At 44.0% G+C, this 144179-nt stretch overlaps 3 protein-coding genes and 2 pseudogenes across 3 annotated transcripts; all 5 read left to right on the top strand.

The window, feature by feature from the left end:
* Nucleotides 1-44457: 44457 nt before the first annotated feature.
* LOC136645873 (serotriflin-like) lies at nucleotides 44458-86169 on the top strand. The gene is made up of 9 exons (XM_066622314.1): nucleotides 44458-44472; nucleotides 46182-46206; nucleotides 46499-46560; nucleotides 49146-49256; nucleotides 72860-72950; nucleotides 76597-76742; nucleotides 76992-77086; nucleotides 85128-85216; nucleotides 86042-86169. The coding sequence occupies exons 1-9, from the start codon at nucleotides 44458-44460 to the stop codon at nucleotides 86167-86169; spliced, it is 762 nt and encodes a 253-aa protein (XP_066478411.1).
* An 11729-nt stretch (nucleotides 86170-97898) lies between these two features.
* On the top strand, nucleotides 97899-109614 carry LOC136645866 (serotriflin-like). The gene is made up of 6 exons (XM_066622299.1): nucleotides 97899-98051; nucleotides 100012-100102; nucleotides 103802-103947; nucleotides 106083-106177; nucleotides 108686-108774; nucleotides 109604-109614. The coding sequence occupies exons 1-6, from the start codon at nucleotides 97899-97901 to the stop codon at nucleotides 109612-109614; spliced, it is 585 nt and encodes a 194-aa protein (XP_066478396.1).
* Nucleotides 109615-122401: 12787 nt separating this feature from the next.
* RHAG (Rh associated glycoprotein) lies at nucleotides 122402-143631 on the top strand. The gene is made up of 10 exons (XM_066637080.1): nucleotides 122402-122594; nucleotides 125945-126128; nucleotides 129854-130001; nucleotides 134544-134691; nucleotides 136900-137066; nucleotides 138326-138463; nucleotides 139270-139391; nucleotides 140983-141056; nucleotides 142147-142220; nucleotides 143433-143631. Exons 1-10 carry the CDS (start codon nucleotides 122456-122458, stop codon nucleotides 143487-143489), a joined length of 1251 nt encoding a protein of 416 aa, XP_066493177.1. The 5' UTR covers nucleotides 122402-122455; the 3' UTR covers nucleotides 143490-143631.
* Nucleotides 129570-129689, top strand: LOC136638314 (5S ribosomal RNA; annotated as a pseudogene).
* LOC136637669 (5S ribosomal RNA) lies at nucleotides 137759-137877 on the top strand (annotated as a pseudogene).
* Nucleotides 143632-144179: the final 548 nt, after the last annotated feature.

Here is a 144179-nt window from a genome sequence, read left to right as displayed (position 1 = left end):
TTTATATTATATATAAAATCTTTCTTATCTACTTTTCCCTTTATAAAAATTAAACACATTATTTTACCACACTAATAACCATTTTTACTATCTCTAAACTTAACATCCCCAAGTATATTTTCAATTACATATATGTATTTAACATACAAATTTAACCTTTTTACTATCATATCATCATTCCAAAGCAATCTCAAACACTTTAATTCCAATTCTAATTCTTCTAAATTAACCTATAAAATACTAACATATCTCTTATCTCAAATATAAAAATATCTACCAAATCATTACTCTATTTTGAATATCAGTTCTTCTTATCTCAAATTCTGTCCACTCATCTTAATATCTTACATTTCTTCCATCTCTTTTTCCTAGTAAACTTCACATAAATCTTTCTCCACAATTGGTGCTTTAATAAATGTCCTCTTCTTGTTACTTCCATCAAATCCAAATTCTGGCAGATCCTCTCCTTCTCTTGATCCATTTCTATGCCTGTCAGTCCAATTGTTTCTTCTCCGCTCTGATCCGATGACATCTGAATACTTGTCTTTTGAGTTGTTCCATCAGTCTGCAACTCTATCAAAGTTCCTCTTCCAGGTTGTTGATCAATAATCTGCTCCTCCATTATGCTTTTTTATTTCGTGTCACTCAGTTTATTTATCTTTTGACTGAAGATTTCCACACTGATTTGAATTTGTAAAAATTGAATTCCTTGCTGACGACTCAATAGAATTAAAATTTGTAATTTTTCTTCTATGAGGTTTCCCCATTCTTCCTCTGACATTTTTCCTTTTGCAATTCTCTTTTAATCCACTAGATGTCATAAGCAGCTCTTTTTACTGTGGAATGTGAAATACAAGACCTTCAGACTAAACAAAGTCAATTCACTGCTCAGTATCCTTCTGCATATTTAAATAGTCCAAAATAGTCCAAGATAAAGTCTAGTAAAATTTGTATCCAATACCAATTTGCAAAATTTGTAAAGTTATGTCAATCAGATCATAGTCCATATAATATCAAAATTGCACAGTATCGTCTCAGGTTTAAAAAAAACACCAGTAAGTCGAGGAAATATCCCCCTTTTCTCCAATTTCCTTCTTTCGTAGATGGTATCACCGCAGGGGTTTTCACAGCTTAGTGGCGAATTTCGCCATTTCTCCTTATCTGCCTCAATGGCTGTGTCCCTGGAGGAAAGCCCCCTGGCCAGGCTCTGACCTTCTTGAGACACTTTATACCATCAGGATGACAAAACCTCTCCTGGCTTTGTCCTTGGATTTCCTTGAATCTGCAAAAATAAGGAGAAAAACAGACTAATTCCAAGAGCTCTGGAATCTGCTGCTCATGCACTGCTTGGCCGCGCCACTTCCTCGATCAGGTCCAGTTTTTTATCTACGAATTCAAGACCTGCGGTTTTGACTAACTGCGGGTTCCATACCCACAGCTGAACCCACTAGAGACCTCACAACGCAACCGGAACTAGGTTCCAGTCACGTTCAGAGCCCCTGTGCATCAGAACGTGAGGATTTCATTATCTACAGATTTCAGTATCCATGGGGGGTTCGGGAAGTCATCCCCCGTGGATACTGAGACTCCACCGTATATCATTGCTCTGTAACAGGGGTGGGCAAACATTTTGGCAGGAGGACCACATCATCTCTGTGACACTGTATCAGGGGCTAGGGGAAAAAAATAATTCAAATTTGAATAAATTTGCATAAATTTACATAAATGAATACATTACAGACATAACTTACCATAGATACTCACCTACAGGGCGAGAGAAGCTTTTGCCAATAAATCAGATGCAAGTCATCACCTCGCCTTATCTCCGAGGTAGCTCAGGGCGCAGAGCTTTTCAAGGAACTCCCAGAGAAGTTGCTTTTCAAGCAGCTCCAGCAACACAGAGATAATTAGAGGGGCGTTAATCTCCAAGGCAACCCCTGGAAAGATGCAACCAAAGTTAATCTTTTCACTGCTCCTGAGACTTCCATTGAATTCCATTGAATTGTAGCCAGCTTCCTTTTACAAAGCCTGCTGCAGCCTCAAACCATTTTGCAAATGCTTGCATTTTGCAGAGGTCTGCTTTTTTCAACACCAGGATGTCATCCTCATTTCCATTTGAAACAAAGTCCCAGGGTACAATTCAGTGCTCCATTTCTTAAAAATAACACCCATGGAAAGCAATGGGTCTGCTTCTGAATAAATAGGGTTGTAACTATGTGCAACTGCACTTAGTCATTCCTTGTTGCTTGTCTCTCTACTGTGAATTGAATTGCACACTACCACTTATGTGTTCTAAGTTGTATGTTATAGGGAGAGCCTCTGGCTTAACACACCAGACACCTTAAAGGTGGATTTGATTCATGGATCTCCTGCAGTGGTTCCCAACATTTTTCACTTGCATACCCCTTGGCAGTCTATTTCCATAAATTGTACCCCTCATATTAGCTAAATTTTTGTAATTAATATTAATATAAGCCCTCATCTGCTCCATATGAAAACCCAGACTTCATCACAGTGTTTTCTCTTTTTAACTGTTTGTAAAAGTGAAGACTATGCTTTTTTTGCACCTGAAGTGTCCCAAGGATCCTTGGTAATTGCTCGCTTTCCATACTATGTTTCAGCATTTTTACTGTGCTGGTTTTCAATCACTGATTCATACATGAATTGATAACCAAAAATTAGCTATCGGTGGGGCTTTCACAGCCAACTAGCTACCTCCCTTCCTGCTTTGCTGGCGCTGCAAGGCATTCTGGAGCACTACTTGCCTTTTTCTGCCATTATAGAATTTAAAAAGTTAGAATAAAAATGTATCTTATGATCTTTTACTATATTTTTCATAAACTATTGTACAGTCCTTAGGTAACAATTACTGGTAGGTTATTTTTCAGGATCTGGCCTCAGGTAAAATCCAACAAAACTATAGTGAGACACCCCCCTAACTTTAACCCCTGATTTATCTGAGGGTCATAGAAAATTCCATGATTTTGGTTTAAAAACCTGCCCTTGACTTATATGTGAGATTGACTTATAGGTAAGCATCTGCAGTATGTGAATAACTGGATGAATTTTACTGCGCTTATTTACAATATACATGAGAACTATAATACAGGCATGTAGAACCACATGAGAACTATGAACTGTTTGCCACACACCTCTTGCACAGTAAATATATACAGACCAAGCCAGAAACACATGGAGACATAAGTTGTTCAGAATCAATTGGGGGGGGGGGAGGTTTAAAATAATGACCAGGGAAAAGCTGAAAACACATGGGGACTACAAAAGGTCTTGCTCTAACTCGACCAGCAGCTTGTGTCTGCTGGTCACAACCAGCAGTCGCGGATAGAGAAGTGAAGGTCCAGAAAAAAACCAGAATAATTCAGAAAAAAAGTTTTTTCCTGTTTTTTTCCCCTGAAGCCTTTATTGTTTTTTTCCAAAAAATTGGAAAAAACTGAAAAAAGAAAAAAATTGATTATGGACTGTTTTATTTTAACATGATGAATAAAATATTTTAAGACAAGCTGTTCAAATATTTTCCAAATCATTTCTAAAAAATATGTATAGTATCAGATTATTCTAATTTCTGTGCACTGAGGAGAAGCAAGTTCTAGGTTACAAACTGAACTCTCCAATACAAAAACAAGATGCATTTCTTCCTGTAGGAGGTGCTGCTATTGTCACAAGAAAAGAAAAAGGTTTCAGTTTTGTTTTTGCATGTGGGTGGGTATGTTTGGTTCTGTTCTGTCCTCAAAGGCCTCAAAGCATTGGAAGAAAATTTGTTGTTGGCATCCTTCAGTCTCAGAAGACTATGGTATCACACTCTGAATAGTGTTCTGGAACAGAGTGTCCTCTCCAGTGCGCAAAGCCTGGGTAAAGTAGATATGGAGGATAGGCTGTTACCCATGCAGCATATCCCCCCTCTCCACGTCACTGAAATGGTCCAATGGAGAGGCAGAAGCCAATACGGTTGGTTCCAGCGACGTTGCAGGAGTTGCCAGAACGTGACTGTGTTCAGCCATGAACTGCCTCAGGGACTCCGGCTCCGGATTTTGCCTCGAGGTTGACTCCTGAAGCCTTTTCCATAACTGGATGTAGCCGCAAGGCAGCGGAGGTTTGGGATCAGAGTTTTCCTTTTCTCAGAGAGTCCCATCTACCCGGTGGCTGTTCAGTCACCTCTTACGACAAGTAGAGCCAAACTGAGGGCCTATTCTTATCCCCAGCCCTCAGGTGAATGGAAGAAAATGGAATGGAATTGGAAGAAATTGGAAGAGGGCCTATTCTTATCCCCAGCCCTCAGGTGAATGGAAGAAAATGGAATGGAATTGGAAGAAAATACAGAGCAACAAACAGGACCTGAAAGTATGTACTTAATTTTAAAAAGGAAGAGTTTACATTTATCTGATTCCAGAAAACTGAATCATTTAGCTACATGAGTTTATCTTTTAATCTTTGTGTAAATAATAATTTAATTACTACTAATCTGGTTCTTTACTTCCCCCACCCACAACCATAGATTAGTGTCTTCTTGCAAGCTAGCCATTTCCTACTCCCCTCAGGAAAATGATGAGACCAACATCTAGCATATGGAGACATCTTCACATTACAAGTTCTTCTGAGAAGAAAAATGTGATTTGCAAATATTGCCAGATGAAATACGCATTTCCAAATGCTACCAGGATGACAAAACACATTCTTGCATGTAACAAGTGTCTTGTAGATATAAAAAAATCCTTCATGGTTCTAAGTGAAGAGGACCACAATGATGAAAATGCATAGTTTTTCTAAACGTTCTCGTTCAAGAAGTCCTCTTTCTACTCCATCTGTAACAACAGCAGCATCTTCAAGCTACTGAAGACAGCTGCATCCAAAATTTTTTCAATAACTTCATTTGTAGACAAGATGACACCTGAAGATCAGGAAAAAATTGATCAAGCTTTTGCAAGAGCAATATATTCTTCTGGAACACCATTTTCAATAACTGAAAATACGTACTGGCAAGAGGATTTGAAATTACTAAGACCTTCATACCATTTGCCCAGCAGACATTCTTTGAGCAAGCCTCTTTTGGAGTCACATAATGGAATCTGTGCAAGGAAAAATTAATGAAGCACTGTGTCTTGCACTACTTACAGATGAATGGACAAATGTGAGAGGAGAAGGAATTATAAATTTTGTTATAACAACACCTCAACCGGTTTTTTACAAAAGCATTGAAACAGGAGAGAACAGACATACTGCAGAGTATAACAGCTGTAAAATATTTGACGTCCTACAGAAAATTGGGAATGGTAAAGTACTTGCTTTGCTGACTGACAATGCCAGCAGTATGAAAGCAGCATGGGAGATCATAGTGGATAAGTATCCACATATTTTGTTGGCATCCTTCAGTCTCGGAAGACTATGGTGTCACGCTCTGAATGGTGGTTCTGGAACAGAGTGTCCTCTCCAGTGCGCGAAGCCTGGGTAAAGTAGGTATGGAGGATAGGCTGTTACCCATGCAGCAAATCCCCCCTCTCCACGTCACTGAAATGGTCCAATGGAAAGGCAGAGGCCAATATGGTTGGTTCCAGCGGCGTTGCAAGAGTTGCCAGAACGTGACTGTGTTCAGCCATGAACTGCCTCAGGGACCCTGGATTTTGCCTCGAGGTTGACTCCTGAAGCCTTTTCATAACTGGATATAGCCACAAGGCAGCAGAGGTTTATTACTGCAATAGGATGTGCATCTCCTGGGCTCAACTTGCTTCTTAATGATATGATGAAACTGGACACCCTTCAAATGATCTATAGATGAGCAAAAGAAGTTATAAAACATGTAAAAGGTACTCATATTGTAGCTGCAATATGTTTTCAATATATAGCTGCTTCTAGTTTTCAAGAAGCAAGTAGAAAAAAATGCAAGGAATAAAATAGCTGAAGCTCTGTAGTCAAACTCGGCCTGCCTTCTGGAGCATTAATTAAGCTCTGAATTCATCAGATCAGGAACATTCTGGTGGCATCACATTCCCTTTTGCCTGACCTGACCACAAGCCAAGGCATATTTGCTTACTCGTGAGTAAGCACAACAGTGTGGCTTAGTTCCACTTTCCGTAGGGCTCAATACATTCGTAAGCTTGGAAAGAGGGGCTTTCTTCTCTGGTTTTGGAGGGGCTGCGTTCATCGGATTGGGACCATTCTGATGTCCTCAGGTTCCTCTCACAGTGAGTGAGGTTCACCCACTCACGAGTAAACACATGATATATGGCTTTCCATAGGGCTCCATGCATTTTTGTTTCTTGGCCATAACTTTGGATAAAATTGAGATATTTCACTCTGATTTTTTCATTGCATTCTGCAGTAAATTCTGTGTCAACAGGTATATAACATTATGGTATTATTCCTAAAAACCGTGATTTTAGCAATTTTGGTCACCAATGTACACCCCCACCCACCCTGTGCGCGTCACCCGGTGCGGCTGTACCCTCCTTATTCACCTAGTGACGCTACTGCTGGAAGGTATTACCCTCTTATGAACAATCAGTGATAGGTTACTCCAGTATCTCATCTGGCACTCCTTCCCCTAATTAATGATCCAACTCCTGGGAAACTCCCAGCTTTCCTGGGAAATGAATGCCACCATTTAGGTGCTGCCACAAAAAAAAACCCATACATTGAGCAGAGATGCATGAGCATTCCAGCATCCCCCTTGAAATAGGACTGAGCTTTTGCATGTATATGTGCCTTTGGGAGCAGTTGATTTGAACATCTGCAAAGGGGTTGGAAATAGTCACAAAAACTTGTGAATACAGGTCCATCCTCACTATCCAAGGATTCAGGACCCACATTTTTAATTAACGATGGGTTTTGAATCCACAGTGGAGGGCCAGACCTGAGCTCCCAGAAGGAGCAGGAGCTGTTCAGTCCTATCCAGCAGCTTTTCTGTCCAGGAGCCCATAGAGGCCTCTGTGGACTTCAGAACACCTCCAGAAGGTAACTGGAGAACATCACTGATTGCGTCTGGAGCAGCAGATTTGGTTATCCTCCAGTTTTGTATCCACAGGGGGTCTGAGAAAGTATCCCCTGCAGATGCCAAGTTATGACTGTATACTTTTTGATTTACCTTTTGTGAAAGATCGCTCACAAAGACTCAAATGCAAAGCACCGGAGGGCTGTCTTTCAGGAGGAAATGGTACAAAACATCAGTTTCCTACTGGGGATTCTGAAACTCATAGTCCCAATAGCAGTCTTCACCAGGAAAAGATGCCACCAGGCCCCTGGAAGTTTCTTTTGCCAATATCACCAAAGACATTTTGTTTTGGTGGAAGTGGAATGGGGAAGTGACAATAACAGTAGTGATGGATGCTTTACATTCAAGCTTTTGCAAGTAATTTATCTGATTACTCATAAAAGCTCAAGCCTTTGAGCAGACCTGCATTTGTCTTGCTTCTACCCACAAGCAGATAAGGTATTTGCTTTTTCCAACCCCCCTGAATATTCCACCCACAGGTGTTTTCTACACTAAGAGGCTGCGGCTGTCATCTTTGCTGGTCTCAGGGTGGCAATATCTGTTATATATATGGACTCATCCCTCCCACGTCACAGCCTCATCTCCTCTCTGTTTTGGCCCTCCACTGGCAGAGTTGTACTGCATTTTTCCAGTGCTGCACCAGGTACATATGTCTCTGGAACACCTCTTGGTAGAATGTCTTCTACTGGCAGGGCTATTGTTGTTCTGGTGTAGCTGTATACCAGCATATCTCAAGGATAGGATTGGGCCTTCTTATGGTATATGGCAGCATTTCTCACTGTGGGTCAGGATGCACATGGTGGGTCACTACTCGATTTCTGGTGGGTCCCACAGAGCCTCCAATGAAAACACAGGTGATGGAAGATCAGATAACTAGTTGCCTTAAACTCTGAGACTATTCAAAAATCAGATAGCTGCTAACTGCCCTGCAAAGAGCTGAGCTCTTGCAGTTTGAAAGGAGCTAAACTCCTGCAGTTTGCAAGCTTGTGTAAATATAGGGAGATATAGGGATATAGGGAGCCCCTCAGCCTTGAGGCTGTTCATTAGGAAAGCCTCATTATGAGAAATGGATCAAGTTTTTTTTTTTTTGCAAATGAATAAAAAATAAATATTACTTGTACATAAATAAATAAAAATATTATTTCTTTCTTGATCACCTTTTTTTAAAAATCTCATAAAGTTAGGTGGGTCTCAATAGAGTGTCATTTTAAAAAGTGGGTCCTGGTGCTTAAAAGTTTGAGAACTATCAATTATTCTTACCAGTTTCTAAAACTGGCCTTATAAATGCTTATTGCATTGGTTTTCAACCGCTGTGCCACAGCACACTGGTGTGCAGTGAGGCTGCCTCAGGTGTGCCGCGGGGGCAAGGAGTCAGGTGGCGGCAGCAGAAGCTGCACGCGCAGGAGAAGTGGCAGCTTGGAGCCTCACGCGGCAGCAGGGGGCGGCCGCCCAGGGGCTTGGATGCTCCTGCTGTTGCTGGTGCCTGCCCCGCACGCTGACTGGGCAGCCAGCCAGGCAGCTAGAGAAGCCTGGAAGAGCTCCTGGCGGGCGGTAACATGGAGGGAGTAAGGGCGAGCGGAAAGAGCAAGGAGGGAGTGAGAGCAAGCCTGAAGGTGGAAGCAGGCAGGAGCCAGAAGCAGCTGGCTGGAAAGGATCCTGGAGAGACCCTTTTCCTTGCCAGCAATGCCCCAAAGTGACCCTGCCTGCATTGCCTCCCCTGGCAAGGCTTTGGCTTTAAGAGTATGGGCCACAATCCGATTCACACTTACCTAGGAGTAAGCCCCATTGACTATAATGGGGCTTACTTCTGAGTAGACATACAGAGGTTTGGTCGCACTCTTTCTTGAATAAATGAGCAGGCAAGTGATGCTTTTCTTCCCCCCCACCCCACCTCCTCCCTTTCTGCACACACATCCCCCCATCATAATTGCAGTTAACCCCTCTGACTGCCCCTCTCCACCCCTCCCTCTTCCTCACCTTCCAAAGTCCAGAGTCAGTTGCCTCCCTTTCTCTCTCTCTCTCTCCCCCCACCCTGTGAATCCTGCACTTGTTTCAGCCACATCTCCTCACTGCCCCTCACCCCCCCCCATTTCTCCAGCATGCTGTCTCATCTCCCTTTGCCAGCACTTCCTGGCATATCAGAGCACATCAATTGATAACAGTTTGAACAGACCTGCTTCAAAACCTTGTTCTTCCTTTCCAGAAACCACATACACCTCCCTCTCCAAGCTTCTTGGGAATTTCTTTCATTGTCATGTAATGATCTAAGGCTGCAATCCTAACCACACTTTCCTGAGAGTAAACCCCATTGAACAAAATAGGACTTACTTCTGAGTAGACCTGGTTAGGCTTGTGCCCTTAGTTATATTAATTAAATTAATTGTAACATAATAATGTAATTAAAAACTATTAGTGTGCCTTGACAACTTTAGTGTCTTGTCAGTGTGCTGAAAAAAAGTTGAAAATGGCTGGTTTACTGTAACCATATCCTGGAACAAATGATTGCACTTATGTTGAACAAAGGATCAAAGCTGAATGCTTCGTGATAGGCACTTGCGAACATGGTTCATTATACCTTTCTATCATGTACCCACTTTATAGTCTAATTTTGACCCTGTATCACAAATTCTGGATGTCCAAAATAACAAAAAGTTTTAGTATCCATAAAAGAGCATATGCAGTTGTCATCAAAGTGCAAGCAAACATTGTGTTCCTAATGAAGTAATTCTCTGTGTACCCGCCAGAACATCTAATAAGATCTCCAATTATGGGATTGGAATGTTCAACTCAGACTCCTCTTGTTATTTCTTAATGTAAAATCGGCATTACCAAACATCAAGGTTAACGATGGGCAACATTTCATATATCAAACCAACCAGAAACCAGCTGTCAAGTTTTGCTGGATTTTGTTTTTTTATAAGGATATATGGTTATCCCTTATCTCCCCACTGTTAGAAGAGCTCACCAAATGCCCAGGTCAAGATTATAGTCATTCTCTTCTATCAGATGCAAATCCAGGATGGCTAAATTTCTAGCCGCTGCAGTTAGCATCAGGAGGAAGAGAGTGGATTGTGGTCTTCCAGGTTGCACATAGAGGAGTATTATATTCTGAATAAGTTTTTAATTCAATATGGACTAGAAGACTTTCAAAAGTACCTTCCTCAGTTACTGTACTCAGTTCAATCCATAATAACTAGACTAAACTTAGTCTTATCTAGACTTAGATCTATTAATTTTTAGTATATAATGTTGTCAAGAGCCTATGTTAGGATGCTGTGATGGGTCGTATGTATGTTCAGTTGTATACTATGAATGTATTGTTATTTTTATGCTGGTCGGTGACCGTAATAAAACTGAACTGAACAAGGTTAATGATGGGCAACCACAAAATTCCATGTATCAGGTGAAGCAAAACTACACAAACAGAATTGTGGTGCCTCCTGCGTATCCTGGAAGGATAGAACTTAGAACTGTGAGCAGGAGCACCATGAAACTGTGCCCTTGAAATTGTCTCTGATGATAAATAACTGAGGGCCCAGTCATAAGCTGCTCAACCACCCCACGGTACAGCAGTGCTGAAACGGCCACTGCTACATCCTGTAGAGCTGGAGAAGCAGCTGGAGGTCTCCTTCACTTAAGGTAGTGGTACTCAAATGGGTTCGTCGCAACCCACAAACTCATGTAAAAATTCCCTTTAAGGGGCAGGGGAAGAGGAGAAGCAGTGATGCGATCCCCAGGATCACATCGCTAACGGGTGTAAGGAGGATGCTTTTACTTCCTGAGGGTTGGTACAAACTGCAGGAATTATGGGGAGCCCCTCGCAGCCCTCTGCAGGACTCCCTGGGTGTTAGAATATTCAAAAAAAGCTAATGCAAACCACTTCCGCTTTGCGATAGCAACCAGGAAGTGGTTTGCGATCGCTTTTCCTCAGTATTCTAAGACTCAGGGAGCCTTGCGGAGGGCTCCGTGGGGCTCGCTGCAACTCCTGCAGCTTGTACCAACCCTCAGGAAGTAAAAGCACCCCCCCATACCCCTGGTAGCAATGCGATCCTGGGGATCACATTGCTGCCCTTGCCCCCTCCCCCACAAAGATTTACCTTGGGAGATTTAGTTCTGAGAAGTTTGAGAACCACTGGATTAAGGGAACAACAGTTTGCCTACCCTGTGTAGCGCCCCAGCAGCTCCTATGGGTCCAGGGCCCATGAGAGGGGTGTAAAGGGGGTAATATGTACTTCAAAAGCCTTCTGAGGCCTCTGGAGGGCCATTAAACAGTACTTCCAGTTTCATTGGAAAACAGATCCTTTCGGAAAACAAAAGGATTTTGGAGGGCCAGGGAATGTCATGCAAGGCTCCATAATGCCAGTAAGTCTCCTTTCCGGTGTGTGTGTGGGGGGGGGAGGTGGATTTGTAGTCCTGTGCCTCCAGGCAGCACAGAAGCCAGGTCTGCAATTGGAGGAGAGTAATAATATGCAGTGGCTTGCTTACAACTGGATGCATTACAGGAACTTATTTGTTGGAGGAGGCCTCCTTAAAAATGCAGCTTGTGTTGGTAGAGTAGTTATTGGGAGATTTTAAAGACCGTTCACAAAGCAAAAAATTTTTTTTTGTAATTTCACCCTCTCGGTGCCATTTAGATCTAACTCCTACAGTCTTTCAGAAGACAGAAAAAGGACCACAGGAAAGGTAACGTAGAAAAACCTTTATTAATGAAAGAAATTTTTGCTGCTCAAAGAGATATTTTATATTCCACACACAGAATGTCTGTAAAAAAATTTCTAATTATTAATATCTTAAAGAAAAAAACTAAATTTTCCCTAAATGGAACAATACATTTTTTACCTAGGTGAAATCTGCCTTGAATTTCTTTAAAGAGAGAAAAATAAATCAACTTTAGGCAATGAAGTTTACTTTGTTTATATTATTTAAGCAGGTGGCAACTGGAGTGAGTGGGCCTTTCCCTGGTGGTACCTCATTGATTGAACTTCTGTCCCAGCGCAGCAAGTTCACCTGGCACCTGCTTTTACTATCTTTTCAGTGCCAGGTAAATATAATCTTTTTCACTTAAGCATTTGATGACTTCATTGTATCTCCCCCCCCCCTTACATTTCCACTCCATTTTAAAAGGATCTGTTATTATTTTATAGAGTTTAGTAACTGGTTCAGTATAGCTTTTATAACCTGCTATATTTGTAATTGTTTTTAAACTGTTGCTGTGTCATTATTATCAATTTTTGGTTAAACATCTTGAGACATTTCAGTTTATTTAAAAAACTTATACAGGTGGGGCCCCACATCCATGGATCCAGTATCCACAGTTTAAATTATCCACAGATTCGGGGGAGGGGGGGCTCCCCATGCCCATTTTCATTCTTTAAAAGCTTACCAGGCTTGCTTTAAAAAGACTTGCTTTAAACAGGTTGCTATAAGCATTCCAGCTTACAGCACAATGAGAGCAGGCTGCCAGCAGCCTGAATGCCTGACAAAACTAGACCTAATGCTAAACAGGAAGCGGAAATTAACCTCCACACAGTTTACAGCACAAGTAGATATTTGATAATCCTGAAGGGTCAGAATGGCTGGGGTGGGGGAAGTAGAGGCATGAGACAGAGATGCAGCTTCAGTGTGTGGTGGCAAAGGATTCCCTCCTCATCTCTGTGTGGGGTGTATTGTAGATAGAGGTAGAGATTCCATATGGGTGTTTGTGCATGGAGTTATCCTGGGGCAGAATACCTGCAATAAGAGTGTGGAGAAGATGAGTTAACAAGAGAAGCGTTAACAAAATATTTTGCCATACAGGTTGTGAGGGACAAGAAGTTGTTTCTGCAAAGTGCTCTCTTTGTGAGCCAAGTGTGGCAGGGGCTTATGTATTGTGGTTGATGTGTTGTGATTGACTGCACTGTATTCTGTGCTCTGTCAAAGGAAATTGGGGGGGACAGAGGGTAGCAGGAGGTGCAATATTTCTAGTGCTTTTCCCATTTCCATTGTTCCCTATAGGTTTACTCCTACCTCCACCAATTGTGTCATTGGCTTAGCATTTTTCTAGCACCAGGGGCAAGTCCATCACAGGGCTGGCTTTAGGTCAGTTTGACCAAATTGGGCCCCTCTCCTAAAAACCCCCCGCACTAGGCCAGTAGATCGTGGCCTGAGTCTGAGAGATCACTTCCAGGCAGCGCCGCCCCAGGCCAGCGGAAAAGACACTGCCTGGACCAAGCGAATTTTGCAGAGCACACGTGTCCTGCCTGGCCTGTGATTTGATCAATTTGACTGATTTGGGTGGGGGGGGGTCTACTGTGTCTGGAGAGGCCCTACACTGGGGGGACTGTGTCTGGAGGGGCCCTACACTGGGGCAGTAAGCAAAGCAGCCACAGTTGGCACCTCACTCTAGCATAGAATTTTTCATGCAGAGTCGTGAGGAGAGCACAGCAAGAGGAGTCTTGCTGCTGGACGGCCCTCCTGTCTGCCCCTGGGTCCGATTGGCTTGAAATTGGCCCCCATGGAAGCAATTGGCAGTGACATCATCACCATCTTGACACCTGTTTCCAGGTGCCATGCTCTGCACGGAGCAACATCAGCCCTGGGCTCACTGTTGCCACTCATTCTAGTGAGTAGGAGGGCCCATGGGAGAGGGGGGCCCCACAGCTCTTAAGCCTGTACCAGCTCCATCACCTGAAGGTGGCGTTAGGATATGGCACATATTTTCCTCATCCCCACCCATATTCATCACACATTACGCCTCAGCCTCCCTGTTTTGGCTTTTCCGCCAGCAGAGTTGCACTAGTGTCTGCATTGTGTCCATCAGACTTCTGCACAATTGGGGCCAACATTGCACCAGCATACATGGAGATACCTTGGCACATCATGAAGGTAGGATCCGGTCACAAGTACTATTGCCAGGGTTCATGAGTGCCATGTGACTTAAGTGACTTATGACTAACCCTGTTTCAGCTTTCACAATAATGTTTACAAACCGCTTAAGCAAGTGATGAGTCTAATCACATTTATTTATGGCTTATTTCCCCAGAAATGGTTCTTCTGATCATCCTTCTGCTCTTGGCTGCTGAGCTGCAACAATCTCTACAATTGGTATGAGATCAAATGTCAATCATGGCTTGGTTAAGATCAATTATTTCAAACCCTAGATATAATTTCTAGATATAATTTTCCACTACGGTTGCTGGTTCCAGAGGCTGATGAATCATAACCTTTCCCTACGATTTTCTGCTCAGATGTAGAGTTCTTCCAGCAGGGGGGGATCTACAGCATTTCTCCCCTAACTTACAATACCTCTCCGCCTCTGTTGTGATGGCTGTTTGACTGGCTACAGGGTACAACCTAATGGACAAATCCTATCCTCAGCTGGCCTGTATGCTGCAGGCATACTGATGGAGGCTCTAGTGCATCCTGCGAGCTGGCCGGGGACTAGGCTGGTGGGAAGAGGTAAGTAAAGAAATTTAGGGCACAATCCTAACCCGCGCTGGAGCAGGCAAGCCAGGAGGCTTGCGCTGCATCCAACGCGGGATTGCAGCGAGCAGCGGCTCAGCCACGGGCAAGAGGAAGCTCTTTCCCTTACCCGTGGGTAAGGGCTGCGCGCCCCTATGGGTCTCCTTGGACCTGCGTCACCTCCGGAGGTGGTGCAAGTCCAAGGAGAGCGAAGCAGCTTGAAGCCGCTCCGCTCGTCCCGGGGACGGGGGTTGGGATCTGGCATAACCACTGGGTCCCAGCCCTGCCCCTGGCTCCCCACGCACCCACCCCCTGGCCGCCCTCCCCCCACCCCCCCACCCAGTAATGCCTCCTCCTGCCCCCTCCCCACACGCCCACTCCTACCTTTGCTGCTTATGTTGGCGCACCTGCGTCCGTCCACGTGTTGGTGCATCTGAATGAGCCAATGCAGCTCCCACCTAAGGAGGCGCAAACTTGGTTTATAGCACATTAGTGACCCTCCAGGGCCACCTATACCGGCATAACTGCCGGTTAGGATTGCGCCCTCACTTACTTATCTCTTCCAACCATTCCCTGGTCTCCAATGGACTTTCTCAAATCTATAATAATAATAAATAATAAACTTTATTTCTATCCTGCCCTTCTATGCCAAGTACTGTATTTTGTTTGCATACAACTATTTGGTCCTGGGAGTGCATCAGGACTGTGGTGGGGGCTCTGGATCTAGTGAATCCTGCCACTGCTGTGATCAGTCCCTGACCTGCCCTTGACTCTCCGCAAACCAGCCCAGTCCTCAGCCTAATCTGCCTCCACTGCCATGTTACCTGCTCTGGCAGCCACTCTGCTGCCGCTGCTAGTATAAGAATTCCCTACCTCAACACCCTTGGCAACAAGCTTCTTACTGTCAGAGTGGCTTTGCCAATGGGTTTGGTGAGGCAGTGGGGATCTAGCAGGCTTAACCCAGCATGGGTCAATTACTTGAGGTAAGTTCCCCTGGTTGGGGAGGCGGGTGTTGTATCTCTGGGCTGCTGCCCCAAGGTGGTCCTACTGTGTTAGGTTGGCCCAACCTCCACAGCCTTGCCAGTCAGGGTGTCCTGGGGCCCTCTGCCCTTTGCAGGGGCTGGATAGGCCTGCAGTTCCTTGCCAAGTTCTCCACCAGGCCCTTTCAGGGCCAGTTAAAGGTAGGGTTTGGGTTTCTTTGGGTGATGCAGCTCCTCCTTTCCTAAGACAGTTGTTAGCCCAGGAGCAACCTGCCATAGTGGTCCAGCTCCATTTGTGGAGCAGCCTGGCCCACTCCTTGTGGTTGTGTCAGAACTAGGAAACTATACTCTCACTAGGACACAGGTATCCTGGTGGCCCTGTCAACCACCCCACAGTGAGCTACTCTAATTTGCAACTCTACATACATGCACTGCACAGTCTCTCATGCACTGTTCATGCCCATTTGCTCTTCACTGTCAAAAGCAGTGCACAATCAGAAACATTGGGATAAGCATAAAACGAATGTAGGCAATGGACCATCAATGCAGTGGTTGATGGGCTGCTAATCCCAGCCAGTGAGAGATGTTGTAACAATACAGAAGAGAAACAAACAGGACAAGGAGAAGCATTTGTTTTGATCTGAGCAATTACAATATGCTCTGGAGCAGTGGTTCCCAAACTGTGGGTCGGAACCCACCAGTGGGTTGCAACCTAACTTTTGGTGCGTTGTGAAACTGACAAGGCAGATTAGACTATGTGCATCAGGGGTTAAAGGGCTATGTGCATCAAGCTGCTATGGGGGGGGGGAGCACTGTTGGCCAATCACCATCACCATTGCAGCCACACTCCTTGGCATTCATAAATCAGGCAGCAACCTTAAAATGCGCACACACACATACCCAGGTTGCAACTTTAGGGCTAAACTTTAGGGCCACATGTGCACATTTACTTGCAAGTAGGATAATGTGCCTTGGTGAGGCCAGGTGAGGGTGGATACAAGGTCACCAGTATGGTCCCAATCCAATATATGTGGAGCTCAACAAATGCTCTAGAAGGTGCCCATCCCTACCATATTAAAAAGAACAGAAAGAGTGGCTTGAGCAGCTGGTAATGTGAAAAACTGTTTTTAGGCTTGTAAAGACAGATGGATCCCAACAGAGTGCCATTTTTACAAGTGGGTCCTGGTGCTAAAAGGTTTGGGAATGACTGTTCTGGAGAATTACTTAAGGCCACAGATCCAGAATGGAAAGTTATCACCTGGGCTTATCCAAGATTGTGTCCAGGGTACCTGAAGATATTTTTGGATTATGGTGACCCTGGCTGAGGCTGTGCCCCTCCCCCCCCCCGGTTCCCTGGGATTTCTGGGTCAGTACATTGTTGCCTCAGGGGCTGAGGAGACTGAAACTTGATGATAAAAATGAAGGAACCAAAGCCTGCAGTTCAATGCTGTCCACATGAGGGCATTCTAGCCATAGCAAAGGACTAGCCATAGCAAAGATTCATTCACTGTAATCAGCAGAAATATAAACCACCATATAGAAGGACTGAAGATGAGGTAAACCTTTTGCCTCTCTTTGCGAATGGGGAAATTAAAGTTGCCTTGACTAACTCCAAAGCTGGGAATGTAGACCTCACTCTTCTGAGATTACTTAAGGGCTGGGAAAGCCCAAGGTGTGAAATAAATATAAGAAGGAAATATAACAGTGATGGTTTACACATAAACAAATAAGTAAGAGGAGAACCAGCATCCACTGGGAGAGAAATCCAGTTGCTACCAGGCTACCCCGGAAGGTAGTAGAAGTGCACATAGAAGTGAAAAGATAGTAAATCAGATATGCTGAATAATCTTTGATTTAGATATTTGCTCCAAAAACTAGAACAGATAACAACACAGCCAACCTGATGATTGCAAAAATGTTCACTTTCTAGAACATTTGTGTTGGCTTGATGCAGGATGGTTTGATGCAGGCTTTTGGTTCCAGAGCTGCATCTATGTCTTGGTGCCAAATTCCTTCTTCATCGCCATCATGGCTCTTACAGCTTCATGAATCCTCATGAACCTGTCCTGTTGGCTGTGATGTGTCTTGTTAGATGTTGATTATGATGCCATTACATGGCATCACGGCATTATTGGCAACATCATGGGAGTACCCATAAGGACATAAGAACAGTCCCGCTGAATCAGGCCATAGGCCCATCTAGTCCAGCTTCCTGTATCTCACAGCGGCCCACCAAATGCCCCAGGGAGCACACAAGACAACAAGAGACCTGCATCCTGGTGCCCTCCCTTGCATCTGGCATTCTGACATAGCCCATTTCTAAAATCAGGAGGTTGCATGTACACATCATGGCTTATAACCCATGATGGATTTTTCCTCCAGAAATTTATCCAATCCCCTTTTAAAAGCATCTAGACCAGATGCCATCACCACATCCTGTGGCAAGGAGTTCCACAAACCAACTATATGCTGAGTAAAGAAATATTTTCTTTTGTCTGTTCTAACTCTCCCAACACTCAATTTTAGTGGATGTCCCCGTCTTCTGGTGTTATGTGAGAGTGTAAAGAGCATCTCCCTATCCACTCTGTCCATCCCCTGCATAATTTTGTATGTCTCAATCATGTCCACCCTCAGGCGCCTCTTTTCTAGGCTGAAGAGGCCCAAACGTCATAGCCTTTCCTCATAAGGAAGGTGCCCCAGCCCAGTAATCATCTTAGTCGCTCTCTTTTGCACCTTTTCCATTTCCACTGTGTCCTTTTTGAGATGTGGTGACCAGAAATGGACACAATACTCCAGGTGTGGCCTTACCATCGATTTGTAAGGGCTGTTATTGATTTACCAAGTAATGCTTGTAGGACTGGGACGTTAGTGTGATTTAGGTTCAGAGTCTTAGGCTGCAGGCTTACAGAGAAGCTCCCCTACTTACTTACTTACTTATTTACTTACTTACTAATATTCAATTTATGAATAACATTTTCACCGGTTTACAGCTGATGCTGCTGAATAAGATGTCTCTCTGAAGCATTTACCTTCAGTGTGAAACTGAAAACACTGGCTGTGCCTGGAATGAACCATACAACATCCAAAATGAAAGGGACAATAATGACAGCTTCTTAAGTAAAAGAACAACACTGAGAGTGAAACTGACAACATCACAAGTGTAACTGACAGCTCCAGCAATAATATTGACCTACAGTCAATAATTTTAGTGTAGGCAAGTAAGACTGAGGACTGCTGAGGTCAAAGAAAGAGGAAAATGACACCAGAACAACTGCATGGGAAAAAGGTGATTGAAGGCCCAATCCTATACTTCCGATGTTGCAAAGGATCCTCTATTGGCGCTAACTGCCATAAAACAGTCAGTGCCATTTGTAAAAGGTGGTCTGGCAGAGTGTTACTCAATGTGATGCCAGGGGTGCTGTTGGAAAGACATGTGCCTTCCCACCTGCATCGTTGCTTCTCTGGTCACTTGCCAGAGCAGGCAACTCAACTGGAGAAGTAGGAGGGGATGGGGGAAGATGGAACGGGGTGGGGCTGCAAACTTGGATGAGGAGGGAGAGGGAGGGGTGAATTGGGTCCAGGAAGGGAGACGGTTTGGTAGCTGTGGTGGCTACTGAATCCTAGCCCACTTCCTAGATCTGCTCCTGTGGTGCTGGGTCATGCAGTCCTGTGCTAGCTAGCACAGGTCTAAATAGACCCATCCGCACAGTGGAGGCTTAACCCCAGGTAAGATCTCACAACTGATCCCCCACCCCCCACCACAGGATGCAGTGATCACCATTTTAGGGTTGCTGCATCAATGGATAGGATTGAGCTGTGAGTTTGACAGTCACTGAAAACATGTGACAACCCATGAGTGCTGTTGTGCCTCCCCACAGCCTTCTCTCAATACACTTGTCCTCCTGCCCCGCTTGGCTTAAGAAGAAGCAGTGGGGAATTACATCAGTTCAATGAGGCTTCTGATTATGTTTACAATGAGAACTCAGTTTCACACTTATTACATGGGTAATATACAAATTGTCTCTGTTACAAGGTTGGGCAACATTGGTGTAAAGGTGAGGCAATTCCAATGCTGAAGCCAAGTTTCAGCATTGGGTTTGATATCTAGGGATGAAGATAGCACCAACAATAAGGACTGAAACACTTTTGGTATCCTAATTATTACTATTTAATTTACTTATTAATTAATTAATTATAATCATTAAGAACGCTTAATAGGTTCCTGTGAGATGAAAAGAAGTGGAACTTTTTAAATTGAAGAACTTCGTAGTGTAACTTTTTAAAAAAATAACTTTAGGATCACCAGCCCGACGTGGTTGATCTCACTGAAGAGCAAAAGAAGGAAATTGTTGATGGACATAATTCCATGAGGAGAAACGTGATGCCGACTGCCAGCAATATGATGAAAATGGTAAGGTGCAATTCACTGAAGTTGCTCAATATTGAGGAAAGGCTTCCTTTAGGCTTTTCAGTCAAGTTGCTACCCAATAACCACAGTGCCAGCTGGCATTCAGGACAGATATCAGGCTGCTCTGTTTGAACCTTTCTCCCCTCTTCTCCACACCCTTCCCCCAGCACTATGGCACACCACGCCTCAAGCACCCACTGAGCTGCCATTCAATGCACCCTTTCTCCAGGAAAGCAATCTTGGTTCCTTTGCCTTGCTTCTCTTCCCTGGAACCAGCTTAGGCTACTGCCTAGCCCTCCTGAGTGTGCCCTTGAAGCCCTTCTCTGTCTTTCCCCTTACCTTTGCATCAGGAGATTACTGTGATTGGCACTTTAGCCCCATGATCTCTGCAATGCTTGCCTCAACAGATATGGATCGGTAATCTTGATCATTGGCACACAACCCCCACCTGTCTTCTGAGTTTCATGCACACAATACACTTAATAGTTCTATCTTGGGCGGAACAGTTGTGAGTGTGTGTGAGTCTAGGAATCTGTGGTCTATTTTCCACCAGTGAAGAGGGAGGCCTGCAGCACTGGTACAGAGATAGTGCCAAAAGGTGCATTGTGCAGTTAGGAAGCTTTGCGTGAGGCTTGTGTTCAAATGTCAAAGATAAGGTTATTGAAGGGAAATACATCTTTGAAGGAAAGGATGGATGTGGATCCTGTAGCCAGTGCATCCATAAAACCAACAGCAGCGGTCACTTCAGGCAACACATTGGTGAGGCCATTGTCCGTTGCCTCCACTGCCTCCTTCTCTTCCCCCTTCCTGGACTGGAAAAAGAAATGGGGGACAGAGTGGAAGAGGAAATGTGGAGGGGAGGAGAGTGCTGAGATAGAGCATTACAGAGTTGGAGAAGAGGCTGGCATATCATTGCATCAGGAGGGGCAGCACTTGGCATACCCTTTCAGAAGGTCTTGAACTGCCCCGGGGAGAGGTAAGGTCAGACAATCTTCCTTTCCACAAGGATGGATTTAGCAACAGGTGACGCAAGTAGCTGATTGGGGGGCTGAATGTGGGGAGACTAGGCATTTTAGTTATCTTAACATTTGGAATCTTCTATAAGGTTAAAGGAAAAAAGTTTTTATTTACATATCTATTGCATTAATATATACAAATTTACATATCCATGGGTGCATGCTTATTGTCTTGTATGACAGAGATACATCATACCTGCAGATTGTGCAGGAAAGTCATGAAAAAGGCTATAAATGCAATCAGGTATTCATGAAGCTAGAAACAGCAGCAATAATGTTCCTTGCCTGGGAAGTCAGAGCCCAATCCTGTGGTTTGCGGGGCTTACCGCCGGGCTCCCGCCGGAGTTGGCTTAGCTCCGGCTGGCACTGAGCCAGCACGCTGCGGGCACCCGCATTATGCAGCTCGGCGGTCTCTGTGACCGCTGGGCTGCGGACGGGAAATGGGGCGTGGTCGGGGGTGTGGGGGAGGCGTTCTGGGGAAGGGGGAGGCGTGGTCGAGGGCGTGAGGGGCGTTCCCAAAGGCGGGGTTGAGGCGGGCCCATAGAGCCAAGCTCTGCAGGATCCAGGGCGCTCAGGCAGGGCTGCTCACCCTACACGAGCGCCTTCACTTTAGCAGTGACCAAACAGTCGCCACTAAAGTGAGTAGTACCATTGCGGGACTGCTTCCCTTACTTGGGGGAAGGGGACGAACACCCCCTTGTCCCGAGGAGCCTCCCGCGGTAGCGTGGGAGGCGCAGGATCCGATGGGAGCCCTTTGAGGAGACACCGGGTCCCGCAGCTCCGGGCAGCTCAGGATTGGGCTGTCGCTTGATTAAGGGCTGGTCCAACTTTTCCCTCACCAAGTAGCAGGCTAGTGGCATTTTAGCTGGTCTATATGTGCTCCATAGTATCAGGCATGTCTGCCTTAGCCTAGCTAAAATGCTATTCTTTTTCTTTGTTTGCTCTGGTGAGACGTGGAATGAAAAAACTAGCGAGGGTGCTAAGCAATGGGCCGCAAAATGTACAGGAACACAAAGTTCCACAGACCTCCTATCTGTGAATGGTAAGTGAAGAGACTGCGGGCTGTTTCACATATAATGTGGGGGGGGAGTGGGTTTGCCGCTGAATAAAAAAAAATGGTTTGGGTGGGGAGAGTTTGACCAAAAAAATTTGAAGGAATTAAAAAGTCAACCCTCTGCCATTAATCTCCTCAGTGGGCAACCTCCAAAGGCTCTTATTTATTTGTTTTTCAAAAATCCTTTTGAGAGAATGTTTCATATACAGGTCCAGCCTCCTTATACATGGATTTTTTATATGCGGATTTGACTCAATTCGAACGGCCCCTGCAAATGAGAAGGAATGTGCTGATCCCTGGAGAAGGGGGAAAATGCACCCCTTTAAAATCGCAGTTTTAAAAAACTGCTTTTCTTACTGTTGTCGCGAGAGACAGTCATGCAACCCATTACAGGTATAACCTAATCATCCATAGATTTTTCTCTCTCAATGCAATGAGAAGTGCCCTTTAAATTAAAGGAAAACAGTTGTTTAACAATGAGAGATAGAGAGAGAGAGAGAGAGCAGCAGCAGGCTGACAATCCATCAATCATTCTCTCTTCGGGCAGCTTCAGCCCAAGACCCCTCCCTTCCCCCCCCCCAGCAAGTGAAAGAAAGAAAGATAAGGGAGGGGTGGGAGTGAAGCCTATCTAAGCACCTTGAGAGAGACTGATTGTTGAATTATGGTCTTAATGACTCTTAACATCACAAAGGTCAGCAAGGCTGTTTTAAAATCACCAGAGCGAAGAAACTTTGCTTCTTAAATTGATTTGCTATAGTGTGTTTTTTGCCATCCACATGAGTTCTTGGAACTGAACCCTCGTGAATAATGAGACTCAACCTGTATTTACCATGCGCTAGAGTCGCTTCAATTATACCTGCCAGAACAAAAGATTTCCTGGACTGAATGTCCACCTTTCAGTCCAAGATAGTCCTTGTGGCTATTTTTCTAGGCAAAACAAAAGGGTTGGATTGGATGGAGATGCTACAGCCTAACAAAAGAACTATACTTGGGCACTTGGTGCAGACTAGGATGCTAGTCAGAAAACAAGAGCTGTATCTCTTCAGCAGAGGCCTTTTGATGGGATTAAGGCAGTGGCTCCCAAACTGTCCACCATGGCACCCCAGGCCACTTCAGTGCACTCACAGGCTCACTGCAGGATGTCCCTAGTGGTTCTTCTTCTCGGCTCACCAGACCAAGATCTTGTGACATTTCACGTGATCCTGAGAGAATCGTGCAAGATCTTGTGCAATCTCACATGATTCTCACCCGATGGTGCTGCTGTGACAGGATGCCATGACCACAGATTAAAGTATTCCTCAATGGGTTGAGGCAAGAGGCATCCATACAGCTTTGGCTGTAAAGCAGTCAAGGGTCTATGAATGCTTACTCAGGATCCAGGCAAAGAGTAATCAAGGCTGTTTTGCATGAGTGCATGCAAGGCTTCTTTCTTCTCCTCCAATCACTTCCCATGGGCAAGACTGCTGGCCAAGGACTGGTCTTGCTTCACCACAATCTCAACATGGCAGTCCATGCCACAAGAGAAGGCCCAACATCTTCTACAGTTTTACACAAAGCGTTTTTGAGTATATGCACCCTTACACGCAACCATATTTCTTCTTGTTGCAGGAAATATTCTTGGCAAGACTATTTTCCAGTCTAACCATCCCTCCTCTTGGACAAATGTAATGAACACGTGGCGTAAAGCAGGATCAGTTTTCAAGTATGGAAAATTTGCTCCATTGAGAAATGTTGGCACCTATACTCAGGTATAAACTGAAACATTCTTTGCAACTGGATGTTGCTGTGTGCTCAGGTCTCAACAATATGGCATTGGAAGTTTTTCTCTTAAACACTCTTAAACAGATTTTTCTCTTAAACTGTTTTATTAACAAACCAAAGTAAAACATCTATCCTACTGTTACATCTCTTCTGTTGTAACAGAACTCAAAAAGTTCAAAACTAGTTGCAAAACTAGTGTACCTCCTCTTTTCCTTTTTGATATTTATACCACCAGCTGCCAAACCCTGGCTCACAGGCTGGATCCAGCGCCTGGCAGAAAGCCTTCCCTGTTGTGAGTGGAGCTTATTGTTCCACTCTGCCCCTTCTCATTTTGCTGGCCAGTCTTGTCACAGAGTCACACCGGGCAGCAGGCTTTATGCCTGGATTTCTGGACAGAAGCAGCCGCCCGGAATGACTTTGTGAGAAGATCGGGGACAAGATAAGATGGGGCAGGAAGAATGGTAACCTCCACTCACAATGGGGAAGGCTTTTTGTTTACACAGTGGTCTGTGGTTTCGAGATTGCTGGCTTACATTAACAGCCACTCCCCTATAAGTTTTAGGGCATTTCTGGGTCTGTCCTAAGTCCAGGTGCAAATCATTCCCTCTTGACAAGAAAATTTACTTCTTCGTTTCCACAGATGTAACATGATATTTTGGAAATCAAACATGCTATTTAATCAACACTTGCCTGCAGCTTTGTAGTGTATGTGGGCTTAGATCTAAAGAGCATCTTAGGCATGAACCAGCACTTCTGGGTGTGCATCAGCACTTCTTCCCGTCTTCTTTTTTTCTATGTTAGAAGAGAAGCACTTCCCAGTATTCCATGAATTTGGGAGTGCTTTCCCAGGTAGTGGTTTAGAGTCAGGAAAGGGAGAGGTAGTCTTGGAAGAGACTGCATACATGGAAGGTCCACCATTGTCACGATGATTGTGTTGTGATTCTTTCATCTCATAACACACTGACAAGGTGCTAAAATTGTCGAGGCACACCATCAGTTTGACAAGGTACACCCATTGACAACAGAGGCTTGCATCTCCCAGTGGCCTTACTAGCGAATGACCCTCCCCCAAACACTTGTGGCACACCTGCAGACCAACTGCGGCACACCAGTTGTCACTGCACAGTGATTGAAAATGGCTGAGTTAGTCCATGGAAAGCTGCCATTTAACCTTAAACCACTCCATGAACAATCTCTTTTTGTGTAACATTTTGGTTGATTCTCAAGAACAAGCTTCCTTTCTGCACCTTGATTCTGGAAAAGGACATGAAGGGAGACCATTCATGGGAATCCCTCAATTATAAATGCCGAATTTCCATCCAAAGACTCACATCTTTGAATGTAAATTCTGCAGTCAGTCATATCCCCAGTTCCCTACAGAGCTTTGCTTTCATATCTTTACAGATGATCTGGCATAGGTCCCGCATGATTGGGTGTGCTGTTGCCTACTGCCCAAAAAATACCTTGCCATTCTTCTATATCTGCCGTTACTTTCCTTCGTAAGTATCAGTTCTGAATAAAATGTTCAGAATGCCCACTGTTCAAGGACCTCATGTGCATTCTGTAGTTAGGGTTTTTCCATGTATTTCAATGGAGGAAGCAGTTCTTTATGCAGGCGGGAAAGTATTTGTCAGACTGTAATTAACGGACAGCTTTTTTGGTTATTGGGGAGTTCCATTTTCCCAACACATATGCATCTGCTGAGTTGTAGTTATGTATTGTAAAATCCCTTTTGAAGGAATCATTTTGTGACTCAGCAAGCTGTGATCTCTAGCATATATTCTACAGACTGTAATATTTGTACAAGTGACATCATGTGCAGACTCATGGAAGCTGCAGAACAGCAATACAGAACTGAGGCTGCAATCCTATACACGTTTTCCTGGGAGTAAGCCCCACTGAACATGATGGGACTCACTTCTGATTAGACAAGCATAGGATTGTCCTGTGAAGCATTTTTGTACATCTGCATTTTACTGAACGTGGTTCTTTCGAAATAAGATACTTTGGATATTAACATTTTTAGTTTTAAAATATCCTCGAAATCTTCAGCCCCAAATATCTGCCTGCAAGTTTTATGTTAATAATAGGAAAACATACAAGTTGCAGGCTGCAGTAAAGCAGATAGGTCTTCCACTGGAAGCAATGGTAAATGAAAAGGAATTACCAAAACAAAGTGTTATTTTGATCAGTGAATAAATGGTTTTTATAATGATCATGAGGATAATGAAACACACACACAAAAATCCTTGCAGATCCTTAGTAATGCTGAATTTCATGGAGTTTCTCTCTGAAGATAGTCTGTGATTTCCAGCTCTCACCAGATAACTTCCAACTCGAATTTGTGGATAAAGTGGCTGACTATTGTGGAATATAAGATCAGAACCATGGGTATAGATTTAAATTATTGTGCTTACTATCGCACATAGAAGCATTCCAGAAGATCAAGCAAAGATTTTTAGATATAGAAAATCAAAATCTTATGTTCTATGGCAAATAAGGTTTGCTCCCACTTGAATCTGATGGTGGTGGTGAAACCCGGAAAGATGACTGCATATTTCTCGTTCCTACCTAGTTCTGAGGAATGTTGTGTTTTTTCACTCACTAGATTTAATGTTTTACCATCGGAAGTTCTGTTTGGTAGATTTAGCGGGAGGTCTTATTCCACTAGATGCTGCTCCTGTAATCAGGGCTGCATTGAAACTCTCCAACATATGCTACTTCAGTGCCCTATATATGGTGATATCAGAGTCAAATACTTAAACCCAATTTTAATAGACAAGAAGGAATATCCTGATGATGTTAAAATACAGCATTTGTTGAATGATGTTTCAAGCAATGTAACGGAGAGGTTGGTGGTTTATTTATAGCAAATGGTGGCAAAAAGAATTAAGATAACACCTTACTGACAGTATATCTTTATGAGGTAAATACTCTGAACTTACTTGATCATCATGTAGCCTTTGTATTAATATTAATTACCTTAGATCTGCATCTGCTGCTGCTGTTGTAGTAGTAGTATCTGTATTATATGCCAATAAAGGTCTGTTTGAGTTTAGATAAAGAAAATTTAGAGCCTTCCAAAATAGATGAACATTTCAGTAGAAAGACAATGACATTTGTTGACCAGTAATTTTTTTTAATTTTTATAATTTTTTTAATTAATACACACAAACATACACCACAAACACCACAAACATTGGAGGTTGTAGGACACCATCTACCAGTTTGGTTAGTACATCATTCTACTTTTTCTAATCTACTATTCTTCTACTTATACCCTTCATTAACCTAAAAAAAAAAGAGATAATAAAATAAACAAAGAAACAAAAGATATACTTATCTCTACATACCCTATATTATACTTTATATACTTTCTATATCATCATTTCTACCATTCCTGGTTGCATCAACATTCTAAACTCTTTCCAATACCTAACATAAAAAATACGTTTTGTTAGTACAAATTGCTTTGATAAGTTCCGTCATAATATATAAAATCCTTCTTCTTATTTACCTTTCTCTTTCTAAAAATCTACCATTTCTACCATTCATTATAATTTTATCTAACATTCAAATTAAACAAGTATTACTTTACCACACAAATTTAACAATTTTTACTATCTCTAAACTTTCCTCAAATATATTTTCAACCATATTTTTACATACAAATTTAATCATTTTTGCTATCATATTATCATTCCAAAATAATATCAAATACTTTAATTCTAATTCTTCAAAATTAACCTATAAAATGCTAACATATCTCTTATCTCAGATCAAATATAAACATATCTACCAAATCATTACACTATCTTATCAGTTCTCCTTATCTCAAATCTAATTATAAACCCATCTGTCAGCTCATCTTAGTATCTTACATATCATCTCTAAACAACTTTCCATCTTTTTTTCCTAATAAACTTCACATGAAACTTCCTTAACAGTTCACGCTTAAATAAACATCCTCTTCTTGCTCCTCCCACTAAATCCAAATCCTGACGAATCATCTCCTTCTGTTGATCAATTTCTATGCCTGTCAGTCAAAATATTTCTTCTCCATTCTGTTCTGATGACATCTGAATGCTTATCTTCTGAGCTGCTTCATCAATCAATCAAAGTAACTCCATCAAGGTTACTTTTCAGATTGTTGATTGATAATCTTCTCCTCCTTTAGCTTTGTGCCTTTAGCTTCCATTTCACTCAGTTTATTTATCTTTTGGCTTAAGATTTCCACGCTGATTTGAGCTTGTAAAGTTTGAATTACTTGCTGACGACTCATTGGAATTAATGCTTCCATTTTTTATAAGGTCCTCCCATTCTCTCTCCGTCATCTTTCCCTTTGCAATTATCTTTTAATCCACTAGATGTCAAAGGCAGCTCTCTTTTACTGTGGAATGTGAAACTTTGATCTCCCAATTTCCTTCTTTCAGCAGATAGTATCACCACAGGGGTTTTTCACAGCTTAGTTGTAGAATCTCTTCCTTACTGCCTTGATGGCTGAGTCTTGATAGGAAAGCCCCCCCCTCCGGCTGGGCTCTGACCCTTCTCAGACACTTTGCACTGTCAGGATGACAAGCCTCTCCTGGCAATAGTCATCGGATTTCCTTGAATCCACAGTTTCAGGAGAAAAACAGGTTGTTTTCCAGGAGCCCTGGAAGCCCTGGAAAACCTGTGCCTGTTTGTCTGCTGCTTGGTCCTGTCCCCCTGTTGACCAGTAATTGATAGCAGTGGTAGCTGTACCAAGATATATTTTTGTGGGAACTGCAACTTAATCAAGCTGTCAAAGTCAATCTGAATGATGTTGTATCTTCCATTATTCTATAATTTCAGAGGTAACATAAAATCGCAACTGAGGACACCCTACCTAGAGGGTCCACCGTGTGAAGAGTGTCCTGATAACTGCGAGGATAAACTCTGCAGTAAGTTACAGAGAATATAAACCAACACCTATGGATTAATATTAAATTCCCCCTAAACCAGGGGTGCTCACACTTTTTTTGGCTTGAGAGCTACTTTGAAACCCAGCAAGGCCCGGAGATCTACCAGAGTTTTTTTACAATGTTCGTGCCATCATAACATATAACATTTATGTGTACAATGTATGTTGGTGTACCTTGCATAACCGCATGAGCCAATATTGCACAACACAACATAATTAACTATAAACATTTTTTGTAATTGAGTTTACTTTGATGACTTGCACAGAAGTGAATCAGCCAAGGATGCATAGTCTGGACAGTAGCTGCTGACAGCCAGCCTCGAGCACACTTCCCAATGTTCATCAGTCATGATGGAACGGTACTTGGACTTAATGATCTTCATGTAGGAAAAGGCTGACTCACATAAATAAGTGGAGCCCTTCCTGCCTCAGGTGCTCTTATATCCCTGAGGGCCCTATTGCCTTCAAGTGGCTGCAGCTGTGCAGCACACTCTGCTGGATGCCCAGGCCTTACCCTTAAAGGGGCCACTGCTGACATCACATCTACCTCCTCACCAGATCTTCCTCCAATACAAGTGTGTGTGTGTGTGGGGGGGGGGGGAGCAGATCTCTATACAGACCAGTGCAAAAACAGGGGAAAGGTGTGGGGGAGGGAAGATATAGACATCACAGCAAGACCAGTGCAAAACCCTTGCACACAGAACCAACAGATGGAAGTTGGGGGGGGGCAGATCTCCATACATACCAGTGCAAAAACAGGGGAAAGGTAAGTCAGCCCCACTAGAGTCAACGGGGCTCACTCCCAGGGATGTGTGGACAGGAGCTCACTCCCAGGGAGCGTCACTCCCAGGACAGGGCTCACTCCCAGGGATGTGTGGATGGGAGAGAAGCCTTCGATCAACTCATTTTGCCTCGCGATTGACAGGTGGATCGCGATCGACGTACTGAGCACCCCTGCCCTAAACAATTACACAGGCCTACAAAATTGAGGGTCAGAAAAGTTATTTTCCCAAACTTTATGGTGGTTTGATATGAATTTGGGGTGCCGATTCCAAAAATGGCATCCGTTTTGCCCTACCACGTCTAGTTTTGGAGATATAGTATAGCCTCATTAGTGAATGGTTCAAGCAGCTCCCTCATGAGGAAGCCATGGTGTAGGTGTAGCCATTCACTAAAGAGGCTATGCCTTGTCTCCAAAACTAGACATGTTAGGGCAAAATGGATGCCATTTTTGGAATTGGCATCCCAAATATACACAGGAATTGGTGTAACATTTAAGGAAGCAAAATGTGTGTTGGCCTGTGTTATAGACCAGCAGTCCAATCCTATCCCTTGCAACACTAAAGCATGTAGCTGCACCAGTGGAGCACGCACTGCATTGCTATGGTGGGGAGAAGGCAACCAGAAGGTCAGTGATTAGTAAGTAAAAATCTTTTTTACTTATGTCTCAGTAGAACTTCTGGCTGCCTATGAGTCTCCTTGGGCCCACTTGAGCTACGTAGCTGGTGTATATCTGAGGAGAGGAAGGGGGCAGGGCAGGCTGGAAGATGTAGGATAGTATCCAGCATGTGCATTTGCCACTATACAGCCCCCCAGACCAGTCCCTGCCCCCTGCCCTCCACCCTGAACTGCCCCTGAACTGCCCATGGTCCACCCCCACTGCCAACTTACAGCCCAGTCCTGAGCCGCCTGAGGCACCCAGGCTCAACAGCACCAAGGAGGGCTGCCGCTGGATCCTGCGCCACCTGCGCTACCACGGGAGGTGCCTCAGGAAAAGGGACATTTGTTCCCTTCCCCCGAGTAAGGTAAGCAGCCCTGCAATGGGGCTACTCACTTTAAGGAAAAGGCACTCGTGTAGGGCACGCAGCCCTCTACGAGCGCCCTGGATCCTGCAGAGCAGAGCTCCGTGGATCCTCCTTTCTCCCTCCTGCCAGCACGCCTCCCGCCCACCCTCTCTCCGCCGGCCTCCCCCCTCCCTGGAACGCCTCCTCCCCACCCTAGTCCCCGCCCCCACCTACCTTTCCTCAGCTCAGTGGTCCAAGAGACTGCCGAGCCGCGGGAGCTGGGCAACCGCGAGAGCTGGGCAACCGTGGGAGCCCGGCAGTGAGCCCTGCGAACGTGCCTTATGGCACTTTTGCGACTGTGCTTGGCCGCATGGAACTATGCCACCGAGCTCAGGATTGAGCTCTTACATGGGCCAGCAAAGCATCCAAGTCATCTGGGTCTGTTGCACATACTGGTTGCATAGCTTTCATGCTACTGCAATGGGGCCCACAGTAGCAGGCCACAATGTCTGCTCCTGTTGGCTGTTGATTATTAAATACCTGTATTATTATTATTATTATTATTATTATTATTATTATGATAAGACTGGGCCAACTGTAAGTCAGTACACAGTCTCTTTAAAAGCTGTTTCCCCTTAGATGAAAATCTGTGCTAAGGGGGTGCAGGGGGTAGCAGTTGCACTGGGCATCCAGCTTTAGGGGGGGCAACAAACTGAGCTTGACACTAGTGACCAAAATTGTGAAAATCTTGGTATGTATGAATAATACCATCATGTTATATATCATTGGAAAGGTAATTTAATGCTGAATGCGGTGCAGCAAACTGCACTGGGATATCTGTATTCTATCAAGCGTTATAGCCAATTAACCAGAAAATGAAAACATAACTGCCTTGTGGAACAAAAGGTGGATTTGCTTAACTCCAAACTGACTTATAAGACTGATTGTTCTGAGTGCCAATGAGATGCTATTATGATACAGCATGGAACCAATAACTTTTTATTTAATTAATTAATTAATTTTGATTTTTGTCATGTAGGGGGGGGCTACAAAATCTTTGACCACAGGTAGCAGATATATGCCTTAGCTATACCACTGACTAGGGGGAGGCAGCAGATCAAGTGGCTGGTAAGCTGCTGGGGGGGAGGAGGTGGGTTCCCTCCCAATTTTCACTTTTTAAAAAGCCTGGGTGTGATGTCACTTCCGGTTGTAACATCACTTCCGGGGCAACTTTTTGAACTTGGCACCGGGCTATAAGATCATTAGCTACGCCACTGCCCAACACATTTTTCTGTGACATATTTGTCTGCCTGTGAATGTGGTCCTGCTACCACAAATCCCTGGTTCTTCAGTCCCTGCTCCCCCAGGATGCTTTACTGATTTCCTTGTCCTTCTTCCTCTGTTTGCACCTTTAAGCAACCCCTTCTCCTTGTAGGGATCTCCTCTCTTTCCTTATAACCAGAAACTGCTGTGGTTGAGGGCCTAGCTGCATACAATGCATTGCATTTTCTTTTTGTTTCCTCTTGCCAGTTATAACCACAATAAGAGTTATCTATTGTTGCATCTTTAAATTCACCTCCCTCCAATTTTCATGCCATTCCACTGAGTTGCAGCATGGGCACTTGCTCTGCACATGCCATAGATTTCCCCCATTTGCCCATGTGTCAGAAGCACACCCATTAACTGTAAGTCCTATACAGAATTATTGTAACTATGAACAGTGTCCACAGTTAAGCAATTGACAGATGTGAAATGGGGTGCATTCCAAATTTGGGCTATCACAGAATGTTCAGATATCCATTCACAGGTGTTCCGGTGCAGGATTGCCTTACGGACAAGTCCCAATGGTTGATCTGGCTCTTTAGAACCCCACCCTTCTGGTCTCTTCTGTACAGGAAGTGTCCAGGTTAGGATATGAAGGAGCAAGTATCATTTGTTCCCATGTTTCAGATAAGTCCCAGCAGCTGCAATGGGTCAACTTGGACCTACACCAGTTATATTGCTGGGGAGGTCCGCCATTGATCATCACAAGGTAAGAATAGGAATGGGCACTTAAATGTATATGTGTGTGGGAGGACTGTTTGTCCAAACTGCCATCTACGCATATTGGCACTGTTCCAAGGTGTAGCAATAACATTTTAAATATATTTGTCTCACTGGAATTTGTTTTATTCCTCTCACTCACTCACTCACTCACTCACTCACTCACTCACTCACTCACTCACTCACTCACTCACTGTCACACACATACACACACCCCTCTAACTATTTTGGTTTGATTCCTTTCAGTCAACCAATGCAAATATGAGGATAATACCCTGAACTGCAAAACTGTAGTTAAACTTTTCGGCTGCAAAAATCAATGGCTGATGCAACATTGTGAAGCCACCTGTATGTGTGCACCAAAGAAATAACATACACCTGAGCACCGCAAGATTGATAATGAGAATACTGACCTTAACTGAAGATTCAACTTTAAAAGAAAACCCCCATTTTGTCCTCTTATTCTGGTCAAAATGTAGCATAGCAAGCTATTGTTTTAAAAAAGAGCATTTCCAAAAGTGATGTGCAAAATGAATGTTATCAGCTCCTGTGGTCAAATTGTTTGTTTGTCGTTATTTACTGTTCTTAAGAAAAAGATTTCTTTAAACTAAATATTTAAATAATGCCATGCATCCAGCATCACCCCCCAATTCTAATTTCATCAGATTTCAGTTCTGGGCAAAATGTTAATGAAGGTAGATTGTGTTCTATGAATTAGTCCAGTGTAATAAACAATAAAAAAAATAAAAAAGTAAACTAGACATTAATTTTATGTCTGCTTCAGATTGTACATGAACCTAATGATAGCTACTTGTAGGTATAATCTCTTGTGGTTCCAGGCATAGCATTCTGATTGTCTTTAACATAACTTGGAAGAAGTTGTATGTTCACTATTACACGTTCATTATTAAGTTTCATTTGCCTACCTCGGTTTTTTTTGCTTGTAAAAGTATTGTGCAAAATACAATTATGCAAAATATATACATTCTACATTGTTGCCAATTCATGAATGCTCTTCATCCCTACCCTTTGAGCAAGACGCAACAGCACTAAAGCGACCTTGTGTGGAAAAAAATCAAGGGTTTATTTAGGGAAGAGAAACATGATTTAATAGGTAAATTTTAAAAAGGGTAATCACTTCTGTACTTAAAAATGCTGTACTTATTCCATGTTTTGGATGTGCATATTTGATGCTGACTATTCATAGACACAGCCTAATCCTAAACCAGCTACTGCCAGCAGGATGGGTGCACACACTATTGCAAATGTGCCATAAGGCACACTGCAGTAGTATAATGGATCGTCTCACTGGCAATAGAGCTGGCGCTCGGCTGCTGCCCCTGTGCTTGCAAAAACAGGTAAGTGCTCCTCTCAGTGGGGGTGGGGGAGAGCAGAACAGGACAGGGAAGGTGTTACTGGGAAGGGGAGGGTGGGGAGGGGTGGGTCAGGCCCAGTAGGGGGTGGGAATGGCAGTTTCGGCTACTGCAGTATCCCATCCCCCTTTCTGGGGGCTTGGAAGCCCAACACATCTGGGCTTCCTGGTGCACTGATATTCCTGATATCACTAGTGCATATCTAAGTAATCCTATAGCACCTGCTGGGAATAAGGGAACAAATTCCCCGAGGAAAACTCTAGCAGCTGCAATTCCCACACTGGATGCAGCAGAGGCTGTGTCGGCACCATTGCTTTGCTGCATGGGACTTTTGTTAGGATTGGGCTGTAATACACATTGCCAGATGGGTTGAGACACCAAGTGTATCGAATTAGCCAGATAAATGTCATTTTGGTGGGCCCAGTGTCACTGCTTCTAATACGTGGAGGGATAGTGCATGCTCAAGCAATACTTTGCATATCATTTCTTTGTTGTTGTTTTTAATGATCTACATCCCTCCTTTCTCTCTGAATAAACTAAGCATCACATTACAGTTACTGTCCACATTCTTAGTCTGTTCAATGAATGCACATCTGTTCAGCTTTTTCATATATTCTTTATTCTACAATAAATCTGATTTCTTTTACAATGCTTTCTCTGCTCTGCTCGATAATGTGTGTGCATGTACGAGGGTCGCCCAGAAAGTAATGCACCACATTTTTTTTCTTCAACAATTTTTTATTGAACACAATGAAACTTACACACAAGAAAGAATGATGTTTCTTCTACACTCCCTATTTTTCCACATAATCTCCTTCCAGTTCTATGGCCTTCCTCCAGCGAGACACAAGGGCATGTATGCCCTGTCGGTACCACTCCTTGTTCTGGTCACGAAGCCATTTCTGCACTGTGTGAATCACCTCTTCGTCATCCTCAAAATGTCTTCCGCGAATGGCATCCTTTAATGGCCCAAACAAGTGGAAGTCTGAGGGAGCTAGGTCAAGGCTGTAGGGTGTAACACAGCCTACCTGTGTAGGCTAACACAGTCCAACCCTGTTTAGTGATGTTTTCCGAAGTCCTCAAACTTGTGTGAGGCCGAGCATATTATACAACTTTTTGTCCCGTGGGGTAGTAGCTGCTGAGTATGTATAATTCCACACATTGTCCCAAAAATTCCCTCACCATTGGCACAACTTTAACTACAAATAAATGCAGCCTGTGGTTAAAACAATGGATGTATGAAATTTCTTTCTTCAGTTTTTTTTTTTTTTTAATTAATGCCTGGACATCACCTTTCTTGCCACTCATAACTGATGCTCCATCGTAACATTGGCTCAACAGATTGTTAGGATTTAAACCATACCTTCGGAACATATCTAAAGTTGTGTTTGTAAAAGTCTCAGCATCCAAAGCAGTTGTTGTCTCTATGGATAGCATGGATTCGTAAATTTCACCATCTTTAACATATCTAGTAGCAATTGCTGTATTTTCGCTTCAATTTTTGTCTTTTGTTCCATCCTCCAAGACAGAAAAAAATGGGACATCTGCATTCTTTATGTCATTGGAAATTTCCTCTTGAATGAGATCAGTCATTACTTTAACTATTTCATTTTGAATATCTGGGGATTGGTAAGTGGCATTCTTTGGAATAATTTTATAAGATTCAGCTAGTTTTGGGTCCTTTTTGAGGGTATATTTGAAAAGGTTTTAAATAAACTTTCCTCCACATGTTCTTCAATGTTGTATAAAAATACTGTTAATTAATAATATTCCACTCATTGGAAGCTCATTAGCTACAAGAAACTGAATGATTTCAACAATGTTTGAAATGTAATACCTATGTTTTTCAAGAACATTGTCATTAATTAGAGTTGAAATAGATGTGTTTGAATCAGTTCTTTGGTTTCTTTCAGACCACATTAACATAGCCTGCACATGGGTCTCAGATGAAGCATGCTTGAAAAATCCTGATTTAATTTTATCCAATGTAGCCTTCCAATTGCTAAATCCCCTTTTTATGTAAGCTTGCTCTTTAGTAAATGGAACAAATTGGCGACACGGATAGCAAAATGCAGCATCTAGTTTTGAAGAATATTCCAACCACTTAAAATGTTGAAAGCACTCTGATCTGAATGATCTGCCATCTTTGTTCTTTGGATATTTACCAAGTTTAATTTGTTTAATAGGCTCTCCTACTCATGCTAAATCATCAGGAGTCTTCTCATTAATTGCCTTACTGGTGCTAGCAGAACCAAAGATTTCTTTATCTCCACCTGTTTCCAAAGTTTCTTGATTACATGAGTTTGAAGCTCGGTTTGTTCTGACAACAAAACGGTCCATGTCGGAACATTTCAACGCTAATTCTTTGCACTCAGGTTCTTTAGAGCAAATGGCTGTTTATTTGGTGGTATATATTCACAAATTCACACCTGTCAACAAACCATTGCAAAAAATCACACTTTTAATGAAAATATAACAGTTTGCAGGAGCAAAAAAGTCAAGGGTTCAGTGGTCACCCAACACATACACAGGAGGGCCACACCATATATCAGGCATGGAGTTTAGGGCCTAGATCTATATTATTCCAATTTACACTAAATTTGAAATCCAATACCCATAAAAAAAAACTCTGAGATCTCTAGGAAAGATTCAAAATCTTAGAGGTCAGACCCTTGCTTTCCTCTCTCCCCTCCCAAAGAGAAAGGCCCTCCCAAACAGCAAAAATGGTCCATCCAAAATCTCAGAGGCAAGAGCCATGCTTTTCTTCCCCCCCCCCAAAGAGAAAGGCCCTACCAGACCCAAACAGCAAAAATGGTTCATCCAAAATCTCAGATGCCAGAGCCATGCTTTCCCCCCAAAGAGAAAGTCCCTACCAGACCCAAACAACAAAAATGGGCAATCCAAAATCTCAGATGCCAGAGCCATGCTTTTCTCTCCCCCCCAAAGAGAAAGGTCCTACCAGACCCAAACAGCAGAAATGGCCCCTCCAAAATCTCCTGCCTGCTCATCCGCATCATCTGCCAAATGATGCCAGAGTCACTCAGCAGCAGCCTCCAGGGTCCTGCAAAGTGCCTGCACAAGCCACTCAGCTCCCAGGAAGGTTATCAAAGGCACTGAGCACATTCCCTCCAGGCTTTTTCATGCCTACCTCTCTGGTGTCCTGTGACTATCAGCAGGTCGGTATGATTGGCCCCTAAGGTGAGTTACTAAGCATCAGCAGCCTGAGCTGATTGGAGGAGGGGAGGGGCTGAGGAGATTGCAGGGAGGGGCTGAGCTCTCAAGGAACAGGAGCTAAATTGGAGGACATTCAACCACATTTACATGACGTGTGTGGAAAAAATGCCAGGGGGGGCAAAAAAACCCTGGCTCAGGAGGGGCAAAAACCCCCTGGCTCCCCCCAGCTATGGCCCTGGGCCAGTGACTCAGTCCCCACACATGCAGATTTGAGTCTGTCTGTGTCTGGGTGTGCTTGCTTACTTTTTTTGCAGTGTGAAAGACTTTGTCCGGCCATCATTCAGACCAGACAAGCAGCAGGGAAGTTCCATCCAGGAGTCAGGGAAATGTTCATGTTTTGGTTTCACATCAAGGGGGAGTCAGTGGGGAGGTGGGAGTGTGTTCTCTTTTCCATCTCTGAAGGAACCAAGGATCATTGGATGAAGGATGGACAATCTGATTTTTTTCTTTGGACGAGGGAGGGTAGAAGTAGGAGCCCAAGGGGTTCTTACCTTAGAATTGACTGGAGAAGCTCAGGGTGGGGGCAGGAGGCAAGGAAGCTGGGGGGAGGCAGTTCATAGTGATCACACTTTTCAACCACTTTTGGGCTCTGTTGTTACCTGGGAGGAGAAGCCTCATTGAACAACTAGTGCAAATGGAACTACTTCTGAGTAGAACTGCAAAGGATTGAGTCATACTGGTAAGCCTCCCAGCTGCTGCACTTGACTCTCCCCCTTCTTGCCGTTTCTTCTGTCCCCGCTCTCACGCAGTCCATCACCCCCACCTGCCATGCTTACAGATGGGATGGGGACATCAGGGGAGTGGTTACAGAGAACTCTGACACATGCGCACACACCTCTGTTTTTTTCCTGTGAAGATGCAGTTTTTTAAAGGGAAAGAATCATGACTCAAGTTTTTTTGAGTTGCCAAAATGTTTCCAGTTCTGGAAGATTTCTCCTGCCTGAAAGCAAATTCTAGTTGCGTAGAGACCCATGAGGCCCCAATTCCCTGCCTGACCCAATGACCATGATTGGCCCCTTGACATGCAACATATCCCAAACAAACACCTCCCTGGTGCCTCCGCATCTCAGAATGTACTGCTCCTCTGTGGCTTGCTCTTAAATCCCATATTCTACCAGTGTTGCATTCCCATAACGCTACCATATTCTACCAGTGTTGCATTGACCAATCTACCTATACTACATTTCCAAAAATACTACATTCAACTACCAGCTATGCCTATCAACTCTCCAAGCCATATAAACAATTCATGGCTCTTTGAAGCACCTGTACATGCTCAGTTTTCACTGGGTGATTTTTGTTATTCTCCTAATATATTCTTTTTTTTTTCTTTTTTAAATATTTTATTTGATTTAATAAAATATTGGGTACAGGGAAAATCACAGATACATATACTCAGGGTAATACAGAGGGAAAAACACTAGGGAATCACAGAACTGCAGCCAATACTGTCTTGTTTCTATAATTATCATCTCTTCAATCAATATTTCATAATAGTTTTCTAACCATTATCTAACCATTATCCAATCGTTATCTAACCATTCATATAATGGGTTCCACAATCTCTGTATTCTCTCCATCTCGCCATCCCTCAATCTTTCCGTCAACACATCCATTTCGACAATCTCGTACAGTTTCTCAATCCACATCTCTACACCAGGAATTTCTGAGTTCTTCCATAACCTGGCATAGACCAATCTTGCTGCAATGATCATGTATAACAAAGTGTGTTTGAAATCATTGTTATATCCTTCAGGGAAGATATTCAACAGAAACAATTCTGGTTGTAAGGGTATTACACAATTGAAAATAGCTTGAATATTTATATGAAGGAATTTGGTATTAATATTACAAACAAGATTAAATATCTGGGTATCACTTTAACAGATAAATGTAGTGAATTGATGGAAAATAATTATCTAAAGTTAATGATGGAGATTAAGAAAGATTTAAAAAGATGGAATGGATTAAACTTATCATTGTTGGGGAAAATAGCAACAATTAAGTCAAATGTGCTGCCGAGAATATTGTTTTTATTTCAGACAATACCAGTCCTATTAAAAAAGGCATTTTTCAGGATTTGAATAAAGTGATGGCTAATTTCATTTGGCAAGGGAAAAAAGCTAGAATAAAGATGAAATTATTACAAGATGTTAAAGAACGAGCGGGTTTTGGAATGCCAAATTGGGAAATTTATTATTACGCGGCAGCAATGAATTGGATAAAGGATTGGGCAGAAGCGGAAAAATCTAGAGAGTTAAAATTAGAATTATATGATCTGCAGATTGGTCCTCATGCTTTTATGATATATGATAAAGCCAAATATCATAGCTATTTTAAACAACATCTGATAAGAAGGGCACTGTTATTTGCCTGGGAACAAATAAGGTATAAAGTTTACGAGAAAATTCCAAGATGGATTAAACCATTGGAAATTAGTACAAGGCCAATATGGTTGCGAGGTTCACAGAATACGAGATATGATGAATTATTAGATGAGAAAGCAGATCTTTACTCAAAAGAAATATTGTGGGAGAAAGGGATTAAACTGGATTGGTTGACGGAACTACAAATTAAAACAAGATGGATGAAAGATAAAAAAGAAGGAATCTATCTAGAGGAGACGGAATTTGATAAAATATTTCTATCAAATGAGGAACATTATATTAAGAGGATGTATCAATATTTGTTAAGTATGGAAATGGAAGATGAATTGGTAAAAGAGGTGATGATTATATGGGCAAAGAATATTGGACATAACATAATAATGAATAATTGGGTCAGCTATGGAAAAGAAATATGAGGATAATTAAGGCAGCAACAATGAAAGAAAACATATATAAAAATTTTTATAGATGGTAACTATCTCCAGATAGGTTGGCAAAAATGTATCCCGGCACAAGTAACAAATGTTGGAAATGTAAAGAGGTGAAAGGATCTTTTTACCACATGTGGTGGCTTTGCCCTAAGGCAAAGAATTTTGGAAAAAAAATTCATATAAATACTAATATATTCAAAGTATCTTGGAACTTTGCTTGGAAATTATCTCATGTACACATAAACATGCTGTGCTAGTGTTGGTAAATTGAAGATCGGGGGCCCTCTGTGGGAGAGCTGACTGGAGAGGCGGGTTTAGCAGCAAAGGTGCACACCGGAACTTATCCCAAATTTTCTAGCCTGCCCTGCCTCTCCTCAGACTTATGCCAACAAAATAGCTGGCATAGGTTCAAGGAGTCCCAGAGGCAGTCAGAAGTAAGTTTCTGGTTGGCTTTCAGATCATGCACTTCCACACCATAACATGCAGCACATAATGTGGCAGGAGATAGGACAGGGCTGTTAGTTTGCTATCAGAGGGAATAACAGGATCTAAGGCATGGTGTATGGAGCCAGGAAGTGGCAAGAAAGAACATTAGTTAATTCTCTTCATGAGTTTCTAAAACTGGACTTGCAATCACTACCTGGAAGAAATGATGCTGTTTATGCTGAAAAAACACAGCCATCTTTCTGCATCACGTTAAGTATTTATCAACATGCCTCACTGTACCTTACTACCATGTACCTACTTTATAGGCTTATTTCAGCCATACATGACAAATGGGGATGTCCATAGTGGTAGCACCATAAAAGAGCGTATTATATTGTCAAGGAAGTGAGAGGAAGCATTTTGTTGCTCATGACGTAATCCTATAAGTACACACCGAGTCCTCCAATTAAAGGAACTGAATGTCCAACTTGGACTCCTTGTTCGTTCTTAATGAAAAATGGGCATTACTGAACATTTCAGGGTCAGTTGAGTGTTTGGGCATTCAGGCAAAGCTAAGCTAAGATTGCTTCCACTTGGCAATCAGGCACCCTGAATCCAAATGACCCATGTTGAGACATAACCCTGCAAATGGAATACCATAATAAGTGGGTGATGATTTGGCCTTGGTAGAGGACTTTGATCTTTCAAATCTTTCTTAATGCTTGCCTTTAACAACTTTCTAAGCAGACCTATAGGATTTCAACTAATTGTAGGAAATGACTACAGCTGATAATGTACCATTGTCCCACCCCGCTGGTTTTTCGACTATACCTTTTGATAGAACAGAGATATTTCAACGTGGTGTTCTCATTGCATTGTGTTGTAAATTGCGCTTCAAATGGTATATAACATGATGGTATAATTCCTACAAATTGTGTTTTTAGCAATTTTGGTCACTAGTGGTGTCACCTTCTCCCAGGGTGTCACCTTACGAACACCTTATTGGTTCCTTGCTGTGTCATAATAACATCTCATTGGCTATTTGAACAATCAGTCTCATTGGTCCATTTTAAATTAAGGAAATATACTTTTTTGTTACATAAGACACTTGCATTTTTGTTTTCTGGTTTTTTGGCCATAACTTTTGATAGAATTGAGATATTTCACTTCAGGTTTTCTCACTGCACTCTGCTGTAAATGACACATTGAATGTTATATAACATCACAGTATTATTCCTACAAACCGTGATTTTAGCAATTTTGGTCTCTAGTGTGTGTGTCACTCCTCCCATGTGCATCACCCAGTGCTGAGCACACACCCCAATGACACCACTGACACAAGGATACGGAATTCTGTTGTTAGTGAAATCCACAGGAAGGGCATGCCGGCAAACTGGAAGTGCCTTTCAGGAGTCTCTGGGAGAAGTCTGAGGCACAGAGAGACAATGTGCAACCACCCCGCACCTCAGAAGGCCTCCCCGACACTTTTGAAAAACACATCCAGTTTTCAGCAAAGTGGAAGTGCCTTTCAGAAGACTCCAGACAGCAGTGGACCTAGTGCTTTGCGAACAGGTCAAATGCCCTGGGCGCTGAGTCCGCGTACCTCTGTGACCGTGCAGGAAGCTTCACCAAGACTCCAGACACGGTCGGAAACGGCACCTCCAGTTTTCTGGAAGTGCAGTTTAAGACCCTAGGGAAGCCTCAGAATGCTTCCCCGGTTGGTCCTGGAGTCGAGTGAGGCTCCATTGCGCTGTGGTGTTGTGTGTGTGTGGGGGGGGCGGTTTCACATGTGGGGATGGCATCGCAGACCTTTGCCCTGGACTCAGGGTTGGAGATAGTCCACCACTGTCCGCCACAACCTCCCCACACCTCAGAAGACCACCTGGATGGAACTGGAAGGAACTGAATCTGGGAGGTCTCTGAGGCCCCCTAGCCACAGGCTTAGCATCTGTGCTGAGCCAGCAGATAAAAAGGGCCCACTGCAGTTGTGAAGCAGACTCCTGAGAATAAACTCCATGTTACACAGAAGCTCTATGGTTTTGGGTTTTTTTACACCAAAAAGTAGCCACAGACAGCTACCATTTGCTTGTGCAAGGATTGGTGAGGGGTGTTTTTTCCTTTCATCTGTACCATCTTCTCAAACTGAATTCCTACACCCTCCAAGCTGCTGTTAGACCTGCAAAAGGGGGGGGGGAAATACAATTATAAACTTTGGAAGATCCAGTCTTAGCACTGCTGTTCCTGGACAGGATGGGGGTGGGGAAACACTATATTTTTCAGGTGCCTGATTAATGGTGTAAAGTGGCTCCTCCCCCTCACCTGCAGAGCCATTTAGAGCAAGGAGAGCATCTCCTCCACTTCACTCTCATGCTCTGAATGGCTCTGTAGGTGAGGGGGAGGGGCCGCTTTACACTGGCATAACATTTTGCCCCCCCCCCAGGAATGCCAGTGAGTCATGGATCACCTGCATAACATGTTGTTTGGCCCTTAGGTACATATATTGCTGAAGGACTACAACCCTTAGACATGGCTCATTTGTCTATAGTCAACTCAACCAAGGTAGCCTGGCCTCAGTATGATGGATATATGAATGATGGTTGTCACATCTGCTGTGTCCTTTTAATCAAATGCTTCTCAGGCAACCATCTTTTCATGTCGTTGTCACTGTAAGGTCAGTCTACTCGGGTGTGCTCTGTGTAGAGAGTGCACTTCTGACCTTGAAAATGGCAGAGACTTCAAGTCATGCTGAACACGTGGGCTTGGTCAAATCACGTGACAAGATACAACCTTTAAAATAAAAATAAACAAACATGACCTTCCATCCCCAAACTGGATGAGTTTTTTGCCAATGCTCTGATGTCTGCACTGGCTCCCTGTTGGCTTCCAGACATAATCCCAGGGGAAATCAAAGTCCATTCAAAAGCAGATTGTGGCAAATGGGCAGCTCTTCCTCATCATCCACAAACTGGTTTGACCTTTCATCTCAACACAATGCAGTCATTTCTCCTCAAGATCCTCTGATGGGGATACATGTGTACCAAATTTCCTGAACTCCCAATCCAGTTACATCATAGCACACCTCCATCTTTCTCCCAACTCCAGTTATTGTTGTCAGGTACTCTAACCCCGTGGTTCTCACACATTTAGCACCTGGACCCACGTTTTAGATTGAGAATCTGTCAGGAAGGGATGTCATGACCAGAAGTGACATCATCAAGCAGGAAAATACTAAACAATCCTAGGCTGTAATCCTACCCACACTTACCCAGGAATAAGTCCCATTTACTATCATTGTTAAAAGAATATACATAGTTAAAAGCTTGTTAAAAGTACAGGTCTGTAACATTTCCCCAAATGCAGTTACATAACAGTCTAATATATTAAAAATAAAATATTGAAATGAATGGGGACCCACCTGAAATTGGCTCACAACCCACCTAGTGGGTCCCGACCCACAGTTTGAGAAACACTGCTCTAACCTAATGTTATTCTGTCACTCTGTTACATATTGAAACCTATAGTTTTTAACAGGCAGTATTTTTCTATCTTTTTTTAATAGGACATCAAAGTTGAATCAGAAGTATTTTCCATAAAAAATAAGAATTTTAAAAATGCCGCTTGGCAGTGATGTAGACCCTTTTTTAAAACACTTATTGCAGAACAGGAAGTGTCCCTGCTATATATATACTTCTTCAGTGAAATTTTAATCTCACTCCTGCAGTCCTTTTGAAGATACAAAAGGAGCCACGCTGGAAAAGGTAATTAGAATTATTTTGAGGAAATACCTGCTTCCTAAGGTGATGAATTGCATTCAGTGTAGATGCCTTGTAACTGCTTTCAAAATCATTATCTTAAAAAGAAATAATTTACTTATCTATAAATATTTCATATATATGACAACTCCTTTGAATTTGCTGTAAAAGGGGGGGAAATCAATTCATTATATCTACTAACTAGGTATAATAATGAAGTTTTCATTGTTCATATTAATGACCTTTGAAGGTTAAGCAGGTGGCTATTGGAAAGTGGCCTCTCTCTGGAGGTCCTCCTTTTATTGAACTTCACCCCCCTTCTCAGCAAGTCAACCTAGTGCCTACTTTACCATCCCTTTGGTACCAGGTAAGGATGGCCTTTTTCGTAGGTTTTTGATGGCTTCATGGTAGGTGACGCCTACCATGGTAGGTGACATGGTAGGTAAATCCCCCCCCCCCAGATTTTAAAAGGACTGGTTACTGCTCTACAGTGTTTAGTAGGTGAATTAGTACACATTTTATAACCTGCTTTATTTGCTATTGTTTTTAAACTGGTTTTGTTTTATTATCTAGGATTACTACCCTTCTTGACTCATATGCGCAATACAATTTGGCTTTAAATCAAACACTTTCCTTCTCCAAAGGAAGTTTTCTAAGGTCCGATTGGAAGGTGATTTCTAAGCCTTGACAATGATATTAGTGTTGTATTCTACGAGTGGCAACATTCAGAAAAATCTTCAACCTTCGAAATCATTCTTAATGAATACTTATATTAATATCCATGGGGATTATTTCTAAACAATTAGTTTATAATTAGACTGTTAAAACTGTGGTTTCCAAACTATGGGTCAGTACCCACTTGTGGGTCACAACCTGATATTTGGTGCATCCCCAAAAGGTGATTGAAAAATCGGATAACTAATTGCCTCAAGTCCTGAGGCTATTCAAAAATCAGAGACTGTGGGCGCAATCCTAACTGGTTGTTAGGTTGGCCCAAGTCCCTTTGGCCGGCCCGGGAGGGTCGCAAATGTGCCACAAGGCTTGTTTGCGCCTCCTTGGGAGGAAGCTAGGCCAATGCTCCAAGAAGCGCTGGCCTGCAGAGACTGACGGAAGCCTCTGCACTGGCTTCCTCCCAGCCCCTTGCGTCGGCTCGCATGAACCGATGCAAGTAGGAATGGTAGGCAGGGGTAAGGTGGGGAGGAGGAGGGAGAGAGGTATTCCTGGGCAGGGGGAGGACGGGTGATGGGTGGCCCCAGGGGTGGGCAGGTAAGGAGCGGGAGGTGGGGCTGGGATCCGGCATTTATGCTGGATCCCAACCCCCATTCCCGGGGATAACGGAGTGGCTTCAAGAAGTGGTGCAAGTCCGAGGAGACCCATTGGGGCCAGCAGCCCTTACCCATGGATAAGGGGAAAAGTTTCCCCTTGCCTCTGGCTAAGCTGCTTATGGCCCCTATCCTGCGCTGGATACAGCACAAGCCTCCTGGCTTGCCTGTTCCAACGTAGGATAGGATTGCGCCCTGTATCGGATAATTACTCAGCAAAGAGCTCACTCCTTCAATTTGCAAGAATGTGAAAAGATTCGAAGATAAATTTTGAGGGTTTTTTGTCTGGTTATTATTACTTACAAATAAATAAAATATTATTTCTTTATTGATCTCCTTTTCTAGAAGTCTAGTAAACCTAGGTGGGTTCCAATAGAGTGTTGTTGTTTTAAAAAGTGGGTCCCAGTGCTAAAAGGTTTGGGAACCACTGTATTAAAATGTTTGATTTATTTTGGGAGCAGCCAAAGCCTATGGAAATGTTCATAAGAAAGTGTTATTAAAAATAAGGCTTAAGCAGTTTCAGGATGCTGATGAAGTAGAGAAAACTCTAAGGCAGAAATCCTGTACAAACTTACCTGGGATTCAATTAAATCTCATTGAACCTGATGAAACCTACTTCTGAATAGATATGCATAGGACTATGTTCTCACATGTATATCATTTAGTGCAGGGGTGTCAAACCCATTTTGTGCAGCGGGTCGAATAGTATTCAAGATGCTGTGGGCTGGAAGTGATGTCATTAGACAGGAAGTGATGTCATTAAACAGGTCATGACCAACACTAAGCACCTTTTTCTCATTTAGGAACATTAGCTGCAAATGACAGGAAAAAAAAAAATACACAAATCTTGGTCATATATCAAGATATGAGAGAGCCCAATTATCACGTAGGCTGCCCATTCAGCAGAGACAGCTCAACACAGCTCAGTAGCTGAGAGCCCAAGGGCCAAATAAAAAGCTTTTGCAGAACACATCTGGTCTCTGGGCCTTATGTTTGATACCCCTGATGTAGTGCAAAGTCAATAGGTATATTTCAGGAGTCAAATGCTTTGTTTTAACAATGGAAGACTATTATAACAATTTGTTTTCTTTTGCATGTATAGCTTAAAGGATCATATTTGCCATTTTTTTTTCCCCTCCCAGAAATGCCTCTGCTACTCCTCCTGCTATCCTTCGGTACTTTATTACATCAGTCTCTAGGACAGGTATGATCTTCAAGACTAAGCAGATAACACACCAGATATGGGTTGGTCAGCAACTTACAATGACTTGGAGCCCAATCCCATACATGTCTACTCTGAAGTAAGTCCCACTGATTTCAGTTGAGCCTACTCCCAGGTAAGTGTGTATAGGACTGCAGCCTCGGAGTACCATTATTCTTTGAAATACTTCTCCACAGGGACACTTTCCAGTGGGACATGCTAGTTCAAACAAATTTTAACAAATCTATCAGAATTTAGAGAGGCAGTGACATACCCAGTTTTCTCGCCAGCGGCCACCTCCTTACTTGCCACCCCCCCCCCGACCTGGAAGTAATTGCGGTGATGTTATCGTCACTGCAATTATTTCTGCGCCGCCTCCTTTCCCCCTTTGGAAAAAAAAAGGGGAGGAAGGAGGCGGCCCAAGCTCCATTGGAACTGTTTTGCACCACAGGAAGCATCACCTAGGAAGCAAGCACCACCCACCTCCTGGAAGCAGCACTCACCTCCTGGGCACCGCTTAGCAGAGGCATGAAAGACTCCTTCAGAGCTTAAAGCGGAAGGCGGCTCCTCTGAAATTGGAGGAGGTGAGCGCATCTTCAGGCCAGCTACCTGACGTTCTGAGAGCTGCCCTCTCCTCCCCTTTCTTTAAAGGGAAAGAGAGGAGGGCAGTACTCAGATGGGGTCAGGAACTGTGCCTAGAGTGGCTGCAGGAGTGCACCAATAGTGGTAGCCATGCTAGGCGTGGTTCCCAACCATGCCAACAAAACCAGTGATGGGGGGAGTGGGTCACAGCACTGTCCCCCCAGCACCTGACACCGGGGGCATTTGCCCCTTTGTTCCCTGGGTACGCCACTGGGCCAAGAATGTGTGAGTGGGGGGTGGTGAAAGAAATGTAGCAAAGCAATTCCTGGAAAGATGCAAAATTAGATTCAGACTGAAGCCCTCATTTGTAAAAATAAAGGGGGGGCATGATTAAGGTTAGGACTGAGCTGCCCATTCCCCTGGCTTCTGCTTCATTTTGGTGAGAAACTACCCTCATGTTCCTAGTGGCCCCATATGACCACATTACCATTAACCTGGTAGGCTATGATGTGACCTATCAGATGATGGAGAACAGTGATGTCATTACATCAGATGTAGCATCATTACATCGTTGACAAAATTGCATGGGTTGCCATAGTCAGTAATGGCAGCATGGAAAAAGAGACTTATAAGGGCAAAGGAGAAGGGAAATGACACCAGAAGTACAGGCATACCCCCATATCCATGGGGGTTCCATTCTGGGGAACCCCCCCCCATGAATAGCAGAGTCTGCAGATACGAGGGAATGCCCCCCACTCTTCAGATGTGCACTTCAGAAGGCTGTGTCTACCTCTTCCAGCTCAGAATGACTCTGAATGACTTGGGTTTTTTGAAAAACCATTTTTAATTCCTTATAAGGTATTAGGAGGCTCAGGAAAGTCCTCAGTGGCCTCCTAAAGCCTTATAAGATATTGAAAATATCACTTCTGGTTTTTCAAAAAAACCAGAAATCAATTTTTCACTCGGAGTCATTCCAAGGCCCACAGAGAACAGCAGGAGGATGCATGTGGCCTTTGCGGGACTCAAAACACCCTCCAGAGGTGACAGGGGAGAAGAGCTCTCCTCACCTCTGGAGCAGGCATGTGCAGGAGGGGGGACATGCAGGGGGCCATGATCAGGGGTTAAATGAAACTGCTGATATGGGATCCGAGGATATGCGTTTGCAGCAAGTGTGAAAATAACTGAAAGCAGGAGACAATCTTGGTTGCTTTTGAAAGAAAACACTACATGAGATAAGCAGCAATTAGAGCAGGGGTTTCAAGCATAAGGCCCGGGGGCCAGATGCAGGCCCACAGAAGCTTTTTATACGGCCCTCAGGCTTTCAGCTGCTGAGTAGTGCTGAGGTGTTACTGCTGAAAGGGCAACCCTCATGAAAATTGAGCTCTCCCATATCTTGAAATGTGATCAAGATTTGTATAGTTTCCCTTTTGTTATTTGTAGCTAATGAGTTCCTAAGTGAGAAAAAAAGTGTTTATTTTTTATTATGACCTGTTTAATGACATCACTTCTTGCCTAATGACATCACTTCCGGCCCTCAGCAGGCATCATGAATGCTATGTGGCCCTCTGTATGAAATGAGTTTGACACCCCTGAATTAGAGCTTGGCTCTAGTGGCCATGATCTGCCATTCTCTGGGAGCTCAACTGTTTGGCTTCAGCTCTGCTTGGCTTCTAAGAAGAGACAGTGGGAAATCACATCAGTGTTTCAAGGCCTTCACCACCTGTACTGCTTGACCCAGTAAAGGCACAGCTTGCTTCCACATACAGTAGCTTCTCATTATGTGGGAAATGTATTGGGGGTTTCCAAGGCAGGGCAAATTTGTAAATGTGACAAAACTGTGTTTCTGGTTGGATTGGAGACCTATTGATGAAAAGCAACATCAAGCCTATGGGTTTAAACAGCCTGTGCTATCCTAATGGGATGTTCATATAATTAGTACTACACAAATGTTACATGTAATTTTTCAAATTTAAGAAATCTATGGCATCATTTTGTTTTAATTTTAGACATATACCACTGTGACTCATGTCCCCAAAAAGTACCAGAAAGAAATAATTGACAAAATAAATGCCATCAGGAGAAACGTACAGCCAACAGCCACCAATATGCTGAAAATGGTAAGATGCACATCACTGATGTCACTCAATATTACTGAAAGGCTATGGCATTGCAGGAAGCCTTATAACATCCAAGGTGATGATGATGATATAATATGGAACTAGAACAGGGGTGCCCAAACCCCGGCCCGGGGGCCACTTGCGGCCCTCAGGAATTCACAATCCGGCCCGCAGGGAGCCCCCCAGTCTCCAATGAGCATCTGGCCCTCCGGAGACTTGCTGGAGCCCATGCTGGCCTGACACAACTACTCTCAGTGTGAAGATGACTGTTTGACCACTCGCATGAGCTGTGGGATGAGGGTTCCCTCCACTGCTTGCTGTTTCACGTCTGTGATGCAGCAGTGGCAGTGAAGGAAAGGCTAGCCTTGCCTTGTGCAAGGACTTTTATACGCCTTGAGCTATTGCAAGACCTTCATTCATTCATACAAGTTCCATCTCTAATATATTCATTTATGTAAATTTATTCAAATTTGAAATGTAAATTAATTTGGCCCGCGACACAGTGTCAGAGAGATGATGTGGCCCTCCTGCTAAAAAGTTTGGACACCTCTGAACTAGAATATAGGCCAGCTGGCAAACATGGAGCCAATACTCTTTAGACCTGTGATTTTCAAATCTTTAATTAACAAGTCTCACATCCCCTAATGGCCCTATTAATAAATAACTCTCCCCCAAACTCCTGCAGCACACCTGCAGCCCATGCACAGCACACAAATGTGCTGTGGCACACTGGTTAAAAATTGCTCCACTAGATCCTACGTGTGTCCAATATAGCATATAGAACAGGATTTTGGTTTCCATGGCAGCCATGAAATCCTAAGCCCCTGATGAACCAGGGACCCTGGCATGGATATTGCAGTACCCCAGCACCATCAGTAGGGGGACTCCTGTGTCACATCTGAGATAACACCAACCAGCTCAGGCAGGGAGACTGTTGTGCAGCAGAGTGAGCAGTACAAACAAACCAAACTTCACTCCTGTCTCACCCCACTGAGCACCAGGAATAAACCTTCAAGCCCAGATAACTGGAAGACTGGAAATCTGAAGGGGGTGCAGAATCACAACAGACTATCACAACTCCACTTCCCACTCCTGAAGCTTTGACTCATTCTGCTTCTTGAAAGCTGGACAAAACTGGGAGAGACCAACCCCACTTGCTTCATCCATTCAAGATTCTCTTATGCATGACAGATCAGCTCACTTCTCTAAGTTGAAATCTGATATAAGACTGACCAGCGGCGGACCTTCCCAGCCCCGCGCCCAGGGCAATGGTCAGCAATGGCGCCCCCTGCGGGCTGGCACCACACTTCCACGCAAAAATCCACACACACACACCCCACTCACCTGACGCTCACAGAACCTCATGCGACCTAAGCCTGCATCAGGGAAGCCTCTCTGAGGTTCTCCAATGCTATAAACTGTGTTTCCGGAAAACCGGAAGCACAGTTTCCAACACCATCAGGAGCCTCGGAGATGCTTCCGCAGGGTCCTAGAGGCTCATGCCTGGACATTTGCCCCATCAGACCTAATGGTAGGTTCGTAACTGAGACTGAGCTTATTATTAACCCATCATATATTTAGCAGCAGCAGCTTCAGATTAGAGACGTTGCCATTAGGAGAACAAGAGCCCCCTTGGTTGGAGGAGAGACCAATACAGGGATGGGCAACTCATCTTGGAAGACTTAGACTCAAGTCACCAAACAGCCTTGCTGACCTTTGTGATGTAAGACAGAGTCATTAGACAGACAGTCCATCAATCAGTCTCTCTCCAGGCGCTTAGAAAGGCTTTACTCCGAGCCAGCCAGCGATGCCGTTCTTCACCAATGCAAAGCGATTATCTTTCTTTCACATGTTCAGGGGGAAGGGTCGCTGCCTTGGAATGAAGCTGAAGCTGGTCGGAGAGAGAATGATTGATGGATTGTCAGCCGACTTCCCTCTCTCGAATTAATGAGGCTATTGTTAAACGACTGTTTTCCTTTAATTTAAAGGGCCCTTCTCATTGGGTTGAAATAGAAAAAAATGGATAATTACTCCAAAAAATGGATTAATTACTGTAATCACTCGCATGACTGTATCTCTACAACAATAAGAAAAGCAGATTTTTAAACTGTGATTTTAAAGGGGTGCATTTTTCCCCTTCTCCAGAGATCAGCACATTCCTATTCATTTGCAGTGGCCATTCATGTTGAATCAAATCTGTGTACAAAAAATCCGTGTATAACAAGGTTGGACCTGCACTGTCTGTCCCGCAGCTGAGGAAAGCTAAATTGTGATGTTTCTTTTTGCTTGCCTTTCTCTTCTTTTCTAAGACATGGAGCGACCAAGCTGCTGAGAGTGCTATGAACTGGGTTAAGCAACATAAAGCGGGACCTAGTACTTTTAAGATGCGAATTGTGGATGGTAAGTGAACTGGAAACATTAAACGGCCTAATCCTCTTGGCCAAGTTATGACAGCAGAACAGAGTACTATTGTTTAAACAGGCCATATGGCAGAATATGCAGCACACTACTGGCAGCTATTTTGGAGCTACCCCTGCAAATGGTGGTGGCTGATCACCGCCACAACCAGCAACTTATTCTGGAACAGGGAAGCTGGCATGGGGAATGGATTGTGGGCATGGAGGGGGCGGATTCAGCAGCAATGGTACACACCCAATCTTATCCCCCTTCAGAAACCTCCTCACCCATTATCCCCATCAAAATAGGTAGCATGTGTCTGAGGAGACCCATCGGTGGCTCCAAGTTTTACATCCAGGTAAATCAAAAATATTTTTACTTACCTCCCGTTTCCCTTCAAGTCACCTCATAGATGTAGTATGTGCCTTTCTGACACAATTGTATCAGCACTGGTGTTGGGGCAGTGGTGTAGCTAACAGGAGCTACGGTTAGTGCACCCTTGGGACCAGACCAGAGTGCGTGCTGTGAGACAGCCCTCCCAAGTCGATGGCAGCAGGGTGGCCACCCCCATGATGGCAGAGGTGGGAAAGGTGGTGCAGCCGCTATGCTTGTGGCCGGCTCTGCACCTGCCCACTGCTGCAGCAAAGCTCATTGGAGTGGAGCTCAGCAGAATCATTTCTTTGCTCTGCAAGGAGTTCTGCAGAGGCCGGGCTCAGAGTGGGCAGAAGCACCACCACGACCATGGCTGAGATGCCTGAAATATATTTTTCAACCATGCCTTTTTACTAGAATAGGGTTTTTTTTTCGCCAGTGCACATGTTGGAAGGAGCGAGATGAATAGGAGGGTAATAGAAATAAGGATATTACTTTTGGGGGGCATTAAGTGAATTGTGGGGGGAGTAGGGACTTGAAAAAGGTCTTTCCCACAATTCATTAATAGGCTCCCGTCATAAATAGACGGGTAGAGCCTCCGTCTGCCTGAAGATAACATCCACAAGGTCGCCAGTTCGAGGCCACTGGCACCGTGCGACCTTGAAGCAGCTGACAAGCTGAAGCCGAGCTATTCCATCTGCTCTGAGCGTGGGAGGATGGAGGCCAGAATGTGAAGCCAGATCGGAATGAAACACCTTGAATGTAGTGGTTCTTGAAAGAAAGAACCTTCTTTCAAATTGTAAAAATCCCTATCTAATAAGGGATTTAAATAAAGCCTGCCTATGTAAACCACCTTGAATAAAGTCTTGAATAAAGACCAAGAAAGGAGGTATATAAATACCTGTTGTTGTTGTTGTTGTTGTTGTTGTTATGTTTGAAATTTGCTGCTATGCATAGTCACTGCCAATGGTCACTGGCTTAGATGAATGTGAAAGTGGATTTTTAACATTCATAGTGGACTATAGGTTTGTGTCTATCAGTGATTAACCATCATGGCTCCATTGAACCTCTGGATGCAGGAGCCATGTGTCACAGAGTACAACATACTGGGGCATTACCATAGGGGGGCACTTCCTTGAACCAGAGGCATCTGGTTCAAGCTGGACAGTGTCAGGAAGGAATGATCAGCTATGTTCTGTTCAGAGTCTGTGGGACATGTGGGACTGGAGACATGTGGAGTTGGTCAGAACTGATTTGGATTTCTGTTCTAGGGTGGCTGGTAATAATTAATACAGTGTGGAAATTTGTGGTGGAATGGCCAAAGGTGCCTATTCCATCATGAAAAGAAATTGAGCCATTGGAGCTCAACAAACAAAAATTTAAAAAGCAAAAGATGAGGAGATTGAGGAAATGACTGGATCTCTGTTTAAATGTTAAGCCTTCAGCATTGTGTGAAAATAATTTTGTCATATAGAAGGGGGTGTTAACAATTTATGGGCCAGGGTCTCAAATGACCTAGCTCTGTGGCAGGGAATATGATTGCCTGCAATGCTGCATGTCTGTAATTCTATACACACTTATCTGGGAGTAAAGTTCATTGATTCAGTGGGGTTTCCCTCTGAGTAGACATGCACAGGCTTTTGCTATAGTAGTGCAATCACTGGCATGTCTCCTTGAATAGTAAGTCTTGTTCAAATTCAGTGGAGTTTCCTCCAAGGAAATGGACTGCAGCCTCAGGACTGTTTTGTGAATTATCCAGCAACTGGGTAGAAAAGCTGTTTGGGGAGGAGCAGTTTAATCACATGAATGGTCCAGGGGGGCAGGGGTAACCGGATCCACACCCACAAGCCCTTTGTGATTGATCTGCTCAAACTGGCAGCCTCCAGATGCTGCTTTTCTTTTTCTTTTTTTAAAAACTGTTTGGGACACTGACATGCTCTAGTCTGGATTTTACTTGGTGAGAAAGAAACAAGCTTCCAGTGATTTTGGCCAACATGTGCAAAGGCAGAATAGCAGATGCAAAGCACCTGAGTCCCTGGCACTTGCTTTCATTTCATTAAAATTACATTTTGTATTAATCAAACCCATTGCCTTCATTGAAACATACTTGGTTACTGTATTGGAATCGCGGAAGATCTGGTGAGGAGGTAGATGTGGTGTCAGTAGTGGCCTCTTTTAGGGTTAAGGCCTGGGCATCCAGCAGAGTGTGCTGCACAGCTGCAGCCACTTGAAGGCAATAGGGCCCTCAGGAATATAAGGAGCAACTGAGGCAGAAAGGATTTGTGGGTAGCAGAAGGAGGGGGAAGCTTGAGGAGATACTGAAGAAATTGGTGAATAGACTTTAGAGACTGCTGGAGACACTGGAGTTTGGTGTGTGGCTGCTGTGCCCAAGACCTGCTGAGGACCAAGGGGCTGCTGTAGTGGCGGGAGGCTGCTGGCAGGAGAGAGGACCTCTGCAGGTTGAACAGGTGAGCTACCCTGGAGGTGGGGTCCAGCAGGACTGCAGGGCAGAACTAGGGTCATTTGTTGGGAGAAAGAAGGGGAGCTAATTTGCTTAAAGTGGGCATAATTCTCCAGGCAGAGCTTGGCCTTGGAATCTGGCAAAACAATTATTATATAATTAGATCTGTGGTTAAGGTTTAATGTTTGAATTGGTGCAAATTTGTAGATCAATTTTGCAATTCAACCCAACAAAGCTGTACTATGTCTATTTTGAATAAGTGGACACAACCATATTTATTTGTGTTACAGGAACTTTTTGTGGTGAAATCAGACTTCTATCAAATTATGCCATCTCCTGGCCTGCAATAATTGATAAGTGGCATGCTCAAAAGTCCAATTTCAAGTATGGTGTTGGGGTATCAGACTCAAAAATAGGCGTTTATGCGTATACTCAGGTATGAATTGAAACCCCATTAATATCTGCCATGTAGTATGCAATATGTTTTAGAAACAGAACTAATAGCACTGTGGAAACGATGTATAGAATATCTGCTCTTCTGATGTAATTTAATCTACCTTCTGATATCTTGAGTGTATATAGCTTTGTACTGTACTTGGGCTTGGATCTCGAGAGCTGCTTAGGTGCAAACCAGCACTTTTGCACATGCCTTGAGGATTTTAACAGACTTTTCTTCCTGGTATGTACACAGCTTATTTGGTATAATACACATGAGATTGGATGTGCTGTAGCTCACTGGGAAAAAGAAGAAAATCAGTTCTTCTATGTCTGCCGTACCTGTCCTGCGTAAGTATTAGTTCTGGGCAAAAATTCTTTTCCTTTCTATCATTTTATACTTTTTGATTTTGAAACAGAAAAAGTAAAAAAAAAAAAAGCTATTTGGGCACCAATTATAGTATAAACAAGCTTTATTAAAAACAAATTATTATTTTTAAAAACAAACGTGAGCAAAAAAATAAAAAATAGTCTACAATATTTACTAAAACATCAGTGAAGCGCATAACAGTCATTTTATGGATATGCAAGAAAAGTTATTAAGTCCCCAACACAGATAGCCACATGCTCTGTCATGCAGACATTTGTACCAAGTGGCTAGATATTGCTGTTGAATATTACAGGGCTGCTAATGACACAATCTGTGTTGGGAGAATAATGACTGAACCGTACAAAAAAAATTCAGCAAATACTGAAAAAGCCCTGCAAATCTGACAAATGAATGAGAATCTCTTTTGGGAGGGGAGTACCATTTTTCATGGATTTCTAGAACAAAGAAACTGAGGACACAATCCTATCTTGTGCTGGAACAGGCAGGCCAGGAGGCTTGCACTGTATCCAGCACGAGATAGGGCATCACAGCCGCTCAGCCGAAGGTTTACCCCTTACCCCCGGGTAAACCACTGCAGCCCTATGGATCTCCTTGGACTTGCGCCACCTCTTGAGGTGGTGCAAGTCCAAGGAGAGCGGAACGATTTGAAGCTGCTCTGTGCTGCTGAGGGCATAGGATCCAGCATAACTGCTGGGTCCCAGCCCCACCTCCTGCTCACTGCCCCCCTGCCCCCAGGGCTGCCCACCACCTGCCCTCCCCCAGAACGTCTCCCTCCTTCCTCTTCCCTGCCCACCTCAGAGCCTTTCTTGGCCAAGCTTGACTCAACTCAATGCTCAGTCCCTTCGTCAGCCCAGACACTGAGTTCAGCCTCGATGGGCTGGCGTGCCTCTGTGCACTAACCAACTCATGAGGAGGCACAAACATGCCTTATGGCACGTTTGCAACCGCCCTGGGCCAGCGCAATGGACTTCTGCCGGCACAAGGACCTGTCAGGATTGCATCCTGATTTTACTAAACTCTTTTCTTTTGATGTGCTAATTTTAGATATACAAACTCCACCTGTAATCTAGTAGCAGAATCCAGAATTCTAACTCTGAATCTACATAATATGGAGAATGTGCCAAATTATACACTTGAGAAGTCTTTCCTGTTACCAACTTAAATTACCAACATCAATCACAGCCCAGTCCTAACTAGCATTAGTGCAGTGGGGCCACTCAGTCAGTGCTGTACCCAGTGCTGGGAAGAAGCAGGGTGGAGGGGACATTTGTCTCCTTGCCCTGGATAAAACACCGCCTGGCCTATGTGCCTATGTGAAAATTGCTGGCACAAGTCCGAGAAGCTTTTTTCAGGCTTTCAAACAGGCTGCTACCACAAATCCTGCACCCCTGCTGAGCCTGATTTAACCCCTACCCATCTTCCCCCTGCCTCATTACACCCCTTCACCCTACCCACACTGTACCTGCCCCTACGCTGCCCAAAGGGAGCTTACCTGCTCTGTTGGGTGCTCCATTTAGATCCAGTGCCATCAGGGCAATCCAGGCCTTCCTGCTGCCACTGCTTACTCACAGGGTACCATGGCACACTTTATGGCACTTTTGCTGCACCAGCACTACAGAGGCTAAGGGTTGTGCAGTCAATCCTTAACAAGTTAACTGAACTCATCAAAGCCATCAAGGCATGTGGGTTTCCAAAGTCTGCGGTCTTATATGACTATTAAGAACTATAATGATTAAAATCCATGTCATTGCTTGGTGATTCCAGAGGCAACATAAAGGAACAAATAGCAACACCCTACAAAAAAGGCCCATCATGTGGCGACTGCCCTGGTCACTGTGAGGAAAAGCTCTGCAGTAAGTTACTAATGATATCATAAGACGAATCTGCTGGATAATATTAACCTTCTTCTGAACGATCAGCAATAGCTGTAGTAACTCATTCCAGAATCTCATCTGAAGTTCCTTTCCCTGTGCATGATCTAGCCCTGAGAACATTCCTGAGGGATGAAGACCACCATTTAGGTGCCATCACCAAAAAAAGCCATATTTTGGCATTTGCAGAATGGACATCCTGTGGAGGCAAAACCCAAAGCAAGGTCCCAAGAGGATCTTACCTATCAGGGACGTCACTGTGGGAAACAGCACAGTAGGTGTCTATAGACAACAAGCGGCACCTAATCTGAGGCCAGAAGCATCTGGTGGAGCCCAAGATCAGAGCACGACAGACCCTGCAGTATATAATAAATAGGCCACAGCATTCTGCACCGGCTCTAGATTCCTGAATGTCTTCCAGAGACAGTTCTCAATGAAGTATGCTGTAAAAGTACGTCTGATAGGTCTCCCAAGACAAAGACAGTGGTGGCAAGGCAGAGGCGTCACTAGGGTGTGTGTCACCCATTGGGAGAGCTCATTGCGTAACCCCCATGATATACATGCGTTGCCCTGTGCGGGCCACGCCTACCACCCTGTGGCAAGGTCCCCGTCATCCAGGGCAGAATGCAGCTAAGAATGGTTTTGGCTCAAGAAAGATAAATGTCTCTGACAGTGGGCAAGACTAAAAGAATGCAATATGCATGACTGAGGTAGCAGAGCAATAGTTCAAACAATGGGATGCTTTCTGTTTTTTGCATCTAACTTCCTTTTGTTTGATTCCTTTCAGTCAATCCATGCAATTATAAGGATCAGAGAAGGGACTGCACAAATCTGCTACAACTGTTCAATTGTGATCGTAGCTGGATGAAAAAGGAATGCAAAGCCACCTGTGAATGTAATAACAACATTATGTAATACACTCACCGGTTTCACAAGACTGATCTCAAGATAGCTGTTCACAGCAGTAGTGGATGGAAATTCAGTATTAATATGAACTTCCCAAAAATGTTAGTTTTAAAAACTGACCAAAAATTAAATTCATGATGTAATCAGAAAGTATTTTCAAAAGTCATTTGCAAAAAAATGTGAGAAACTTATCAACTGCTGTGCGGATTTTGTTATTCTTTGTCCTGGTTCAGAAAATGTTTTGAACACTTCAGAACAAAATATTGACACAGTAATACCTTCCAAAACATAGCTTACTTGGAGTTTTTCTACAATGTCCTTTGTCCTTGGTGTGACTGACAGCTATCATGTTATATATCATTGGAAGGGTAATTTAATACCGAATGCAGTGCAACAAACCACATCTGTATTCTATCAAACGTTATGGCCAATTAAGCAGAAAATGAAAACACCACTGCCTTGTGGAACAAAAAGTGGATTTGCTTAACTCCAAACAGGCTTATAAGACTGATCGTTCTGAGTGCCAATGAGATGTTGTTATGATACAGCATGGAACTAATAACTTTTTATTTATTTACTTAATTAAATTTGATTTTGTCGGGGGGGGGGGCAACAAATCTTTGACCTCAGGAAGCCTTAGCTATGCCACTGACTGGGGGAGGCAGCAGAGCAAGTGGGTGGTGAGCTGCTGGAGGGAGGAGGTGGGTTCCCCCCAATTTTCACTTTTTAAAAAGCCTGAGTATGACGTCACTTCTGGTTGTGACATCACTTCCAGGGCAACGTTTTGAGCTTGGCACTGGCCTACCCAATCATTAGCTACGCCACTGTTCCAGTGATCCTTCCACCCAGTTATTATGGGTAAAGTCTGAATGGGAGCCAATGTTCTATTCCTAAAAATGTTAATTTCTTCAAAGGGGCTATAATTTCCAGGCCACACACAGACCATCTAATCAGTTCCTGCAAATCACACTCACAAGACTATTTGGTGCCATCACAATGAGCTGGAGCCGACAACCCCCACAAAACCTGTTGGTTCAGTTTGGGAGTTGGGATCTGGCATAAGAGCTGAGTCCCAGCCCTGCCTCCCGCTCTCTGCCTGCCCATCCCCAGGACTGCCCTCTGCCTGCCTTCCCCACCCCAGAACACCTCCCTCCCGCCTCCTCCCTGACACAAGGCTGCACAGCAGGGTCAGCACGGAGGCTCAGCCTCCACGGGCCGGTGCGGATCCCTGCGCCGGCCCAGCCGACTCATAAGGAGGCACAAAAGTGCTTTACTTCACATTTGTGACCATCCTGGGCTGGCACAAGTCCCTTGTCAGGATTGCAACCCTGGGTCAGAATTGCAGAACCCACCCAACCCACACTCCCTGTCTCCAAAGTTAAAATCACCCAAAAGTTGTAACTCCAATGTGCACGACTGGTCATGTTTCTCTCTTATGCCTATGGGTATAGGGCAGATGCTCAGTAAACCCAGTCTCCAGGGCACAGCCACCCCAGTCCCACACATGTTTGGCTTGCTCAAAGACCCACTGGTCCCCAAACAGAGGCTGCAAACTCCCCACCACCACCACCACCACCACACACACACTTTTGACATGCCAGCCCTCCGGCCAGGGGAAATGGAAGACCTTTAGGAACCACCACCACCTCCTCCCTCATCCTTAAGAGTTCAGAGCAACACAAACCACAATGCTCCTTACGCCCATGAGATCGGAGTGATGCTCTGTCATGTTTGGAAGGTGTTCTGAGGCTCAGGGAGGCAGCACGCGGCCTCCTCAGGCCTCAGAATGCCTACTAAGGCCTCTGTAGGCCTTAGAAGGGCACTTCTGTTTTTTTTGGGAAAAACTATAAGTGACATTCTAAGGCCTTCTGAGGCCTTGGGAAACCATTGTGAGAAAAAGTTAAAAGCTTTCCTCAGAGTTCTTTTCCAGCTAAGTGAAGACTCATCAGGCGAGGCCACCAGGCTTGTTTGGAGGGTATAGGTTGGGCCACAACATGGGTCGGGAGACCTGAGTTGAGTCAAAACCGCAGATGCAAGCTCTGCAGATGACAAGGTGCAACCTGTACTACATCTCCAATGACACATCTCCAAAGACACTATACATGTTCAACTACCAACTATGCCTATCAATATGTTGCAAGGTCAAAAGCAAACTCAAAAGCAAACTCAGTAGGCAACAGTGGTGATCATCTGCAAGCTTTATTTCATTGCCAGCAACGGGCTTCTCAAGGACTCCTGTCCAAAGTTAAGAGAGCAATGAGAGCCATGTGGGAACTCTCAGAGCCCTCAGAGAAAAGCTATTTTCCAGTGTGAGCCTCTCCCTTATATTTGATTCTGGCTCCTTTGTCTGAGGAGTCTTACATTTCTCATTGGCTGGTGTGTGACATCAGAAGTGGGGGCTTTCTTAGGGTTGGCCACAGATAACTTTACAAGCATTTGATTGGTTGGCTTCAAGTTACAAACTCCAAAAAAGGCAAAATGTACATTTGAGACATATAGAAATTGTTGTTTCCAACAACCACTAGATGGCACTCTTTACTCATTTATTACTGGCCTTTGGTATGTCTTTGTTTATTTCTGACCTTGACAGAGTTACTAGTGTTATCTTTCCAAATTCTTTTCTGTCTCATCAATCACTGTGGGCTTTCTATCAACCTCTGTTTAAACTAAGCCTTTGGTTTTCCCTCTATTCTATGTGTGATTCTATGTGATGTATAGTGGTATAAATTTATATTTAATACAAGACAAACCAACCTCTTATTGTAAATAAGAATTTTAAGAACTCTTTTATTCATTTTAACTAAATCCAGCTTCTTTTGTCAACTTAGAGGCTCTCATTATGTTTTGCTGATCAGGGGACCTTTTCTGGAATGTTATTTCTGCTTATCTGTTCTTGTCTGCCAAACAAGATAAACTGTCTGCTTAGATCTCCTCATTAAAAATGCTTCTAACCTGTGTATAACCTTTAGTTTTCTCGCTTCTTGCAATAATTATTAAAATATTGATGAATGCATGCAAACTTTGGCACTTCTTGTGATGCTTGGGTATGTTGCTTTGGTGGAATGCATATACAAGACTCTTTTGACATGAAACTTTCTAAATAGCTCTTCCCAGTGTATATTTTGTTTAAAAGGGAAAGCCTGTTTGAATTATATTTTAAAATCTAAAATGCTTCTTTTCCAAGGGTATTCATCTGTTCAGTTTAGCTTCATTTATCATACTACCAATTAATCTTGACAGATGGAAATTCCAGCTTCTTATACTCCCTTTTTTTCATGAAGCAGTTCACCTTATCTGATGTCCTTGACAGTTTACCAGGAAACATTCCTTGAGACTAATTTACAGCCTGTCTGCTGTTTGCAGACCAAAAATGCTTTCTTTGTTCTAAGCATATAAGCATGCTAAACATAACATTTTTCCCTATTTCTTAAACATAGAAACTAATAACTAATTTAGCTATAAACACCCATAACATAGCATAAACATTTGCTTTCATTAAACTTGCAAACATTTGAACATTTTTCCTCTTAAACTGCTAAGCATTTGCTCTGTTTCAATGATCTGTTTTAACATAAATGGCTGGCTTTCATTAGCCTGTATCAAATAGGCAATATAAACATTACACGGCTCTTTGAAGCACCTAAACATGGTCAGATTTCAGACTGTTATTTTTGATATTCTTTCAACGTTCAAAGTACAGTCTCTTGGAACTCTGCTTGGAAATTACCTCATGTACAAACAAAGCACTATCAGCATGTCTACGTATCTGGCTGCCCTACTGCTGGCCACCTACAGTCACCAATGGCTCAATCCTATCTGTGATGCTGGAACTCACGCTCTAGCACTACAAGGCCCAGATGCATACCTGGACGGGAGTCCAGGGGGCCACATTGTCCAGGGTGGCAGAGGAGATGGGGGTGGCATTATGGATTTCCTCCACAGCCCCGCTAGCTTCCATTTGCCTCTCACACTTTATTTCAAACCATGGTTTGCTGAGAGCTTCATTTAGCTCTTTGCTGTCTTTGCTGCTCCCTGCTCAGTCATCCATATTCATTGCCATCTGCTCCCATGCTTGAGAGACCTGCTGCTGCTCCCTTCCTGCTGCTTCCATGTTGATTCCCATGAGCAACTGTGCCTGTTGCTTTGTCTCAGGGGAATCATGATTGAAACAGCACAGGCACAGGGAATAATGGGTTGCCTTCCTCTCTGCTTGTTGGACTCGGAAAGTCTTGGGGATTCCCTGTGTCTGCACTGTTGTTTATTGGGTTGGGTTCTTGAGCCGGTGGGGGGGTGAGAAAAAGTTCGGCGGAATCTCCAAGGCTTTCTGAGTCCAACTGGCTGCATCTGACAGCAGTAGAACAACGTCCTCTGCTCTGCCTGCCCACTTGCAGATCAGTGTTCCCTCTTTCTCCCCCATCACCCCCCTCAAGTTGGCACCCCTGGCTGGATCTCTCCCTCTCTCTCAATACCTCCCCCACCCCAGCTGGTTCCTTACATTTGATTTGATCTCTGATCTAAGGAGCCAGGAAGTGGCAAGAAAGACCATTGCTTAATTCTCTTCATGAGTTTCTAAAACGGGACTTGCAATCACAACCTGGAACACTTTCTGGATACCGTTTATGTTGAAAAGACACAGTCATCTTTCTGCATCTGTTAAGTATTTATCAACATGCCTCACTGCACTTTACTACCATGTACCTACTTTATAGGCTTCAGCCATACATGACAAATGGGGATGTCCATAAAGTCTTAGCACCATAAAAGAACGTATTATATTGTCAAGGAAGTAATCCTATAAGTACACACCGAGTCCTCCAATTATAGGAACTGAATGTCCAACTTGGATTCCTTGTTCGTTCTTAATGAAAAATGGGCATTACTGAACATTTCAGGGTCAGTTGAGTGTTTGGGCATCCAGGCAAAGCAAAGCTAAGATTGCTTCCACTTGGCAATCAGGCACCCTGAAGCCAAATGACCCATGTTGAGACATAACCCTGCAAATGGAATACCCTAATAAGTGGGTGATGATTTGGCCTTGGTAGAGGACTTTGATCTTTCACATCTCTCTTAATGCTTGCCTTTATCAGCTTTCTAAGCAGACCTATAGGGTTTCAACTCATTGCAGGAAATGACTACAGCTGACCCAAGTGCACTCCAGACCATCTACACCAACAATTGTGGTGCCTCCTGGTTAACCTGGAAGGGTCAGGGCAACAACCCTGAAGTGTAGCACAATAAAACTGTGCCCTTGAAACTGCCTTGCCAGGGCCTGGCATGGTCTGGGTGCTTCTGAGGGTGAGCTCAGTTTGCCAAACTTGTATCACTGAGGATAACAAATTACATGGATCGTGAAAACTGGGGGGGGGGGAGTTCCAGCAAACCAGAGGTGCTTTTCAGAAGTCTCCAGGAGGCTTTTTGAGGAGCAGGGTGGCCATGCACAACCCTGACATGCACAACCAGAAGACCTTCCGGACAGGACTGAAAGCTACTTCCAGTCATGTCCAGAAGATCTCCAAGGCTCTCCAGCTGCGTGCTCAGCCCCTGCAGATATTCAAATCCACAAATGCCAAGCCCTTAGGTAAGGAGGGCTCACTAAAGTAATGAAGCAGACTCCTGAGATTAAACTCCATGTTGCAGAGAACTCCATGTCTTTTAGGCTAGAAAGTAGACACAGATAGCTACCATTTGCTTATGCAAGGATTGATGAGGGGTGTTTTATCCTGCACCATCTTCCCAAACAAAATTGCTACACCCGCCAAGCTGCTGTTAGTCCTGCTAGGGGAAAAAATTGTAAGTACGAACTTTGGATGATCCAGCCATGGATCACCTGCATAACATGTTGTTTGGCCCATATATTGCTGAAGGACTACCACACTTGGACGTGACTCATTTGTCAACTCAACCAAGGTAGCCTAGCCTCAGTATGATGGGTATATGAATGATGGTTGTCAAATCTGCTGTGTCCTTTTAATCAAATGCTTCTCAGGCAACCATCATTTTCATGTCGTTGTCACTGTAAGGCCAGACTACTCAGGTGTGCTCTGTGTAGAGAGTGCACTTCTGCCCTTGAAGATGGCAGAGAATTCTTCGTGCCGAACATGTAGGCTTGGCCAAGTCACGTGGCAAGATGCAACCTTTAAAATAAAAATAAACAAGCATGACCTCCCACCCCCAAAGTGGATGAGTTTCTGGAGGCTTGTTTGCCAATGCTCTGATGTCTGCACTGGGTCCCCGTTGGTTTTCAGACATAATTCCAGGGGAAATCAAAGTCCATCCAAAAGCAGACTGTGGCAAATGGGGCAGCTCTTCTTCATCATCCACAAATTGGCTTGGCCTTTCGTCCCAACACAATGCAGCCACTTCTCCTCAAGGTCCTCTAGTGGGGACACACATATGCCAAGTTCCCTGAGCTCCTAAATCAGGTCCAGATGAATCATATCACAGCTCCATCTTTCTCCCAACTCCAGTTATTGTTGTCAGGTACACCGGACACAACTGTGCAAGGGAAACCTTTACCTACCTATCTACTTTAACCTAACATTATTCTGTCACTCTGTTACATATTGAAACCTATAGATTTTAACAGGCAACGTTTTTCTTTTTTTAAGGGGTCATCAAAGTTGAATCACAAGTTTTTTCCTTAAAAAAAAAAGAGTTTTAAAAATGCAGCTTGGCAGTGATGCAGAATTTTTTTTAAAAAAAACACTGATTTACAGAACAGGAAGTGTCCCTGCCATATATATATTCAAAATTTCTCTGAAGTGTGTATATATATATACACACTTCTCCAGATAAATTTTGATCTCACTCTTGCAGCGCTTTTGAAGATACAAAAAGATACAAAAAAGGGAAAGGTAATTAGAATTATTTTGAAGAAATATCTCCTTCTTAAGGTGATGAACCACATTCAGAGTAGATGTGTTAGTCCTGTAACTAAGTAGATATCTTGTAACTGTTTTCAAAATCAATATCTTAAAAAGAAATAATTCACTTATCTAAAAATATTTCACATATAAGACGCCACCTTTGAATTTGATGTAAAGGGAGAAAATCAATCCATTAATACAAAATGAAGTTTACAATGTTCATATTATTGGCCTTTGGAGGTTAAGCAAAGGCCAGTTGCCTTAAGGTGGCTACTGGAGAGAGGGCTCTCTCTGGAGGCCCCTTTTATTGAACTTCACCCCCTGATCAGCAAGCCAACCTCATGCCTTCTTTACCATCACTTTGGTGTCAGGTAAAGATCAACCCTTTTTCTTAGGTTTTTGAAGGCTTCACTCCCACCCCATTTTCAAAGGAATGGTTGCTGCTTAGTAGGTGGATTAGTACACGTTTTATAATTTGCTTGATTTGCTATTGTTTGTAAACTGTTTGTATTTTTATTATCTATGTTTACTATCCTTCTTGATGCATATGCACAATACAATTTGGCTATAAATCAAACAAACATTTTCCTTCTCCAAAGGAAATTTTCCAAGGTCTAATTGGAAGGTGATTCCAAGACCTTGACAATGATATCAAATAGATTGTTCTGTCCTAGGAGAGACAACATTCAGAACAATCTTCAACCTTCCAAAAACATTATTAATGAATATTCATATCCATGGGGATTACTCTAAACAATTCATTTAGAATTAGAGGGTTAAAGCTGTGGTTCCCAAACTCTGCGTCAGTATCCACTGGTAGGTTGCAACCTGTTTTTTGGTGAGTAGACAAAATGTGATGGAAAGATCAGAAAACAAATTGCCTCAAGCCCTGAGGCTATTCAAAAATCACAGACTGTATCTGATAATTACCCTGAAAAGAGCTAAGAAAAGAGCTAAGGAGATAAATTTTGAGGGTGTTTTGTTGGGTTATTATTACTTATAAATAAAGAAAATATTATTTCTTTCCAGATCCCTTTTTTAAAAGTCTAGTAAACCTAGGTGGGTTCTGACAGAGTGTCATTTTGCAAAGTGGTCCTAGTGCTAAAAGGTTTGGGAACCACTGTGTTTGATTTATTTTGGGAGCAGCTCTATTGAAGTCAAAGCCTATGGAAATGTTGACAAGAAAGTGTTATTGAGAAGAAGGCTTAAGTGGTTTCAGGATGCTGGTGAAGTACAGAAAACTCTAAGGCAGAAATCCTGTACAAACTTACTGGGATTCAATTAAATCTCACTGGACCTGGCAAGACCTTCTTCTGTGTAGACATGCATAGGATTGTGTTCTCAGCATGTATACCATTGAGTGCAAAGTCAATAGGTATATGCAGGAGTCAGGTACTCTGTTCTGACTATGGTAGGCTATTATAACAATTTGTTTTCTTTTGCATGTATAGCTTAAAGGACCACATTTGCCATTTCCCCCCCTCCCAGAAATGCCTCTTCTGCTCCTCCTGCTGTCCTTCGGTATTTTATTACATCAGTCTCTAGGACAGGTATGATCTTCAAGACTAAGCAGCTAACACACCATATCTGGGTTAGTGAAGACCTTACAGTGACTTGGAGCCCAATCCCATACATGTCTACTCTGAAGTAAGTCCCACTGATTTCAATTGAGCCTACTCCCAGGTAAGTGTGTATAGGACTGCAGCCTCGGAGTACCATTATTCTTTGAAATACTTTTCCACAGGGACACTTTCCAGTGGTGGCCCACCCCTTGAGGTGCTGCTTCACTTTGGTGAGAAATTACTTTGCCTTCATGTTCCTAGTGATCCCATATGACCATGTTACCATTAATCCTGTAGGGTGTGATGTGACCTATCAAATGATGGAGAACAGTGATGTCATTACATCAGATGTAGCACCATGACATCATTGACAAAATTGCATGTGTTGCCACAGTCAGTAATGGCAGAATGGAGAAATGAGACTTAGGGCAAAGGTGAAGGAAAATGACACAGGCATGCCCCCATAAATGCGAGGGTTCTATTCTGGAATCCCCCATGGATAGCAGAATCCACAGATATGAGGCAATGCCCCCCACCTTCCAGAGATGCTCTCCTGAGGGGTTTTTGAGTCCTGCAGAAGCCGCCCGTGTCCAGATGTGGCCTCTTCTGAGTTCAGAATGACTCTGAGAGCGAAAAAATCCACTTCCGTTTTTTTTTTTAAACCAGAAGTGACATTTATAATGCCTTGTAAGGCATTGGGAGGCCCATGAAAGTCCTCAGTGGCCTCCTAATGACTTATAAGGCTCTGCTTGGTTTCTAAGAAGAAACAGTGGGAAATCACATCAGTGTTTCAAGGCTTTCACTTCCTATAAGGCTTGACGCAGCAAAGGCACAGAGCATGGTTCCACATCAGTAGCTTCTGATCACTGAGAAATGTATCGGGTGTTTCTGAGGCAGGGCAAATTTGTTGTAAATGTGACAAAACTGTGTTTCTGGTTGGGTTGGAGACCTGTTGATGAAAAGCAACATCAAGCCTACAGGTTTAAACAGCCTGTGCTATTCTAATGGGATGTTCATATAGTTAGGACTATACAAATGTTACATGGAATTTTTCAAATTTAAGAAATCCATGGCATCATTTTGTTTTAATTTTAGAGGTATACCTCTGCGCATCTCAAAAAAGGGCACTCTGTGTCTCTTGTCTCAAAAATGAACCAGAAAGTGATGATTGACAAAATAAATGCCATCAGGAGAAAGGTACAGCCAACAGCCACCAATATGCTTAAAATGGTAAGGTGCACTTCATTGATGTCACTCAATATTCCTGAAAGGCTATGGCACTGCTGGCAGCTTCTTATCCTTATAACGTCCAAGATGATGATGATATAATATGTAGCTAGAACATAGGCCTGCTGGTAAACCTGGAGCGAAGAATGAAGACTCTTTAAACCTGTGATTTTCAAATCTTTAATTAACAGTTCCAAACTAAAGGCCTGCAGCTAAAATATGTGAACAGGAGTTGCAGAGTAAGAAAAAAGCTTATTCACATCCTTTTGTGTGAGAAGTTCATACCATTAGTGTGTCTCTGGTTTCCTTCTCCACTCCTTCCTGCCCTCCTATTCCTAAATAATTCTGAAACAGTACCTATTCCAACACATTTGCTAGATCAGTGGTTCTCAAACCTTTTAGAACCAGGACCCACTTTTTAGAATGACAATGTGTTGAAACCCACTGGAAGTGATATCATTAACCTGGAAATGATGCCATGGTTGGAAATGACATCATCAATTTAGGCTTCAAACCTAAGCCATGATCAACCAAAAATTCCATTACACAACATGCCCATGTTGTTATTTTGCATAGCTCAGAAATCAAACATTCCCACTCAGGAGTCAAGCAGAACACAGATTTGGATCCTTCAACCACACAGCCCTCCTCCCTTTCCAGCATCCCATCTTCCCATTCAGGGCAAAGCACCATGCCTCTCACTCACTGGGAGCCCTGCCCAGCTGCTCTATACCCTGTATTTTCAGTGGCAACTGAGCTAGGTGCTACTTGACCCATCTCAAATTGCCTCACAACCCATTAAGTGGGTCCTGGCACACTGTCTGAGAAATACTTTGCTAGATTCTCTCCCTCTAGCCTTTTGTTTTCTCATTCTTTGTTGAAGGCCAACTCAAGGTTCCTAAGGTCACCAGAAAAGAAACCAGGGATGTGCAATGTGGGGGCAGCATGTGAGGTAGAACTGCCCTGTCATTGTCCATGGAAATGTGCCACAGCCGACACTTTTCCCTTTTCCCTGAAAGAAACCTTTCCCTGAAAGAAAACTTTAGCCGCCTTCTTCCTAGAGATGAACATGGGGACCTCTTTAGAACTACAGAGGCATTGAATACTCTCCCCAATGCTCTGCAATTTGAATTCTGATCACTACATATGGCTGCTATCAAAAAAAAATTAGAAGATGGTGTCCTTCCATAGAGGACACAAATGTACCATTCTCCTTCCTATATCCATAGAGGAAAATGCTTCACTGAGCAAGTCCAGGCAACAAGACTTCATAAGTCTCTGATCACTTCCTGGCTCCGCAGGGTAAGTTTGGATCAATGACTTGGCAGAGGACATTCAGGAACAACATTCAGGACCCAGTTTTGGTGGCCTGAGTCATTTTCCCATTTTAGAGATTGACCAAGGTCAATATCAGGCATAGCAGCAGAAAAATATTCCATTTTCTCATATCACTTAGGAAATTTTGGGCGCAATCCTAAAGCACCCTTGGGTCGTCACAAGTCCCTTGCACCAGCCCAGGAGGGTTGCAAATGTGCCATAAGGCATGTTTGCACCTTCTCGAGAGGAAGCCGGGCCGGCGCTCCTAGAAGCGCTGGCCTGTGGAGGCTGATGTAAGCCTCCGTGCTGGCTTCCTCTCTCAGCAGCAAAGGTAGGTGGGGGAAGGCAGGGAGGAGGCGGGAGGGAGGCGTACCTGGGCGGGGAGAGGGTGGGCGGTGGGCAGCCCCAGGGGCGGGCAGGCAGGGAGTGGCAGGCACAGCTGGGATCTGGCAGTTATGCAGGATCCCAACCCATGTTCCCAGGGAGAACAGAGCAGCTTCAAGTGTGGCTGCCAAATGTGGCTCTCTGGCCAGCTCTTTTATTGGGCTTTTCCTATAGACTAGGCATGTATTAAGAACATATGAAGAGCCCCACTGGATCAGGCGAAAGGTCCATCTAGTCCAGCTTCCTGTATCTCACAGTGGCCCACCAGGTGCCTCAAGGAGCGCATAAGACAATAAGAGCTCGATCCTGACCCAGGGTTGCATTGCTGACACTTGTGCCTGCCCAGGAAGGTCGAAAACATGCAGTAAAGCATGTATACGCCTCCTCGTGAGTAGGCTGGGCAGGCGCAGGGTTGCGCACTGGCCCATGGAGGCTGAATCTGTTATGGAGCCTTGCGTCAGGGAGGAGGCGAGAGGGAGATGTTCCAGGATGGGGAGGGCGGGAAGAGGGTGGTCCTGGGGATGGGCGGATAGAAGGCAGGAGGCATGGTGGGGACCCAGCTCTTATGCTGGATCCCAAACCCCATTCCCAAGCAGCACAGAGCGACTTCAAACCGCTGCACTCTCCTCGAACTTGTACCATCTCAAGAAGTGGCGCAAGTCCAAGGAGACCCATAGGAGCCAGCAGCCCTTACCCTGAGGTTTGGGGAACTATTTCCATTTGCCTCTGGCCGAGCTGCTTATGGCCACAGTCCTGTGCTGGATACAGCGCAAGCCTCTTGGCTTGCCTGTTTCAGCACAGAATAGGATTGCGCCCTTTGCCTCTGTCCACAAAAATGCGGGAGAGACAGTTTTGCTCCTCAGCACTCCCCCCCCCATTTGAACCAAACAGTTCAAGAGTTGGATCCAGTCCCACATATATAGTTGTTGCAGATGTAGTCCACCTCTACAATCCCAAAGCTGACATTGTGCCTCCTGAACTCTTAAAAAAAAAAAAATTAAGAACCTAATGTCTGATAGTGTACTCCTCTGGAAGGGTACTGAGTGGGAACCTGGATTCCTGCCTTTTTTCCCCACCAAATGATGATGGGTGGTTGCGTTTGCTTTTTGTGTTCCATGCATGCTGCGTTGTATCTCTCATGATCTAGAAATTTGTTTCCATCTTTTGAAAAATGTCCAAGGTGGTTTACAAAAAACATCTTTTTAAAGATAAACACCCCCCCCTCTCTCACATACACACATACACACAGGCAAACCCAGAGTAAGCAAGTAAAAGAATACATCTGTGAAACCCAGAAGATTATTTAAGAGGAACACAAAGTCATCAGGGAGGAGACAAGCAGGATTTCTCAAGGCAAGGAGTTTCAGAGCCTAGACATTCCCCTGCTAATTCCCTGCTAATTGGGTAAGAGGCACTTTTTCAAGTGGGTGCTCCTTTTTTTAGCAGGGGGAGAGTAACTGGCCCACCTCACCCCAGCACTGTCTGTTCTAGTGGCTGTCTGCTGGTATTCGTTTGCATCTTTTTAGATTGTGAGCCCTTTTGGGACAGGGAGCCATTAGTTGTTTGATTTTTCTCTGTAAACCGCTTTGTGAACTTTTAGTTGAAAAGCGGTATATAAATACTGTTAATTAATAATAATAATAGACATGGCCGCAGTCAAACCCACTCCAGCATTCCTGCCAACCACATCTCACATGGAGGCAGAACACACAACAGGCCTTCCCCAGCTGATCTGAGTGGACCACCATGCTCACATAGCGGGAGGAAGGCCTTTATGCATCCCGGTTCTATGCCCTTTGAGATTGAAAGGCAATGCCCAGCAGCACTTTATGTTTAATTACCAACGATGCGCTGGAGTCACAAGTCGAGTGGCGAGTCATAATGGGCAGCCATCGCAACTCGTCCTGAGCCATTTGCAGAGAAACGCTTCTGAGCAAGGCTGGGCACGATCGCAAAGAAGGCAATGTCGGGACTTTTCAACACGAAGTCCCCAGCAGGAGGGAGCAGCAACAGGAGCTAGTGCGAGGGACGCTCAGCTTCTGAATGCACTGCATCCCCCTGCTGCTCTTCACCAGCAAGTTCTGCTGTCTGCTGCTGCTGCATAGCTCAGGCGACCTGCCCTTCCATCATTCCAATGTAAGGCTCAGAAACAGCCTAAGCCGGCTCTAGCTGATGGAACAAGCACCAGCATCTCACCACCATGAGGCGGGAACAAGGTCGTAAATAGATCTGTTGGCCAGGAAGGGAATGCGGCTAGGTGCATCACCACGAGGATGGAATGCCACCCCCTGATGCAGCATGACTTTTAAAAGCGAAAGACGCCAAAGCTGGAATTGGTCGGAGCTTTCTACGCAACGCACTGGCATATTGGAGCGGTTCAGCAGCAGGAACACAGAAGCCTGAAGCAGAGGAGCGGGACAAACAGCTTGGAAAGTGGCTCAGAAGTACCAAGATGTGAGGCAAAGCAGCAGACACAGAATGTCTCTCAGTGTCTGCTGCTCTGCTTGGTTGCGCTTGAAGAAATTGTAGCGGCGCCACAACCGCCGCCATATTAGCAGCAACTTCTGTCATCCCCCTGCAGCCTGGCACCCATGGCCTTGGGCCTCCCCAGTCACACTTTTCATATGCCGCTGCTTAAGCCATCCTCCTCCCATCCACCAGCTGCCTCCTGGAAACAACCTACCTTCCTCCCACCAGGACTGCTGCTTGCACCAGTCTGAATGCCGGCTTCCACATCACCCCCACAAGGCCTTCTGACACTGAAGTGGTGAAAAAAATTGTAAACAAACACACACATACACCAAGTCACAGGCATAAAAACCACAACTCTGTCACTTGAGTCAATATGACTCATGACTCTTTTCCAAGTCACTACCACGAGTCTTGAGCCAGGGTCTGAGTCAATGATGCATGCAACTCAAGTTCCCACGAGTCATGGGAATATGCCTATTTTCAAGTCAGGGCTCAAGTGCCCATCCCTATTAATTACTTTTGTGAGTGGGATACATTCAAAATCCATCATTTTTGCAGCACCCTTAAAGTACTGAAGGAGGCCAGGCTGGTCTGCCAGGTGCTAAGACTGCTGGCTGCCCACAGATACCACTACTAGACTTTCATTTCTTTTACAATATCGTGGGCATCCATAAGGGAGGTCAGAGCCATGATATCAACAGCTCCTGGAGAAATCACTCTCGGTAACCACAGTTTCACACTTGGATGGACAGTCTCTTTTCTATAGAAGAGACAGTTAGTTTACTATAATTTACCATCCAGCCAACTTTGACCCTTCTCTCAATAGTCCACCCCCCCCCCCAATCCTGGTTATCAGCCTTTTTGCCTGATATTGTCTGTCCTGCAGCTGAGGAAAACGAAAATGTGATGTTTCTTTTCTCTTCCCTTTTCTCCTTTCCTAAGAAATGGAGCGACAGAGCTGCTGAGAGTGCTAGGAAATGGGCTAAGCAATGTAAACAGGTTCCTAGTTCTGACGAGATGCGAACTGTGGATGGTAAGTGAACTGGAGACATCAAACGGCCCAATCTCGCAGCTGAGTTATGACAGCGGAACAAAGTTCTGTTCTTGTAACAGGCCATATGGCAGAACAAGCAGTGCCCTGCCGACAGCTATTTTGGAGCCACTGCTGCAAATGGCCACTGCCACAGCCAGCAGCCTATTCTGGAGCAGTTAAGCTGGCCTGGGGAATGGATTGTGGGCATGGAAGGGGTGGATTCAGCAGCAATGGTGCATGCCTGATCTTACACCCTCCTTTAGAAACCCTCTCACCCATTATCCCCACCAAAATAGGTAGCATGTGTCTGAGGAGACCCATTGGGGGTCCTTCTTCCCTTACTAGTGAGTGATGCTCACTAGTGAGTGCAAGAGGAGGATTGTATTGGTGGAGAGTGTATGGGCACAATCCTAACCAGGTCTGCTCAGAAGTAAGTCCTATTTTGTTCAATGGGGCTTACACTCAGGAGAGTGCAGTTAGGACTGCAGCCTATGTCTTGCTGGCAATAAGGTTATTGGGCATCTGTCTTATTTTTATCTTTTGGTTTTTCTATTTGAAGAATAAGAATAAAAATTTTTCTCTCTGTAGTTTGTGGCAGCTGCTAGATTCCTCAGGTCTGCTCAGTTGCTGCACAACCTAGGCAGCTCTGGGTACGAATTTTGTCCTTCACGTTGCTTGCTACTAACATATGGGGCACCTTTCCTGTGGGGTGCTGAAAACCTGCCTAAAAAACTATTTTGTAAAAATGCTGAAATAGTCTGTGCGAAGGTGTAGTGGAATAGCGGAAGATCTGGCGAGGAGGTAGAATGTGGTGTCCACAGTGCCCCTTGCTCTAAGTAAATGCAGGGTTAAGCCCAGGTGGTAGTTGGCGGTATGCTGCACAGCTGCAGCCACTAGAGGCTAAAGTGAACCTGGGAGCATATAAACAGCACCTGGAGGAACTAGCGGTGTGGGTTGTAGAAGGAGTGCAGGTTGGAGAGAGCTGACTTATTGACTTTGGAATCTGACCTTGGACTGTGACTTGGCTTATTGACTTTGGACTTTGATATGGATACTCTGACTGATTTGACTGGCTTACCTGGAATCTGACCTCGGACTGTGACTTGGCATATTGACTCTGGACTCTGATTTGGCAACTCTCATTGATTGGACTGACTTACTTGGAATCTGTGGACTGGGACCTGACTCTGACTTTGCTTGCTGCACTTGTGAGTTAAACAAGGGAAACTAATCAGCCTTAAGCAGGCACAAGGCCCAGTGGGGAGGAGCTGTGGCAAGACAGAAGGCTTTATCTAATGTATATATTTCTTTATAGTCAAATTATGTTAAGAATGAAAATTCAGATGGCAGTTCATGCTTCTGGCTAGTACAGTGTTTCTCAAACTGGGTTGGGACCCACTGGGGGGGGTTGCGAGCCAATTTCAGGTGGGTCCCCATTCATTTTAATATTTTATTTTAAATATCTTAGACTTGATGCTACCATGGTATGTGACTGCATTGGAGGAAATGTTACAGACCTATACTTTTAACAAGCTATTATGTATATTCTTTTAACAATGATAGTAAATGGGAACTTACTCCTGGGTAGGACTACAGCCTAGAATGGTTAAACATTTTCTTGCTTGATGATGTCACTTCCGGTCATGACCTCACTTTGGGTGGGTCCTGACATATTCTCATTCTAAAAAGTGGGTCCCGGTGCTAAATGTGTGAGAACCACTGGGCTAGTACATTACAGCTGTTCCATATCCCTGTTTAATTTTTAGGCAGCCAGCCTGAGTACGGGTTCTGTCTATCTGCTTTGTCATACTGTGCTCAATCTCGCTCTGTGTGTGTGTGTGTGTGTGTGTGTGTGTTAAAAGCAATTGACACATACGTTTTCAACCATGCAGTTTTACTAGAATAGGGTTTTTTTTGAAAGGGACAGTGCACAAGTTGAAAGGAGAAAGATGAGTAGGAAGGATTACTATGGGGGGTATTAAGTGAATTGTGGTGGGAATGGAGACTTGAGAAAGAACTTTTTCACGCAACTCATGGTGTTTGAAATATGCTGCTATGGATAGTCACTGGCAATGGTCACTGGATTAGATGAATGTGAAAATGGACTCTTAAGACTCATGGTGGACTGTAGCTCTATGTCTGTCAGTGGTCATTAACCATCATGGCTGCATTGAACCTCCAGGTGCAGGGGCCGTGTGTCACAGAGTACAACATACAGGGGAGTAACCACAGGGAGCCACTTCCTTGAACCAGTGGCAACTGGTTCAAGCTAGACAGGAAGGAATGTTCAGCTACGTTCTGTTCAGAGTCTGTGGGACATGTGGGTCTGGAGACATGTGGAGTTGGTCAGAACTGATTTGGATTTCTGTTGATCCACTGGAGCTCAACAAAACAAAATTTAAAATGCAAAAGATGAGGAGATTGAGGAAATGACTGGATCTCTGTTTAAATGTTAAGCCTTCAGCGTTGTGTGAAAATAATGTTGTCGTATAGAAGGGAGTGTTAAAAATTTATGGACCCTGGGTGTCAAATGACCTAGCTACATCTCTGTGGCAGAGGGTAGGCTTGGGGCTCAAATCTGTAATCCTATACACACTTATCTGGGAGTAAAGTTCATTGATTCAGTGGGGTTTCCATCTGAGTAGACATGCATAGGCTTTTGCTATAGCAGTGCAATCCTTGGCATGTCTCCTTGAATGGTAAGTCCTGTTCAAATTCAGTGGAGTTTCCTCCAAGGATGTGGACTGCAGCCTCAGGACTGTTTTGTGAATTAGCCAGCAACTGGGTAGAAAAGCAGTTTGGGGGGGGGGAGCAGTTTAATCACATGAATGGTCCAGGGAGGCAGGGCTAACCAGATCCACACCCACAGGCCCTTTGTGATTGAACTGCTCAGACTGGCAGCCTTCAGATACTGTCTTTCCCTTCTTTAAAAAAACTGTTTGGGACACTGACATGCTGTAATCTAGACTTTACTCAATGAGAAAGAAACAAGCTCTCAGTGATTCTGGCCAACATGTACAAAGGCAGGAGAGCAGATGCAAAACACCTGGATCCTTGGCACTTGCTTTCAGTTCATTAAAATTACATTTTGCATTAACCAAACATATGGCCTTCATTGAAACATACTTGGTTACTATATAATTAGGTTTGTGGCTATAAGCTAATGTCTACTGGTGCAAATTTGTAGATCAATTTTGCAATTCAACTTAACAAAGTTGTGCTATGTCTGTTTTGAAAATAATACTGGTATTTTAATAATAATACTGGTATTTATATACTGACTTTCTTGGTCATTGGATTGCTCCTCTGACTTTATTCAAGATGGTTTACATGGGCAGGCTTTCTCTAAAACTCAGAGGGGTTTTTTTTTACAATAAACAAAGAAGTTCTGTCTTGCAAGAACACACTACATTCCAGATGGATCTTTTTCTGTCTGGTCATTACTCAGGCCATATTACCTCCCACGCTGACAAACAGCTGCAGCCAGCTTCACTCAAGAGAGCTCCACTACGCTCGTCAGCTTCGAGGTCTTGCCGCACACAGAACTGGCGACCTTCAGATGTTGCCTTCAGGCTCAACAGCTGCTCTATGCTCTACCAGACCTTATGCCCATATATGAAAACATTCATATTTATTCTTATTACAGGAACTTTTTGTGGTGAGGCTAGACTGCATTCAACTTATGACATCTCTTGGTCTGAAATAATTGATATGTGGCATGCTGACAAGTCCAATTTCAAGTACGGTGTTGGAGCAATAGACTCAACGAAAGATGTTTATAGCTATACTCAGGTATGAACCCCCATTAACGTATGTCATGTAGTATGCAATATGTTTTTGAAACAGAATTAATAGCACCATGGAAATGATGTACAGAATACCTGCTCTTTCTATGCAATTTAATCCACCTTCTGATATCCTGGATGTATATAGCTTTGTACTGTACCTGGCTTGGATCTCAGGAGCCGCTTAAGTGCAAACCAGCACTTCTGTGCATGCCTTGAAGCTCTTAACAGACTTTTCTTCCCCGTATGTACACAGCTCATTTGGTATAAAACACATGAGATCGGATGTGCTGCTGCTTACTGTAAAAATGAAGACTATAAGTTCTTCTATGTCTGCCGTACCTGTCCTGCGTAAGTATTAGTTCTGATGAAAAATTATTTTCTTTATCATTTTATACTTTTTCATTCTGAAACAAAAAGTAAAAAAAAATTATTTTGGGTACCAATTACAGTATAAAAAGCTTTATTAAATACAAATATGAGCAAAGAAATAAAAAGAGGCTACAATATTTACTAAAATACCAGTGAAAAGCCATTTCATGCATCTACAATAAAAGTTAACTTCCTAACACACAGGATTACCAAACCGGAAAAGAGGACAAGGCACCCCAAAATGTAAGACAATTATATGTAGGACATGACAAAATGAAAGCTAAAAATACATATATTTCATGTGTTTAATTTAAACACTATGGCTGCAATACTAACCACACTTTCCTGAGTAAGCCCCACTGAACAAAATAGGACTTACTTCTGAGTAGACCTGGTTAGGCTTGTGCCCTATATCAGGGCCTCAGAGGAATTTTGGTAGGGGGTACAAAGTTTCTTTTGGGCCCCTTCCCAAAGGGGGAAGGGCAGTGATGGGGGTCGATGGGTATAATAAATATAAATAAATAAAAGATGATAAGAAAGCACGTTTGATTTGTACATATTTGTTTATGCTATAATGCAGATGAGAGAACAATACAGATAAGGAGACAGAATTCACCTTGAAACATCATTTTATATTAATATGCAGATGTGATCATCAGAAGACATAACTATTATTAAGAAACTTACAGTGCAATCCTATTCACGTCTACTCATAAGTAAGCCTCATTGTGTTCAATAAGGCTTACTCCCAGGAACATGTGTATAGAATTGTAGCTTTACTATTTACTTTGCAAAAAGAGCTTTCCTGGCCTTTTTCTGTGAAAAGTTTTGAATCACAACATGGAAATTAATTGTTCTGGCAATGCTTGAGTCAGTGCTTAGCCTGGCCAAATCCACAAGATGTCCCTGAGACATTGAAGATCTTAAATAATTCTTAATTAGCTGTAGTTTGCTAAATGACCGCTCTGCAGAAGCTACTGTTGCTGGAATTGTTAACAATATTCTTAAACTAATACAAACATTTGGAAACGGGTCACCTAGTCTGTACTCTGTTAACAAGTTCAACAGATCTAACAGTTTTAATTGTGCAGTTCCAAAATTTGCTTTATGCACTGATGGAAAATGTTCCATTTCTTTTCCAAAGTCATCACCATTAAGGTCAGCAGGATATTGTTCTGACAAAGATAAAACTTTTCTCTCCACATCACATGCAGACATGGAGATATACTGCCACAAGAAATCAAATTTTTCTGCCAACTGCTTAACAGCATTGAAGCAGATGGTTAATCCTGCTATAACATGGCCCACCAAAACATAAAACACACACTTTCTGAAATAGGCCTCTTCTGGAGTATCATCTGTGTCATCCATTTCCTCCGAGTCCGCAACAGATGTATTGTCATCATGCGGCCTTGCCCTCCTGCGCCTAGCTCCATCGCCTCTGTGGGAGAGTGTTATTTCTATATTTACATTTGATGCAACCAATTTGGCTTCATTCCATATGCATTTCCAGTTGTTTCGAAGTTCTTTTATATCTGTGATAAGAGTTTCTATGTTTGCTGCTTCAACATCCAGTGTGGCATCTCTAGCTTGGATGACCTTGTTGCAAATATCTATGGCAGCTAATATTTTGTACCAAAGGCTGACATTGACACACATGCAAACAATGTCATGTATACTAAAGCTCCAGTGACTTCATTTCTTTCTTTTGCTGTCAAATTTAGTTCTAGAAGGTCTTTCAGTGCTAATTTAATGCCAGGCAAGTGAGCTGCAAAAGGTCATACACATTCAATGTGATCAGACCATCTTGTTTCAGACATACCATGAAGAGAACAACCAATACGGTTTTGTAGTAATTCCCACCTCTTAGGACTGGAACTGAATAGGTGGTACCCAGTTTGAATTCTTCCAAAGTAGGTTATTGCTTCAGGTAGGCATTCAGCAGCATCATTTCCACATAAGTTGAGTGTATGACAACCACAAGGTGAAAAAATTGCTGTAGAGCAGTTCTAGTATTTTTGCTTGTGCACCGTTGTACTTTCTGGCCATATTAGCCCCATTATCATAGGCTTGAGCTCTACAATCACTGAGAAGAATACCACGTTCTTTCAATGTATCTGTTATCAACTGAGCAATTTCTTCCCCTCTTTTGTTGCTACAATCTGCAAATGTAAGAAATCTTTCTTGAATCTCATACTGCATTTCTTTTAAAAGTACATATCTCAAAAGAAATGTTGTTTGTTCAGTATGGGGGGAATCTGATGTGGAATCTACCTTTACTGCAAAGTACTTTGCAGATTGCCTCTCAGGCAAAATGTGTTATTTCACAAGATTTGAACATTCTGCAATAAACTCATTTTGTGAGTCAGGGGACAGATAATGAACTAGATAATGAACGCTCACCCCTTTTCTGAGGCTCCTTCACATGTAGTGTTCCTGAACGATGGGGTCCCACCTGGAGGGCAGTTCAATGAGTCCTAAAAAGTTTCCATTGTCTGGATCACCAATTTGTTGGGATGAACCAGTAAATGGTAGACCACGTTCTCCCAAGACGAGCACAACATCTATTATACGCTTTAAGAGGTTATACCATTTTGCAGCTTGAGTGTTGATTGCTGCTTGTAAAATTATGTCAGCTCCTGTCCCAGACAGCAGGCTCCTTTCCAGTTCTCACCCAGCTAAGTAACATTCTCTGTGGGTATTGCCTTTTTCATGTTTTGGGATCATATAGGAAAGTTTCCGCCACTTTCCATTCAAACCCCAGCCTTCAGCAGATACCAGTGCAGACTTCTGTGCAGCAGAAGTGCTAGTCTTGACTGTCTTGTGCCAAAATCTACATGGGAATGTTACCAAAAAGGGCTGCAATAATATGTTACCAAAAAGGGCTGTTATGTTTTAAGGGGAATCATTATATTACCCCTTTGGAAACTTCAGGATCGCAGGCTAGATAACAAGACAGCGTAATGCAAAAAGAAATTCCTTTTTAGCTTGAAAAGAGACTGAGAGAAAGATGACTCAGTAAAAGATTATATTTTTATTGCAAAAGCACACAGGTAAACATAATGCACATGGAAAAATAATAAGTATATGTTTCTAGTACCTAGCTTATGGTGGTTGCATGTGCCATGTATTTGGTGCATCCAAGGAAATCAGGAAAAGGGAAAGATTTTAGGGAAGGATTTTAGGGGTCCCTGATCTGCCAACCCAGTTGCTGACTAAAGATGGGTAGAGAAGGGGGGGAAGAAGGGAAAAGGTTCCAGATGCAAGATATAGTTACCTGTCCTGAGGTTGGATGGGAGGGGGGAAGAGTCCTATGGAGGAGGACCTCTGCCTTGGAGGGCAGCCAGAGAGAGAGCTAGCATGTGCTAATCTCTCTTAAAAAGGGTTTTTGCTGACCTGAATGATCCTGATGTGGCCTAGAGCTGATCTGGATGCGCTTGCTCACTACACACAGTGGGGCACGTGGAGCATGCAAGAAAAACAGGATGATCAAGGAGATCAGCAAAGGCTGGCCTCCTGGGGGGGGGGTAGCTGACTGTTCAAATCTGCATATGGTGATTAAGCAGTGATTGAAACAATAGGAGACATTTAAGCATTGAGACAACAATAGGAGACATTTAAGCAAGGGATTTAAGTGGAGGTTGTGCAGCCATGTTCTTGTAGCTTGACCTGATTGTGAGAAGTTTAAATGTGTTGAGGTTTTGCCTGCATGATATTTTAGTCCATAATACATAACCAGACATAAAATCACAACTTGAAAGGAAAAGGGGGATTTTAACAGGAAGCAATATAAAGCTTGTTTCTGTTGACTCCAAACAAGCCAGTCTCTTGAATGTACTTCTTCATTAGTGTGTTGATATTTCAGTATGCTTTCTGGGAAAACTGTATTGCAGGTATCTTTTGGGAATGTTTTAGGCATAGGGATGTGACCATTCATAATATACTTTTCTATTTCCTTTTGAGGTGGAAACTCAGTTGTGATATATCCAATGTCAAGGCCTACATTATGATCACTCCCCTCTCCTTCCAAATTCACTTTCACATGCATCTGTATGTCTGTAGCTTTCTGTTTTTCATTTTTTGCATCTGCCTCTTTATCAACTCTGTGCAGAAGCACCCAAATCAATTGCTGCTTGTTCGGGGATAAGGCTTTCAACATCTTCTTCTTGTTCCAATTCTACATGTGAGCTCAATGGAGAAGTCTGTGAATGTGAAGCTGCACCTCACCCAAACTGAAATAGTGTTTGTTGACCGCTTGTATGAGTTTCATCTTGTTCTTTTTTGTCTTTTCTTTTCTGGGCTCCTGATTTATGAGAAAAATACATTTTAGAGACAGACCAGACTGAAGAGAAGAAAAGTCACAAAATATTTTTTCAGACGTTGAAAATGTTGAGGGAATATTTAGGATGCCAGCAAGCCACAAGAACAAATCTCAGCCCCTCTCTTACAGCACAGAGCACAGGTCTGCCATGTGTACTAGTGCCCAAGCCCAGTAGGTGGCGCTGCTGCTTTGCCTTGTGGGAGTGGGAGGCCAGTTCGTGCAGTTCACGGAGCCTGCTGCTGAATGCTGGCATTGGCTGCCTGAGCTTCGCAAGGCAAAGCAGCAGCGCTCCTACATGAGGCAAGCCTGCGCGCCTCCGCTAAGCTCTGAAGGAGGGGTGCAGGCCCAGTAGGCTGTAGCCTGCTGCTTTGCCTTCAGGGACTTGGAGTCCAGTTGGTCGGAGCTAGTTTCAGCATCCTGTCTCCTGTGCAGCAGTCTGCTGAGCTCTCAGGAAACTGTACGGCTCCGGGCCCCTTCCTCTAGCTTCCGAACCCCCTTTCAGACCTCGGGGCCCGGGTACCCCCTTTACCCCCCTCTCTTAGGCCCTGCCCTATATTACTACTTATTAATTTAAAACTGTATTAGTAATTTTTAAAACAACCACAGTGAAAAGCAAAAAACAGCACAAACCACCACCACCAAACAACCAAAATAATGCAGTTACAACTTTCTAGAATCATGACACCATGAAGCCCTGCAAAATGGATTACAGAGTAACATACTCTTGTTTACAAGCTCCTTTTGCTCCCTAATGTGCGCACACCTTCATCTCTTCCTCACAACAATATGAAACAAGACACAAAGTCTGCATCATTTCAAGAAGCCAAAAACATACCATGTATTTGAGAGAGAAGTGGGATTATCTGCTATCCCATTTTAAGGGGCAGAACTTGCCCCATCAGTTTCCACAGAATCATGATTGATTTTTTAAACATTGCCTTCAGTTAAACACTGCTCTTTCCCCCCCTCCCAATCCCTGCAACAAGTGAACTTCCAAGGATCCCCCGCACTGCAAGACCCTGTCTCCACTCACTCAAAACACAAATGCACTCTCTTTCCCTCTCCCTCCCCATCCCTGCCAGAAGCACCAGGTCCTCTTCCCTCCTGTGCACGCAAAAACATTGCAAGATAAACATCAGGAAGAAATTCCTGACGGTCAGGGCAGTTCAGCAGTGGAACAGATTGCCGAGAGAGGTGGTGGACTCTCCCTCACTGGAGATATTCAAGCAGAGGCTCGACAAGCAGCTGTCAGAGATGCTCTAAGAGGATTTCCAGCCTAAGGCAGGGGGTTGAACTAGATGACCTATTCAGCACCTTCCAACTCTCTGATTCTATGAAAGGCTTGACTGACTGACGCCAGACTTGGCAATAGCCTCAATGGGCATGCTTGCTACTCAGCTCCCAGGCAAAACATGGCGGCACATTCTGCTCAGGCTGCTTCTGCCCTCCTCTCCCGTGTCACATGCCTATCAGGAGATGTCTTGCCACAGCTCCTCCCCACTGGGCCTCGTGCCCGCTTAAGGCTGATTAGTTTCCCCTTGTTAAACTCACAAGTGCAGCAAGCAAAGGTCAGAGTCAAGTCCCAGTCCAAGGTCAGTTGCCAGGCAAGCCAGTCCAATCAATGAGAGTTGCCAAATCAGAGTCCAGAGGCAATAAGCTGAGTCACGGTCTGAGGTCGGTCGGTCGGTCGGTCGGTCGGTCCATCCATCCATCCATCCATCCATCCATCCATCCATCCATCCATCCATCCATCCAGATGGGTCCTGTCCCGTCCTGTCTAACCTACACTCCTTCTACAACCCACACCCCCTAGTTCCTCCAGTTTATATCCTTCTAGGTTCACTTTAGCCTCTAGTGGCTGCAGCTGTGCAGCACACCTCCAGCTACCACCTGGGCTTTAACCCTGCATTTACTTAGAGCAAGGGGCACTGTGGACACCACACCCTATCTCGGTGATATCTTCTGCGATGTCGCTACAGGAGATTCCTAGGATTAGCCCTAAGCTGCATTGCTAGGGAACAGGAGCCTGAGCTGTTTGGAGGAGTCCGCCTGCGGGGTGAGGCTGAGCTCTCAATAAGAAACACCAAAAATGGAGGACATAGAATGCCTTTTTCCAGACTCCTGGACAAGAGGCTGAAAAAGAGGACAAGTTCAGCAATTTCCAGACAAATGGTCACCCTGCTAACACAAACAGCCACATGCTCAGTCATGCAGCCATTTGTACCAAGTGGCTAGACCATTGCTGTTGAATATTGCAGGGATGCTGATGACACAACCTATGTTGAGAGAATAATGACTGAATTGTACAAAAATTCATCAGCAAATATGGAAAAAGTCCTGCAAATCTGAAAAATGAATGAGAATCTCTTTTGGGAGGGGAGTACCATTTTGATGTAGGATTTTTAGCACAAAGAAACTGATTTTACTAAACCGCTTTTCTCTCATGTGCGATATGTACCTGTAGTCTGGTAGCAGAATCCAGAAGACTATCACCCAAATCAGTGTAATATGGAGAGTGTGCCAGTTTATACACTTGAGACATTGTTTTTGCAAGTGTGTGTTACCAACTTAAGTTACCAGGTCCACACAGCCGACACGGTATCCAGTACTGGGAATGAGCCGACTGGAGAGGAGATTTGTCCCCTTACCCTGGGTAAAGCCCAGCCTAAGCAGTGGGGCTACTCAGATCTGCACCAGTGAAATTGGTGGCACAAGTCTGAGAAGCCTCATTTCAGGCTTTCAAATCCAAGCTGCTGCCACTGATCCTGTGTCCCTCCTGAGCCTGATCTACCCCCCTCTCCATCCTCTTGGCCTCATTATACCTCCTCACCTTTCCCACCCTCTCCCCTCCCCTGCGTTTACCTGCTCCATTTGGATTCAGTGCCGTCAGGGCAGTGCAGGCACAGCATACTCGCAGGGTGCCACAAAGCTCTTTATGGCGTTTCTGTGACACCATATGCTGGCACAGTGGTCGCTGCACATATCGCATATAGAGTGTGCCAAATAATAAACTTGAGAAGTCTTTCCTGCAAGTGTGTGTAACCAGCTTAAGTTACCAACATCAATCACAGCCCAATCCTAACTAGCACCAGTGCAGTGGGGCTGCTAAGCCAAGGCTGTATCCAGTGCTGGGAAAAGGCAGGGTGAAGGGGACATTTGTCCCCTTGCCCTGGATAAAACCCCACCTGGGCAATATGACTAATCAGTTATGTGCCAGCAAAATTGCTGGCACAAGTATGAGAAGCCTTGTTTCAGGTTTTCAAACCCAGGCTGCTGCCACCGATCCTGTCCCCCTGCTCTGATCTACCCTCCTCCCTTTCCTTCCCCTGCCTCATTACCCACTCATTACCCCTTCACCCTACCCACACTGTACCTGCCCCTACACTGCCCAGAGGGAACTTACCTGCTCCGTTGGGTGCTCCATTTAGATCCAGTGCCATCAGGGCAATCCAGGCCTTCCTGCTGGTACAGCTTACTCACAGGGTGCTACAGAGCACTTTAAGGCACTTTTGCAATACCATACGCCAGTCCAGCGGTTGCTGCACTGACACTGCCGAAGCTTATGATTGTGCAGCCAATCCATAACTTGTTATTTGAACTCATCAAAACCATTAAGCTATGTGGGTTTCCAAAGTCTGTGGTCTTATATGACTATTAAGAACAATGATTAAAATCTGTGTCATTGTTTGGTGATTCCAGAGGCAACATAAAGGAACAAATAGCAACACCCTACAAAAAAGGCCCATCATGTGACGACTGCCCTGGTCACTGTGAGGATAAACTCTGCAGTAAGTTACTAATGATATCATAAGACGAATCTGCTGGATAATATTAACCTTCTGAACGATCAGCAATAGCTGTAGTAACTCATTCCAGAATCTCATCTGAAGTTCCTTTCCCTGTGCATGATCTAGCCCTGAGGACATTCCTGAGGGATGAAGACCACCTTTTAGGTACCATCACGAAAAAAGCCATATTTTGAGCATTTGCAGAATGGACATCCTGTGGAGGCAAAACCCAAAGCAAGGTCCCAAGAGGATCTTACCTATCAGGGACGTCACTGTGGGAAACAGCACAGTAGGCGTCTATAGACAACAAGCGGCACCTAATCTGAGGCCAGAAGCATCTGGTGGAGCCCAAGATCAGAGCACGACAGACCCTGCAGTATATAATAAATAGGCCACAGCATTCTGCACCGGCTCTAGATTCCTGAATGTCTTCCAGAGACAGTTCTCAATGAAGTATGCTACAAAAGTACGTCTGATAGGTCTCCCAAGACAAATGCAGTGGTGGCAAGGCAGAGGCGTCACTAGGGTGTGTGTCACCCGTTGGGAGAGCTCATTGTGTAACCCCCATGATATACAGGCGTTGCCCTGTGCAGTCCACGCCTCCCACCCTGCAGACCCCTAGCGACACCACTGTGGCAAGGTCCCCGTCGTCCAGGGCAGAATGCAGCCAAGAATGGTTTGGGCTCAAGAAAGATAAATGTCTCTGACAGTGAGCAAGACTAAAAGAATGCATTATGCGTGACTGAGATAGCAGAGCAATAGTTCAAACAATGGGATGCTTTCTGTCTTTTGCATCTAACTTCCTTTTGGTTTGATTCCTTTCAGTCAATCCATGCAATTATAAGGATAAGAGAAAGGACTGCACAGATCTGCTACAACTGTTCAATTGTGTTCTTAGCCGGATGAAAAAGGAATGCAAAGCCACCTGTGAATGTAAAAACAACATTATGTAATATACTCCAATGGGAGTGATGCATTCTGGTTAGCATGGTCCAATCAGGCAGTTTTTCTACAATGTTCTTTGTCCTTGGTGTGACTGACAGCTACTGCAACCAATGGGAGTGATGCATTCTGGTTAGCAGTTTCCTGCCTTAGTTGAACAATGTCTCCAATAGTAGTGCTACTCAAAATGGTAATCTGTGGACTGGTGCCAGTCTGCAAGCCACCATCTACAGACCCTCACTGACTTTATTTCAAAAATTAGGGAATATTTATATTCCCAGTGGTTCCAAAACTGTGTGCCATGGTGTCCTTGGGCGCCATGCCAAACTCACAGGGGTGCCATGGGATGTCCCTAGTGGCCTCTCCTGGTAAATGCCATGTTGAATCGCATGAGCTTAAGCTTCATTTATTTGCCTCAGAGCTTTTCATTGATTATAAAAATAAAGAAATCTTACAAAATAAATACCTTCTCAAAGTTCACTGATGCCAGTTCATGACTAGTTGAGACAGTGTCAGCCATGATTACAGTCCTGCAGCTACAGTAGTTCATACACAGGCTTTTAGTGGGTTGCTGAGACCACACTGTGCACTGAGTCCATGTCAAAGAATTCATCTGCCCCTTCACTCCTGAGCTGAAGGTGACAGACTTTCCACACCTCTACCAATGCATTTCTGGAACCTTTGTAGGCTACAATAAACTTGTCATGTGCCATGATCTAGCATAACCCTGCAGACATCATGCGTCAATATGCTGATGACACCCAGCTCTATCTCTCCTTTCCTCCAGACTCCAGGGTGGCGGTTGAGGGCCTGGAGCACTGTCTGGAAGCAGTGAGGAGCTGGATGGGGGCTAACAAGCTGAAATTAAATCTGGATAAGACAGAGGCTCTCCTGGTTCGGAAATCCTCGATGCAGGTGCTGGACTATCAGCTTGCTCTGAATGGGGTTGCACTCCCTCTGAAGGAGCAGGTTCGCAGCTTGGGGGTCCACCTGGACTCGCAGCTGCTCCTGGATTCCCAGGTGGCAGTTGTGGCTAGGGGGGCCTTCGCTCAGCTTCGGCTGGTGCGCCAGCTGCAGCCGTACTTGGATCGTGCAGACCTGGCCACGGTGATCCATGCCACGGTGACATCGAGGTTAGATTATTGTAACACGCTTTATGTGGGGCTGCCCCTGAAGACGGTTCAGAAACTGCAATTAGTGCAGAATGCGGCGGCCCGTGTGGTCACTGGAGCTAGGCAGTTTGACTCTGTCAGCCCGCTTCTCCGGGGGCTACATTGGCTGCCCATTCGTTTCCGGGCCCAATTCAAGGTGCTGGTTTTGACCTTTAAAGCCCTATACTGCTCTGGGCCAGGGTATCTTAGAGATCGCCTACTTCCGCACAATCCGTCTCGTCCTCTTAGGACATCAGAGAAGGCCTTTTTACAAGTGCCGCCACCTAAGGAGGTACGTGGGGCGGCGGCAAGAAATAGGGCCTTCTCAGTAGTGGCACCAACGTTATGGAACGCCCTTCCCCTTGACTTGAGAATGGCTCCCTCTCTTGAGACTTTTCGGCAAGGCCTGAAGACATTTTTGTTTAAAGAAGCCTTCTGAGTTCAAGGCCTTTTTAACATCTTTTTTTTACATCTTTTAGTATTTTTTATAGGCCTGAGTCCTCTATGATCTGCTGCTTTATGCTCTTTTTTATATGACTTTTTATCTGAATATTGTTTTTATGGTATCTGTTAATGTGTTTTAATATGTTTTTATCTGTTTGTTAAATTATGTTTTAATTTGTTTTTAACATGTTGTAAGCTGCCCTGGGTCCCTTTGGGGAGAAGGGTGGGGTATAAATAAAGTTTATTATTATTATTATTATTATTATTATTATTATTATTATTATTATTATTATTATTATTAGCTTAACTCCAAACAGAATTATAAGACTGATTGTTCTGAGTGCCAATGAGATGATGTTATGATACAGCATGGAACTAATAACTTTTTATTTATTTACTTAATTAAATTTGATTTTGTTGGGGGGGGGCAACAAATCTTTGACCTCAGGTAGCCTTAGCTATGCCACTGACTGGGCAGCAGAGCAAGTGGGTGGTGAGATACTGGGGGGAAGAGCAGCTTTGTGCTGCTCCTCCCAATTTTCACTTTTTAAAAAGCCTGGGTGTGACGTCACTTCTGGGGCAACATTTTGAGCTTGGCACTGGCCTACCAAATCATTAGCTATGCCACTGTTCCAGTGATCCTTCCACCCAGTTATTATGGGTAAAATCTGGATGGGAACCAATGTTGTATTCCTAAATACGTTAATTTCTTCAAAGGGGCTATAATTTCCAGGCCACACACAGACCATCTAATCAATTCCTGCAAATCACACTCACAAGATTATTTGGTGCCATCACAATGAGCTGGAGCCGACAACCCCCACAAAACCTGTTGGTTCAGTTTGGGAGTTGGGATCTGGCATAAGAGCTGAGTCCCAGCCCTGCCTCCCGCTCTCTGCCTGCCCATCCCCAGGACCGCCCTCTGCCTGCCTTCCCCACCCCAGAAGACCTCCCTACCGCCTCCTCCCTGACACAAGGCTGCACAGCAGGGTCAGCATGGAGGCTCAGCCTCTACAGGCCGGTGCGCATCCCTGCGCCGGCCCAGCCGACTCACAAGGAGGCACAAAAGTGCTTTACTTCACGTTTGTGACCTTCCTGGGCAGGCACAAGTCCCTTGTCAGGATTGCAACCCTGGGTCAGAACTGCAGAACCCACCCAACCCACACTCCCTTTCTCCATTCTTTTCATGAAGCATCACATCCCCCTTTTCACCAGTAGATCACCAAAGTTGAAATCACCCAAAAGTTGTAACTCCAATGTGCACGACTGGTCATGTTTCTCTCTTATGCCTATGGGTATAGGGCAGATGCTCAGTAAACCCAGTCTCCAGGGCACAGCCACCCCAGTCCCACACATGTTTGGCTTGCTCAAAGACCCACTGGTCCCCAAACAGAGGCTGCAAACTCCCACCACCACCACACACACACTTTTGACATGCCAGCCCTCCGGCCAGGGGAAATGGAAGACCTTTAGGCACCACCACCACCACCTTCCTCATCCTTAAGAGTTCAGAGCAACAGAAACCACAATGCTCCTTATGCCCATGAGACCGGAGTGATGCTCTGTCATGTTCGGAAGGTGTTCTGAGGCTCAGGGAGGCAGCACGTGGCCTCCTCAGGCCTCAGAATGCCTACTAAGACCTCTGTAGGCCTTAGAAGGGCACTTCTGCTTTTTCAGGCGAGGCCACCAGGCTTGTTTGGATGTACAGGTTGGGCCACAACATGGGCTGGAAGACCTGAGTTGAGTCAAAACCGCAGACGCAAGCTCTGCAGATGACAAGGTGCAACATCTCCAAAGACACTATACATATTCAACTACCAACTATGCCTCAGAAAGTCTTGGAGATTCCCTGTGCCTGCTCTGTTGCTTATTTGGTTGGGTTGTTGAGCCGGGAGGAGGGGGGGGTGAGAAAAAGTTCAGCGGAATCTCCAAGGCTTTCTGAGTCCAACTGGCTGCATCTGACAGCAGTAGAACGATGTCCTCTGCTCTGCCTACCCACTTGCAGATCAGTGTTCCCTCTTTCTCCCCCATCACCCCCCTCAAGTTGGCACCCCTGGCTGGATCTCTCCCTCTCTCTCAATACCTCCCCCACCCAGCTGGTTCCTTACATTTGATTTGATCTCTGATCTAAGGAGCCAGGAAGTGGCAAGAAAGACCATTACTTAATTCTCTTCATGAGTTTCTAAAACGGGACTTGCAATCACAACCTGGAACACTTCCTGGATACCATTTATGTTGAAAAAACACAGTCATCTTTCTGCATCATGTTAAGTACTGTATTTATCAACATGCCTCACTGTACCTTACTACCATGTACCTACTTTATAGGCTTATTTCAGCCATACATGACAAATGGGGATGTCCATAAAGTGTTAGCACCATAAAAGAACGTATTGTCAAGGAAGTGAGAGGAAGCATTTTGTTGCTCATGACATAATCCTATAAGTACACACCGAGTCCTCCAATTATAGGAACTGAATATCCAACTTGGACTCCTTGTTCATTCTTAATGAAAAATGGGCATTACTGAATATTTCAGGGTCAATTGAGTGTTCGGGCATTCAGGCAAAGCTAAGCTAAGCTTCCACTTGGCAATCAGGCACCCGGAATCCAAATGACCCATGTTGAGACATAACCCTGCCAATGGAATACCCTAATAAGTGGGTGATGATTTGGCCTTGGTAGAGGACTTTGATCTTTCACATCTCTCTTAATGCTTGCCTTTATCAGCTTTCTAAGCAGACCTATAGGGTTTCAACTCATTGCAGGAAATGACTACAGCTGACCCAAGTGCGCTCCAGACCATCTACACCAACAATTGTGGTGCCTCCTGGTTAACCTGGAAGGGTCAGGGCAACAACCCTGAAGTGTAGCACAATAAAACTGTGCCCTTGAAACTGCCTTGCCAGGGCCTGGCATGGTCTGGGTGCTTCTGAGGGTGAGCTCAGTTTGCCAAACTTGTATCACTGAGGATAACAAATTACATGGATCGTGAAAACTGGGGGGGGGGGGAGTTCCAGCAAACCAGAGGTGCTTTTCAGAAGTCTCCAGGAGGCTTTTTGAGGAGCAGGGTGGCCATGCACAACCCTGACATGCACAACCAGAAGACCTTCCGGACAGGACTGAAAGCTACTTCCAGTTATGTCCAGAAGATCTCCAAGGCTCTCCAGCTGCAGGCTCAGCCCCTGCAGACACAACTGTGCAAGGGAAACCTTTACCTACCTATCTACTTTAACCTAACATTATTCTGTCACTCTGTTGCATATTGAAACCTATAGGTTTTAACAGGCAACATTTTTCTTTTTTTAAGGGGACATCAAAGTTGAATCACAAGTATTTTCCATTTTAAAAAAAGAGTTTTAAAAATGCAGCTTGGCAGTGATGTAGACTCTTTTTTTAAAAAACACTCATTTACAAAACAGGAAGTATATATATATATATATATATATATATATATATATATATATATATATATATATATATATATATATATATATATATACTTCTCCAGAGAAATTTTGAGCTCACTCTTGCAGCCCTTTTGAAGATACAAAAAGAGCCACTCTGGGAAAGGTAAGGTGGCTACTGGAGAGAGGGCTCTCTCTGGAGGCCCCTTTTATTGAACTTCACCCCCTGATCAGCAAGCCAACCTCATGCCTTCTTTACCATCACTTTGGTGTCAGGTAAAGATCAACCCTTTTTCTTAGGTTTTTGAAGGCTTCACTAACCACCCCATTTTCAAAGGACTGGTTGCTGCTTAGTAGGTGGATTAGTACACGTTTTATAATTTGCTTGATTTGCTATTGTTTGTAAACTGTTTGTATTTTTATTATCTATGATTACTATCCTTCTTGATGCATATGCACAATACAATTTGGCTATAAATCAAACAAACATTTTCCTTCTCCAAAGGAAATTTTCCAAGGTCTAATTGGAAGGTGATTCCAAGACCTTGACAATGATATCAAATAGATTGTTCTGTCCTAGGAGAGACAACATTCAGAACAATCTTCAACCTTCCAAAAACATTATTAATGAATATTCCTATCCATGGGGATTACTCTAAACAATTCATTTAGAATTAGAGGGTTAAAGCTGTGGTTCCCAAACTCTGTGTCAGTATCCACTGGTAGGTTGCAACCTGTTTTTTGGTGAGCAGACAAAATGTGATGGAAAGATCAGAAAACAAATTGCCTCAAGCCCTGAGGCTATTCAAAAATCACAGACTGTATCTGATAATTACCCTGAAAAGAGCTAAGAAAAGAGCTAAGGAGATAAATTTTGAGGGTGTTTTGTCGGGTTATTATTACTTATAAATAAAGAAAATATTATTTCTTTCCAGATCCCTTTTTTAAAAGTCTAGTAAACCTAGGTGGGTTCTGAAAGAGTGTCATTTTGCAAAGTGGTCCTAGTGCTAAAAGGTTTGGGAACCACTGTGTTTGATTTATTTTGGGAGCAGCTCTATTGAAGTCAAAGCCTATGGAAATGTTGACAAGAAAGTGTTATTGAGAAGAAGGCTTAAGTGGTTTCAGGATGCTGGTGAAGTACAGAAAACTCTAAGGCAGAAATCCTGTACAAACTTACTGGGATTCAATTAAATCTCACTGGACCTGGCAAGACCTTCTTCTGTGTAGACATGCATAGGATTGTGTTCTCAGCATGTATACCATTGAGTGCAAAGTCAATAGGTATATTCAGGAGTCAGGTACTCTGTTCTGACTATGGTAGGCTATTATAACAATTTGTTTTCTTTTGCATGTATAGCTTAAAGGACCACATTTGCCATTTCTCCCCCTCCCAGAAATGCCTCTTCTGCTCCTCCTGCTGTCCTTCGGTACTTTATTACATCAGTCTCTAGGACAGGTATGATCTTCAAGACTAAGCAGCTAACACACCATATCTGGGTTAGTGAAGACCTTACAGTGACTTGGAGCCCAATCCCATACATGTCTACTCTGAAGTAAGTCCCACTGATTTCAATTGAGCCTACTCCCAGGTAAGTGTGTATAGGACTGCAGCCTCGGAGTACCATTATTCTTTGAAATTCTTTTCCACAGGGACACTTTCCAGTGGTGGCCCACCCCTTGAGGTGCTCCGGGTAAAGGTCCACAAAGTCACCCTCCCCCACGAACACCACCCCCCACTCACCTGGAGTAAAATGGAGCCTCACGCAGCTGCAAGACTGACCAGAGAAGCTGTCTGAGGCTTCCCCACTGCCTTAAACAGTGCATGTGGCAAACCAGAAGCACAGTTTCCGACCGTGTTGGGAGCTTTATTGAGGCTTCCTGCGCGGTCGTAGAGGTGCGCAGGTTCCGAGCCTGGGTCACTTGCCCCATTCAGTGAATGGGAGATCCACCACTGCTGATTTCAGTGGGAGATGCTAGTTCAGACACATTTGAAACAATCGATCAAATTTTAGAGCAGCAAGAAAAGTGGTGGTCCTGGCTGTTTTCCCACCAGGGGCCACCTCCTCACTTGCTGTCCCCATGACCTAGAAGTAATTTCGGTGGTGACCTTTTGGTCCCTGCAATTACTTCTGCGCTTCTTTACTTCTTGGGAAAAAAAGGGGGAAGGAGGCGACCCAGGCTCTGATGGAGCCATTTGCACCACTGCTAAGCACAACCTGCCTCCTGGAAGCAGCTGTCGCCTCCTGGCACAGCTTAGCAGTGGCACAAAAGACTCTTTCAGAGCCTGAAGTGGCGAGTGCCTCCTCCAAAATCGGAAGAGGAAAGCACTGCTTCTGGGCAGTTACCCAGCCATTGTAAGAGCCATCCTCTTCTCCTCCCTTAGAGTGGCACAGCCGGTCTAGGCACCCCTTTAAAGAAAGGGGAGGAGAAGAGGACGGACCTCCGATCCGTGCAGAACCGCACCTACTGTGGCTGCGCTCCTGAAGTCATTCTAGGCACAGTTCCCGCCCAAGCCAACTAAACTGGTGATGGGGGAGCAGATTGGGGTGCTACCCCTCCAAGTGCCTGGCACCTGGGGTATTTGATTGGGGCATTGCCCCCCTGGGTACGCACCTGGCCAATAATGCATGAGTGGGGGGAAGGTGAATGGCCTGTAGCAAAAAAATTTGTGGAAAGATGCAAAGTTAGATTCAGACTGAAGTCCTCATTTGTAAAAAAAAAAAAGGGGGGGCATAATTGAGGTTAGGACTGGACTACCCATTCCCCTGACTGCTGCTTCACTTTGGTGAGAAATTACTTTGCTGTCATGTTCCTAGTGATCCCATATGACCATGTTACCATTAATCCTGTAGGGTGTGATGTGACCTATCAAATGATGGAGAACAGTGATGTCATTATGTCAGATGTAGCACCATGACATCATTGACAAAATTGCATGGGTTGCCACAGTCAGTAATGGCAGCATGGAGAAATGAGACTTAGGGCAAAGGTGAAGGAAAATGACACAGGCATGCCCCCATAAATGCGAGGGTTCTATTCTGGAATCCCCCATGGATAGCAGAATCCACAGATATGAGGCAATGCCCCCCACCTTCCAGAGAAGCTCTCCTGAGGGGTTTTTGAGTCCTGCAGAAGCCGCCCGTGTCCAGATGTGGTCTCTTCTGAGTTCAGAATGACTCTGAGAGCGAAAAAATCTACTTCCGTTTTTTTTTAAAAACCAGAAGTGACATTTTTAATGCCTTGTAAGGCATTGGGAGGCCCATGAAAGTCCTCAGTGGCCTCCTAATGCCTTATAATGCATTAAAAACATCCAGTTTTTCCAAAATACCAGAACTCACTTTTTTCACTCTGAGTCATTCCAAGGCCTGCAGAGAACAATGGGGCAGACATAGGTGAGCTCTGCGAGGTTCAGAACATCCTCCAGAGGCAAGGGGAGAAGAGTTCCCTTCTCCTCTGTAGCAGGCACGTGCGGGGGGGGGGGAGAGATGTAGGGGGCCACAGACCCAATTCATGGATAAATAAAACCGCTGATACAGGATCTGAGGATACAGTCGCCACCTTGTAGCAGCAAATGTGAAAACAGTGAAAACAGGAGATAATCTTGGTCACTTTTGAAAGAAATCACCATGTGAGATCAGCAATAATTAGAGCTTGGCTCTAGCAGCCCTGAACTGCCATTCCCTGGGAGCTCAGCGCTTCTGCTCCAGCTCTGCTTGGCTTCTAAGAAGAAACAGTGGGAAATCACATCAGTGTTTCAAGGCTTTCACTTCCTATAAGGCTTGACCCAGCAAAGGCACAGAGCATGGTTCCACATCAGTAGCTTCTGATCATTGAGAAATGTATCGGGTGTTTCTGAGGTAGAGCAAATTTATTGTAAATGTGCCAAAACTGTTTCTGGTTGGGTTGGAGACCTGTTGATGAAAAGCAACATCCATGAAATCCATGGCATCATTTTGTTTTAATTTTAGAGGCATACCACTACGCATCTCAAAAAAGGGCACTGTGAGTCTCATGTCTCAATAATGGACCAGAAAGTAATGATTGACAGAATAAATGCCATCAGGAGAACAGTACAGCCAACAGCCACCAATATGCAGAAAATGGTAAGGTGCACTTCACTGATGTTCCTCAATATTCCTGAAAGGTTATGGCACTGCTGACAGCCTCTTGTCCTTATAACATCCAAGATGGTGATGATGATGATGATGAACATAGGTGTATTGGAATCGCGGAAGATCTGGCAAGGAGGTAGATGTGGTATTAGCAGTGGCTCCTTTACGGGTAAGGCCTGGGCTTCCAGGGAGTGTGCTGCACAGCTGCAGCCACTTGATGGCAATAAGGCCCTCAGGCATAAAAGCACCTGATGAAGGGAGAGTTTGGTGTGCAGGATGCAGCATATGTCCAGTTGGCACCGCTATGCCAGTGCTGGAAAGTACAGGCATAAGGGGTTAGGATTGCACTCTAAAGCTTCAAACCTAATCCATGACCAACCAAAGGTCCCATTATACAGTACACTCATACTGTTATTTTGCATAGCTCAGAATGCAAACATTTCAGCTCATAAGTCAAGCAGAACACAGACTCGGATCCTTCTCCAACCACAGAGCCCTCCTCTCTTCCCAGCACCCCATCTTCCCATTCAGGGCAAAGCAACATGCCTCTCTCCCACTGGGAGCCCTGCCCAGCCACTCTGTTCCCTGTATTTTCAGCTCTGCATTTTGATTGGCAGTTTAGTTAGGTGCTACTGAACCCACCTGAAATTGGCTCACAACCCACTAAGTGGGTCCTGACACACAGTTTGAGAAATCTGGACCTAGATCCTCTCCCTTCAGCCTTTTTTTTTTTTTTCTCATTCTTTGCTGAAGGCCAACTCAGGGTTCCTAAGGTCACCAGAAAAGAAACCAGGAATGTGCAGTGTGGGGACAGCATGTGAGGCAGAACTGCCCTGTCATTGTCCATGGAAAAGTGCCACATCCGCACTGGCACTTATACCCAAGAAAGAAACCTTTCCCCTGAAAGAAACCTTTAGCCGCGTTCTTCCTAGAGATGAACATGGGGACCTCTTTAGGACCTCAGAGGTGTTGAATACTCTCTCCAATGCTCTGCAGTTTGAATTCTGATCACTACGTATGGCTGCTATTTAAAAAAAAATTAGAAGATGGTATCCTTTCATAAAGGGCACATATGTACCATTCTCCTTCCTATATCCATAGAGGAAAATGCTTCACTGAGCAAGTCCAGGCAACAAGACTTCATAAGTCTCTGATCACTTCCTGGCTCCACAGAGTAAGTTTGGATCAATGGCTAGGGAGAGGGCATTCAGGAACAATATTCAGGACCCAGGTTTGATGGCCTGAGTCATTTTCCCATTTTAGAGATTGCTCTATGGAACAAACTCAAAATGCCAGCGAGATAGGCCCCAATGATATAGCAATCAGAATTTTAAATTTCACAAGGAAGACACTGGGAATAAATAAAGAAAAATTCAGCAAAATTAAGAAGGAGAAAAAAACTAGAGTTGATTAATTACTACTTGAAAGTAACATCTCAGGAGAATTTTCTACACAAGAAACGAATGAAGCATTAAAATCGATAAAATCAGGAAAAGTGGCTGGCTTAGATGATTGATTCCAGTGGGGGGGGGGGGAAATCTGTTGCCTTGTTTATTGATCTATCATCGGCCTATGTCTATGATATAGTGTGGAGAGAAGGGATGATTTAAAAATATTTACATATGTGCCTTGTAAGAAAATGGTTACTTTACTTAACATGGCTTTCAAATAGGTATATTGAAGTACATCAAGATGGTCAAATCAGTTGGAAGTACAGGGTAAATGATAGTTTGCCACAAGGTTCTGTTTTGGTCCCACTTCTTTTTAATATTTATATATCAGATTTACCAGGCACTGCTGCAAAAAAAAGTTTATATATGCTGATTACATTGTGCTAACTAAACTATCTGAAGATTTTGACACCTCTGAAAAAAAAAAAAAACCCCTTGAAAATAATTTAAAGGAAATGGATAAACTTTTTGAGATCTGGAGGCTAAAACCTCCAACTTTAGTAAAACTGAAGTTACTTGCTTTCATTTAAATAATAGAAAAGTTTAACCATAATCCAAAATACTTAGGAGTGACTCTTGATCACTTAATTTGGTCTTTAACTTATAAGGAACATCTAAGGAAATCTATGAACAAAATAAAAACTAGGAACAATATCTTATATAAGCTTTCCAGTACCAGGTAGGGAGCAAGTACCTCCGTTCTTAGGACATCAACTCTTGCCCTAGTATATTCAGTGGCTGAGTACTGTAGCCCTGTATGGCTAAACAGTGCCCATACGAAAGTAGTGGGTGTCCAACTTAATCACACTAGGAGGTTAATATCAGGAACCATCAAATCAACACCCTCTGACTGGCTATCAGTATTATCTAATATACCACCTCCTCATCTTAGAGGACAGCTAGCCTTAAAAAGGGAGTGGCAGAAAAGCGAGGGAAACTGACTATTACCTATACATGATGATTGTCATGATCAAATATTCAGACTTAAATCCCAGAATCTGTCGTGGAAATTTAGTTAGTCAGAGAAGGTTTTGATATTGAGACAGCATGGCATCAGGTGTGGGCAACTTCCAACCCAGATCTGTTTAATCTAGTGCCTGATCCAGCACAATATCCCTATGGCTTTGATCTTCTGAGGAGGAACTGGACCACGCTTAACCGGATTTGTACTAACCATGACAGGAGCCAATATTGGAAATACAAATGGAGGTTGGCTGATAATCCTAATTGTGACTGTGGGAATGTTCCGCCAACTTTACATCACGTTGCAATGGAATGCTCCCTTAGAAAGTATTCCAGCTCCCTGCAGGAGCTACATCAACTTGAGGGTACTGCTGTCCAATGTTTAAATGATTAAGGGCCCAATCCTGTCCAAATTTCCAGCACCTGTGGAGCCACAATGCAGCCCTGAGATAAGGGAACAAATATTTTCAAACCTTGAGGAGGCCTCTGTGACTGCCTCCCCACCATAGGATGCAGTGTGCACCCCATTTGCATGGTTGCACCGGCACTGGAAAATTGGATAGGATTGGGCCCTAAGGCTGCAATCCTTTCCACACTTTCCTGGGAGTAAGCCCCATTGACTACAGTGGGACTTACTTCTGAGTAGACATGCATAGGATTGGGCTCTTAGATATTCGGCCATAGGTCTAGTCACTTAGTAACTACTCATATATAACATATAATGTAATTTTATTTATGATTTTATCCACTGTGTTTTAATAATTTATTGCTTGTAGTTTATTTTATATATATAATTGTATATAGTGAATTTTATATAACGATGCTGCATTTTGCCATACAATTAAATAAGTTTTGCTCCACAGCACCCCCTTTTGAACCAAACAGTTCAAGAGTTTGATCCAGCCCCATACGTACTTGTTGCAGATGTAGTCCACCTCTCTAATCCCATTTGCGCCTTAAAAACTGTTATAAAAAAATTAAGATCCTAATGCCTGGTGTGCTCCCTGGGGCATTTGGTGGGCCGCTGTGAGATACAGGAAGCTGGACTAGATGGGCCAATGGCCTGATCCAGTGGGGCTGTTCTTATGTTCTTATGTTCTTATGCCTAGTAGTGTACTTCTCTGAAAGGAAACTGAGTGATAGCCTAGATTCCTATCTCCTTTCCCCACCAGATAACTGATGGGGTTTTTTGTTTGTTTGTTTTTTGTTTTTAGCTGTTCCGTGCATGCTGTTTTGTATCTGTCATGATCTAGAAATTTGTTTCCATCTTTTGATAAATGCCCAAGATGACTTAAAAAGATATCCTCTCTCTCTCACACACACATGCGTGCACACACACAGAGAGAGAGAGAGAGAGAGAGAGAGAGAGATAAACTCAGTGAAAGCAAGAAAAAACAAATAATATATCTGGCAAACACTAAATAATATTTTAAAAGACAAATTCAAAGTCATCAGGGAGGAGACCAGCAGGATTTCCCAAGGCAGGAAATTTCAGAGCCTAGTCATGGCCCCAGTCAAAGCCCACTCCAGCAATCCTGCCAACCACATCTCACGTGGCAGGAGGAGGGCCTTTGGCTATCCCAATTCTGTGTCCTTTTGGGTTTTAGGCAGGAGGTCTGGTCTAGAGGGTAGAGCCTCCGTCTGCCTGAAGATAACATCCACAAGGTTGCCAGTTCGAGGCCACCGGCACCGTGTGACCTTGAAACAGCTGACAAGCTGAAGCCGAGCAATTCCATCTGCTCTGAGCATGGGAGGATGGAGGCCAGAGTGTGAAGCCAGATCGGAATGAAACACCTGAATGTAGTGGTTCTTGAAAGAAAGAAAGAAAGAACCTTCTTTCAAATTGTAAAAATTCCTATTTAATAAGGGATTTAAATAAAGCCTGCCTATGTAAACCGCCTTGAATAAAGTCTTGAATAAAGACCAAGAAAGGAGGTATATAAATACCTGTTGTTGTTGTTGTTGTTGTTATTTTAAATGCAATGCCCAGCAGCACTCTAGGTTTAATTACTTTTGTACGTGGGATACATTCAAACTCTATCATTTTTGCAGGATGCTTAAAGCAGGTCTGCCAGGTGCTAAGGCTGCTGGCTTCCCCCCCCCCCCCAGATCCCACCACTAAACTTCAGCTTCTGTTACAATGTGGTGGGAATCCATAAGGGAGGTCAAAGCCATGATGGAAACAGCCCTTGGAGAGCCAACTTTGACCCTTCTCTCAGTATTTTCCCCCCACCCTGGTTATCAGTTTCTTTACCTCATATTGTCTGTCCTGCACTGAGGAAAGCTAATGTGATGTTTCTTTTCTCTTCCCCTTTCTCTTCCAAGACGTGGAGCAACAAAGCTGCTAAGAGTGCTTGGCAATGGGCTAAGCAATGTAATCCAGTATCTAGTCCTGAGAAGATGCGAACCGTGGATGGTAAGTGAACTGGAGACACCAAACGGCCCAATCCTCTTGGCCAAGTTATGACAGCAGAACGGAATTCTGCTGTTGTAACAGGCCATACAGCAGAACATAAAGCACACTGCCAGCAGCTACTGCCACACTGCCTGCAAATGGTGGTGGCTGCTCACTGCTGCAGCTGGCAACCTATCCTGAAGCAGGTAAGCTAGCTTGGTGAACAGACTGTAGGTGGGGAGGGGGCAGATTCAGTAGCAATGATGAACACCCAATTTTATCCCCTCCTTCAGAATCCTCCTCATCCCCACCAAAATAGGTAGCGTGTGTCTGATGAGACCCAAGGCTACTTCCCTTATTAGACTGATGTCCCAGTTCAGCACAAGAGGAGGATTGTATTGATGGAGAGTTTTGTGTGTATGTCTAGCTGGGAATAAGTTTATGGGGTCTTATTTTTTCCTCTTGGTCTTCTCTGAAGAATAAGCTCTCTCTCTCGCGCGCGCGCGCTATCTCTCTCTCTCTCTCTCTCTGTAGTTTGTGGCAGCTGCTGTATTCCTCAGGTCTGTTCAGTAGCTGCAGAACTTAGGCAGCTCTGGGTATGAATTTTGTCCTTCACATTGCTTGCTACTAACATATGGGGCACCTTTCCTATGGGGTGCTGAAAAGCTAGCAACTGTTACCCTACACATGTCTTGTCTGATCTCGGAAGCTAAGCAGGGTCAGGCCTGGTTAGTACTTGGATGGGAGACCACCTGGGAATATCGGGTGCTGCAGACTTATGCCATAGTCTTTTGAGACTGAAGGTTGCCAACTAACAGCTGAAAAGCTGCCTAAGAAACTATTTTGCAAAAACGCTGAAATAGTCTGTGCGAAGTCTTTATCCTTGATCAAATTTATAGATTTCTTTATAGTCAAATCTTATGTCAAGAACTACCCCCCCCCCCCAATAATAAGGTGTTTTTGTTGCTGGTGTGCATGTTGGAAGGAGGGAGAGGAGCAGGAGGATAATAGGCAGAAGGATTATTATAGGGGGGTAATTAAGAGCCCAATCCTATGTCTACTCAGAAGTAAATCCCATTATAGTCAATATGGCTTACTCCCAGGAAAATGTGGATCGGATTGGGGCCCAAGTGAATTATGAATTGTGGTGGGAATGGGGACATGAGAAAGGACTTCCTTTCACACAAATCATAAATAATGTTAGGAATTTGCTGCTATGCAATATAGCAATGATCACTTGCTTAGATGAATGTGAAAGTGGATTCCCAACAGTCACAGTGGACTGTAGCTCTGTGTCTATCAGTGGTTGTTAACCATCATGGCTGCATTGAACCAGCAGGTGCACAGGCTGTGTGTCACAGAGTACGACATACAGGGGAGCAACCACAGGGGGGCACTTCCTTGAACCAGCAGCATCTGGTTCAAGCTGTGGACAGTATCAGGTGATACTGCTCGGCTATATTCTGATCAGAGACTGTGGAACTGGAGGCATGTGGAGTTGGTAAGAACTGGTTTGGATTTCTGTTCTAGGGTGGCTGGTAATAATTAATACAGTGAGGAAATTTGTGGTGGGGTGGCCAAAGGTGCCCATTCCATCATGAAAAGGAATTGACCCATTGGAGCTCAACAAAAAAAAATTTAAAAAGTAAAAGATGAGGAGATGAGGAAATGACTGGATCTCTGTTTAAATGTTAAGCCTTCAGCATTATGTGAAAATAATTTTGTCATATAGAAGGGGGTGTTAAAAATTTATGGGCCGTGGGTGTCAAATGACCTAGTTAAACCTCTTTGGCAGGGGCCCATTGGGGCCCAAGTCTGTAATCCTTTACACACATCTGGGAGAAGTTCATTGATTCAGTGGGGCTACTATCTGGTAGACATGCATAGACTTTTCACTCTAGCAGTTCAATCCTTGGCATGTCTAAGTCCTGTTCAGATTCAGTCCTGAACAGTAAGTCCTGTTCAGATTCAGTGGAATTTCCTCCCAAGGAAGTGGACTGCAGCCTAAGGACTGTTTTGTAAATTATCCAGCAACTGGGTAGAAAAGCAGTTTCAGCAGGAGCAGTTTTACCCATTTCTGCCCGTCCCACACATTTGATCCCTGTTGCATTTCTGTTGGGCAGAAATGGCTTAAGCGGGGAGTAGCAGGGTCCAAGGGGACAGAGGAACAGATCCACAAGCCCTGTTCGATTGATTTGCTCAAACTGGCAGCGTCCAGATGCTGCTTTTCTTTTCCTTTTTAAAAAAAACTATTTGGGACACTGACATGCTGTAGTCTGGATCTTATTTAGTGTGGCCCAGGCCCCTGCCCAGCAGCAGGAGAAAGCCCAGACCCCTGTTTGGCCAGCAAAAGTGCTGCAGCGCATTGGCTGCAAGGATCGCCGGCCACAGGAATCGCTGGGGGGCCAGTGGGCTGATAAGCCCCACCTACCCAGGACTGCGTCACAGCCCTCTGTGCATGCCCCTAGGGCAGGTCCTCGGGTCAGGGAGTGGATGCGGAGCTGAAACGTGTCTCCTCTTGCCAATGGCTGGGGACAACTGGGCTCCTGGGCTTCTGCCCCAAGAACGGAAGGTGCGAGCCCAGGAGCCTGTCCATTGGGCTCATAAGGAGCCCTGCCACCAAGGAGAGAATGGGTCCGGGTTCTTGGAGGATGGCCAAGGGAAGCTTCGGCGATCCCACTGCCTGCCTCTCCCCTGTCCCTTACCTTGGAGGGGTAGGATCTGCCCTCAAGGGTTCTGCCCCAGGGGGAAAGGGAAAGGAGGACTGGCTCAGGGTCCGTCAGGGTAGGAAGAAGGGTCCCTGGAGCCTGGGGTGGTACCCCTGTTCTACCTGTCCTGCCAGGAGGGAAGAGCAGGACTGAGGGGAAGCTTCGCCAGTTGGGGTCAGCAGCCAGACCCTTGACATAGCCTGCAGGAAGGCTTCCAACCAGTGGCAAGTGTCCTGCCAAGAATATCCCAGCCCTACATAGGCTGTGCTACCTACCACCAGCAGAACTTGTGCTGAACCCAGGACTCTGAGCTGGGCCCCTTGGGTCACAACAAGGGGTTGGATGAATGTCCAAACTCTTACCCAGATAAATTGTCTCCTGTCAAGCAAGCAAGCAGCCTCCATCCCCCCAGGTACCTCATGCACGCCACAGGCTCTTCCCTTGCTATGCAGGACCACCCAGGGGGACATCACACTCAGTGAGAAAGAAACAAGTTTCCAGTGCAGAGTATTCTGGCCAACATGTGCAAAGGCAGAAGAGGAGATGCAAAGCACCTGGGTCCTTGGCACTTGCTTTCATTTTATTAAAATTACATTTTGCATTAACCAAACATATGGCCTTCACTGAAACCTACTTAGTTACTATATAATTGTTTGTGGCTATGGTCTAATGTCCATACTGGTGCAAATTTGTAGATCAAATTTTGCAATTCAACTTAACAAAGCTGCACTATCTGTATTTTGAATATAATACTGGTATTTTAATAATAATACTAGTATTTATATACTGCCTTTCTTGATCATTGGATTGCTCCTCTGACTTTATTCAAGGTGGTTTACATGAGCAGGCTTTCTCTAAAACCCCAAGGCCTTTTTTTTTTTTTTACAATAAACAAAGAAGTTCTGTCTTTCAAGAACACACTACTCAAGCCACGTTGCCTCCCACACTGACAAACAGCTACACTATGTCTATTTTGAATATGAGGACACAACCATATTTCTTCTTATTATAGGAACCGTATGTGGTGAAACTAGACTGCAATCAATTAATGCCATCTCCTGGTCTAATATAATTGACGTATGGGTTGCTAAAAGGTCCAATTTCAAGTATGGTGTTGGGGCAATAGACTCAAAGAAAGACGTTTATGGCTATACGCAGGTATGAACTGAAACCCTATTAACTTCTGTCATGTAGTGTTGCACGGTGTCTTTAGGGTTCAAAACAAACTCAGCAGACTGAAATTGTGGTTATCTTCAAGCTTTATTCATTGCCAGCAATGGGCTTCTCTTGGTGGTTCAAAATGGGGAACACAGAGAGCTGTGGTCTCTCAGTGTCCCAAAGAAAAAGCAAACTTCCCATAGGTGTACATTGTTTAAATAGTAATTTGACTTCTTTGTCTCTAAATCTCACACTCTCATTTGCTAGAAATTAATTAGCTCGTTTTACAGACATTTGGTTGGCTAGGTTGAGCTGACCAATAAGAAAAATAGAAATTTGCATAAACATGTCCAGAGGCGGCACTGTTCACCCAATTATTACTCTCTTTGCCTGTCTCTGCTTATTCTTCCATTGGCCTGACCTTGACCATTTCTTTAACATTCTTAGTACCAGGCTTCATAGGGCTGTGTGCCAGCATTGTTTAAACTAAGTTTTCTCTTATATGTGTACTTTAGGAGATGTTAGCAAGGTATAGTAGTAAACATATATTTATTCTGTACAGGGAAACTAACTTTTAAATAAAGATTTCTCTTTTTAGAACTCTTTTCCTATTTATTTTAATTAAACTTAACTTTTTCTGTCAGCTTTTAGGAGCTTCATTAATGTTTTGCTGACCAGTGGACTTTCAAGAATGTTGGCCAATTAGACAACTTCATAGACAATTTATTACTCATTATGCAGGTGTTTCTCTTATCTTAGAGACACAATGTTAGTTAGCTGGACTTGATTTACAAGTGTCCTCATTAGTGAGACTAGATTAATGGCTGCTTAGCTCAAACTTTCTTAAAATGATTTGAGTTATGTCTCTTTCGTGGTACTAAGAGATAAGTTCTTTAAATTATCTCATTTCCTGGCCAGGTGAATCTTGACTTCTCATTATTTTCAAATCTCCTTATGAGTTATGTTTCAGTTAAATTCACTTAAAATACCATACTTGTACTTTAAAAATAGCTTTAGTCATTATTAAAGCTATTTTCCTGGTTTAATTATGTCCAAATTGCTCCTTTTGTCCAGTTTGACTTCCAAGCTTTTGGGAGGGTGTTCTCTGTTCAGCCTGGCTCCATTTATCAATTCAATTAACTTCTTGACAACTGGATCATTCTGAACTCATCATTCTGGCAGGCTGCCAAGAGCAACACCCTTCAGGACCGCCTGACCAGCTTCCACTCTCTGTCCTCTGAGCATACCCCTAAATTTGCCTTTGTTTATTTGTGAAATGCTTAAAACACTCAAGCTTCTAGCATTTGATATGTTCTTAAGCATTATTGTGTACTTTATTTGTTTATTTGGCTAAAAAGGGAATCTTGTTGAATCACATTCTAACATTCACCTTAGCTTTTCCTATTGCATACAATTAAAACTGTACAAAATACAACTTTTGCTAATTAGCCACTCATCTTGACTTATCAGGTCCTTTGGCAATTTGCCTGGACATTCCTTAAAACTGGATATTCCTTTAGCTGGGGTCCTCTCTAATTATTTGCTAGCTGTCAAATAGCATTTTAATTGGAATGATATATAGCTGTACCTTTTGCCTACTTCCAACTGTCTCAAACAGAGAGAAGGCAGAAATGTATCCTGCTGTTTGTCTTATGGGATAAACCTAACTAATTTGCCCATAACATTGCATGAATAAGCATTTGCATAAATGATTAGTTTCAGCATTAGTAAACATGAGTAAACATTTAGCATTAAGTTGCTTACAGTGGCCTGTTGCACAAACAGACCCTCTCAGAAAGAAAGAGAGCAAAGTTGCTTCTCTGGGCCTGCTTGAGCAGAAGGCTGCTTCTGAGCAAAATACATTTTATTTCCTTCTGGCCTAAGTTTGGCTTCTCCCTTTGGCCTTGCCTTATTAGTATGCAATATATTTTAGAAACAGAAATAATAGCACTGTGGAAATGATGTACAGAATATCTGCTCTTCCAATGCAATTTAATCCACCTTCTGATATCCTGGATTTTTAAAGCTTTGTATTGTACCTGGGTTTGAATCTCAAGAGCTGCTTAGGTGCAAACCAGCATTTCTGTGCATGCTTTAAGGCTTTTAACAGGTTTTTCTTCTTCATATGTACACAGCTCATTTGGTATAATACACATGAGATTGGATGTGCAGTTGTTCACTGCAAGGATAACGAATATAAATTTTTCTATGTCTGCCATACCTGCCCTGCGTAAGTATTAGTGCCGGGGAAAAAAGTTATTTTCTTTTCTACCATTTTATACTTTTTTATTCTGAGACAAAAAAAATTAAAAATAAAAATTATTCTGGGCACATTTCAAAGGCAATTTTAATTCTTACAGTTACAGAAATGGGTGACTTTTATCCTGGGTGGAGCTATTCTGAGGCCTAGACCAAACATTCAAAAACCACCATGAAAGTGAGCATTTCTTGTGGGTAGGAGCAGTTTAAAGTGGCATTTGCAAAATACCACCAAAAGTGGGCTATATTAAATACAAATCTGAGCAAAGAAATATAAAACAGGCTACATTATTCACTAAAATATCAATGAAGTGCATGAAAGCCATTTTATGGATCTGCAATAAAAGTAACATGTCAACACAAAACATTATATCCCTTTGATTACATGAAATTACCTGGTTGACTGCCTGCTACCTGCCATTGTTAGTGCTTGCAGACAGTTTAAGAGGCTTTAATCACACTCCAATCAGACCTTGAGCTCTGTTCTTTAGGCTTCTCTGCCTTTCTAAATGGGGATGTGAAGAGTTGCTGCATGCGTGACTGTCCTTGCTGACCACACTGGGAAACAACCACATGCCCACTGTTCATGCTGGCACAGAAAATAAATAGAATCCTGCTGTCACTGGCACGAGCAGGGCATTTACCGCCCTCAGACAGACAAACTTTCAGGGGGATGTTCCCACCCCTTTTGACTGACAAGTGCAGCTGAGATACATGCAGACACAGGAAGTTTGCTGGAGGATGACTGGCAACATGAGAAGAGGGATTGGTGGAACTTTTCCCATGAAGAAAGCCCTAGAATACAGTTCACATGTGGTTGCAAATCCCATGTGGATGTGACTCACTGACGAGTTTTCCCACAGGATGGTTGCGCATTTGGTCTGGGCCAACAGGGGTATTTCACAATTACAGTGTAAACAAGCTTTATTAAATACAAATCTGAGCAAAGAAATTTAAAAAAGGCTACAGTATTTATTAAAATAGCAGTGATGCACATAAAAGCCATTTCATGGATCTGCAATAAAAGTTACTTAAGGGCCCAATCCATAAGGCAGCTGTGACCATTAACACTGTGCCAGCACCGGTCAGAGGCTGGCAAACAGATGCCAGGCACTCAATGCAAAGTACCAGGCAGCAGAGAGATAAGTGGGGGCGTGGGAGGAGGCATTCTGGGGTAGGGGGAGGTGGAGGGCATGGAGAAGACATGACAGGGGCGGGACCACGGCAGGAGAGGAGTGGAACCGGCAGAGCTCTGCTCCGCCAGATCCAGAGCCCTATGTTGGGCCTCATGGCCCAACATGAGACATCTTTGCATCGGCTAAATAGCTGCCACAGAGTTGAACAGCCCCGTTGCAGGGCTACTTTCTTTACCTGGGGGAAGGAGACGAATGCCCCTTTCCCTGAGGAGCCGCTGGCAGCTGCCCAGCACACTTAGGATGCTGTGGCACCCATTTTGGCACCCCAACAGCCCCACGCAAGGCAGTTCAGAATTGGGCTCTAAGTCTCTAACACAGAGCCACATGCTCTGTCATGTAGAAATTTGTACCAAGTGATTAGACAATTGAATATTGCAGTGCTGCTGATGACACAACCTATGTTGGGAGAACAATGGTGGAATTGTAAAAAAGTTCATCTGCAAATACTGAAAAAATCCTGCAATTCTGACAAATGGATGAGCATCTCTTTTGGGAAGGGAATACCAATTTTATGTTGGATTTCTAGAACACAGAAACTGATTTTACTAAACCACTTTCTTTTAATATACTAATTTTAGGTATATAAACTCCACCTGTAATCTGGTAGCAGAATCCAGAATTCTGTCACCTGAATCAATGCAATATGGGAAGTGTGCCAATTTATACACTTGAGAAGTCGTTTCTGCAAGTGTGTGTTACCAACTTAAGTTACCAGGTCCACACAGCCAACACTGTATCCAGTACTGGGAATGAGCTGACTGGAGAGGAGATTTGTCCCCTTACCCTGGGTAAAGCCTAGCCTGAGCAGTGGGACTACTCAGATCTGCACCAGTAAAATTGGTGGCACAAGTCTGAGAAGCCTCATTTCAGGCTTTCAAATCCAAGCTGTTGCCACTGATCCTGTGTCCCTCCTGAGCCTGATCTACCCCCCTCCCCATCCTCTTGGCCTCCTTATACCTCCTCTCCTTTCCCATCCTCTCCCCTCCCCTGAGCTTACCTGCTCCATTGGGTGCTCCTTTGGATCCAGTGCCATCAGGACAGTGCAGGCACAGCTTACTTGCAGGATGCCACAAAGCACTTTATGGTGTTTTTGTGACACCATATGCTGGCACACTGGTTGCTGCACCAGCACTACAGAGGCTAAGGGTTGTGCAGTCAATCCTTAACAGGTTAACTGAACTCTTCAAAACCATCAAGGCATGTGGGTTTCCAAAGTCTGTGGTCTTATATGACTATTAAGAAATATAATGATTAAAATCTATGTCATTGCTTGGTGATTTCAGAGGCAACATAAAGAAACTAATACCAATACCCTACAAAAATGGCCCATCATGTGACGATTGCCCTAATCGCTGTGAGGAAAAGCTCTGCAGTAAGTTACTAATGATATCATAAGACTAGTCTGCTGGATAATATTAACCTTCTTCTGAACGATCAGCAATAGCTGTAGTAACTCATTCCAGAATCTCATCTGAAGTTCCTTTCCCTGTACATGATCTAGCCCTGAGGACATTCCTGAGGGATGAAGACCACCATTTAGGTGCCATCACCAAAAAAAGCCATACTTTGGCATTTGCAGAATGGACATCCTGTGGAGGCAAAACCCAAAGCAAGGTCCCAAGAGGATCTTACCTATCAGGGACCTATCACTGTGGGAAACAGCACAGTAGGCGTCTATAGACAACAAGCGGCACCTAATCTGAGGCCAGAAGCATCTGGTGGAGCCCAAGATCAGAGCACAACAGACCCTGCAGTATATAATAAATAGGCCACAGCATTCTGCACCAGCTCTAAATTCCTGAATGTTTTCCAGAGATAGTTCTCAATGAAGTATGCTGCAAAAGTACGTCTGATAGGTCTCCCAAGACAAAGACAGTGGTGGCAAGGCAGAGGCGTCACTAGGGTGTGTGTCACCCATTGGGAGAGCTCACTGTGTAACCCCCATGATATACACGCGTTGCCCTGTGCGGTCCACGCCTCCCACCCTGCAGACCCCTAGCAACACCACTGTGGCAAGGTCCCCGTCGTCCAGGGCAGAATGCAGCCAAGAATGGTTTGGGCTCAAGAAAGATAAATGTCTCTGACAGTGGGCAAGACTAAAAGAATGCATTATGCGTGACTGAGGTAGCAGAGCAATAGTTCAAACAATGGGATGCTTTCTGTCTTTTGCATCTAACTTCCTTTTGTTTGATTCCTTTCAGCCAATCTATAAGGATAAGAAACGGGACTACACAGTTCTGCTGAATCTGTTCAATTGTGAACTTAGCTGGATGAAAAAGGAATGCAAAGCCACCTGTGAATGTCAAAACCAAATTACAATCACAAGACTGATCTCAAGATAGCTGTTCACAGCAGTAGTGGATGGAAATTCAGTATTAATATGAACTTCCCAAAAATGTTTAAAAACTGACCAGAAATTAAATTCTTGGTGTAATCAGAAAGTATTTTCAAAAGTCATTTGCAAAAAAAGTGAGATAAACTTATCAACTGCTGTGCGGATTTTGTTATTCGTTGTCCTGGTTTGAACACTTCAGAACAAAATATAGACACAGTAATACCTTCCAAAACACAGCTTTTCTATAATGTTCTTTGTCCTTGGTGTGACTGACAGCTACTGCAACCAATGGGAGTGATGCATTCTGGTTAGCAGTTTCCTGCCTTAGTTGAACAATGTCTCCAATAGTAGTGCTACTCAAAATGGTAATCTGTGGACTGGTGCCAGTCTGCAAGCCACCATCTACAGACCCTCACTGACTTTATTTCAAAAATTAGGGAATATTTATATTATACAATTAGCCCAGTGGTTCCAAAACTGTGCGCCATGGTGCCTTTGGGACCATGGCAAACTCACAGGGGTGCCATGAGATGTCCTTAGCGGCCTCTTCTTACCAGCTTTCCTGGGCATCGCTATCTTGAATCACACTAGGGCACCATGACCACAGTACGTTTGGGAACCGCTGAATCAGTCATTCATTCTCAAGCTTCATTTATTTGCCTCAGAACTTTTATTTACACAACGACATGTTTTTTTCTGGAGGAATCTCACTAATTTCATGATCCTGCTCCAGCTTTTCAATGCATGCAGACCAGTCTTCCACACCTGTTTTTATTTGTCCAATACAGCCTACCACCTCTCAGAAATTCAAGGTACAGTACTTACAGTTCTGTGCCACTTAAGGATCTTAGATTCCATATTCATAGCCAATTGTAAGACATTTGTTGTAAATCTTACAGGCAATCCAAGGACATACACATGCAGACTGAGTTCATAACTTGCCACTCTACTGAGTAGCAACACAGGATTCAAAACTATACAATAGAACAGCAGATTCACTTAGGCCTATTCAGCATACGTAACTAGTACATAAAAACATAAGAGCCCTGCTGGATCAGGCCAAAGGCCCACTGAGTCCAGCTTCCTGTATCTGTCAGGGTATTGAGGCACAGCCTGAGGAAATTTGCTGCCTGAGCATGGCATGGCCTGAAAGCCTGGGACCTGTATCTAGATGTAAGCCCAAGGCTACAGTAAGGCCACCATGTGACCCTGGAGTGACCAATAGTGACTGGGTAAATGTGCTGAGTCACAGTGACTTTGCAGCCCCAATATAAGTATATGGGAAAGGGGCCAGAGCATCCTGGGAGGATGAGGTAATGCAGTCACGAGAGGATGAGGTAATGGGGATGAGGTCATCCCTTACCTGATGGTCAGAGGAAGTATAAGAGGGAGGCTGCCAGAGCCTACCTCGTGGGTCGTTGTGAGGAGTTTTGGAAGAGCATGAATCTGTTGGATTTACGAAGATCTGTGATTGCTGCTTCGCTGCTGTGAGACTGGCTGCTGCTTGTATATATGTAAATGCAGCTTGGTGGTGGACTTCTGCCTGGCTCGTGTTTTCATTCCATTGCTTCGCTATCTTGGGTCGCTTCAGGTGCCAGCCTTCTTCTTCCTCTGCAGGCTTTGCTCGTCACATAGCCCCAACAATCTCACAGTGGCCCACCAAATTCCCCAGGGAGCACACAAGACAACAGACACAACCTGCGTCCCGGTACCCTCCCCTGCTTCTGGCAATCAGAGGTAGCCTGCCTCTAAAACCAAGAGCTTGCACATACCTACTATGATTTGTAACCCATAATGAACTTTTCCTCCAGAAATTTGTCCAATCCTCTCTTAAAGGCATCCAGGCAAGATGCCATCACTAATTCCTGGGGCAAAGAGTTCCACAGACTAATTACACGCTGGGTAAAGAAATATTTTCTTCTGTCTGTCCTAACTCTCCAAACACTTAGCTTTCATGGATGTCCCCTGGTTCTGGGGTTATGCAAGAGGGAAAAGAGCATCTCTCTCTCCACTCTGTCTATCCCCTGCATGATTTTGTATGTCTCTATCATGTCCCCCCTCAGGCGCCTCTTTTCTAGACTGAAGAGGCCCAAATGCTGTAGCCTTTCCTCATAGGGAAGGTGCCCCAGCCAGGTAATCATTTTTGTTGCTCTCTCTTGCACCTTTTCCATTTCCACTATATCCTTTTTGAGATGTGGCGACCAGAACTGGAAGCAATACTACAGGTGTGGCCTTACCATCGATTTGTACAATGGTATTACAATATTAGCTGTCTTATTCTCAATGCCTTTCCTAATGATCCCAAGCATGGAATTAGCCCTCTTCACTGCCGCTGCACATTGGGTCAACACTTTCATCGACCTGTCCACCACCACTCCAAGATCCTTCTCCTGATCTGTCTCAGACAGCTCAGAACCCATTAGCCCATATGCGAAGTTTTGGTTCTTTGCCCCAATATGCATGGCTTTACACTTACTTACATTGAAATGCATCTGCCATTTTGCTGCCCAGTCTCCCAGTTTGAAGAGATCCTTCTGGAGCTCTTCACAATCTCTTCTGGTCTTCACTACTCTGAAAAGTTTGGTGTCATCTGCAAACTTGGCCACTTCGCTGCTTATCCCTTCCTCCAGGTCATTTATAAATAGGTTGAAAAGCACCGGTCCCAGGACAGATCCTTGGGGCACTCCGCTTTCCACCTCTCTCTATTGTGAAAATTGCCTATTGACACCCACTCTCTGCTTCCTGGACCTCAACCAGTTCCTAATCCAGGAGAGGACCTGCCCTCTAATTCCCTGACTGTGGAGTTTTCTCAGCAGCCTTTGGTGAGGGACTGTGTAGAACTTCTGAAAGTCCAGTTATATAATGTCCACAGGTTCTCCTGCATCTACATGCCTGTTGACCTTTTCAAATAATTCTAAAAGGTTCATGAGGCAAGACTTACCCTTACAGAAGCCATGCTGATTCTCCCTCAGCAAGTCTTGTTCATCCACATGTTTTGAGATTTTATCTTTGATGAGGCATTCCACCATCTTACCTGGAAGAGATGTTAGGCTGACTGGCCTATAATTACCCGGGTCCCCTCTCATTCCCTTTTTAAAGATCGGTGTGACATTTGCTATCCTCCAATCTTCTGGTATCGTGACCGTTTCAAGGGATAAGTTGCATATTTTAGTCAAGAGATCAGCAACTTCATTCTTCGGTTCCTTAATAACTCTTGGGTGGGTGCCATCGAGGCCCAGTGACTTATTGATCTTTAATTTGTCAGTTAGGTCTGAAACATCTTCTCTTTTAACCTCTATCCAACTTAATTCCTTAGTCAGGAGGGGCTGTTCAGGCAGCGGTATCTGCCCAAGGTCTTCTGTTGTGAAGACAGATGCAAAGAACCCATATAATTTCTCTGCCATCTCTAAGTCTCCTTTTATCTCCCCTTTCCCTACCTCACCATCCAGAGGGCCAACCACTTCCCTGGCGGGTTTCTTGTTTTTAACGTATTTGAAGAAGCTTTTATTATTCCCCTTAATGTTGCTGGCCATGCGTTCCTCATAGTCTCTCTTGGCCTCCCATATTACCTTCTTACATTTCTTTTGCCACTGTTTATGTTCCTTTTTATTCTCTTCATTAGGGCAAGACTTCCATTTACGGAAGGAAGCTTCCTTGCCCTTTACAGCCTCTCTAACTTGGCTTGTTAGCCATGAGGGCACCCTCCTGTACTTAGTGGAGCCCTTCTTCCTTTGCGGTATACACTTCTGCTGGGCTTCTATTACTGTTAACAGCTTCCACGCACTCTGGAGAGATTGGATCCTCTTTACCTTCCCTTTCAACTTCTTCCTAACTAGCCTCCTCATTTGAGGGAAGTCCGCCCTTCAGAAGTCAAGGGTTCTTTTGTTAGATTTGTTTGGCACTCTTCCCCCAACATGCATGGTGAACTAGTACAGTGAACCATCTATTTAAAGGCCCTCAATTTAACTGAAACAATGTTTTCTTGCTCCACTAAAAATGAATCATATACATTTTGTGCATGCATATCTCCACTGACCTCAATTCATTCAGATTTAATGGACTTTAGGCATTCACAGACACCCCTTCTTCTGCAATTACAGCCCAATCCTTACCAGTGCTGGTGTAGCAGGACAGCTCAGCCCACACTATATCCAGTGCTAGGAAGTAGCAGGCTAGAAATTTCCTTGAGGTAAGGGGACATCTGTCCCCTTACCCCTGGGTAACACTCCAGCCTGCACAATGGGGCTACTCAGACCTGCAAATGGCTGGGGCAAGTTCAAGAAGCCCCACGTTGGGCTTCCAAGCTCTGGAGGAGAATTCAGATTCAACATGCACCAGCACCACTGATCCTGCTCCTCCTCAGTCTCATCCACTCCCTCCCTGCCCTCCCCCTGCCCTGTTACATTCCCTCCTGCCATCGTTCCACCCTCCCCCTTCCCTCCTCCAGCCCCTATGATGCCCAGTGAGAGATTTCCTGCTGTGTCAGGTGCTCCTTTTGGATCCAGCACCAGCAGGATGCACAGGCCTTTCCGCCAGCACTACTTATTTGCAGGATTTGCAGAGTGCTTTATAGTGCTTTTGTGACACCCTAAGCGGGCACAGTGGTCACTATGCTTGTGTTCTTCAAGTATAGAAATGTGTCATTAGTTGGATAAATCAAGGATTCTCTGTTCTATAATGATGTCTCTTTGAAAGCTTGGGGGGAGAGGGGACAAACCCACAGACACAGCTATGGCAAAATGTGCACTGTCCCTTAAAAAGAGCCCACACAAGGCAAAAACATAAATGTAGGGAACGTTAATGTCTTGTTCCTTAAAACATTGAAGACTTAACCTTTAGAAATATATAACAGGAAGGCTTATAACAGGGGGGGGCCCCCTGTAAAACTGGGAGCCCTGTTTTGGTAAATATAGCTAGTTCAGAATTGTCATTTCAACCCCTTTTTCCTGGAAGACCGTTTATAGCTCGGAAAGGGTACTGGAAGGTAGAATCTGAGGACTTTTGTGATGTTATTTCAGTCCAAATTAGCCTAACAGGCAATGCAATTTCAATTACGCCACCTTTTTCAGAAGTGGACATTTTTATCGTTTTCAATTTGCCCTTTGACATCCAGTGTTGCAGGGGCATGCCACTGTAAACTAAAGGGCTCAAAATCACAAGGGCCTGAAATCACAAGGGCTCAAATAGACTTTTGAAAAAGGTAACTGAGATTGTCTGAATTCTAATGTACTTGAATGGTCACATGTTACCTATGTACTGACCCAACATTATATCATTGAAATGTGTACATTAAATAATGTGAAAAGTCCATTATTTAAGCAGTACTTACACAAACAGATGCTGAAAAGCAAGATCTTTGGCTTGGTAGCAGTCATTCTTTGGAAATAAATAGAAACACAGGCTGCCAAGTCGTCAATAATGTTCAAATCTGATACACCCATCTGTGACACAGTTTGTGTGCAGTTAAGATTAGAAATAGTTGCAACTTTACACGCAATGACATTTTTCATGAGTGCCTTGTACTTGAGCAAAGCCATAATTTTTAGAAGGCTTAAGCAGGGATGGAAAAACCCAGCATGGTTTGACTCGAGTTGAGTTACTGAGTCACCGCCCCTCACAGCTCAACTCAACTTGAACAAGAGTTCTAACGGGGGCACTTTCCGAGTCTCCAAGTCACCCTTTAGTGATTTTAATGGATTCTCAGGTTCCCAACACTGAGCTTAAGTAACTTGACAGTGGAGGGAAAACACATTTGCTAGCTGGAGGCTTTTCAAAATGTTGGATGTTATGTTAGGTTATGTTGTAATGCAGTTGCTACTGTGGTTCTAGGCACCCTGGTTACAATTTCTGAGAAGCTTTGACTCTTCCATTGAGAGTCAATGGAAGGGGTTTTGAAGTGTCAAGAGATTGCAGTTCTGTTGTGCGCAATCAGGAAGAGAACTACATTAGAGGCTAAGAGTTGAAGCTCCCCTTCCTGCAGTGGAGGAGTGTTTTGCTACACAAGAACCAAACTCATGCATTCTTTGTAACGTGTCATTTGGTGTGTTTACTCGAACAGTGAGGGAGCAGGCAAGTGTGCTCTAGAAGTGTTAGCATTTGAACATTTAGCAAAATGAACATTACCACAGGCAAATATTCTACTTACAGTTGCTTAGAAAGCATACCTTTGGGAGCATGTTGGCAAGGGTGCAGAGGTCTTTCAGGAAATGCTGCTTTCTGTTTAGCAACTCAGATTCTATCAGCCATCTTAGACGGGAGTTTCCCTATCTGCTAATTAAAATAAACTTGGTGAAAATTTGAGCTGCTAGACCCAAAGCACAGTTCCTTGAAAGACTCCACACTTTTGTAAATTAAATGATGGGGGAATGAACCATACACAACAGACCTTGCAAAAACTCTAGTGTCTTTGCTAGCAAGCAAAGCAGGAAATCCCTGAAGTTCAATTTACAAACAGAGCACAATAACAGAGTACTGTATTCTGATGTGTTCCAGGATGAAGCCCCTCCTTTCCAGGTATTTTTTGTTTTTAACGTACAGTTCAAAACACTGAAATGGAAGCCATCGAAAAGCAACCAGCAATATGGCATGATGAGGTATGGTTTGGGGCCTCCATTAATAAAGGAAGGAAAGCCCTTCAGTGTTTGTGAAGAAGACTGTTTGATTCTAGCCATTATTTCCTCTGAGAGCTTTCAGAGGATGGGCATAAGCAGCTGGTTTCAAAAAAGGAAGAAGTGCCTTATGCATTTCTCTCTGTGATAAGACCTTGCATAGGCAAGAGCCTAGCTTCCTTCATCAGATGTATGAAACTGACTGTAAAGGCATTTGGTCATAGAAGTGCAGGAAAAGGAGAAAAAGCTGAGCTGAGCAGGAAGTGTGTGGCTCCCTCGACATTATGAGGTTGACATATCCAAATTAATAAAACACTGTGTTTTCATCACATGATGCTCGAAAGATCCAGCCATTCTGAAATCCGGATAACTTCTAAAACACACATACACTGCAGGATTTAAATGGCCACCCTGTGGCTTGCAGAGAGAGAAAGAGAGACATTGTGCCGACATAGCTTTTCAATGCAGCATCTACTGATCCCCTTTGCAAAAGAGCAATCTGTCAGCAGGCATCAAAACCTTTGACTCTAAGGTCGTAGAAATGTGATTTTGATTTTAAATGTCAACACAAATACCATTGTGGTCCACTGTTATTATCCCCACATTGCTGGGATGGGGGAGGAGTTGTGGCTGAGAGAGAGTGCCTTACAACTATATAGTATAGTCCAAGCAGATTAGCAATAAGGTTACAATACTGCAAGTTGGCAACAGGGTTGAGACTCAGAGACAATGCTTTACAACAACCTTGCAAGTCCAGTGACATTATACCCATATTTGTGCATCTGTGTGTGTGTGGGGGGGGGGGTGATGGTGGTGGAAAACAACCCTGCAGGATAAACCAGTGTTATTGTTATCCAGTCTCTGTGCTTTTTAAATGGAAATACAGGGGCGCAGGCAGCAAACTTTGCCCATATTGAGACCTATGTATTTTTTTTCAAAAGTTCGTTCTTGTAGGATTTTTTTCCTCTCTCTACTCTAGAATTACCCACATTAACAGACTGCAGCCCTGTGATACTCACAGCTTCACCCTAACATCCAGATGCAACAGTTTGATAGAACCTGGGCCAGGGGAGTGGTGAAAAATGAAACGGCACCTTCTCTAGGGGTCTAATACCCCTTCTCTAAAGGGGTCAAAGAATCCTCCAGTTTTTTTCCATAGTGACATATTGATAAATGAGCTGTTATCTCTTCTGAGCAGCTTGCTGTGGGCTATCCAGTTAATTGTATGGGGAACCTCAGTCCATACATATCTGTACTACACACACACACATATCTATACCACACACACACACACACACACACACACACGTATATAGGGACCCTCACTCTTACATACATATTTGTTAATAGTGTATAGTGGATAAAGGACCAACACACATGAATCTGTTAAACTTTTAAAAAGCTCTCTTTGCAATAACTGCCTGAGATATCTTTTGAGAGACAGTGTTGCCTTATGGACAGTAATGAGACTGAACTGTAACAGCCTGGATTCAAGACTCTTATGTTTACTCATTCATATTGTTGTTGACCACTTAGGTTTTACAAACAAGGCTCAGGACAGCCACCTGGATCATTTCTGCCTGAAGGCTGCAGCCAGTTCCCTCAGTCAAGAGGATGCAGGGAATGCTGCAGTCAGGAGTCTGAATTGTACTTCAGTCTACAGTTTACATGAACACAACCCGCATGTGGATCACCGTTAGAAGACAGCTGAATCCTAGTTGCCCAAGGATGAACTTCTGGATGAGCTTCTCTTTTCAGTCATCTGCACTTCCATTGTTAGCAATGAGCATGGCATCTAGCTCAGGATGTGGGAAAGCCATGGAGGCCCTAGAGCAGCCATTTTCAACCACTGTGCCATGGCATATTGGTATGTTGCAAGTGGTCCACAGGTGTGCCACAGGAATTTGGAAGAAAGTCATTTATCAGTAGAGCCAGTGGGAGATGTGAGCCCCCCCCCCCCAGCAGCATGTTGTGCCTTGTCAATTATCAAAAACCTGATGGTGTGCTTTGACAGTTTCAGTACCTTGTCAAGAGTGCCATGAGTTGAAAAAGGTTGAAAATTGCTGCCTTAGAGCAAGGAGGCAAAAGATGATGTCCTGGACCTGACCAGGAACCCAGTCTATTCCTAGATGGTTTTCAGTTTGAGTCTGATTAACAAACATGACAAAACCTCTTTTGATTAATTTATTCTCCTACAAGAGCAGAAGCAGTCTTCTTACTCAGGCCCCAAGTGTCCTATACTGTGGAGAGTCTTCTGAGCCCATTCTGCCCCCTGACCTCCATTTAGTAATTAACTACATTGGTCGCTAATGCTGATTTTCTCCCACCACTGTTTTCCAAAAGAACAATTGCAGGATGAAGCAATTGTTTACATGCTTTGGAAAGCTTGGCACGCCAGACTGTTCGCATAAGGCTCAGTATGAGACTCCAATAATTAATTAGAACCTTTTCATTCACTTTGACAGGAACTGACTTGCTCAGGCCCTTGTATCCTTTATGAATGCATCTAAGGAAACAAAAGCTGCCATCTTTGGCTGACTTGCCTGTAATGGTGGTAACTGTTGTTAGCTAATCTTTCTTATTTTATCCTGTTACTGTAAAATGCATATATGAATGTTTATGGAGCAACTAGAGCTCCCTTAAAGTTTAACTTGTTTTATAATAAAATCTTTCTATTTGAAGATTAAGTGCAATGCCTTTTATTGACCAAGGGAATGTACTTTAAAAGAACCTGGTGCTTATGGTATTATAAGCAGACCACATTATCCTTCAGGGGTTAGTTGGCTTAGGCTGGTAGTAGAGGGTGTGGTTTACATCCTGCTAGGGTTTGGGAATTCCCTCTAATCTCTCCCTGACCCCAAAGGTGATGGTTGTGACAGCTGAGAATGCTTTTTAAATGCAATGTGACATACACACACAGGGGAAAAACAATCCCCCCTCAGACATGAAGCTTCCTGGGTGAGTCACTTTCTCTCAGCCTCACCTACCTCACAGGGTTGTTGTGAGGACAAAAGGAGGGGATCAGCTGTGTACACCGCCCTCAGCCCTTTGGAGGAAGGGCAGCATAAAAATGTGAAAAATAAATAAGTAAAAACATTTTTGTTCAAGGATCCTGTGCAGTGACCAATGGCACAGCCATGCTGTTTTGGCAGGAAAAGGACAAGGAAGATGAGAGTGAAAGATGCAACAGAAAGGATTTATTGTGATGACTTAACAGAAGAAAGAAAGGGAGAATCAAAATGGTGCCTAGCTGAACTTACTATAGCTAGGCAGGAAAAACTATTTCTGACCACCCACTAGGGACTGAATGTAAGCAGGAAGGAAAAAAGAAGTATGATGAGAAAAAAGTCCTCAGAACATAAGAACAGCCCCACTGGATCAGGCCATAGGTCCATGTAGTCCAGCTTCCTGTATCTCACAGTGGCCCACCAAATGCCCCAGGGAGCACACAAGACAACAAGAGACCTGCATCCTGGTGCCCTCCCTTGCACTGGCATTCTGACATAGCCCATTTCTAAAATCAGGAGGTTGCACATCCACCTCAGAAGGAAAAAGGGGGTAGGGAATGAGGTGGGGGGATCTTGGTGGCAAACGTGCATGCCAGATCCTAGCCCCCATTTTCCAGCTCCCCCTGCCCCTTTCACTCCTCACACTTGCAGCTAGCATGGGGCCAATGAGAATAAGCAATAAGCCACTAGGAGGCCTATTACCTCTGGCAAGCCACCTGATCACCCTCCACCATTGGATGCAGTACATGCGACAACAAAATCAGTGCTGATGGTGGGTGATAGGATTGGGCAGTTAATCACAGAGGAAAGAAGGACAAGAGACACAGAGCTGCTTCCCTGGAGAAAAGCGGCACTTTGAGAGGTGGCCCACAAGGGTTAGCCAACCAGCTTGCACTGACTCAGCACCTCCACTTGCGTTCAGGGAGACAGAAGGAGAGAAAAAGTAGAAAGGGGGAGGGGTTATCAGTCATCTAGGATGCTGAATGGTCCTAGGATGGCAGTTGAACGGAGGAGTGGCTTATCGCAGCACAGGTGGGTTAGTGCTCCACAAGTGGACAGCAGGGCAGGACAAAGATGAGTCAGGAAGCTGGCAAAGAGCAAATTAAGAAGCAAAGAAGAAAGGGCAAGCAGGTGGCTCCAGTGCTCAGGGTTTTATCCAGGGAATCGATGGCCTCCAGTGAGCTCTGCCTCTGCCTTTCATACCCAGTTGTGGGTTCAGTGGCTAGTTTAGTCGGTTTGTTGGTTCATTAAAATGCCTCCTTGATTAAATTTAGCCAGGGAGTTGGTGAGGAGCATCAGAGCTGGGGATCCTTCTTTTGCTGTGTTAAACTCATTTTCCCCAAACTCAGTAACGGTTTGGAGGCAGCTGTAGTCACCAGGATTCTTTTTACTGTTTCAGCAGAGCATTTGAATTTTGGAGCCAGCAAAACTCTCTTTGAATTTTGAAGCAGGCAAGTTCCATTAGATCCGACTGGATTCAAAGGAGGGAGGGTGATTACGGACAGCCCAATCCTGAGCTGCCTGGGGCACCCAGGCTCAGTTTCACCAAGAAGGGCTGTCGTCGGATCCTTTGCCGCCCGGGCTACCGCGGAAGGCGCCTCGGGAGCAGGGGACTGTGGTCCCCTTCCCCCGAGTAAGGTAAGCAGTCCCACAATGGTGAAGAAAGGTAAAGGCACTCATGTAGGGCACACAGCCCTACACAAGTGCCCAGGCACGCCTCCAGCCTTCCCCCTCCCCACGTCATGCCTCCTCCCCACCCTCTCTCGACCCCCTGCTGGCCTCCCCCCTCCCCAAAATGCCTCCTCCCTGCCCCCGCTCCTGCCCCTTACTTGCCATGCCGCTGCTCGGCCATGCAGGAAACTGCTGAGCCACGGAAGCTGGGTGACCGCCCCGCGCTAGCCCAGCACCTGGCTGGTGCTGGGCTAGCACCGTCGGGAGCCTGGTGGTGAGGCTGGCAAACCTGCCTTACGGCACGTTTGCGACAGTGCTGTGCCGCTGAGCACAGGATTGGGCTCTTAGCTGATTAATAATGTGATCTTGATCTGTGGATTTGAGGCCTCTTGCCATCAACCAGAAAATAGTCATGTTACTGGCCTGGCCCGGGCTCTCCTGGCAGGCACTCAGCAACAAATACATGTGTACGCATACATGCATGTCTCCTGCATGCCTGGAAATAAAAAAAATAAAAGATGGACCAGGTAAAAACTGAAAATAAAGAATGAAAAGAAGAAATACAGTTTCTGTGTATATGCTTTTAACAATGACAGTAAATAGGACTTACTCCTGGGTAAGTCCAGGTAGGATTGCAACCTAGGTTTGTTAAAAATTTCCCTGCTCGATGTCACTTCCTGTCATGACATCACTTCCAGTGGGTCCCGACAAGATTCTTTTTCTAAAAAGTGGGTCCCGATGCTAAATGTGTGAGAACCACTGCTATACACATTTACCTGGGAGTAAGTCCCATTGAAGTCAGTGGAGCTTACTTCTGAGTAGACCTGAATTGCATTGTTACTTAAAGTCTGTATTTATGTTATTAATTTATAAAATTTTATTTTAAAGGCTGTAAGTATATTTAAATAAGGTAAAGCGAATATTTCATGTGGCATCTTAGGTGAAAGTTTTGTTTGCTCTACTTTTTACTGGTCAAAAGGTTTATTAATTTGCCTTATCTATGGAAACATGCAGCTGTGGATACAATACAGTGCTTTCATACTGAGGAGGGTCTATTAGAGCTTTGCACTTCAAATCATTTTAAGCTTGAATCCATTTTTGACTGCTGTTCTTTGTATTCAATAAAGTCTGGAATTATTAAAAAAATGATGCAGGAGAAAGAAGTTATAAGAAAATAATGTGCTATAAAACAATAAGGAGACCAATCACATTGTTCTATGGATTTCATTTCATACATAGAAGGAAAGTCTCTGAACAGGAACTAGACTTGAAGGTTGGGTTTCCCTCTTGAGACAGCCTGGACCCCAGACAAGGGTGCAGCTACTTTTTTGCATCGTCATCATGCTCAGCTGTGGGCAGCCCAGTTGAAGACACCAGCCTCGCTGCCCCTCATTATCACTTCTTTGCAGCTTACAGTCAGGACACCGGGGAATGACTTCTTCCTTCTCCACCAACATGAGGATCAAATTCCCTGTACTGGCTATTATTTTGGAGGTGGCCATTATTATTTTATTTGGAATATTTGTAAAATATGACTCAGAAGATAACAAGTATTTAAAGTTATACCCATGTGAGTACTCTCTCTCTCTCTCTCTCTCTCTCTCTCTCTCTCTCTCTGGTTTATGAAATTTGGTTCCTTTGGGTTGTTTTTTTTTTTTAAGATTTCTCATAGTGCAAAGTTAAACTTTTTGTTGATTAGCCATCATATTGTGCTGAAAGCCACAGGTCCACCTGCTAACATTTGAGAGGCTGCCATCATCTTTACCAATGTGTATGTTGCACACCATGAACTGGTAGCATGATGCACTGTCATCAAATGTGAACAGTTCCCACACAATTGCAGTGTCTAAGTAGCAGCTCAATACACAATCGTGGACTGTCAGCATTTTATGGGAAAGATGGGATTCTGCTCTTATAAAAGAAAAGACATTGGAAGTCTTGTCACTCGTTTGTTACCTCTTACTTGACTTCAAAAATCTTTGTTGTTCAGAGTGTACATCTGAATTTAGAAAAGATATATAGATAGTTCTCATTTACATTACTTTCTCCCTTCCCTGCCTGTTCAGATACAGGTCAGAGCTAGCTAAACAAAATAGCCAAGATATTTACAAAGAAGTATTTTATAACTTGTTGGCATTAATAAGGGACAATTTTTTTCTCTTGAAATTACCAAGTCAGCAACAGTGTTTTCTTTTGATACCTGGTACATGTATTCTCTCTAGCCAGGCATCTTCTAGGTATATTTGTGCAATTCCTCAGCCATCCTACATATGCTTACATAGGGTAGCCTTTACATAAGAGTTGTGTGTGTCCGTGTGTGTGTCTGTCCATCCCCTGGACTACAAACGCCACATATAATAGACCACACATCATACATTCATTAGTTTAGAATGTACTATCATACTCCTTGTTGTGAATTTTTTTTTTGCAGAAGACTAGCATGGCTACTTTTCCAGGGTGTCCTTGTATCTGTGTCTGTAGAAATGCTTTCTTTATTCTTCCCTTTTCGTGGGCTGAATTCCTCCCCTCTATGAGAAGTAGGACTGTAATTGCAACTCTTCATTGACCATTGGCCATCGCTGAATGCCAATTCTCTTTTGCAATAATTGGAGCAAAAGCAATTAAACAGATGCATGCAGCAACATGAATAGGAACTTGATTGTGGGCCTGTTCAACTTGGCACAAGAACACAGAAAGAATGGAACTGCCATATTCATTTAGTTACAACCCATCTGATTTCACTGCCCTGTGTAAATATCTATCAATTGCATCTATCATTTGTACGTTGTGGGCCTGAATCAAGGTGCTGTGATGCTTAGAATCAAAACTGAGTGCCTGCATGTGCAATGTGACCTGAGAGAGGGGTTCTTTTTAGTTATCAACAGTGCATTTGGTAACTGCAAAACATGATGAACTGGAGGGGAGCTGGAGGAGCTGTAGTATTTTACCATCAGCTTAGTTTTGATTCCAGTTGTACTCTTCCATGTGCTATTTTTAGTTGGAAAAGTGTTTCTTGAAAGCCAATCAATTTTTTCCTACACTAAAAATAGTGTTGGGGGATGCGACTGGGATCAAAACCAAAGTGGAGGTAAAGGAGTAAAGCTTCCTTACCCCTGCTGCATCCCACCATGTTTTGTGCCTCTAAAATGTTGATCGTATAAGCTGCTGAATTTTTTCTCCTCTCCTGGATCTTTAGAAGATAAATCTGAGTGGGTGGGGAGCAAATGAATTTTTTTCCTCTATAAGTTACATGTATGTAAATATCTGTGCATTGATGCAGTGGTACCACCTAGAACTTTCACAATGGAAAGAAGTTTCATGAACTGCAGTTGGTTGGATTCATTTTGGACTCCTGGTTTTACAGATTTATGTGACATAGCTTAATTACATACTCTCAGAATGAATAGATTTTTCACTGATTAAAGTGTAAGACCACACATGTTCTTCAGTATCACAAGCAGTATTCCTAGTGAAGTTCTAGTAATACTGAACTAGTTTAATAGACTGTAATCTGTTAAGGAATTAATCAATTTTTGATAGAAAACTTTAGAGAAAGGATTTAGCTATGGTTTTAGCAGTAAAGACATCTGAACTGAATAGCTTTGTCCTCTTTGCCTCATACATGCCCTGCTAACCCATACTTAACCCTGCTAATTGGGTAAGAGGCACTTTTTCAAGTGGGTGCTCCTTTTTTTAGCAGGGGGAGAGCAATTGGCCCACCTCACCCCAGCAGTGTCTGTTCTAGTGGCTGTCTGCTGGTGTTGCATCTTTTTAGATTGTGAGCACTTTTGGGACAGGGAGCCATTAGTTATTTGATTTTTCTCTGTAAACTGCTTTGTGAACTTTTCGTTGAAAAGCAGTATATAAATAATAATAATAATAATAATAATAATAATAATAATACATGCTGCAGCAGTAGCTGGTACAGTGCAACCCTAAATTTTTTTTGCCACAAACAGGAAGGAAAATATCAGGCTCTTTGTGCGGTTTTTTTTTTTTTTTAGATCACATTAATTGGTAATGTGTAGGATTTTGGTTACTGGTAGGATTTTAAAAATACAAGCAACTAATATGTTTGAATTATGTCTGTTAGGGCACAATTCTAAGTGTGCCTTAGGCCGAAGCACATCCCTTGCCCAGGAGGGTTGCAAACATGCTGTAAAGCATCTCATATTTTTGCCTCCTCTAGATTTGGTTGGGCCGGGGCAGGGACGTGCGCCAACTTGCAGAGGCTGAATTCAGCCTCCGTGCCAACTCTGACAGGGCGTGTTGCATCGGCCAAGCTCGGCCGACACAAGGGTCTGGGGTAGGCAGGGGCGGTGGCAGGAGGGTGACGTTCTGGGGCAGAGGGAGAACGGGCAGAGGGCGGTCCCGGGGGCAGGAGGGTGGGGAGCGGGAGGTAGGGCTGGAACCCGGCAGTTATGCCAGATCCCAACCCCGTTCCCTGAACAGCACGGAGTGGCTACAAACCGCTCCGCCCTCCTCTGACTTATGCCACCTCTGGAGGTGGCACTAGTCCAAGGAGGCCCATTGGGGTTGCGGTGGCTTACCCGGGGATAAGGGGAAGAGTTTCCCCTTACCTCCGGCTGAGCCACTTTGGACCCCTATCTTACGCTGGATACAGTGCAGGCCTCCTGGCCTGCCTGTTTCAGTGCAAGACAGGATTGCACTGTTAATTTGCTTTGCATTGTCTACACAGAAATATGTATACACCATCCTGATTATTTGTTATTGTTTCCATGGTTGAGAATGCTTTCAGTTGTCAGAAATGGTTGACTGTACCTTTTCGAAATTTGTTTTATGAAAAAAACATTGGGTCCTTCATGAAAGGTAATTAGACACAAGTGGAAAGCACTAACTTCTTAAAAGATTCAGCCAGCCATAAGCACAAAACAATTGTTTCATTTTTTCCTTCCACAGTGTTTCAGGATACTCATGTGATGATATTTGTTGGGTTTGGTTTCCTGATGACCTTCCTGAAGAAATATGGCTACAGCAGTGTTGGTCTGAACATGCTTATTGCTGCCTTGGGTCTCCAGTGGGGCACCCTGCTACAAGGATTTTGGCATATGAAATCAAATGAAATCAGCATTAATGTTACAAGGTACAGTAGCTTCCTGACAAGTACCCATCCTTTTACAGGTGCAGGATCAGGCCCATCTAGTCCAGCTTCCTGGATCTCACAGTGGCCCACCAGATGCCTCAGGGAGCACACAAGACAACAAGATGGCTTGTAACCTGTGATGGACTTTTCCTCCATAAATCTGTCCAATTCCCTTTTAAAGGCATCTAGGCCAGAAGCCATAACCACATCCTGTAGCAAGGAGTTCCACATATTAATTACTTTCTGGGTAAAGAAATATTTTCTCTTGCTTGTTCTAACTCTCCTGACACTCTGTTTTAGTGGGTGTCCCCTAGTTCTGGGGTTGTGTGAGGGGAAAAAATAACTTTCTTTATCTATCCATTCCATGCATAATTTTAAACATGTAAGGCCCAAATTCTAACCAATTTTCCAACACTGGCATAGCTGTGCCATTAGGACATGTGCTGCATCCTGCAGTTGGGGGGCACTCACAGAGGCCTCCTCAAAGTAAGGGAATGTTTGTTTCCTTATCTCGGAACTGCATTGCCCTTATGTCGGTGCTGGAAAGTGGATTAGGATTGCACCCTAAATCGTATATGTCCCTCCTCTGGCACCCTATACTAGCCTGAAAAAACTAGACTTTTTGATGCCCTGCACTTATTGCTGGCATCAGGTTGTAGACGGCAAAGCGCTACACTGAGCTGTTTCAGATTACTGATTATGGCAACAGTAATGGCGCCACTGGTAATGACTTATGGATGTACTGTGTCTGACTGGTATGGGGAGGAGGGGAATTCAAGAGGTTGCCTGAGCTTGGTGGATTCTCTGACAGATCTGGGTTCTCTTCCAGTGCCTGACTTGGTCAACCACTGATGCCTCTTCTGCTTGCATTGTCCCCTCCCTGCTTGGTTTTGCTTAACATCAAAACGATGAGTTCTGAAGAATGCAAAAGCTTTTGCTGTGACATTTCAGCTTGCCCCAATTAAAACATCTCTTTGATATTTGGAGCCAGTTGTTGCAGGAGATCCAAGTATCTTTCCACAAGGTGGTGCTGTTTCCAATGAGTCATGGTGTGGTGAATTCAGTATCTTGCCATTTTTTCCACATAGTAGCTTCCTGTGCTATAATAAATGCCACACACCTGCCAGACAGTGTAGTTCATGAAATCAGCAGTGACCAGTGATTGACTACAGTCACCCATGATTTACAGTCCAATGTAAACACTAAAGTAGATCAACTACTATCCCCACAGTCTTGCTGGCCAGATGAGAAGTCTTTCTTTTGGGGAAATTTCATGACTGGCTGCACCTTCCTTGGTCAGCAGATTTCAACCTGTAAACAAGATGCATCCTGGGAGCTTCCTGACTTGGAAGTAAACAAAGTTGTTTCTGAACACCCCCCTCCTTCACATCATGACTCCCGATTCCACCCTCAGAAGGAGCGGCAAGCAGAGCAGCATGCTATGGACTGACCAGTAGGGAAGAAGGGAGGGAGATGTCCAAGCTTGGCAAGGCAGGAGAGGACGGGCAACACGAGTAAGGGGCAGAAGCAGCAGGCAAGAGGGAAGGTCACCCACAGTAACTGGGAGGCTGACAACTCAATCCTTTGCAGTTCTACTCAGAAGTCTCATTGCTGTCCATGGTACTTCCTCCTAGGTAACAGTGGAGGAGGACAGGACTGCACATTCATACATTCACTCTCCCCTCACTCATCCAGACAGAGACAAGAAAAAAAGCATGTCACCCCATTTGGCCAATCGATTGCCCATCCCTACCAAGATGGGTAAGAGAGCCTGCTCCCCACATCCTGGCTGCCCCCTCCTTCTTCCAGTTCCTCCTCTCAGCTTCATACAGCCAGCCTGCCAGCCCCTCTCCCTTTCCCCTCAGCCCCCACTTCCTGGATAGAACCCACCCTTTACTCTCCTCCTCCCATGCCTGCTGCTCACACCGGTTTGGATACCAGCTTCCGGATTGTGCCATGTAATCTTTTGGGGCATGGAAATGGCAAAAAAAACAAAAAATAAGCAAGCAAGTGTACGGAGACGCACACACAGCAGGGAAGGCCAAACATTCAAGTTAAAAAACTTGAGCCTACAAGTCAAAACTCAGTTAAAAAAAAATACATGAGTCAAAAGTCACTTCTGTGTTCAAAGACACATGTAACTCAAGTGTGTACAGGTTGGTAAAAATGTGTGCTTTGGCGATTCAATTCCAAGTCATCCAAGTGTTGGCCCATCCCTGCTACTCTCCCACCTTTTTCTCCTCCTCTGTTACGTGCACTCTTCTCTTTGTAAGGATTTCTTCTTTCTCTTTTCTTGTACCTGGAAACCTGCTAACCTAGGGCCTAGCTGTCTACTGGATGAATCTATACAGGTTTACTCTGAAATAAGTCCAACTGTGTTGCATGGTCAAGTGTGCATAGCATTGAGCCTAAGGGCGCAATCCTAACCCACTTTCCAGCACTGACATAAGGGTATTGCAGCTCTGAGGTCAGGGAACAAACATTCCCTTACTTTGAGGAGGTCTCTGTGAGTGCCACCCAGTTGCAGGATGCAGCACACGTCCCATTGGCACCACTATGCCTGTACTGGGAAGTTGGTTAGGATTTGGGTGCAAGTGATCATTGTGTACATTCTATTGCATTTTCTTTCTGATTTTCCTTCCCAGTTATTGTATTCTTATCCTCACAATAAACACTATTTATTGTTTCATGTTTAACCTTGCTTTCATCGTTTCATGCCATTCCACTCAGGTGTGCCATGAGCCACTGCATTTGGCCCCTGCACCCACCATAGATTTGCCCCTTGTGCACATACTATACATATTTTAGAGCATACCCAGTAACATGTCCCTGAGATCTTTGGGAGAGGCCCTGTTACCTGTCCCATCTATTTTTGAGGCTCTTTTAGCAAGAAAGCAAGACAGGGCCTTTCCCATTGCAGTACTCTGTCTTTGGAATGTCCTGCCCCAGGAAATCTAGTTAGTGCCCTTCCTAGAGATATTCTGGTCCAGTTGAAGATCTGTTTATTCTGGGATGCCTTTGACCTGCTGGATGCCTGAATTCGTGTTCCTGATCCTGAAGCTTTTGTTTGCTTCTGGCTGGTCTGTATCCTCTGTTGTGTATAATCTTTGGATTTTTTGTTGTTTTTATTGCTATGTGGAGGTGATTGTGGTTCATTGTGATCCATCTTAAGTGCCCATACTGGAGTATAAAGGTGCAACAAAACCCCTGTTAAGTAGTGACTGTCTCTCCTCCTCTTCACCATTGCCAGTCAAAGGTATGAGGTAGAGGCAGAGGAACGATGATACCACATGAGGATGCAATGTCATATGTTGCTTGTGTTAGGAAAAGAGACACCAGGTGGCCATCTTTTTCATGCTTTTCCTAGCATCTAGTTAGGCCTCAGAATGGCTTGCATACAGTTGCCACGTGGTCTAACTTCCAGGCAGTGTACTGGCCCAAGACAGCAACAACTGTTACCCTGCACATGCCCGATCTCGTCTGATCTCAGAAGCTAAGCAGGGTCAGGCCTGGTTAGTACTTGGATGGGAGACCGCCTGGGAATACCGGGTGCTGTAGGCTTATACCATAGTCTTTCGAGACTGAAGGTTGCCAACTATAAAACTGGCCCAAGACTGGCTTTGCATCTGCTGTAGAGTAGTATGCCTTGATTCCCTTCTCTGGCTGCAACTGCATGACTCACACTTAACTGGATTTTGTTTTTGTTTTCCATCTCAAATTGAAAGGATGATAACTGCCGACTTCAGCACAGCTGCCGTCCTGATCTCCTTTGGAGCTGTCCTGGGGAAAACAAGTCCCGTCCAGATGCTCATTATGGCCATTTTGGAAATCACCATCTTTGCATGCAATGAACATCTTGTGGAAATACTAGAGGTAGGAATTTTCAGTGATGTCTGTATTAAGGAAGAAAAGCTGTTACCTTCTCTTTTATCCACATCCAAAGGCCATGTTCTAGGGCAGGGGTGTCAAACATAAGGCCCATGGGCCAAATGCGGCCCCCAGAAGCAATTTATCTCCCCCCCCCCGTTATAACTGAGTATTCCCAGCGTGACAACTGAGGTTTCTCGTGTCTTGAAAATATGAACAAGATTTGCACATTTTCTCTTCTGTCATCTGCAGCTAATGAGTTTCTATGTGAGAACAAATTGGTTCTTTCTGGTCATCATCTGCTTAATGACGTCACTTTCTGCTTAACAGTGTCACTTCTGGCCCTCAACCAGCACCATGAATGCTAACCAGCCCTCTGTAGGAAACAGGTTTGACACCTCGTTCTGGGAGAAATCTGTGTATCACTTTCAAAAACGCACACATTAAAATTGCCAATAAAACAGAAAAGATAAGTAAAACCAACAATATAGGTTAAATAAAAGTCAGGCAAAGGTGGAGCCTGGCATGTCTCCCTAGGAAGAAAATGCAGCACCACACTGAAAAGGCCCTGTCACTGGGAGCTGCCATCTTATATGACTGGCTGGCAGACTACAGACCAGCATTACCTTAAAACAGACCTTAATGCACAGGCTTCAGGCAGGTGCAGGTCATCCTTTAGATAGCCAGGACCTAAGTTGTAAAGGGCTGTAAAGGTCATAAGCAGCACTTTGCCTATGAGAGCTTTCTCCCAGGGCTAATAGCAGCTGCAGAGGGCAATGCTTTGGGCAAGGTGGTTGAGCGTGTGGTGGTGGCACCGCAGAATATCTAGACTCATTTCCAATCCAGTTTCTTACCAGGTTTTGGGACTGAAACTGCCTAACAGCCCAATCCTGAAACCAACAGTACACACATACCATTAGCTCTGGTGTCGTGAATGTAGCATGTTCGTGGCACCGGGGGAGGAGGGAGCACTGATGCTGGGCCAGCACCAGTAGGCGCTGCGCCTCAACGCCGGAGCGGCTGGCCGGTGTTTCCACAGCACTGGCTGGAGGTGAATGTTTTCAGGGCAGGGGAGGAGGCAGGGAGTGGTCGGAGGGAGGGAAGAATTGGGCCTACGAGAGGGTGAAGTTGGCGACAGCGCCTGCCATCTCATCCTGAGCCACCACCACCCCGCTGTGAGCCAGGCAGCCCGATATGGGCCTCCTCGACTCTGCACTTGCTCAAACATGGGTGCAGAGCCAAGGAAACCCATTACTGCCAGCTGCTGTCTGCCCAGGGGAAGAGAAAGAACACTCCCTTTCCCAAAGGAGACCTTGGTGGTAGCTGTGGCGTCCACAGGATCCAGCGGTAGCCCTTTTGGTGCCCCTGGAGCCCTGGGTCAGGACTGGGCTGCCCATCTCCCTGGTTGAGGGACTAAATGACAAACTGGACTGGGGTGTGCATTCACATTGGTTCTGCTGGACCTCTCAGCAATTTTCAGTACTGTTGACCATAGTGTCTTTCTTGTGAAATTGGAACCGGGTGACGCGATGTGATGCTGGTTCTGGTTCTGCTTCTATCTGGAGAAGAGGGTCCAGAAGGCAGCACTAGGAGCCTGTTACTTGGCCTGTGGAATAACAGAATTTGATCTTGTTCCCTATTTTGTATAACATCTACATCAAATTGCTGGGGGAAGTTCTGAAGTGCTGAGGTTTGGGCTGAGGAGTCTCCAGTATTCTGAGGAATCATTCAGCTCTGTCATATGATTCCAGACTGTCAGTGGAAGTCTGAATCAAGGATTGGGGAAGGAAAGAGAAACAAAAGAAAAGATAGAGAAATTGAACTGGGGGAACAGTCAAAGGCTGGAGCAGCCATTTTCAACCACTGTGCCATGGCAAACTGGTGTGCCACGAATGTTCTGCAGGTGTGATGAGGGAATTTGGGGGTCATTTATTAGTAGGGCCATTGGGGAATGTGAGCCCCCCACCAACAGCATGGTGTACCTTGTCAATTGTCAAAAAACTGGTGGAGTGCCTTGACAATTTTGGTACCTTGTCAGTGTGCCATGAGATGAAAAAGGTTGAAAATTACTGGGCTGGAGGAGAGCTCGGGCAGGAGAAGGCAGGTGGAAGGGAATGAGGTAACAAGATAGAAGAAGGCAAAGAGAGATAATGGGAAAGAAGCAGAGAAAGGGGATCAGAAGGCAAGGTCCGGAGAACAGAAGAATGGAACTGCTTGCATATCTGATAGGTCTAGGTACTGACTGACCAGGTGCTGACACCAGCCAGGGAGGATCTGACCAGGGGACCACCCTTTGTGATGGAGCACCCTCTAACGGCAGGCAATCCTGACCAGGGAGCAAGTCCCCATGTCCCTTGCCATCAGCTGGTTGTTTGCAACTTAAGGTTCTCCCACATCACCTGAAGTGCAGGAAAATACAGAATCTAAAACTGAAGGAAGAAGGCAAAAGAACCCTGAAGCAACCACAGGGCTTAGAGAATGATTCCCAGGTGCAATAAGCTGTGTACTATATGTGTGTTTACCATCCATGTATGTATGTGTGCATGTGTGTTTGTGTGTGTATGTGTATGTATGTGTGTTTACCATGTAGAAAAAATTCCACAGTCAGGGAATTAGAGGACAGGTCCTCTCCTGGATTGAGACCTGGTTGAAGACCAGGAAACAGAGAGTGGGTGTCAATGGGCAATTTTCACAATGGAGAGAGGTGAAAAGCAGTGTGCCCCAAGGATCTGTCCTGGGACCGGTGCTTTTCAACCTCTTCATAAATGAGACAGGGTTGAGCAGTGAGGTGGCAAAGTTTGCAGATGACACCAAACTTTTCTGAGTGGTGAAGACCAGAAGTGATTGTGAGAAGATCCAGAAGGATCTCTCCAGACTGGCAGAATGGACAGCAAAATGGCAGATGCGCTTCAATGTAAATAAGTGTAAAGTCATGCACATTGGGGCACATTGGGGCAAAAAATCAAAACTTCACATATAGGCTAATGAGTTCTGAGCTGTCTGTGACAGATCAGGAGAGAGATCTTGGGGTGGTGGTGGACAAGTCGATGAAAGTGTCGACCCAATGTGCGGCGGCAGTAAAGAAGGCCAATTCTATGCTTGGGTTCATTAGAAAAGGTATTGAGAACAAAAGAGCTAATATTATAATGCCGTTGTACAAATCTATGGTAAGGCCACACCTGGAGTATTGTGTCCAATTCTGGTCGCCACATCTCAAAAAGGATATAGTGGAAATGAAAAAGGTGCAAAAGAGAGCGACTAAGATGATTACTGGGCTGGGGCACCTTCCTTATGAGGAAAGGCTACGGCGTTTGGGCCTCTTCAGCCTAGAAAAGAGACGCCTGAGGGGGGACATGATTGAGACATACAAAATTATGCAGGGGATGGACAGAGTGGATAGAGAGACGCTCTTTACACTCTCACATAACACCAGAACCAGGGGACATCAGCTAAAATTGAGTGTTGGGAGAGTTAGGACAGACAAAAGAAAATATTTCTTTACTCAGCGTGTGGTTGGTCTGTGGAACTCCTTGCCGCAGGATGTGGTGACGGCATCTGGCCTGGATGCCTTTAAAAGGGGGTTGGACAAGTTTCTGAAGGAAAAATCCATTACGGGTTACAAGCCATGCTGTGTATGTGCCACCTCCTGATTTTAGAAATGGGCTGTGTCAGATGCAAGGGAGGGCACCAGGATGCAGGTCTCTTATTATCTGGTGTGCTCCCTGGGGCATTTGGTGGGGCCGCTGTGAGATACAGGAAGCTGGACTAGACTGGCCTATGGCCTGATCCAGTGGGGCTGTTCTTATGTTCATATGTTCTTATCCAACTGGGGCTCTGATTTTTGCTCATGAAATTATGTGGATATACTGGGAGCCTCTTGCCCCATCTGTTTGTTTATCCAGGCATTTATATCTTGCCTTTCTACCTTTAAAGAGACCCGCCCAAGGCAGCTTACAACATTTTAAGAAGTATAATACAGAACCCCTCTTTTTTTCCCAGGTTCTCCTAAGTTTAAAAAAGAAAAGTCTATAAAATGTAACATTACAAATAAACAGCTGCTCTGCAATCAAAAGGCACCAATCGGCTTTCACCGTTTACCCTTCAGTCATTATCCATAGGAGCACGGAGGAAACAGACCCTGCAGATCCCTTCTATAACCTGTACTGTAATCTTTCGTGACTTTGTTAACTGGTCTCGTTCTAAAAAAATAACCTTATTTATTAGGTTGCAAGTTTCATACATGCGCTGTTGTTTTTCTCCCTGAGACTGGCCGTCAGAGCCATTCTGGGTGCAATATGGAGGTATCTCCTTTGCATTGCTCTTGCCACCCAGGATAGCTCCCCCAGAGGGGGAGGGGCAGCTTACTTGGCATGTTGAGGTGCCCTGAAAAACTTAGCGCTGTGCCCCCCCTCCTGGGAACACCAATGCCCTGAGGTAGCCATTTTTACTGGTGGTTTGGTTTGGTGTTCCTGTTGGCAGTTCAGCACACTGTGTGCTCTGCATAATAATTCACAATTGACTCTCAAATTGAATTTTCTCATTTTGCAGGCCAAAGACATTGGAGCATCCATGACCATTCATGCTTTTGGAGCTTACTTTGGTCTAGCTGTAGCTCGAGTCCTGTATCGCCCAAGTTTGAAAAATGGGCATGTTAATGACAGTTCTGTCTATCAGTCAGACATATTTGCTATGATTGGTGAGTAAGAGGCTTGTTGTTCTAGTACAGATATTCAAGACACTATTTCTATGGAATAGTATCAACATCATCAAGGTGGCCAGACAAATCTGTGGTGTTTTTTTTCACAGTTAATATTATATGGATGGAGTATACTTTTCTGTATCACCAGTATTCTGCATTAATTATGTTAGGAGAAGTAGGTTATTAGACCTGTACAAAAGAACTGTAAGTTAAGCACTTTTTAATTCCCATTGATAGAAGATTGTTCTTAACTCAGTGAAACTTCAAAGTGTGTAACTTTGGCCATATGATTATCTAAGTGAGAAAGCAGCACATAATGTGGTGTCGCAGTGAGTTTCTTTCTGATTTGTTATTCCTTTACATTCGGATAATGTATATTTAATGTTAAAAGTATAGTTGATACGAGAAACAGCAATGGATAATTCACAGTTTTTAACATTTCTTTGAAAAGACAATTTTAGGAAATATTGAAAGGGGACAAAATTCCTTTAAAAGAGCTTTTATATTGATAGGTATAGTTTGTTCTCCATTGTCTCAGAATGCTGAGCTAAAGTAGCCATGGGAAGTGCAACTTTCCCAGGAGCTACTGCAACTTCAGTAGGCTTTTGAAGAAGTACATTGGGGCAGGAATGGAAACTCGAAACAGGTGACTCAAGTCTGAGTCGCAAAAACATGTTTTTTGCTGACTCGTGTACATTTGAGTCACTTGTGTCAATGACTTTGGCATGTTTTTTGCTGATTCGTGTACATTTGAGTCCCTTGCGTCAATGACTTCGGCACTGTCTCAAGTCTGGGGCCACTGACTCAGCACTGAGTCCCCATGCATGCAGTCTCTGTGTCTGGATGTGCTTGCTTACTTTTTTTGCGGTGTGAAAGGCCTCTTGGGGCCATCATTCAGACCAGGTGAGCTGCAGAAGAAGTTCCAGCCAGGAGGCAGGGAAGGGTTAATGTTTTGCATCCAGCAGGAGGCGGGGAGGTGGAAGCAGGCTCTCTTGTCCATCTCTGAAGGAACCAATGATCATTGGACGAAGGATGGGCGGACTGATTTTATTTCTTGAGGATGAGGTAGGGCAGAAGGAGGAGCTGAAGGGGGTTCTTATCTTAGAATTGGCTGGAGAAGCCCAGGGAGGGAGAAATAGGAGACAGGGAAGCAGGGGGGAGGTGTTCATAGTGATCACACTTTCCAACCTAATGGCTCCTGTGGGCTCTGTTGTTACTTGGGAGGAGGAAGCCGCATTGAATGACCAGTGCAAATGGAACCACTTCTGAGTAGAGCTGCAAAGGATTGGGTCATACTGGTAAGCCTCTATACCCCCATACTGGTAAACCTCCTCCCTCTTGCCACTTCTGTCCCCACTTTCATGCAGTTCGTCCCACCCCCTCCCACCTTGTTTACAGATGGAATGGGGACATCAGGGAAGTGGTTAAAGAGAACTCCAACACACAAATACAGCCCAGCAGCAGCTCCATTTTTTGCCACGACTGACTTTTTAATGGAAAAGATTCAGGACTCCAGTCTTTTAGAGTCACCAAAATTCTCTGGGCGACTCAGAAAATTCACCTGTTAGGACTTGTTTTCGAGTCATGGGAGGTGGAGACTCATGACTAGACTCAAGTCAAGCTGCGCTGGATTCGTCCATCCCTAATTTGGGGCAGGCTGTTTTGGCCTGACACACTTTTATGCAGCATACCAGGCATTGGAAAAAGGGTGGGAAGATAGGCTTCCCTGCTGTGACCTGCTTGTACAGAAGTGCTTCTTTACCTTACAGTCCGGTAACTGTAAAGAAAGGCTGAGAGGGTTGGGGATCATTGGGGAATAAGATAGAAGGGTAGGCTGGGTAGCTGGCAGATTTGAAGGTTGGTGACTTGTTGGATTGGCTTAGAAAATAAGCAGAGCTATTTTTAATTTGGGGGGGAAAGCAACTTTAATTATCTTCCAAGCCCCTCCAGCATAAGCTTGATGTCCATCTAACCTAGATTTGGAAGAAAAAAAAATCAGGAAATCTTCTTCAAACTTTGCACTTTTGAAGTCTTTTGAAGTCACTTCCCATCCAGTAGTTGAAATAGGAGACCACAGGTTCATAGAATATGTCTCCTAGATAATTTCATAGTATTAGTATTAATTTCATACTAATCGCATTTCATGTCCTTTAGAAAGCAACAGGAAAAGTTAATGCCATTCTGTGCTCTCTGATTTTTATACAGGCACCCTTTTTCTTTGGCTGTTTTGGCCCAGTTTTAACTCAGCAATTGCAGAAGAAGGAGAGGCCCAGAAAAGAGCTATCATCAACACATACTTCTCTTTGGCAGCTTGTACACTCACAGCATTCGCCACCTCTAGCCTGGTTGAAGAAAGAGGCAAACTCGACATGGTAAGCTTCACCTTCCTTGAGCTCCAGTTATTGACTGTTAACGACACTGGGCATTGATAAACTGAGTGGGGGTTCAGAGGAAGGCCACAAACATGATGAAGCATCTGGAAACCAAGTCCTATAAGGAATGGTTGAAAATGTTTGGTTTGTTTAGTCTTGGAGAAGACTATGGAGGAAATACGATAGTCATCTTCAAGTATCTGAAAGGCTGACACACAGAAGAAGGGGAGGATTTACTCATGAGGGCAGGACCAGAACTAATGGATCAAAATGGTAGGGAAGTTGATTTTGACTAGATATGAGGAAGAATTTCTTAACCGTAAGAGCTCTCTGGCATTGGAACAGTCTATCCTGTGCAGTTGTGAATCTACCCCTTTGGAGGTTTACAAGAAGTGGGAGGATGGCCACATGTGAAGGATGCTATAATCACCTGAACTGAGCGGGCGGGGGGGAAGGGTTGAATTAGAAGGTCCTTTCCAATTCTGTGGTTCAATCTCTGCATACCCATCAAACTTAACAGGAGCTCTTTGCGTAGGGGCAAATAGTTTCTCAGGAAAGTTTTAGCATCAAAGTTCTCATATCCAAGGGTATGACGTAAATGACATAAGTGAATTTAATTAATGTGAGACACAATAGGGACCCCTGTCCTCCACTGATGGGCTTCTCTGACTCATCTTGCTAGAGAAATAATGGATTGTTGAACTGTTACCCTGCACATGCCCGATCTTGTCTGATTTCGGAAGCTAAGCAGGGTCAGGCCTGGTTAGTACTTGGATGGGAGTCCACCTGGGAATACCAGGTGCTGTAGGCTTATACCACAGTCTTTTGAGACTGAAGGTTGCCAACCGATAATGGATTGTATTTCCACAACTGAACTGGAAACAGCATGACCTTAATTTCTGCGGAATTCCATATGAAATTTTTACACACTGGCTTATGTTGTCTCAATAGACAGCCCTATTCTGAATGTGGCATTATCAATTGCAGGTGAGGTAAACTGTTTCTAACCTTCTTCAGATACTTCCTCAGCTGTGGAATGTCCCAGGGTTCCCATCATGGCATTGCCAAACAAATGCAGAACACACAGGGAAAGAGAGGGTCAGGGCAGGCATCATCAGCATGGGGTGGGATTAGTGCATTTGTCCCTGGAGACTCCCAAGCCCCCCACAGGTTCTCTCTCCACAGGAGAGGGGAAATCAGAAAACGCCTTTAATTTTACAGGTATTGTCTCACATGTACATACTTTATGCCCAACACAGGTGCACATTCAAAATGCTACCTTAGCCGGAGGAGTTGCTGTGGGTTCCTGTGCTGACTTGAACATCTTGCCTTTTGCTGCTATGTTAATTGGTAGCATTGCTGGAATAATCTCAGTGGTTGGATTCAAATACTTAACTGTGAGTTATTGAAGGTTTTTGTTTGTTTTGACAGATCAGTTTTGTGAGTTAGTGCAAGTACATATATTTTAATTTCCCTGCATCCTCTGGGGCATTAGGAACTCTCACAACTAACAGTCGGAAAATAATGGAGTTGCACTCTTTTTTTAAAAAAAAAGTCTTTGACAAGATTTGTGGGACAGATTTCACTCATGTGTAAATTAGACTGATGAGCAGCTCAATCCTAAACTTCCCTAGTGCCCAGGATTCAGCAGCACAGAATTGGTGACCACTGCATCCAGTGAGGCCAGGGAAGCAACACCATGTCTCCTCGGGTAAGGGAACATGTTATTTTTAAAAAAAATGCTCATTGTTATATGAACATATTATAATATATTATTATTAGAGCATATTATGAGGGCATATCATTATACCCTGTTATTTTTGTTGTTTGTACGCTGTAGTTTTTGGTTGATTTTATTTTGATGTTATTTTGTTGTGAGTTTTAGTACCTCCCAGTTGAGAAGGGAAGGTGGGCATAAATATTTTTAAATAAATAAATAAATAAATAAATAAATAAATGTCCATAGTTTAAGTTAGGAAGGAAATGTCCTTGAGATCATTCATAAGCATCTGCCTGATCGCAAGCACACAGCCATGCCATTTCCATTTCATTTCCATAGTGGTGCCCTTTATACACTGTATGCAACATAGTCTTTTTCATAATGTAATAAAGACAGTACTAACAAGGAAAAGCAATCTTTGTTTTCTGCCTAGATAATCCATTTTTGCCACACCCTCTGACATAAATTTTCCCTCCTTTATAGCCATTTTTGGCCTCAAAGTTGAACATTCAAGACACCTGTGGAGTCCACAACCTGCATGGCTTACCTGGTGTTCTGGGGGGCATCGCAAGCATCATTGCAGCTGCAGCACAGGTTGATACAAAGTGAGTTTTAGGAAAGTTTTTCTTCAGCATAGAACAGTGGGCAGATTTTACGTGTTGATGCACAAATATCTTAATTGGGTTGTAATTCATGGTTTGAAAAGAGACAGAAACAATCCAGCCGTTCATGGATGGAAGACATTTTCCTTTAGATTTCCTTGTTGGTGTATCTCTTCATTTTACAGCCATTTTACAGCTAAGGTCTATCACACAGTAGTAACATCAGCAGCGCACACACAAACTGCACTCTAGCCCCATAATGGCACAACAGAACAGGAGCTGCTGTCATTCCAAACAGTTACCAGTGCGTCAGATATGAGGGTCCTGAGAAAAACTCCTATGGGAGGAAGCTTTCGGGGAAGAAGAAAGGTTGAGGATAGGTTGATTGGAGATGTAACAGAACTGCTTGCATTTTGTTCCATGGCCTTATCCCCCTAGCATAGAAATAATGATTTTTTAAAAATAATTATTTTATTATGACATTAAAAATAATGTATGCATTGTGATCCAATATATGCAAACAAAAAAGGCAAACTGGCATACAACACAATGCAGTGTCACCAGTTGTAAATCACATATCTAACTTCCATAGCCCCTGTGACTTTGTAACTTTCAGTTCATCCTTGAAGGGTGCAATCCTAACACCTTATGTCAGTGCTTTCCAGTACTGACATAAGGGCAATGCAGCTTTGAGGGAAGGGAACAAACATTCCCTGACTTTGAGGAGGCCTCCATGAGTGACACCCAACTGCAGAATGCAGCACACGTCCCATTGGCACCGCTGTGTCAGTGCTGGAAAGTACTGACATAAGGGGTTAGGATTGCGCTCAAAGAAAGGAATTTTGCAACTCACCATCACAAAATTACAAGTATTGTAGTAAAAAAAATGCTGAATTACAGGGAAAAACATAACTGTAAAATACTATGGCTAAGACTTCTGCACTTGCTGAGAACAGCACAGAATCTGACTGCCACTATGAGCCAAGAGAAATGCTTCCAGAATTTGCCAACAAAAGAGAAAGAATTGCATATTTGCTTTTGTTAGCTGACTGAGCTGCAGTTAATCCTTGAAGCAAAATCATGATAATATTTTGATGATGATGATGATGAATAAATTGTAGTCCACTGGTTCTCTTCACTTCCTTTTTGAACACGATTGGGCCTTTGACACACAATCACACAGGCCAGTGAGGTTGGAAGATTTCCAGTCATTGCCTCTTTCTCCACCAAGTACTTCTAGAGGAGATGCAGGAGAAGCTTGCAGAACCACCGTAGGCGCCCTTCATCCTTTAAGAACTCAGGACAGGGGTGTGAGTGTGTTCATGAGAAGACTGGGGAGAAGGCCACAAATTAATGGCTGCTAATTAATGGCCCTTGATTATTGAAACTCTCATAGTTATGGAAAACGGTACAGCTGTAGGAGGTGTTTGTCATCCATCATAAAATGCTTCATCTATTTTGTCACAAAATTCCCATATGCAGCTTCATGGAATTACTGCACTGCTCTATCTTGTGTGTACAAGATAATGCACCGAATAAATTCCATCTAGCAGAGGGGAAAGTGATGCAGTGTGTACTTTATTTCTTCTTACAGAATATCTACTGCAATGCAGGCTGCAGCTCTGGCTTGCTCCATTGGAATTGCTTTGGTAGGAGGAGCATTAACAGGTCAGTAAAGCCCCTAACAACATTGTCTTAGAAAAGTGCCTGTCTTCCCATACGTGCCTTTCTAGACTCCAGCCTTCAAACTGCTCTGGGTACCCTTGCCCCAAAAGTCATTACAGGAGCATCACCAGGAGCAGGGACTTTTCAGAGGCAGCACCAAACCTATGGAACACACTACCCATTGAGATCCAGTTGACCCCATTGTGCTTCCTTTCAGGAGATCTGATTTTCTTTATTCAGCTTTAGGAGTGGAGTGGAGTGACCTGGGGTTGGAGAAGTAGTAGAGTCAATAGGATCATCTTCCGTTTGGTTGTAAAAGAGCCTTCATACTTTTTAAATTTTATTTTATAGCTGTTTTATTCACTGTTCTGTTAGCCAGCTTGGGTTGCCACTGTTACAAGACAGGTGGGATATAAATGTTTTAACATAAATAAATAAAATAGAAATTACTGTTGAGAATAAATGTTATTTTTTAAGTGTTGATTAATGAAAGATGGACTTTGGGAGTTTGGGGAGCATTTATAAAAATTGAATTGTTTTCTTGGGGGGGGGGGAATACCTTTATAGGAGCTGTACTTAAAGGAACAGTATCTAATGCCTAATTAAATGCATTGCATCCCCCTGGAGGGCCATTGCAAATGGTCATGGAAATACACTGGTTCCTAATAAAAAATATGGTCATTTTTGGTTTCTTACCACAACTGGTGTTGGTATAATGCACATCATGGGGCTAATGCACTGAATTGTCATTTTTAAAATCAATGCATTCCTGAAGGCCTTCAGGAGGAATAAATGCATTTCAAGACACAATTACTAGAATTTTTTTAAGTGTCCTCTCAGCTTAAAAATTACTTTAAAGTGGAATTTAAATTGCATGTTCGGGGCTGGTTTAGATGTCCCGCCTCCCCGTGTGATTGTGCAGGAAGTGGCAAGAGACATGCACGTGCACACTCATTCTCATGCAATGGGCAATGGTATTGTCTGAAACATCCCAGAACCAATGGTTTCTACTCAGATATCCTGTCTTATTATTCTTATATAGAATCTGTCACAGATGGTTTGCCCACTGTTGTGTTTGTACTTCCCAATGCAGGATTAATTCTGAAGTTGCCTTTCTTGGGACAGCCACCTGATCAGACCTGCTATGATGACTCAGTGTATTGGGAGGTAGGAAACATCCGTCAATACATAATCATACATCAAAGAACACTAAACTCCCTTCCTTTTCATGATACCAGAGGCTGCAGCATAGCACAGTTACAGAGCAGTACTTGATGACAGCCAGGAACAACTTCTGTGCTGGTCCACAGTCAAGATGGGTGCACTTCAGGGCCAGATCATCCAAAAATCTACCTGTGGCAGCTGCCTCAGGCAGGGGGTACCACCATTCACATGATCAATGACCACCTTTGCCACTTGGATTCAAAAAAGAAGAACAGAATGGAGCAAAAGAGGAAGTGTGGAGGAGGGGATAGTGGTAGACTATAGCTCTAGTGGAAGTACTGTAAGCAGCACAATCCAGGCCTCTCCTCCATCTTCTATGCCCACTTCTGCCTTTCACATCCACAGAACAGAAATAGGAAGAGCAATGCCTGGCATCGCATTTGGCATGGCAGAACCAGAGGTTCTAAGGTTTATGTCAACCAGTGCAAAAGCTCACTGTGTCATCCCCCCATGATGACCCCCATCCTCCCATACCAGCTCATACAGAATAAATTAAAATATCATGCACAGCCTAAATGCAGTGGCACCACTAGGGCTGGTGTAACCCCCATTAACTTTCTTTCTTTATTTTAATATAGGCCATCCAACAAACCCATAACCAACAAAAAACCAATGGCCAACTTGATGGCACTCACACAATTGAATAAGAGTTCTAGTATTAGCTCTGATACATGGAAATGAGTGCTGACTCATACTACACCTTATTGGTTCCCTGCTATGTCATAATAACACCTTGTTGGCTCTCAGAACAATCGGTCTCATTAGTCAGTTGTGAGTTAAAGAAATCCACTTTTTCTATTTAAAGTCAGGTGTTTGTTTTTTTTCCTGGTTATTTGGCTATAACTTTTGACAGACTACAAATAGGGCAATGTGGTTTGTTTCATTGCATTCTGCATTAAATTACCCATCAAGTGATATAGAACATGATTATTCAAATATATCAAATTTTCCCAATTTTGGCCAGTAATGGTGTCACTCATCCTCCAGGCTGTCACATGGTACAGTCTGCACCCCCCCCCATATCCTTTAGTGATGCCACTGGGCAAGATAAAGGACAAGGTGGGCAAGAGTTGGTGTGTCACCTCAGGTGCCAGAAGGTTTGGGCAAGTGAAATGTCATTCATTCAAATAAACCTCTCATGTGGTTTACTTCTAGGTTCCCAATGAAGAGGTGCCACAAATAGACAATCCTCCTTCGTCGGATGATGATTGAAGACTCACGTTGATGCATAAAAGGAACTTTCTCCATTAGTTATTTTCTCAATGGAGCTTTCAATTTGATGAAATATTCTGATCATACATTATTTTTCTCACTATGTATATGTTAACTTACTCCACAATTTAAAAAAAACAAAACCAATAAAATGTTCTTGAATATTAAACATTTACAGAATCACTTTAGGACACAGTACACAGCCACCTTAATGTATATCCTTCCAATGTATCAGTAGCTTGGCGGCAAATTTCTTCTGTTTTAGCTTATTGGGAAGAAACATGCAGAGTCACCAGTGGCTTCAAAACCTGAACTGTAATCTGCTGGTCGATCTGATTTATTTACTCTGTTTCTACCCCGCCTTTCTCTCCGAAGCAACCCAAGGCAGCTTACAACAGTGTGGGGCAGGGGTGCCCAAACCCGGTCCCTGGGGTCACTTGCAACCCTCGAGGACTCCCAATTCAGCCCGTGGGGAGCCCCTAGTCTCCAGTGAGCCTCTGGCCCTCCGGATACTTGCTGGAGCCCGCACTGGCCTGACACAACTGTTCTCAGCGTGACGGCCATCAGTTCGACTTCTCGCGAGAGCTGTGGGACAAGGGCTTCTCCACTGCTTGTGGTTTCACATCTGTGATGCAGCAGTGGCAGCAAAGGAAAGGCCAGCCTTTGGACAAAAGGAGGAATGTGTTCACC

Source organism: Tiliqua scincoides, chromosome 1 (genome assembly GCF_035046505.1).
Source record: "Tiliqua scincoides isolate rTilSci1 chromosome 1, rTilSci1.hap2, whole genome shotgun sequence".
In the NCBI taxonomy this organism is placed as follows: Eukaryota; Metazoa; Chordata; class Lepidosauria; order Squamata; family Scincidae; genus Tiliqua; species Tiliqua scincoides.
This window is presented reverse-complemented; position numbering and strand designations above follow the sequence as displayed.

Coding starts and splice junctions, on each gene's coding strand:
- LOC136645866 (XM_066622299.1), top strand. CDS start 97,899: ATGACAGGAGCCAATATTGGAAATACAAATGGAGGTTGGCTGATAATC. Junction 100,103..103,801: donor GAAGATGCGAACCGTGGATG/GTAAGTGAACTG, acceptor TTCTTATTATAG/GAACCGTATGTGGTGAAACT. Junction 103,948..106,082: donor ACGTTTATGGCTATACGCAG/GTATGAACTGAA, acceptor ATATGTACACAG/CTCATTTGGTATAATACACA.
- RHAG (XM_066637080.1), top strand. CDS start 122,456: ATGACTTCTTCCTTCTCCACCAACATGAGGATCAAATTCCCTGTACTG. Junction 122,595..125,944: donor GTATTTAAAGTTATACCCAT/GTGAGTACTCTC, acceptor TTCCTTCCACAG/TGTTTCAGGATACTCATGTG. Junction 137,067..138,325: donor AAAGAGGCAAACTCGACATG/GTAAGCTTCACC, acceptor TGCCCAACACAG/GTGCACATTCAAAATGCTAC.
- LOC136645873 (XM_066622314.1), top strand. Junction 76,743..76,991: donor ATGTTTATAGCTATACTCAG/GTATGAACCCCC, acceptor GTATGTACACAG/CTCATTTGGTATAAAACACA. Junction 85,217..86,041: donor CTGTGAGGATAAACTCTGCA/GTAAGTTACTAA, acceptor GATTCCTTTCAG/TCAATCCATGCAATTATAAG.